A 144179-nucleotide genomic window follows, 5' to 3' on the forward strand; every position below is an offset into this window, starting at 1 on the left:
AAAGCTCGCCCAGGTTGTAATCCAACGTGCTCTACAGAGCGTCGATATGTTGTCTTGATCTGCTCGATCACATATGGGACATCATCGGATGACAACTCCTGAGTCATCCACAAAAAGCATTAACAATCCCTATATGACAACCCAAGTGCAACAGACATGAAACTCCATCACACAAACTGACATGCGGTACCCGTAAAACTGAATGCATGCACGTTTGCATGCTTACATTCAACATTCTTGAGGTAACATCGGTTGTTAGTGCACCATCATTTCAAATTTGCAATGACTTTTCTCGCACTTACATTAACCTGTGATCTTGCAAGTTAATCACTTAAATATGATAGGTAGACAAATGTACTCACGAAATTTCATTGCTCTACATCAATTATTTTTGATGCTGCGAATTTTGTTCAGTCAGTGTATACTCTTCTATCTTGTAATTAACTGAAAACTTTTTTCAGTCTGATCTTATCGTTCCGTTTCTTATTTTATTACAGGCTCTTACATGTGAGTTTCATCTCTGCTGCCTATGTAGGTTATTTTTCTTTTTTCCTACTTTCCATGATTCAGAACCATATGCAAGAGTAGGTAGAGACGTAACATTATAGAATCTCATTTGTGTTTCCTTCCTTGTATCTTTTCTCCAAGTTCAACCAGTTCTTCCGCAGATAACTTGATATTTATTAACCTTATTTTCAATGTCTTTGTCACAGTTAAAACTAATATCACATGCTAGATTACTGCAGTATGATACCTGTTCTAAAATTTGCTCATTTATTATTTTTTGGGATCTGACTGGATTCTTTTCATTGGAAGTCATTATCTTTGTCTTATTTCCAGATATATAAGTTGTAATATATCACGTTTCGGCTCAATCTATACAAGGTGTAAATTTTAAGTTGTCAAACTAGAATAACTCGAAAAATAAGCTTCACACAAAAAAATGCGTAGAATCAAAAATTGATTATTTTCGAGGGGGACATCTGCTGTTGCTAAAATTAGCCGACCACCCCAGCCTCCTGGGGTGGGGCAGAAGGCAACCTTAAAATTTCAAATGGGAACCCGCATTTTTTACTGCAGAATCAGATTCTACATAAAAAACTACGTACATTTTGTCTTAAACATTTGTTTTGATTCTTGGTAGTTTGCGATATAATTCAAGAAAATCCATGTTCTCATTTTTGCGTGGAAAATGGTTACGGATAAATAAAAAATACTTATTTACTTTATAAATTTTGATTCGTTAAAACTAAAACTCTCCTTCTCTCCCCATAGGGCGAGGTTTGAGGGAGAAACGATCATTACAATAAAATAAGGGAAATCAGACCTCACACACGAAGATGTGTGTTCTCGTTATTTCCAGTCGCTGTTCGAGAGCAGAATAATAGAGAATTATTGTGATGGTGATTCGATGAATCCTCAGCCAGGCCGTAAGTGTGATCTACGGAGTACCGATGTAAATGTGGATGTAAATGTAGATATAGATATGGTCTATCGTGGACCTTAAGAGGCTTATGGAGGCACCACTAATTTACCAAAACAGAGCCGTTGATTCCTAGACGACTACGCACAGTAACTGGCTGAAATTTTTACAATATATTTCTAAGATTCCGATAGCGAAAACATTCTTCATACGTTTATCCGTTTCCGAGATAAAGAGATTCAAAGTTACCCTACTTGCACACACAAAATAGGCGCGCATAATCCGGTGTGAGGTGAAAATGAAGTTTCTAAAGTGACGCTGTAAAGGGTCTCCCATATCATGGGACAGGTTCTCGTAACCTCAGCCATGAATATTTGTGTGCATCATACCTGCAAACATCCGACTGTATGAAGCGTCGTTGCTGCACACATCCAATCAGGTTGGACGCTGTGGCTACCACATGCTATGGTTCAAATGGCTCTAAGCACTATGGGACTTAACATCCGAGGTCATGAGTCCCCTAGACTTAGAACTACTTAAATTTGACTGACCTAAGGACATCACACACATCTATGCCCGAGGCAGGATTCGAACCTGCGACTTTAGCAGCAGTGCGGTTCTGGACTGAAGCGCCTAGAACAGCTCGGCCACAGCGCCCGGCTTACATGCTATGCTCCAGTAAATATGGGGTGTGTAGCAGCATAAATTCAACTTCTTCTTCTACTAGTATTTCGGCTGTATGTTGTTCAGCCATCTTCAGAGTGAACTGAAAGTCTGAAATCAAATGATCGTACGGCACTGATGGCCGGGAGTCCTCACATGGGGAAGTTCGGCCGCCGAGTAGCAGAGCTTTTCAGTTGACGCCACATTAAGCGACTTGGGTGGTAATGATGATGAAATGATGGCCAAAAACCTGACGCTGCAGCACTCAGGCCGTCCTTTTAAACTCACGGAACGCGTTACTGCGCATGCTGCCACAGATACACCAGCGCCAGAGACGCTAATCAGCGCCAAAGAAGTACAATGTGCGTTATATCTGTGGTTGCACAGTCATGTCGATATATCACTGTGAGTTTCACCGTCGCAAAGTCTTTGTAAGCTTTATTTACAGAGAGCGCCGGATTCCATGACATCCAAGCTGAAGCCGCTATATTAATTAAATTCGTCGCCATGCGAATTTAAATTGCCTCTTTCACCACCGAGTCCCAGAAAGATGAACAGAGCCTAAAATTTTGTACAACATAGAGTGACCAGTATCAATGGAATGTTTTGCCACAGCCGATTTATTTGGCTGTAAACGGCGGGTGTACCTGCGGTGTTCCTTTCATCTTTCATGGACTTTACGAATCGGTCGTCCGATGTACGAAGGCTATTCGGAAAGTAAGGGCCGATAGGTGGCGATATGAAACCTACTCTGAAAAACAAAAATGTTTTACTTGAAATATTTGGCTACACTTTCCAGCTGCTCCGACTTAGATATCTGTTCTAGCGTTGGAGCACCTTTCCAACATCCTTGCCATAGCAAGTAAGCCGCATGTCCTTTCCGCGAATACTCTACGCTGGTCTTCAGCTCGTTATCTGTGCCGAAATGTCTTCGTAGCCAGTGGTTCATATGAGCAGAGATGAAAATCAGAGAGAGCCAATTATTGGCTGTACTGTGGGTTATCACACACTTACTATCGAAAACGCATCTTCATTGCCCCTTCAGATTGCGACCGAGAACTGTCATGACGAGGAAAGGTTTGACAGTTATGTTATGCGGGCTGCATGACGTTGGGCGAAATCTCTCACCAGGCCCTCATACTTGGGCGGGGGACACTATTCGCTAGGACCTTTATGTGTTTCTCAGGGCGCTCAGAACTGAAAAGGCCAACTTGACTGCCCAAAACATCTGTGCAAAGCTTCAACCGTCGTTTCCATTTGGCGCCCGATCGGACCCTTGCTTCCGGACAGCTCTCATGTGAGAGACCACAATCGCACGGGATCTTGTAAACCCCAGTCTTTCGGAGCATCACATCATTTTTAACGGAACCGAAGAGTGCTGCTGTTTTCGGTGAAGGACGAAAAATCACTTTTGCTGTGTGAAACTTGCTGGCAGATTCAAACTGTGAGCCGGACCGGGATTCGAACTCGGAACATTTGTTTTTCTCGAGCAAAAGTTCTATTGACTGAGCTCACTAAGCACGACTCACGACCCATCCTGACAGCTTTGGTTAAGCCAGTACCTCTTTTCCTACCTTCCAGGGGTGTAAGGCTAGTTCGCGTCCGTAGTAGAATACTACACGTGCACCCTGGGTAACGCTAAATGAACTAGCACTAAAGGCAACCAGATAATCCAGATAATCCTGTGCTGGATCTCCTGGTAAACACATCATGAGTGATACTGACCAAATGAACGATGAAGAATTGACTAGAGCACTCGGACCGTGCCTCCGAGTCGGCCACCTAAACATTGAAGGCATAAGTAGGAGCAAATGTGAATTTCTCCAGAGAGTTCTCACTCAGAACAAAATCGGCGTAGTCGCGATACAAGAGACTCATGCGGAAAACATAGATCAGCTGGCCTCTAGAGGAAAAATCCCTGGATTCGAGATACTGGGAGCCACCTATCACCGCAATTACGGCGTGGCAACCTACATACGAAATAAGATAGAAAATGCTTCCCTGTGTAAGATATCTACAGACAACAACATACATGAAGTTGCTGTCAAAATTGGCGAGACCACTATAGTTAACATCTATAAGCCTCCCGGCTGTCCATGGCCTTCAGAAGTACTCCAAGAATATCCCCACCCTGCTATCTACGTAGGAGACTTTAATAGTCACCATGAGAACTGGAAGTACGCACGAAACGACCAGAACGGTGAATCCCTGATGAGCTGGAGTGAGGAGACTAACACCCACCTGATTTTCGACGCCAAGGACCGCGGAACATTTCGATCAGCAGCATGGAGACGAGATTATAACCCTGATTTATGTTTTGTCACTAAAAACAAAAACAACCAACCGCTAGCCGCAACTCGTGAAGTCCTGTCTGATTTCCCACATAGCCAGCATCGCTCTGTTATCTTAAAAGTCGGAATTAACATCCCAATCATAAAATCCTTTCCTCGCCCACGATGGAATTTCCAGAAGGCAGACTGGGCCACCTTTGCAGAAAACCTTGACAAGTGTCTAGGTTGGATACCCCCGACTAGGGACAACTATGACAGATTTGTGGGAGCAGTCATCGCCACGGCTAAGAGGAATGTACCCACAGGCTACCGGAAAGAGTACATCCCTGGCTGGAATGAGAGATGCGAAGACTTGTACCAGGAATTTACCGAAACCAACAACCAAGAAATCGCGGACGAACTGTTGCACAGCTTAGACGCAGCTCGACGGGAAAAATGGATGGACACCGTGGAGAATCTAGACTTCACTAAATCCAGTAGGCAAGCATGGACCCTACTCCGTAACCTGGGAGGCAGTAAACGTAAAATAAAAGACACCCACCCGATAACACCTAATAATGTGGCTGCACACATAGTTAGAACCTCAAGAGCACCAAGGGACAGAACACACACCACGACCGTCAAACGTGAATTGTTGTTGTTGTTGTTGTGGTCTTCAGTCCTGAGACTGGTTTGATGCAGCTCTCCATGCTACTCTATCCTGTGCAAGCTTTTTCATCTCCCAATACCTACTGCAACCTACATCCTTCTGAATCTGCTTAGTGTATTCATCTCTTGGTCTCCCCCTACGATTTTTACCTTCCACGCTGCCCTCCAATACTAAATTGGTGATCCCTTGATGCCTCAGAACATGTCCTACCAACCGATCCCTTCTTCTGGTCAAGTTGTGCCACAAACTTCTGTTCTCCCCAATCCTATTCAATACTTCCTCATTAGTTATGTGATCTACCCATCTAATCTTCAGCATTCTTCTGTAGCACCACATTTCGAAAGCTTCTATTCTCTTCTTGTCCAAACTATTTATCGTCCATGTTTCACTTCCATACATGGCTACACTCCATACGAATACTTTCAGAAATGACTTCCTGACACTTAAATCAATACTGGATGTTAACAAATTTCTCTTCTTCAGAAACGATTTCCTTGCCATTGCCAGCCTACATTTTATATCCTCTCTACTTCGACCATCATCAGTTATTTTGCTCCCCAAACAGCAAAACTCCTTTACTACTTTAAGTGCCTCATTTCCTAATCTAATTCCCTCAGCATCACCCGACTTAATTAGACTACATTCCATTATCCTTGTTTTGCTTTTGTTGATGTTCATCTTATATCCTCCTTTCAAGACACTGTCCATTCCATTCAACTGCTCTTCCAAGTCCTTTGCTGTCTCTGACAGAATTACAATGTCATCGGCGAACCTCAAAGTTTTTATTTCTTCTCCATGAATTTTAATACCTACTCCGAATTTTTCTTTTGTTTCCTTTACTGCTTGCTCAATATACAGATTGAACAACATCGGGGACAGGCTACAACCCTGTCTTACTCCCTTCCCAACCACTGCTTCCCTTTCATGTCCCTCGACTCTTATAACTGCCATCTGGTTTCTGTACAAATTGTAAATAGCCTTTCGCCCCTGTATTTTACCCCTGGCACCTTTAGAATTTGAAAGAGAGTATTCCAGTCAACATTGTCAAAAGCTTTCTCTAAGTCTACAAATGCTAGAAACGTAGGTTTGCCTTTCCTTAATCTTTCTTCTAAGATAAGTCGTAAGGTCAGTATTGCCTCACGTGTTCCAGTGTTTCTACGGAATCCAAACTGATCTTCCCCGAGGTTGGCTTCTACTAGTTTTTCCATTCGTCTGTAAAGAATTCGTGTTAGTATTTTGCAGCTGTGACTTATTAAGCTGATAGTTCGGTAATTTTCACATCTGTCAACACCTGCTTTCTTTGGGATTGGAATTATTATATTCTTCTTGAAGTCTGAGGGTATTTCGCCTGTTTCATACATCTTGCTCACCAGATGGTAGAGTTTTGTCAGGACTGGCTCTCCCACGGCCGTCAGTAGTTCCAATGGAATATTGTCTACTCCGGGGGCCTTGTTTCGACTCAGGTCTTTCAGTGCTCTGTCAAACTCTTCACGCGGTATCATATCGCCCATTTCATCTTCGTCTACATCCTCTTCCATTTCCATAATATTGTCCTCAAGTACATCGCCCTTGTATAGACCCTCTATATACTCCTTCCACCTTTCTGCTTTCCCTTCTTTGCTTAGAAGTGGGTTTCCATCTGAACTCTTGATATTCATACAAGTCGTTCTCTTATCTCCAAAGGTCTCTTTAATTTTCCTGTAGGCGGTATCTATCTTACCCCTAGTGAGATAGGCCTCTGCATCCTTACATTTGTCCTCTAGCCATTCCTGCTTAGCCATTTTGCACTTCCTGTCGATCTCATTTTTGAGACGTTTGTATTCCTTTTTGCCTGTTTCACTTACTGCATTTTTATATTTTCTCCTTTCATCAATTAAATTCAATATTTCTTCTGTTACCCAAGGATTTCTACTAGCCCTCGTCTTTATACCTACTTGATCCTCTGCTGCCTTCACTACTTCATCCCTCAAAGCTACCCATTCTTCTTCTACTGTATTTATTTCCCCCATTCCTGTCAATTGCTCCCTTATGCTCTCCCTGAATCTCTGTACAACCTCTGGTTCTTTTAGTTTATCCAGGTCCCATCTCCTTAAATTCCCAGCTTTTTGCAGTTTCTTCAGTTTTAATCTACAGGTCATAACCAATAGATTGTGGTCAGAGTCCACATCTGCCCCTGGAAATGTCTTACAATTTAAAACCTGGTTCCTAAATCTCTGTCTTACCATTATGTAATCTATCTGATACCTTTTAGTATCTCCAGGGTTCTTCCATGTATACAACCTTCTTTCATGATTCTTAAACCAAGTGTTAGTTATGATTATGTTGTGCTCTGTGCAAAATTCTAACAGGCGGCTTCCTCTTTCATTTCTGTCCCCCAATCCATATTCACCTACTATGTGTCCTTCTCTCCCTTTTCCTACACTCGAATTCCAGTCACCCATGACTATTAAATTTTCGTCTCCCTTCACAATCTGAATAATTTCTTTTATTTCATCATACATTTCTTCAATTTCTTCGTCATCTGCAGAGCTAGTTGGCATATAAACTTGTACTACTGTAGTAGGTGTGGGCTTCGTATCTATCTTGGCCACAATAATGCGTTCACTATGCTGTTTGTAGTAGCTTACCCGCATTCCTATTCTCCTATTCATTATTAAACCTACTCCTGCATTACCCCTATTTGATTTTGTGTTTATAACCCTGTAGTCACCTGACCAGAAGTCTTGTTCCTCCTGCCACCGAACTTCACTTAAGATCCTTAAAACAAAGGGCATCGCCTACCTCCGAATTTTCCCAGCCTATCACAGCGGAAGACGTTGCAGCAGCCTTGTCAAAAATCAAAAGTGGCAAGGCTCCCGGCTTCGATGGCATCCACCGGGAATTCCTACTTCACTGTGGAAAATATACTAGAACATGGCTCACAAACTTCTTAACAGATATTTTAGAATTGGGTAATATCCCATACCAGCTTAAACGAGCAAAGATTATAGCGATACTAAAGCCAGGCAAACCTAATGACATGCCCCAAAACTACCGCCCAATCGCTCTGCTGAACTGTGTCTATAAGCTGTTGGAATGTATCATCTACAACAGAATAAGCGGAAAAATTCTTGAAGTGGCACCGATTGAACAGGCAGGTTTTCGACCCAACCGCAGTAGCACCGACCAGATCCTCTCCCTAGCAACTCATATAGAGGCGAGCTTTCAGAAAAAACTCAAAACATCAGTAGCCTTTATTGACCTATCAGCCGCTTATGATACCGTTCGGCGACAAGGCCTGATATTTAAGTTGCTGCGGGTCATACCATGTAATAAGCTGGCTAACCTCATTGATAACATGCTCACAGATAGAAGTTTCAGAGTCATAATAGGCGACTTAAAAAGTGACCAATTGAAGCTCAACAATGGTTTACCACAAGGCTCCGTTCTGGCGCCATTGATGTTTAACCTCTACATATCTGACTTACCTGAAACCACTTCTCAAAAATTCGGATATGCCGACGACTGGGCAATAGCTGCAAGAGGCAGATCAATGGAGGCAACGGAAAACACATTAACTGCGAATCTAACAAAGCTGGGAGATTACTTCTGAAGGTGGAGATTACGGCCAAACGCGACAAAAACTGAGGTGACATGCTTTCACCTCGACAATGCCCAAGCAAAAAGAAAGCTCAACGTTCATTTCGAAAACAGGCAGCTAAACCATAATAATTACCCCAGATATCTAGGCGTCACCTTTGACAGAACCCTAACATTCAAGGAACACCTACGTAATACAGCCGCAAAACTTAAAACTCGAAATAATATCATACAGAAGCTATGTGGGACCACGTGGGGCTCTTCCGCGGCTGTACTGAGATCTTCGGCTCTGGGACTTGTCTACACAACAGCAGAATATGCCGCACCGGTATGGCTAAACAGTAAACACACAGGCTTGATCGATGCTCAACTAAACTACACAATGAGGATGATATCAGGAACAATAAAGCCAACGCCTTTACACTGGCTACCTATACTGAGCAACATTCCCCCACCGGACCTGCGCAGAGAGAACGCTCTCTTACGCGAGTACGGAATAGTGCTGAACAACGAGAAACTGCCAATCCATAAGGATGTTCCTGCCCTGGAGATGAACAGATTGCGCTCAAGACACCCCTCTTTAAAAAAGGCAAAAAATACGCATCCTCTCAACCCGGATTATGGCAACCTCTGGAAAATGCAGTGGAGAGAATCTGTGCCCCAAAGCCTGCAGAATATGCCATGCATCAATGTCCAACCACCAGGATTCAATTTGCCAAGGAAAACTTGGACGACCCTGAATCGAATTCGGACAAATAACGGCAGATGTGCAGACAGCCTCCACAGGTGGGGTAAAATCACCACTCCGAGATGTGACTGCAGTGCGGACCAGCAGACGATTCGTCACATCGTGGAAGATTGCCCTCTGAGACGTTTTGCAGGAGACCCCAATGAGTTTCTGACCGCGACTGAAAGTGCAATAGACTATGTCACAAATCTGGATGTTTGTTTGTGAACTTTTGTTTGTTATATACACTATTTTTAAACACTTTTATATCTACGACTATATGTTACACACTGTGACTTCTCTTTATTTCTGTGTCTTATGATTTTTATGTCTTTTCTATATGATGTGTTATATGCCATAAGCTAAATAAATAAATAAAATCCTACCTTCCAAACTTCCGAGTTCGAGTCTCATATCAGCGCACACTCCGCTGCAGAGTGAAAATTTAGCTCTGCGTTTTTACTTGGTGCATACTGAGGATCCGTCCTATTTTTACAACCAAACAAAGTGGCTGTGGCAGAACACTGTACTGATACAGGTCACTCTATGTTGTACGAAAAGTCGGAATTTTAGCGTCTATACTATCTTTCTGGGACTCGGTGATAAAAGACGGAATCTAGACGCTCCTCATGCCGAATCTGACTAACAAAGTCATGGAATCCGGCGCTTTCTGCAATACATATACAAAGACGTTGCGAAAGTGCAGCTCGAAGTGATACATCAAGATTCCGTCGTAGATCTATTGCGCAGCCACAGAGGTAATTGATGCACATTGTATACTCATGTTCAGAAGTGACAGAACATATTGAACGACAAGAGATAGGACGTTCATATTCACACGACATGTACATTACTATGCTCTGCAGTAATGATTGGCGTTCGAACTACACTCCTGGTAATGGAAAAAAGAACACATTGACACCGGTGTGTCAGACCCACCATACTTGCTCCGGACACTGCGAGAGGGCTGTACAAGCAATGATCACACGCACGGCACAGCGGACACACCAGGAACCGCGGTGTTGGCCGTCGAATGGCGCTAGCTGCGCAGCATTTGTGCACCGCCGCCGTCAGTGTCAGCCAGTTTGCCGTGGCATACGGAGCTCCATCGCAGTCTTTAACACTGGTAGCATGCCGCGACAGCGTGGACGTGAACCGTATGTGCAGTTGACGGACTTTGAGCGAGGGCGTATAGTGGGCATGCGGGAGGCCGGGTGGACGTACCGCCGAATTGCTCAGCACGTGGGGCGTGAGGTCTCCACAGTACATCGATGTTGTCGCCAGTGGTCAGCGGAAGGTGCACGTGCCCGTCGACCTGGGACCGGACCGCAGCGATGCACGGATGCACGCCAAGACCGTAGGATCCTATGCAGTGCCGTAAGGGACCGCACCGCCACTTCCCAGCAAATTAGGGACACTGTTGCTCCTGGGGTATCGGCGAGGACCATTCGCAACCGTCTCCATGAAGCTGGGCTACGGTCCCGCACACCGTTAGGCCGTCTTCCGCTCACGCCCCAACATCGTGCAGCCCGCCTCCAGTGGTGTCGCGACAGGCGTGGATGGAGGGACGAATGGAGACGTGTCGTCTTCAGCGATGAGAGTCGCTTCTGCCTTGGTGCCAATGATGGTCGTATGCGTGTTTGGCGCCGTGCAGGTGAGCGCCACAATCAGGACTGCATACGACCGAGGCACACAGGGCCAACACCCGGCATCATGGTGTGGGGAGCGATCTCCTACACTGGCCGTACACCACTGGTGATCGTCGAGGGGACACTGAATAGTGCACGGTACATCCAAACCGTCATCGAACCCATCGTTCTACCATTCCTAGACCGGCAAGGGAACTTGCTGTTCCAACAGGACAATGCACGTCCGCATGTATCCCGTGCCACACAACGTGTTCTAGAAGGTGTAAGTCAACTACCCTGGCCAGCAAGATCTCCGGATCTGTCCCCCATTGAGCATGTTTGGGACTGGATGAAGCGTCGTCTCACGCGGTCTGCACGTCCAGCACGAACGCTGGTCCAACTGAGGCGCCAGGTGGAAATGGCATGGCAAGCCGTTCCACAGGACTACATCCAGCATCTCTACGATCGTCTCCATGGGAGAATAGCAGCCTGCATTGCTGCGAAAGGTGGATATACACTGTACTAGTGCCGACATTGTGCGTGCTCTGTTGTCTGTGTCTATGTGCCTGTGGTTCTGTCAGTGTGATCATGTGATGTATCTGACCCCAGGAATGTGTCAATAAAGTTTCCCCTTCCTGGGACAATGAATTCACGGTGTTCTTATTTCAATTTCCAGGAGTGTATTTCGGGCTGCGGGTTCAAGGTCAACATCGATATCGCGGTGCAACACCATCTACCGGTAAAATGGGACTGCAGCTCTCGTTGTCGCTATAAACCGAAGTTAATGGATCAGCGTAACTTGGGCAGACGTGCAGGACGCTTCGCAGACTTATGGGCGAGCCGTACCACCAAATCAGTCAGTTTGAAAGTTGCACCACCTTCCAGTACAATGGGCCTGAGGCTCTCGTTGTCGCTATAAACTGAAGTTAATGGCTCAGCGCAACTTTGGCAGACGTGCAGGACGCTTCGCAGACGTATGGCCGAACCTACCATCAAATCAGTCAGTTTGAAAGAGAGCGCATTATTGGCATGAATGAATGTGATGCATCCTACTGGGAAACTGCAACGGATGTGTGCAGAATGTTTCACTGGTTCCATGGGTCGGGTTACATCACCCAGATCACCCCCCCTCCTTCCCCCTCCTCCCCCCTCCCCCCGCCTCCTCCCGCCCCCCCCCCCCTCGTTTCCGCCGGGAAGATCGAGATCTCATCCGAATGGCATTGCAGGACAGACCCGGGTACTCCTCGGTTCTGGTGCAAAAGCTGAACAGTATAACACATCGTACATGATGAGGGTGACAGCCCGTCGCCGTTTGTTACGGTATGGGTTTCGTGCGCGCCGTCCACTTGTTCGCTTACGTTTGACGAATGTGTGGAAGCAATCTCGATGGCAATGTTATATGGAACGACGTAACTGGGGACAGGAATGGTATCATCTAGCGTTTTCGGACGCATCCAGGTTCTGTTTGTTTGAAAATGATGACACCATTTTCGTTCGCCATAGCCATCGGAAACAGCATCGCAGTGACTTCATTTGCACAAGACATACAGCGCCAACTCGAGGCCTTATGGTGTGGGGTGCTATTGGGTACAACCACAAAGCACAGTTGGTGGATGTCCAGGGCAGTGTGACCAGTGTGACCTAAGCGAATGGCATCGTGCGACCGGTAGCCATACCCTTTCTGCACAAAACCCCAGACGCCATGTTTCAGCAAGACAATAGGCGATCACATGTTGCTGCACGAACACGCGCCGTCTTGGTGCCATAGGATGTCAGCCTTTCGCTCTGGCCAGCCAGACAACCAGACTTATCGCCAATCGAAAATATGTGGGCTATGGTAAAACGACGGGTGCAGCACTGTGACCCAATGCGGACTACTACAGATAAACTTTGGCACCAGGAGAATGCAGCGTGGGTGGCTATACCACAGGACTCCATTCGCGCCTCATACGCATCGTTGCCATCAAGCATGGAACGAGTTATCATGCCCCGTGGTGGACCCTGTCGCTACTAGGCAACGTGACTCATGCTGAACCGAGGTGACTGAAGTACTGATCATTTCTGCACAACATACTGATGTACATGCCCTGTGAATTTCAAAGTTCTATCTCTAGTAGTTCAACGTGTTCGGTTTTCTTTTTCCGAAGGTGAGTTTACTTCTTTGCCGCCGATCAACATCGGCGCGGTGCGAGTTTAGAAGGACGGAGCGAGTGCTGGAGCGTCAGACTTTCAGCTCACTGTGAAGATGGCTGAACGATATGCAACCGAAGTATTAGAAGAAGAAGCTGAATGCATGATAGTGCACACCGAAAGTTAATGGAGCAGTCGTTGCGTCTCAAAAACATGAAGACGTACCACATTCTGTGGTTACTCCATTGGCTCCTCAGTGTAGAAGCGGAACAACAGCTTGCATGAGAGATTAAGTGCCTTTCATCTTTCCTCAATCAAACCACTTGAGTAGTACGCTAGTTTTTACGGTCCATTGTTATGATCGATCAGCATTTTGCATTTTCTATGTTATTGTTGTGGTCTTCAGTCCAAAGATTGGTTTGATGCAGCTCTCCATGCTACTCTATCCTGTGCAAACCTCTTCATCTCCTAGTAACAACAGCAGTCTACGTCCATCTGAATCTGCTTACTGTATTCATCTCTTGGTCTCAGGTTCTGCACCTCATCATTAGTTACATGATCGACCCATCTAATCTTCAGCATTCTTCTGTACCACCTCATTTCAAAAGCTTCTATTATCTTCTTGTCCAAACTGTTTATCGCCCGTTTTTCTCTTCAATACAAATACCTTCAGAAAGTACTTTCTGCCACTTAAATCTATATGTGATGTTAACAAATTTGTCTTCTTCAGAAACGCTTTTCTTGCCATTGCCAGTCTGCATTTTATATCCTATTTACTTCGACCATCATTAGTTATTTTGCTGCCCAAATAGCAAAGCTCATCTACGTCACTCACTTCATAACTTGATTCCCTCAGCATCACCTGATTTAATTCGACTACATTGCATTATCCTCGTTTTGCTTTTGTTGATGTTGATATTTTGTCTCCATTTCAAGACACTGTCCATTCCGTTCAACACCTCTTCCAACTCCTCTCCGACAAAATTACGATGTCGTCGGCAAACCTGAAAGCTTTTGTTTCTTCTCTATAGATTTTAATTCCTAGTCCAAAAATTTTCTTTTCTTTCCTTTACAATTTGCTCAATATGCAGGTTGAATAACATCGGGCAAAGGCTACAACCCTGTCTCACTCCCTTCTCAACCAATGCTTCCCTTTTGTGTCTCTCGACTCTTAGAACTGCCATCTAGTTTCTGTACAAATTGTAAATAGCCGTTCGTTCCCTGTATTTTACACCGTCCACCTTCATAATTTGAAAGATAATGTTCCAATAAACATTGTTAAAAGCTTTAGCTATGTCTACAAATGCTAAAAACGTAGGTTTGCCTTCCCTTAACCTATCTTCCATGAGAAGTGGTTGGGTCAGTATTGCCTCACATGTTGCTACATTTCTTCGGAATCCAAACTGACCTTCCCCGCATTCGGCGTCTACCAGTTTTTCCATTCATTTTATAAAATTAGAACTTTTCATTACGTCATACATTGGTGTTTAGGAGATGTTGATTGGCCCTTAGTCATATTTGGTTTCCCTTTTTCTGACAGGTCTGAAGATCGTGACCGTAGCCCGAAATCGATGGAGCGGTGGAAATTTTTGTGATCATTAACGGAACTGAAGAAACTGATTCTACACTTTCGGGATGACAGTTTTCGTTTGCGACTACTTCGGGGCTTCTAAAATTTCCATAGAGTTGTCTTCTCAGTCATCACGTACTCCTAACAATGAGCAGGTAAAGCGATTATGTATTATTCGAAGTAAACCGACAAAGAGAAGGAGTACACACACTGGGGACAATGCGGATGAAGTGGTGCTAAAGATAGGACGCTGTTTATCGCGCGCGGAACGGACGTCCGCGTCATCTGGTTAGTCTACCTGGCGCGTGCGGAAATGAGATGAGGGGCCCTTCCTGGTTCGGCTGATTGCGAATCTGCACAGTGGCAGCAGAGCCAGAGGCAGAGGCGGAACGGAAGCGAGCGCGATTACGCCGGCCGGCCGGTATTTGCTCGCCCCGGCGACAACACTGGTAATTGATAGCAGGTGCGTTATTGATGGCAGCGATTTCGCGCCGCGCTGGCGCGGACGGCGAGGTTGTTAGAGCGTCACATCGGCGAGTCGCGCCGGGCGCGGCCTCTGATATGCAAATGCGGGGCCCGCCTCTGCGCTGGCGCCGCGACAAATGAAGCACGTGGCGGTCTGGCGCGCTGTGCGCTGCGTCCACTCCCACACCTGTTCTCGTTCGCCTTTGCTGCTTGCTGAACGTTCTAGGTTATTTCTCTCCCCACGTCTATGGTGGTCGTATTAAAAATGAATCACTTTCCTGATCTTTACAACGCAAAATACCGCTGTATTTGTCCTTCTTCTTTACCTCATCGCTAACCATCCTGCCATGAATTCCTCCCTTGTGCCAACCTTTGCCTGTCAGAATGACACTCGCATCCTACGCCCTAAATTATTTGCTGGATGAGTTCGACTCTCTGTCTTTCGCAACAACTTCTGCACTCCACAACTCCCTCTAGTACCACTGAAGTTATTCTCTGATATCTTATGACATGTTGTATCGTTATATCCCTTCTTCTCGTCAGTGTTTTCCAATACGTTCCTTACTTCGCCGAATCTGTGGAGAACCTCCTCATTCCTTACTACCCAACCTAATTTTCAATATCAACCTACAAAACCTGAAATATTACTGTATCTCATTGCTACCTATCAGAACCCCTCGGAGAGCATTAAAGATAAACACCAGTCCTAATTGTTTATAATGCCGGCACGGTAGCTCAGCGTGTTCGGTCAGAGGGCTTAGCTACCCTCTGTAACAAAAAAAATGAGTGAACGAATCAACGATCAACCTGAACAGGCGTCATCAGACGTCCGCCAAGAACAAATTCAACGAACAATCTAGAACAAATTGAGTATAAAAACAAAACAAAAAAAGGGGTAGCGTCTTTGATTCATAATCATAACGTCTTCGGTCCCGGGTTCAATCCCTGCCACTGCCTAAATTTTGATAAATAATCAGCATTGGCGGCCGAAGACTTCCGGCGTAAGAAGTCAGCCTCATTCTGCCAACGGCCTTGTCAAAGAGGGCAGAGGAGCGGATAGAGGTTCAGGGCACTCTCTTGTCCTACGGGTGGGAAATTGCCCCTAAAGGCGGAAGAATCAACAATGATCAACGACATGAGGATGCAGAAGGCAATGGAAACCACTGCATTAAAGACATGTAACGTGTATCCACAGGACATGTGGCCTGTAATTGAAGAAGTGTCATGATGATCTCTCCATTGGCAAAAGATTCCGGAATAGTCCCCCATTCGGATCTCCGAGAGGGGACTGCCAAGGGGGAGGTTCTCATGAGAAAAAGATTGAATAATCAACGAAAGGATAACGTTCTACGAGTCGGGGCGTGGAATGTCAGAAGCTTGAACGTGGTAGGGAAACTAGAAAATCTGAAAAGGGAAATGCAAAGCCTCAATCTAGACATAGTAGGGGTCAGTGAAGTGAAGTGGAAGGAAGACGAGGATTTCTGGTCAGATGAGTATCGGGTAATATCAACAGCAGCAGAAAATGGTATAACAGGTGTAGCATTCGTTATGAATAGGAAGGTAGGGCAGAGGGTGTGTTACTGTGAACAGTTCAATGACAGGGTTGTTCTAACCAGAATCGACAGCAGACCAACACCGACAACGATTGTTCAGGCATACATGCCGACGTCGCAAGCTGAAGATGAACAGATAGAGAAAGTGTATGAGGATATTGAAAGGGTAATGCAGTATGTAAAGGGGGACGAAAATCTAATAGTCATGGGCGACTGGAATGCAGTTGTAGGGGAAGGAGTAGAAGAAAAGGTTACAGGAGAATATGGGCTTGGGACGAGAAATGAAAGAGGAGAGAGACTAATTGAGTTCTGTAACAAGTTTCAGTTAGTAATAGCGAATACCCTGTTCAAGAATCACAAGAGGAGGAGGTATACTTGGAGAAGGCCGGGAGATACGGGAAGATTTCAATTAGATTACATCACGGTCAGACAGAGATTCCGAAATCAGATACTGGATTGTAAGGCGTACCCAGGAGCAGATATAGACTCAGATCACAATATAGTAGTGATGAAGAGTAGGCTGAAGTTCAAGACATTAGTCAGGAAGAATCAATACGCAAAGAAGTGCGATACGGAAGTACTAAGGAATGACGAGATATGTTTGAAGTTCTCTAACGCTATAGATACAGCAATAAGGAATAGCGCCGTAGGCAGTACAGTTGAAGAGGAATGGACATCTCTAAAATGGCCATCACAGAAGTTGGGAAGAAATACATAGGTACAAAGAAGGTAGCTGCGAAGAAACCATGGGTAACAGAAGAAATACTTCAGTTGATTGATGAAAGGAGGAAGTACAAACATGTTCCGGTAAAATCAGGAATACAGAAATACAAGTCGCTGAGGAATGAAATAAATAGGAAGTGCAGGGAAGCTAAGACGAAATGGCTGCAGGAAAAATGTGAAGACATCGAAAAAGATATGATTGTCGGAAGGACAGACTCAGCATACAGGAAAGTCAAAACAACCTTTGGTGACATTAAAAGCAACGGTGGTAACATTAAGAGTGCAACGGGAATTCCACTGTTAAATGCAGAGGAGATAGCGGATAGGTGGAAAGAATACATTGAAAGCCTCAATGAGGGTGAAGATTTGACTGATGTGATAGAAGAAGAAACAGGAGTCGATTTAGAAGAGATAGGGCATCCAGTATTAGAATCGGAATTTAAAAGAGCATTGGAGGACTTACGGTCAAATAAGGCAGAAGGGATAGATAACATTCCATCAGAATTTCTAAAATCATTGGGGGAAGTGGCAACAAAACGACTATTCACGTTGGTGTGTAGAATATATGAGTCTGGCGACATACCATCTGAATTTCGGAAAAGCATCATCCACACAAATCCGAAGACGGCAAGAGCTGACATGTGCGAGAATTATCGCACAATCAGCTTAACAGCTCATGCATCGAAGCTGCTTACAAGAATAATATACAGAAGAATGGAAAAGAAAATTGAGAATGCGCTAGGTGACGATCAGTTTGGCTTTAGGAAAAGTAAAGGGACGAAAGAGGCAATTCTGACGTTACGGCTAATAATGGAAGCAAGGCTAAAGAAAAATCAAAACACTTTCATAGGATTTGTCGACCTGGAAAAAGCGTTCGACAATATAAAATGGTGCAAGCTGTTCGAGATTCTGAAAAAAGTAGGGGTAAGCTATAGGGAGAGACGGGTCATATTCAATATGTACAACAACCAAGAGGGAATAATATGAGTGGACGATCAAGAAGGAAGTGCTCGTATTAAGAAGGGTGTAAGACAAGGCTGCAGCCTTTCGCCCCTACTCTTCAATCTGTACATCGAGGAAGCAATGATGGAAATAAAAGAAAGGTTCAGGAGTGGAATTAAAATACAAGGTGAAAGGATATCAATGATACGATTCGCTGATGACATTGCTATCCTGAGTGAAAGTGAAGAAGAGTTAAATGATCTGCTGAATGGAATGAACAGTCTGATGAGTACACAGTATGGTTTGAGAGTAAATCGGAGAAAGACGAAGGTAATGAGAAGTAGTAGAAATGAGAACAGCGAGAAACTTAACATCAAGATTGATGGTCACGAAGTCAATGAAATTAAGGAATTCTGCTACCTACGCAGTAAAATAACCAATGACGGACGGAGCAAGGAGGACATCAAAAGCAGACTCGCTATGGCAAAAAAGGCATTTCTGGCCAAGAGAAGTCTACTAATATCAAATACCGGCCTTAATTTGAGGAAGAAATTTCTGAGGATGTACGTCTGGAGTATAGCATTGTATGGTAGTGAAACATGGACTGTGGGAAAACCGGAACAGAAGAGAATCGATGCATTAGAGATGTGGTGCTATAGACGAATGTTGAAAATTAGGTGGACTGATAAGGTAAGGAATGAGGAGGTTCTACATGGAATCGGAGAGGAAAGGAATATGTGGAAAACACCGACAAGCAGAAGGGACAGGATGATAGGATATATGCTAAGACATGAGGGAATGACTTCCATGGTACTAGAGGGAGCTGTAGAGGGCAAAAACTGTAGAGGAAGACAGAGATTGGAATACATCAAGCAAATAATTGAGGACGTAGGTTGCAAGTGCTACTCTGAGACGAAGAGGTTAGCACAGGAAAGGAATTCGTGGCGGGCCGCATCAAACCAGTCAGTAGGCTGATGAAAAAAAAAAAATAAAAAAAAAATTGAGAAACACGATATAAATGTGCAATTAATTCTGTAACTAATCGAAAGAAATGTAGCACATAGTCAGGATGTACCAGTAAACCTATCTGTATAAGATTACTACAGCAAATTAAATAGAACATATAAATAAAGCATGTCAATTGAATCTCCAATATATGTTAGCACTAAAATTCAGCCACTAGTTGATTCTTTATAAACAAATTTAGAAATGTAATTGTTACCTGTAACATAATTAGTCAGAAAATGTTATATTAACTCGTAACTAAGTTGAAAATAGTTTCAGCTTGTTCAGCACTGAGATTGTAAATTTTTAGCAATGTGTAGCTCATATTCGGTTTAACTTTTAATTGTGATTTTACATAAAATTGTAATTTTCATTGTAAGTAATTGTTAACAAATGTATAAACAGAGGTCACGCAGGCGCCTAGGGGCATTCGTTTTGTGGCTAGGGTTGCGAGCAAATGTATTGTACGCTCCCTCGTTTGTTGATTGTTGTGAACTCTGTGAAGTTTGATGTCAACTTTGGGTATATGTGATGTAATCGGTACAGTTCACTGGGCTCGGACACCAGAGTCCTGGAAATATATTGGTATTAAAATTGCACTGTACTTTGGAATTTATTTGGGAGTCTTCCGCAATCCTGCACAGCGACGAGACATGAATCCAGGAATTTTACAAAACCCCGAACACTAAACAACTCTCAATGTTGGTAGAATTGACGTGAAAACAACAGCGCATCGACTGGGCATTTCACTCAAAACATTTGCAACGCGGGGGTGGGAAAATATAAAAATTTCAAACCACACCTCAAACGCTTCGATTCTCTTTTTCCCCCACTCCGTGCAATACTGAGCTTCGGACTACGTCCTCGGAAATCTCTTTCTCAAATAGAGGCCAATGTTTGATACCAGCAGGCTTCACTTCGCCGGGAATACACTTTCTTTCAGTGCTCGCCTGCTTTTTGTGTCCTCCTTACTTCCTCCATCTAAAATCATTTTGCTTTCAAGATGGCAGAATTCCTTCAAAATTAGATTTTCACTCTGCAGCGGCGTGTGCGCTGATATGAAACTTCCTGGCAGATTAAAACTGTGTGCCGGACCGAGACTCGAAATCGGGACCTTTGCCTTTCGCGGCCAAGTGCTCTACCAACTGAGATCTCGTTCTGGAAACATCCCCCAGGCTGCAGCTACGCCATGTCTCCGCAATATCCTTTCTTCCGGAAGTGCTAGTTCTGCAAGGTTCGTAGAAGAGCTTCTGTGAACTTTAGAAAGTAGGAGACGAGTTGCTGGCAGAATTGAAGCTGTTGGAACGGGTCGTGAGTCGCACTTGGGTAGCTTAGTTCGTAGAGCAGTTGCCCTCGAAAGGCAAAGGTCCCGTGTTCAAGTCTCAGTCCGGTACACAGTTTTAATCTGCCAGGAAGTTTCACAATTCCTTCAGTTCGTCTAATTCGTAGTCCCCAATTTTGATGTGAAATTTATCGCCAATTTAATTTCCGCTGCTCCTCATTACTTTCGTCTGTCTTCGATTTAGTCTCAGTCTGTATTCCGTACTCATTACCTTATTTATTCCATTCAACAGGTCTTACAATTCTCCCTCGCTTTCTCTGAGGATAGCAATGTCGTCAACGAATATTATCGTCGATATTCTTCCACACTGAATTTCAGATCCACTCACGAAATCTCTTTGATTTCGGTCTTTGCTGCTTTACTATACAGACTGAACAGTGGGGCAGGAATATTGCATCTCTGTGTTATATCCTTTTTTGTCCTATCGCTTCGTCCTTGATCTGCCATTCTTATTTTACTTACTTGCTTCTTCTGCATACAGTATATTTTACGCTTTCTCCTACTCCGTATTTTTCTGAGAATTCTGAACATCTTGCACCGTTTTACACTGCCGAACGCTTTTTGTAGGTCGACAGATACTATGAACGTGTCCCTGCTTTTCTTAAAATCGTCCTTCCATTACGAACTGCAAAGTCAGATCCTATGAAATTATAACGCAGAAAATAATCAGGGTTCACAGGTTCAAAAAATGGCTCTAAGCACTATGGGACTTAACATCTGAGGTCATCAGTCCCCTAGACTTAGAACTACTTAAACCTAACTAACTTAAGGACATCACACATATCCATGCCCGAGGCAGGATTCGAACCTGCGACCGTAGCAGCAGCGCGGTTCCGGACTAAAGCGGCTGGAATCGCTCGGCCACAACGGCCGCCAGAGTTCACTGGCTTAAACTAATTTTGATCTAATATATGAACTAATTTTCGTTGTCTTTTGTCGTGTTATTTCATGCTTCCTCAATGTGTATGCAAGTAGCTCAGAAAAAATAAAATTTTGTTGCTGACGTAACTCCTCCCGAGAAAAGATCATGAGCAGTATGTGCATGGTCTGGCGGTTCCTTTGTCAGGACAGGGCACCACAACATTCTCAAAAAGGTCTGACATAGAGGACCATATAGAAGAAATAGACAAGGCCTAACAACCCAGAAGATTCTCAAGAGTTTTCTGTTTGGATGTAATTAGTCTAGAAATGCAAACGCTTCTCTTCAGCGAAAACCTAATGTCTTTTGTACGGTTTTCCTCAGGTAAACCACTGAATTAAGAGGCCTAATTAATAATCTTCTGGGAAAACTGTGATAACCAATAAAAATCATAACGGGGGGGTGGGGGGGGGCAAGAATAGCATCTGACTGTCTTAAAAATTATCCGACACTCCGGTGCTGTTAAAAAAAAATTAAAAACAACAATTTGAAGGAGTAACTGATTGTCGTAAATTCAAGGAACGATTGAAAACAGCATACCACGCAAAATTACTTAAAATAAAATGGGAATACATTCATACCAGTTCACTCTGTGATACATAAACCAATTATCACCGATTTATAAACACAATATATTCTTTCATTAGCACTACAGGCACTACGCTTCATATAACTTCCTTTCCTAACAACTTGAACAATGAAACTTCCTACAAGGCTATAACTGTGTGCTGGACCAAGACGTGATCCTGGAACCTTTGTGAGTCGTGATCAAGTGTTCCACCAACTGAGCTACGCAAGCACGACACAAGACCACTCCACGAGCGGGCGTGGGCGTGCCTGGATAGTTCTGTGGGCAGAGCACACGCCTGCCAAATGTGATGGTCCCGGGTTCGACTTCCAGTCCGGCACACAGTTTCAGTATGCTAGCAAGCTACAATGCCGCACACATTCCACTGCCGAACAAAATTCGTCCTCGAGCTTGAACGATAATCGGACGTAAATGCAGCACTCCTGGCCTGGCGCAAACACAAACACGTCGGTCCAGAATGATTACAATACAAAGCCTTAATTCTTGGCAAAACAGCGGCTGGTTGTGGTTGAAGCGCCGCTCGTTCTTCGAATATCGTTCTCTTTCTCAATGTAAGTCTTATGAGTACTCCGTTTCCCTAATGCCACGCAGGGTGGCAACCTAGACATTCACTTCTGTCCCGTCCAAACACGCGCAGCTGCTGCCTTATTCACAATGTGTAAGTAGTTCACTTGAAGACTTACAATAAACGCACCGATTTCACGCATTCTGGGATCCACAGATATTCATAATTGCTGAAATGCTGTTCTCAAGTCTATTGTACCCACAGGGTAAAATTCCCCATAGTGCGTGGAGCAAGGGCACGAACACGCTCAAGATCTCAAAATTAATGTTGGAGATAACCAGTGAGCTTACCGGAAACAACCGGCATGCGCAAATAATGTCTCTATGTTAACTTCATTGCTTCTAGAATGGTGTCTGCTGGAAGATAAAGATATTAGTGAAGCGTTATACTTGCTGCAGCATATCACGAATCAACTTTCCGCTTGTTTAGGCCATCGCCAGCTGACAACTGAATGTTGCGACTACAGAAAAAATTGGTTCTCTTTACACAGACATTACTGTTATAGGCAAAGAAGATACATAAAATGGTGAGACATAGAATGTTTAACAAGGGAAGTATTATCTTTTTAGGTTACACAAAACATGTACATTAACGGAAACATGAAAAATAAAGTCGAATTCACCACTGTAATCGCCGGCCAGTGTGGCCGAGCGGTTCTAGGCGCTGTTGTCTGGAACCACGCGACCGCTACGATCGCAGGTTCGAATCCTGCCTCGGGCATGGATGTGTGTGATGTCCTTAGGTTAGTTAGATTTAAGTAGTTCTAAGTTCTAGGGGACTGATGACCTCAGAAGTTAAGTCCCATAGTGCTGAGAGCCATTTTGAACCACTGTAAGCGAACACTTGCGAAACTGAAACTTAATTTAACGTAAGGTAAAACGAAATTCTGCTTGGGTATTTAAAACGAAGCTGGTGTCCTGTGCGTTATGTTTATTGATTTAAATCATTATAAGGAGTGTCATTTGTCTGATTTTTCTCAGCAACAGATAAAACAACTTTTTTTCTTTTTTTTAGGGGACATGATAAAAGCAGAAAGATATTACAGGAAATGCATGACACAGTGCTGTATTGTAAAATCGTATTTATTATTCTGAAATAAATACGAACTTACAATACAGCATTGTATCATGCATTTCCTACAATATGTAAAACATCGGAATACAGATTGTCTGTGTGGCTTTCAGTTAAACGGTGTGGATTGTACCGGTTTACATTCTGTTAGGAAAAGTTCCTTTGTAATGGAAAGGTCAGTAGTTCACCACTTCATCTGTCCGTACGATTCGTGTGTGTCCACCAATGTACTCTCGAAGATGTTGTGTCGTTAAATTTTGCATTATTATCTTATCATATTGCTTCCGCATTCATAATGTAATAACAATGTTGAAGGATAACTATAATTTCATTTTGATATCGCAGATGAAAACGATGATTTGGTACACAAACATGCGTATGCCAAACGTCAATTTAATTATTGAGACGTTTATCGGTCTGAGTGTATGTATCAAAACTGAAGATTTGAGAGATCTTCGATCGTCTTATAAATGGCGCAATAGGTTTTGTGTGCTGTACCGGGACTCTAGTCCAGATCATTGTTATTGTTGTTGTTCCGTATGTTCATTTTAATTTCACAGCCGATGTGTACCGCCCGTCGATTACGGATATTATATTCAAGTATAGCCGTGTGTTGTAGTTAAAAGTATTTTGTTATAGTCATTGCCCTCCTCGGCGTTTGAAAGAAAGGAAAGCAGTGAAGCCCAGAAAATTTAAAATGACGTCTTGATGTTTACCAAAACTGGATGACTTAGCCTAGTCCTAGAGCATGTAACAAACGCTTGTGGTTCACATAGATTTTCGTATTTACCAGCGAGAGCTCTATAGCATGTTCCTAAATACAATGAACTAAACGCAAGGAATTTTATAAGGTGTCTTATTTGAAAATATTCTCACACCGTGTTATATACGAATTTCTCATCAGCCGAGTCTGATGTGGTGACGTTCGTAGAAAGTTAGTTTCGTTTCCCTGAACTGAGATTCACATTAAGAACAGTAACTTAAGAAGCAAAGCTTTTCTTATACAATCTTTAAGTGTTATCAGTTTTCTTCCGAACACGTATAGCTTCTGTTACTTGCAGTCAGCTAGTTCCGTTGTAAGAGAAAGAGCAACATTTGTTCATTGAACAAACACAAATTAACCAAACGTTTTGTCCTAATCATGCCGTAAAATCATCCGCAGCAACTTGGTTTATATGATTTTTAACGACTATTTTCTTCCTCCGCTTCTGGTTTCCATAGGAAACTGTAGAAACCAGAATGCTAATACTGTTTTTACCTTCTGCAGTTGAATGTTAATCGCATCCTAATATTTCGAGCCTCTATCTTTCTCACATCCCAGTATCTTCAAATAATCTAGCTTGTGAGTTTTTTTGGCCATGAATTCCCGTTTGTTGTCTTTGGACATTTCATTCCTAAGGTCTCTGCCCATCTCGGTGGCAGCTGTTTGCTATCGCAGACGGACAAAAGAGATCAAGATTAGCTTGTAACGAAGTGAATCACAATATATTTAAGGAAACACGATTTCTCTGTCTCCAGTACTGTTAACTTAATTTGTTCGTTTTTTGTAACTGCACTGCATACATTTTTTTACTTGAGTGTAGTTACTACTCCACGGTGGTGCCTGAGCAGTCACATCATGTAGTTAGAAAATTCCAGAAGCGAAGTGGTTTATGTCGTTACCACCCTAAATAGTTAACGACTGACGTAAGTGTCGCTTTGTATCGTCAGTTTCTGTCAGGTAGATATTCCTCGTGAAGTGCATAAGTTTTTGTGTTAGAAAGTACCACTCCTCGCTACGCTTTCAGTAAATTTGCAAGACGTGATTCTGCTTCTGTGAATTAAATTTAGGTCGTAACATGGAAAACGTACACGCATAAAGCTGCGTTACTTACGAAGTAGTTTTGGGGTGCAACGGCCTATGTTTACTGCTGCTTCCTGACATAATTTCGCGTTTGACGAATTTCACTGCAGTTATTTAGGTAGGCTTCGCCGGCACATTTCATACAGAAGAATAAGGCGTGTTGTCCTCAGCGTTTCGTGGACTAGAAACACCTAAAGCTGTCTTCACGCGGGCGTGAAAGCAGACGATAAGATTAACCGCACGAGGCACAGCACCGGGTTGACACCGGACGTGCTAGTTAACGTGATTTCAGACTGCAGCTCTCTCCAGCGGCAGTTGTCAGCTGTATCTGGCTTTCAAATCACACAGTTCGTCTGCGAAAATGGCCGGTCTACGGTTCCTATTTTAGTTGCATTAAAACGCACAGTTCTTCCTGTGTCCATTACTAGTCATGTTTTTCTGTCTATAGCATACACAAATAAAAGCTTCAGTACCCATGAATGTCTTTTAATTCATAAATGAAAATTCCGTGCCAGTAAGTAAGGATATCTACTTATAAAAGTTCCGTTGAAAACAGTGAGATGCAAATATAGAACAGCCTTTCACATTAGATAAAAATTGTTTAGTAATTATCACTTTTTAGTAAAATCCAAAGGCTGTAATACTCGGTCGCTGTTTATATACAGTGGCAGAATTTTTAGAACATGTGAATTTCTAGACATGAAACAAGAAAGTCCAAAATAGGTTGCAAGCAGGCGGAGTTCTATTCAGATAAAGCGTACGTAAAATAAAATAAAAATACAAAAATGAAAAATCAGTTATTTACTGCAACATTGCTGTCACTTTTTCTGTACTTCCTGTATCTGAATCGTGTGTGTGTTTTTGGATGAATGAATAAAAACTTAACTGCGGATCAGTCAGTGACGTAACAAGCGAGCTCGCAGTTCGTTGACTCATGTTCCTTAGCATGCTCACAAAACCACATAAATTCACCACTGAAAGACAGAGCACACTTATAATTACATATTATCGAATATTACGATACAAACCGTCTTCCTATTAAATTAATAAGGAACTCCGAGAAATTTCTCTGCCTCGTGATGGCTGGTTGATGTGTGATGTCCTTATGTTAGTTAGGTTTAAGTAGTTCTAAGTTCTAGGGGACTGATGACCATAGATGTTAAGTCCCATAGTGCTCAGAGCCATTTGAACCATTTGAACTCCGAGAAACCTTTAGAAAAGCGAAGGTCAATAAAAAATCGTTGCAAGCTAAAATTCACTTCATAACTCCTCACCTCTTTCACAACACTACTTTGAACTGGTGTAGCATGTCATCATGTGCTTTATGTTAAAGTCTTATGAAGGCTTTAACTGTCAGCATGTTATTACCTGATAGCTAATTATGCCAGCTTGTACCAACGATGAAGAACGGGTTTCTGATGAATCTCAGTTGTAGCATGTCATCATGTGCTTTATGTTAAAATCTTTTTAAGGCTTTAACTGTCAGCATGTTATTACCTGATAGCTAATTATACCAGCTTGTACCAACGATGAAGAACGGGTTTCTGATGAATCTCAGTGTGTCGTTGTCTTGCAAAGACATATTGCATAACTCACAAGTTACAGTACGAAAATCCTGTAACCACCAATATGAAATTTGTTACAAGAAATCGTACCAATAACGACGCTTTTTCGGGAGATAGTGCTCTGTTGATTCGAAACGGCGTGCTTTCAAAAGACGTAAGTTGTAATGTAAAATACATCAAATATTGATTTCATCTGGAAACGACGACATCCAATAGAGAATATCGTAAAGGCCTTGTCTCTTATTAGGTAAATGTTTTGTTGCACTTTGTTAAAATATTTAGAGCTTATTTCTTGTTTCCCCAGCGACAATGATTCCTCGATGTGAAGTAAGAGGAATTTGCATCTCAAAACTTGTACAACTTCACGTCCACAATAAGCTTTTACGTTAAACGTAAGGAAGGTTCAACTTGCGCCGTAAAACGGTGATACTGACCTCTCTGAAGAATAAGGATTTTTGGATGCACCACGTAAAACAGAGTGAGAGTTCAAAAACTATCTTTCAGATACTTTCGTCATCTGCAGAACAATGGAAAGGGGATGTAGAAATTACTCACCTGGTTAGAAGACAAAAGGAAGCTGAAGACATTCTGGAGAAGTGTGATTGCGTCGACAGACAGGGAGGGGGACCGAGACAAAGCCTTTCCGTACCTGTAACAAAAGAACAATGAGAGACTTCCCTAACGTCCGCAGGCAGGAAGCGCCGGCAAACAGCCTGCGCTCTGTCGTCCGCAGCGTGTGAGCACGCAACTGGAATCTCTCAGCACTGGCTGGGCCGCGGATGAGGGAAAAAGTAACGGCTTTTTCTTTCTAATCAAAGGAGCAAAAGGAGGAAAGCAACCATGGGAAACGGGAGGTTCAAGCTAATTAATGTAGTAGATACCTGAAAAATAATTATCGTTAATCTAGCTGGAATATTTTCGCAATTTCTGTTAGCGACTAAACATGCAGTACCGCATTATTCACTGAAGACCCAAAGAAACTAGTACAACTGCCTAATATCATGTAGAGCCCCCGTGAGCACGCAGAAGCGGCGCAACACGACGTGGCATGTAATCCGCTAATGTCTGAAGTAGTGCTGGAGGGAACTGACACCATGAATCCTACAGGACTGTCCATAAATCCGTAAGAGTACGACTGGTGTAGATTTCTTCTGAACAGTATGTTGCACAGTATTTCAGATATGCTCAATAATGTTCATGTCTGGGGAGTTTGGTGGCCAGCGGAAGTGTTTAAAGTCAGAAGAGTGTTCCTTGAGACACACTGTAGCAATTATGGACGTGTGGAGTGTCACATTGTCTTGCTGGAACTTCTCAAGTCCATCGGAATTCATAACGGACGTCAATGAATGCAGGTGATCAGAGAGGATGCTTACGTACGTGTCACCTGTCAGGGTCGTGTCTAGACGTATCAGGGGCCCCATATCACTCCAACTGCACACGCCCCACATCATTACAGAGCCTGCACCAGCTTGAACAGTCCCCTCCTGACATGCAGGGTCCATGCACTCATGAGGTTGTCTCCATACCCATTCACGTCCATCCGCTCGATACAATTTGAAACGAGGCTCGTACGACCAGGCAACATGTTTCCAGTCATCAACAGTCCAATGTCGCTGTTGACGGGGCCCGGGCGAGGCGTAAAGCTAAGTGTCATGCAGACATCAACGGTACAGGAGTGGTCCTTGGCTCCGAAAGCCCATATCGACGATGTTTCGTTGAATTGTTCGCACGCTGACACTTGTTGATGGCCCAGTATTGAAATGTGCAGCAATTTGTAGAAGGGTTGCACTTCTGTCACGTTGAGCGATTCACTTCAGTCATCGTTGGTCCCGTTCTTGCAGGATCTTTTTCCGGCCGCAGCGATTTGATGTTTTACCGTATTCCTGAAATTCACGGTACACTCGTGAAGCTGTCGTATGGGAAAATTCCCACTTCATCACTACCTCGGAGATGCTGTGTCCCATCGCTCGTGCGCCGACTATAACACCACGTTCAAACTCACTTAAATCTTGATAATCTGCCATTGTAGCAGTAGTAACCGATCTAAAAACTGCGCCAAACACTTGTTATCATATATAGGCGTTGCCGACCTCAGCGCCATATTCTGCCTGTTTACATATCTATGTATTTGAATACGCATGCCCATACCAGTTTCTTTGGCGCTTCAGTGTAGCATGTTGAACTATTAATAGAACATGGCTGATAAAAGCAGACAAATCACGTGTGTGTGTGTGTGTGTGTGTGTGTGTGTGTGTGTGTGCGAGCATGCAGGGTGATTCAGTTGCTCCTACCCTTTGGTTCTATGCAATCCTCAACGCCTTCAGAAATCACATGGGAGATTTTCATATCATCTCGCTCACTACATCCAAGCTATTAGTCATACATAAAAAATGAACAGGAATTTTTGTAAGAAATTTAACGATAATTTTTATACAGTCATACTTTTTCACTGGAGCTTAAAGTTTTCGAATTATTGGAGAAAAACGCGTTTGAAGGTCTGGGGTATCGATAGCAACGATGCCACGGCGTATTGAAGTTGCTAGGTTGGCACTATGACAGACACCAACGACAGCGCCCTCTAGCCGGTGCTGTTGAGCTCTACGAGCGCCGCTCCCGAGTCTGCCCATTTTATCAGGTGCAGACAGCCAGGAAACATCGCTTCTGCTTAGTTTTGCTACTGAGACTTTGCATCAGTTACGATGGGGCCACAACGTCGCATCTACGTGTCATCACCTAAAGTTATGTAATATGTTTGCGTATGTTTATATACTAGTAAAGGTGCTTTAACTGTATTTGCAGTACCGACGTGTATCACCTTTTCCTGCTCCTACCCACGCGCCACCTTCGAGGCGGGATACGAAAAGGTCACTTTTGTAAGTTTTTTTTCATAATTCGGAAACTACGGCCTCTAGCGAAAGTGCATCCCAGTACAAAATTTCACTACATTAAATTTCCCTCAAAAAGGTCCTGTCCTTTTTTCTTAGGACTAATAGTTTCTGTGTAGCAAGGGAGATAATATGAAAATCTTGCGCGTGGTATTTTAAGGCATTGCGGGTTGCATAAAACAAAGTGATAGAGTCCGGCGGCAAACCAGATCTAGAGCTTTCGTATCTTCCGCAGTGTTGATTTGAACTGATTCTTTGGCGAATGAGAGAAGTCTGAAGTTAAGATGAAAGTCGTTGCTAGAGATTCCTGCTGAATATCTCTCTCCACACATGTGGGTTCCAAAAGAGGGCCGAACAAGTGCCACTCATAAGGTCAATGGACAAAACGCTAGTCATCACCTCAGGAGACCACAGTTGGGTCCTCGGACTGATTTCCACGACTGGTACCAGATCATCATGTGATCCTCTACTGATGACATCAGTCGTGGCAGTGGAGTGGTGATAGTCGACTGTACAGAACTAGTATAGTAAAATGGGTCAGCCTGGAGTCGTGACAGAATTGCAGAATGGTGCTAACGTGTTTGGACGTGTCCATGACCAAAACTGACTGTCCATTGTGTCAAGAGCTACAGTATACCATTCGCTGTCACTGCGCGAGAAAAGTGGTCGTTAAAGATCATAACCGACCAGTTGCGATTATGACTCCCTGACAATGACAGTCAGTTTCAAGCCCAACACGAACTGCTTCTCTCGGTGAACGCAGGTCAGCCCCAGCCAACACTACGAAGGGAGCGGCGTAGAAAAGACATGTGATGTTGGATATCTATTAAACAGCCATTGTATTGTATTGTATGTTAACCGGGGCCTAGAAACGACGGAGAGGCTCCGTCCCCGCCGCAGCCGCAGTGGTCCACGACGACTATCACAGTCCACTTCACCCCTCCGCCGCCCCACACCGAACCACTCTTTTTCATGGTTATTGTGCCGTTCGGCCCCCGGTGGACCCCCCGAGGGAACGTCTCACACCAGACGAGTGTAGCCCCTACGTTTGCGTGGCAGAGTAATGTCTGTGTACGCGTACGTGGAGAAATTGTTTGTGCAGCAATCGCCGACATAGTGTAGCTGAGGCGGAATGAGGGGAACCAGCCCGCATTCGCCGAGGCAGATGGAAAACTGCCTAAAAGCCATCCACAGACTGGCCTGCTCACCGGACCTCGACACAAGTCCGCCGGTCTAATTCGTGCCGCAGACCAGGCGCTCCTTTCCAACCTGGAAAGCTGTGCTTTAGACCACACGGCTAACCGGGCAGGCAAACAGCCATTGCTGAGAGTGGCACGTGATTCGTGAAGCTGCACGCCTTCGGTGGCCAAAACAACACAGATACTGGACAGTGGCTCACTGGTGACGTGTACTGTAGAGACGTGTAGTGTCGTCGTGATTTTGATTGTTTTCCAACGATGCAGAGCATCGACTGCACCAGAGACACAGCGGGACTTTCAAGTCGCAGTTCGTGGACGGTGTTGTCCCAGCTTCAGAGGTTGTTCTGTGATGCTTTTGAAGTGTTGCATGACTTGTGCCCTCCGATCTATATTAGCGTGAACATGGACATTATTGCGACAGTTCGGTGACTAAGTGTTCCCTCTCTTCCACATTTTCAGGGCGGGTGTTCCGCGAAAACTGCCGTCTTCCAAGATGACAAAAGCTTTGTTCGCAGGACTGGCCGCCTGCGTTCCCGGCTTCGTGAACGCTCAGGTACCGCTACCGCTTCTTGACTGATGCACAGAATCATTCTATCTTAACCCCCCCTCCCGCCTCCCGAAAAAAAATAATTATGTGGATCTTTTTGGAACAGCATTTGAAGCGTAACAGTCAACATCTGCGAAGGTTGGTAACTCTGCGGAATATTATCATTAATAAGTGGTGTTAAGCTGAATATGGCACATGTGAAGAAGCTTGTGAACCTTTTTCTTTCTGAACTGTGTGCATTATCAGCGCAATAGATGATGTTTCACGGTATTAGTTAAGTATCTCAAGGGAATGACTAATTTTTTTGATTTGTGCTTGGTTTGCAAAAACAAGACTGAATCTTCGTCCACGTATCTCTGTTTGATTGTCTGTAGTTATTGTAAAGCCCATAGGAGGAATGCTGTTCTCGCTTTTTAAGACATTCCCATCGATTCCCTTCCCAATCACTGTCAAACGCAATATCGAGATTTGTCTCTAATGACCTCGATTTCCGAGACCATCCTCCGACAGATGGTACCAGCTTAGAAGTTAGTATGCTGTACCGATTTTGCCATCTGAAATTGCGCCGAAAAGCGAAGGGGAAGTGGTTTTGGGACAATTTGCAATTATCAAACTACCTTCTTACGTTCCACATGGAATGATCATGAAAATTAGCGTTGCAAGTTCGTCGACATCGACGTCTTCCGAGACACAACGACAGCTAGGTTTGTACAAGGATTTGGAAGGAGGTCATGTCTTAAAAGACGCTTCCAGGTCGTGAGGTTAAAGAGTTTAAGAAGATCAAAGAAAACAAAGCGATATTACCGGATGTGGAACTGAATACCGCCCCTTCAGGATGGAAGTCCAGTCCCTTAACCACTGTGGTACCTTGACTATGTTGCAGATGAAAAAAATGGTTCAAATGGCTCTGAGCACTATGGGACTTAACTTCTGAGGTCATCAGTCCCCTAGAACTTAGAACGACTTAAACCTAACTAACCTAAGGACATCACACACATCCATGCCCGAGGCAGGATTCGAGCCGGCGACCGTAGCGGCCGCGCGGTTCCAGACTGTAGCGCCTAGAACCGCTTGGCCACTCCGGCCGGCATGTTGCAGATGAAATTGTCAAGATCTTATGGAAAGATCTTTTAGATTTAATGTCCCATCTAAGACAAGCTCATCAGAGACGTAACAATAGCTCTAACTGTCGTATCCAGCCCACTCGTCTAATGTAGGGTGCCTAGGAAGCTGTTTTCTCGGATAGCTAGACAACAATTCAAGCAAATCTTATTAATGGAGTTTATTTCAGTAAGTTCAATTGACAATACTTTGCGTTTTCACAAAGAGGTGTCGTAAGCAACTGGCGGTATGCAAATAATCCATGTCCTTTGGTATACAGTTTCAATGCAAGCAAAACGTAATAGTTCATAAGTCACAACTAAAGAATTTGAATGACGGTTCGTCTTCTAGTGCCTGCGGCTAGGCGGAGAGGCGTTTATATTCTCTTCGTATAGGGGCCGCTCCTGTCGTGGTGTCGTCCTAGTCAGCGTACTATTGGCTGACGTCGTCTCACAGGCCTCTCTGCTGAAATGTTCTACGCGACGTGCAGACGTGCCGGCGCTTAATGTTGCGCCGGAACTCTAATTGCGGAAGGAAGGAAATCAGCAGCACCCTTTTAAGAGAATCATACCAGCGTGTGCGGCAACAGATTTGGAAATTCTTGCAAAACCTCCGTACGAGTGGCCGAACGAGAATTTGGATCACCTACGACGTTTCTCATTAGTCTTACTGTGAACTTAGTCAACGTCGAGCGGAGTCTCGCTCACGGCCTGAATCCACTCACTGTTAGCAATGTGCAGCGTGGCAGAAAAATTACACGACCCTCCGCTCCGTAGATTTAATCAGGAACTTTTGTCAGATGACTCAGATTAATCCTCTGCACTGCTGTACTTTTTTTATGACTTTTAATTCTGGTTACCTGACATGATCACGCAATGTAGGAAGGAAATAAAAATTTGTACTGTAGTTTTCTACACACACACACAAACACACACACACACACACACACACACACACACACACATGCAGAGGTGCACAATCACATACAACCTCCTTTCGTATTTCTTGCCTGGGACAAATAATAGTCAAACCAAATTAAAAATACTCCTTAATCTCTAGCAGCGTTTAATGTTATCGATAAGCTCCCTTTGGTTTTGAGGCAAATGGCTTAACTGGTAATTCCCTCCCGGATGTTAGCCATTTTGACTCTCTCTTCCAGCTGGGAATGCATTTAGTTGAAAAGTGGCTGACATTACCCGAACAGCCCGCTCTACATTTAGGGTACAGAATTAAAAGTAGTGCAGTCTTACTGCGGAAATTAATTTATTTGCCAAGATCGCCATGTTAACACAATTACTGAGTTAGTACTAGTTCGGCAATATGTATTTTCAATTTCAGATCTTTGAAAAGAAAATATGCCGAGATTACAGGCTTACTGTCTCACAAAAATATAATAGGGCGTATACAACAGCTCGATGGCAAAAATTACATGGCCATAAAACCTGGCAGTGCTAGTTACAACGTACAATGCTTAAACCACTGTGTCACATTAGGACTATACACTATGATGTGAAATAATAACTCTCACAAAAATTCTGATAGTATAAACGGATACAATATAAAGTCAAAATACAATAATGAATACCTGTAATAAGTACAATTTAAATAGAAGTGTACCATAAGGAAGTAGAGGCATTATAATGAAATGACAGGTGTGCTATCATGTTGTTTGTGCTACTTAGAATACGAATGGCTTGAACATCATGGATACATACCACATCTCGCTTATTCATGGTATAAAGCCATCTTGTTTGAGATAGAGTCAGTAACGACTGGATCTGGAATGTAGTGGAAACTACTGGTGAGAGGTGCCACCAGATGGCGGTCTGCACTGTATGAGATCAAGTTACATCTGATGACCAATGTCATTCTTTTTTTTAAAGCTGAAATTAATAGAAGGAATGCTGGCCGGGGTGGCCGAGCGGTTCTAGGCGCTACAGTCTGGAGCCGCGCGATTCCTGCCTCGGGCATGAATGTGTGTGATGTCCTTAGGTTAGTTAGGTTTAAGTAGTTCTAAGTTCTAGGGGACTGATGACCTCAGAAGTTGAGTCCCATAGTGCTCAGAGCCATTTGAACCATTTTTAACAGAAGGAATGTAACAGCAAAGCTGTATATACCAAGTAATCGTAACTGCGAAGTATACACAAATTGTAGTCTACGCAAAGGAGATATACATGCTGTAAAGTGTCATTGATGTCCGCCTATGGCATCAGATAAAAACTGGAAATATTTTCTGACGTAGCAGAGACATAATGTGCTACAAAAATTAACAAATTTATACCATAACGGATATATAATAGTTATCTTTAGAGGGAAGCTACCCAGTCTACATTTACAGAATTATGAAAAAGGACTTGATCTTATCGGTCGGTTGTGCTGCAAGTGAAGGAAGATGGTTCAAATGGCTCTGAGCACTATGGGACTTAACATCTGAGGTCATCAGTTCCCTATAAATTAGAACTACTTAAACCTAACTAACCTAAGGACATCACACACATCCATACCCGTGGCAGGATTCGAACCTGCGACCGTAACGGTCGCGCGGTTCCAGACTGTAGCTCCTAGAACCGCTCGGCCACACTGGCCGGCTGAAGGGAGACAATTAACAATGAATTAATAGGAATCACTCGGCATGAACAGCAAAATACATTCCTTATTTTTACATTCGTATTGTACCTGTGTTGCACTCGTGGGTTTATGAATCACTTGTATATGCGTAGCCTCTATTACAAATGTAATGTTACTCTTATTGACATAAGATTTACAACATATGCAACGTAAGACTCAAGCACCTCAATGGTGAGAGGCAAGGGGACTCACCGATATCATGCATGTCGATGGGAACACGAAACTATTACATCCACACTGTTGTTCCTGGATCACGCTAAACGTAGTTTCCAGCTAGACACTGAAAAGGCTAACCATACTAGATTGTTCAATCAAATCTGCAACATTAAAATAAATTTCGAACATCCTAAATGAAATGTAAAATCAAATTCGTCGGTTCTCAATTCGAAAAACTGGCGCACTTGATATTTGTCGATGAGAGCACCATCTACCACGAATGGAAAACAATTCTTCGAGCAACCCGTACGTATTTTTTGCCGTAAATTCTGAATATGCAAGGAAAACATGATGTTATCGTTTGAAAATACAAATCTGACCAAAACAACGCATGAGGGGTGATTAGGAGGTGGCCAGATCTTTCACAGACAGACGTCTCTTCCACTAATATTAACTTTTCATCTAGAACATTTCTTTCGAACAATGGGCTGTTTTCGAGATATTAAGTTGCCCAAAATTAAAACAAACTCTCTGCTCTGCAAAATTTAAAGACAAGACAGATAAAGGAACATAACACATATATTAATTGGTGCAAATGAATCAAAGGCCTGGAGGGTGTTGCCTCAGGTCACGTGCACAGAATGCTGGACGTCAAGAGGCGTGAGGTAGGCGCCAGAAGGGGCCGGCCCAGTGGCGCAGCTGAAGCAACGGGAAAAGACAGTGTGTGTCAGTCAGCGAGCAGTTACAGTGGTGCATTATCATTGTGTCCTTCACTATAACACGGTCCGGGGACAACACTGGGACGACTTGACATGGGGAAGAATCATCGTGAATTTGAGAGGAGGACGAAGTGTCACCAGTGCCGCCCAGGAGTTTGGTATAGCTTGTAATGGTACCACCGACCACCTTAAAACGGCAATCGATGCCTCTGCGAGGAAGTTTTAAGTAGTTGTGACCGTGAAATAACGGAAAGGAAACAGAACAATCAAACTGGGATTCGTTTCCGAAACACTCCAGCAAAGTATAACCAACAGTAAACGGTGGGGCTGGAACATGCGTTCCCCTAGCACAAAAGCAAGTTGTAGCATTATATATTAATCCTGGTCGCCAACCTAATTAGGCATTCTTGCGTCAAGCAAAATGATAAAGCAGAAGGCAGTGCCAAGGCTAACCTAACCTTCCTTGACACACACACACACACACACACACACACACACACACACACACACACACACACAAAACTCTTTCCTTTCATCTGTTCCTACTACAACACAGTAACCTAACCTTGCAGATAAATGTACTATTAACAAACAAATGACCAATGAGATAGGAAACAGTAACATACGTCTCTCAACAACACGTACGTTAAATGAACTAGGTGTAACAGTTTATAAAACCAATTATCGACACACATGAAACTAGTAGCAATACTGAACAGCGAAAAGCTTGAAATGATTTTGAATTTAAATCAGGGGTCTGCTAATCGTCATAATCTATAACTTCATTGCTTAGTACAGGGTCTCTATGCCTGTACATTAACCAACGTGCATTAGAATACATAACACAGTAAACAGTTCTTAAACTCTGTTTGAAGCCACTAAACAGGCCCTGAAGGAGCCTTTGCACTGCTTCATTAACTAACTAGCCTAGTACATACGTACCCTTAAACTTTCATGGTTTGAAGAACGATTCGCATTAACAAAACTACATCAGTAGGAATCAGAAATGGTAAGTATTATTACCATTAATTATTAAGTAAAGCACAAGAAGCTATAACTCTTGAAACGTCCGCTAAACCCGCTGGGCAGAACAGGTAATACGATTGTGGAAAGGGCCAAGGGTTGAAGCCAGTTTCCACTTCTAATTGTCATTTATTGTAATTTAATAAGCTTTACAATGAAACGGCACATAGCCGAATCTTTACCAAAATGCAACTCTTTCACGGCTGAAACCCTCCAACAAGAAATCTTAACAAGATAAAAATCCAATTAAGATAGCAATAAAATAATTCTTAAACAACATACGCAAGGTGCAACACAAACTTTAAAGGCCAGCATGTTTAACAACAAGAAATCTTAAAAATCAACAAGATAAAAATCCAATTAAGATAGCAATAAAATAATTTAAAGAAGCAACATATGCAACGTGCAATACCAATGGCTGAGGGGCACAATTAAACCAAACTTTTAAAATATATTACCATAAATTTTTAAAGGCAGAAGGCTGCAATATTTAAGCTTGAAAGAAATTTAAAAATAAATCTTGCAAAATTTTAAGAAAACAGAACAAATAACCATAAGCCTAAAATTTAAAGTAGCTGACAATAGATAACTAAACACCGGTGGCACTCAGAAAGCCTCCAGGGAGGTTGGTATGCCCTCGTTCACTTAGGCGAGACAGGTGGTGAGCCCAACTATACTTGATCCGTCGGAACCCAACCAGGAGATAGCCACAGACCGACCGACATGACTTACTACCCATCAATAAGTACGCGAGAAATGAAACAGGAAAGATTACAAACGTGATAATCCACAATGGATTATGTATTGGCTGTCAAAATTACACTCAACTTCGACGTCCTGGGTCGGTGAACCACGAAGCTCGTAGCGATTGGACAGCTCCACACACGCTCCGACATTGCGCAGGGACCGGTAGCGGACCCAGCGACTGCGCCGCGCGGAGGTATCTTCCCTGTGGGTCCGCAGCAACCGACCGACTACCTGCTGGTCAGTCCGCGACTGCTGCTCCGTCGCTACCGCGCTGCTGGTGCGTCTCCCATTCACTTCCAGACACACGACGGCGGAACTACTGGCTCGGACCCAACCATGCAGAGGAAACACGCACACTGGCAAAACTATATCGCTGCACCAGTAGAGGACCGACCCAAGTTCCACAAGATGATAACAGAAGGGGCCCAGAAGCACTCGGAGAACCAATACACGTCCCGCGATGAGACCTCTCAGAGGCCCCACACCGACAACATTTAAAATAATCGTCAGTGGAACTGACGCCAACTAAATACACAACCTGACAAACACTCGCACGAAGACCTGAACGATACGCAACAGTAACCAAACACACACGAGACAAATCGGGAGTCGATGCGCACACACACGCACACACACACACACACACACACACACACACACACACACACACACACACACAGCCGACTCATATACAATCGGCGAGCCCAAACGCGTCGTCCGGTAGGACGACCGACCGACGATCCACCAGGACCGTGGCGCGGCGCAGGTGATGCGTGGCGGCAATGGTCGGGCGAGCCATGTCGACGCAGAGCTCACTGCTGCTCCAACCCGACTGCACCAGTGCCGCATTACAACTCCCAGACTGGCAGGTCCGGACTGCGCTCCAGACGCGTTCCAACTGACTAGCAGACCCGGACTGGCAACCTGAACTGCCGACACGAACTCGCGAGCCGGAATCTTAACCCGAACTGGCGACGAACTGGTCTACGACAGACAACGACCGGGAAGTAATAGCAATCAAGAAAAGATACTAGGAGAGGGGTTATATCGATACGCGCTGCTAACGCCGCTCGCGACCACAAAAAAAAGCAACTTAGTGACAGCAGTAATTTAAATTAACGTAGTGAGGTGGAAGTATGTTAAAAAGAGGGTGTAAAATAGATGATGGCGGGAACACGAGCCACGCACGGCTCAACTCTTTAAATAACAAATGTGCTTCCATAAGCAGTCTTTTGACCTACTCAAAATTATAATTGGCTGTGCAAATGACAACACAACATTAAATTCAAGTTCAAGCACTTTCTTATAATAAATTAGGACACTTGAATTCTATTCACTATGATAGCTTTCCTGTCAAGGTTTGTGATTTGGGATAATCAAGGGTGTAAGACAGAGTTACACCACAATTATTATTAAAAAATCAACCAAATTTCGCAAGGAGCTGCTCCATTTACAGTGTACCAAATACACACAATTTTGTGGAAGGCTGGTGGTATTGGTGGTGTAACATGCAGTGGCTATTAATCTGGCGGCAATGCAATCATAGCAGTACTGTTGGCCTCGCCCTGTTACATATGTTCTTGGCGTCGGAGTTATATTTTTATGGGGCCATAAACCTTGCCATATAATGGTATCACCAAATGCAGCATCCGAGGCCCATAAATACTGACCTTAAACTCTTCTGGCCTCACAACTCTTGGAATATGAGCCACAATGGTCCGCTGCTGCTAGCGAAATGTTAACCGCAGCACAGCTCAGCCCAGACTCTTTACTCGTCACAAAGGACGAATTTCCACTTTCACGCTAGCCACACCTTTTCCATTCATTCAGGCTACATCCGTAGCTGCGGAGCTTTTACATTCAATCTTATGTTCCCTAACTGTGGTCCAAGTCATTTACAGTGCGTTACAAAAATGGTTCAAATGGCTCTGAGCACTATGGTACTTAACATCTGAGGTCATCAGTCCCTTGAACTTAGAACTACTTAAACCTAACTAACCTAAGGACACCACACACATCCATGCGCGAGGCAGAATTCGAACCTGCGACCGTAGCAGTCGCGCGGTTCCGGACTGAAGCGCCTAGAAGCGCTCGGCCACAGCGGCCGGCCAGTGCATTACATAACAATAATTCCAGTAGTTATTTAAATTCACAAACACATTTTAAACATCGTTCAAAAGTTTCACATAACTGAAACATGTATACATAGTCAAAGAATTTCCGTGACAGAAAAAGCATTTTATGTAAGCAGTACTACAAAATGACACAGGAATACCGATACAGACAAAAAATAGATCGAAAATAGGTGTTACAAGCTCGTAGCATTGTTGTACGTGCGTAAGGAGCATTCCGAATCTTATGCACTGCTGTCCGAAGAAAAGGAGGTTATCGAGTGTTGCCAACTGCAGAAGCAAATGATCAGCACGTTGTGCATCAGGAAAGATGGGACTCACGTCAAACAGTGGTTGTAATTGCAACCACATGTAACAGGATGCAAGATGCGCAATCTCATATTCTGCTGTTGCTCGGCTACTCTCCGCCTGACGACCAGCTCGTTGTGTTCCATTGACACCCGAACAACTGCGGCATCGCGTGCGATGGTGCCACGGGTATAGGGGACTGGGCCAGCGAAGGGTGGAGTCGCTTGCTCTTCAGAGCTGATTTAGTCTGAGTAGGGAGTCTGAACGTTCCTTAATATGGTAAAATGGAAATGAGCGTTTGGCGTCATTGGCCTGGAGGCCCCTTGCAGGGTAGGTCCGGCCGCCTTGGTGCAGTTCTTATTACATGCGACGCCACATTGGGCGACCTGCGCGCCGTATGGGGATGAAATGATGATGAAGACAACACAACATCCAGTCGCTGAGCGGAGAAAATCTGCGAGCCAGCCCGGAAACGAACCCGGGCCCGTAGGATGGCAATCCGTTATGCTGACCACTCAGCTATCGGGGCGGCCCCTTGATATGGTGGGAGGTGGGAACACATAAGGCACCCGCAACATGATCGAACACGATTGTTTTGGTTGTCCAGGTGTTACAGTGCTGGGATGCATCAACGCATAGAACAGCGCAGGTGGAGGACATTGGGCGAAAACACTGGCCTGACCGTCTCCACTACTTAAATATCACCAAGCAGGTGTGAGATGTGTTGCGGACGCGTACTGCTGCACGTCCCTATGCACCAACGATTATCCGGCAGTTGGAAACGGCGCTGGTGGAGGAATCGAACTTTCCACCTCGAGGACTTCTTAACAACCTACTGGCCAGGAAGGGAGCGCATTACAGAGCATGCACTGCTCTCCGTGCTGATCACACACGCTATTAAGAATCATGTCCCGCTATTTGTTATGTCCAGGTGACCACCATACATGGCAGTGACTACCGTGTAATTATTGTATTTCAGTAAAAGTTATTTCCCGTTTGTATGTAAATTGAGGGTGGAAGGGAAGAAAGGAAAGGGGTTGCTGATGTCAGGCGTATCGGGACATTACGTGTTTAATCAGCAGTGACGGTCCGCCGGGATTCGAATCCGGGATCTCCTGCTTCGTAGGAAGGTACGTCAACCACTGCTCCATTTGGGGCACATCGTTATCGCAGCTGCGCGGACTATCTCGGTACACCCCACGGCCGACTCACATTCCCACCAAGCACCATCTGTCCGCAGTCCAAACCAGGGATTCACGTAATTTTTCTGTTTGTCTCATTGTGTATTTCTTTCACTTACCTCCTATACTATACTATACTGTAGCAGTTGTATCTATTTCTGGTCCAAGGTTCATAGAGTAACGTTAAATGACAGTTACACAATCAGGTGAAAATTACTTTCCTCTTTAAGGTTTGCATACCATTGTGTGTATCTACAGACGAATAAATGGTGTAACTTACCTACAACAAACTAAGCTTATGTTCGTCTGTGAAAATGGACTCGATAAGCAACCTGAGCTATTAGTAATCGAGATCTGATCTGCATAGTGTGCGTGTTGTAAGAGTGTCAGTTTCACTGTCATTTACGCCCTCAACGGATCGTTACATGAAAAACTTTAAACTAACATTTGGATAAGCTATCTGACTGCGTATTTGAATAAGAATTTACAAGTGATACAGAATCTGAGTTATGCAACGGAATTTGCTGGATTACAGTACATCACATGTTGTGGTGTGTTAGTGTGTCTTTTTTGGCCCTAAGTTTTGCACTCACCTCTTTAGATGACTGCCTTTTTCTAAGTGGTTTACAGTAATTCACAGCAGCATGCAGCATTAGCGACTACAGCTTATTGTTAATAAGAATGAATTTAATAAAAAGTAGTTTGTTTGGGTCCTGAAAAGAAACTTCCTGGCAGATTAAAACTGTGTGCCCGACCGAGACTCGAACTCGGGACCTTTGCCTTTCGCTGGCAAGTGCTCTACCATCTGAGCTACCGAAGCACGACTCACGGCCGGTACTCACAGCTTTACTTCTGCCAGTATCTCGTCTCCTACCTTCCAAACTTTACAGAAGCTCTCCTGCGAACCTTGCAGAACTAGCACTCCTGAAAGAAAGGATATTGCGGAGACATGGCTTAGCCACAGCCTGGGGGAGGTTTCCAGAATGCAGAGTGAAAATCTCATTCTTGTTTGGGTCCTGTTAATACTAAATAACTTGTAAGAAGGGATTTCATAAATTAAGTCTATTTAAAAAATTCAGATATCATCATGACCCATAACAGTTCGACATAATGGCCTGGCAATGACCTTATTAGTATCAATAATGGCTGACTGCCAGAATAAGAAATTATTTCAATTTCAACGTTGCATTAACATTTAATAACAACAGCAAATTTATGAATCAGATGTGGAGAATAATTATTATTATTTAGAGGCTAAGAAGGCTGCCTTAAATGGCAAGTAAAAAATGGGATTATTGCAAACTTCGACTAACAATCACGAGCTTAACCCCTCAATTGCACTTTACACTATGCTTACGAATTTTACCTTGAATTCCAATCTTCAGGCGTAGTCAAGCCATTTAAATCTCTCCTGGCCATATAAGTGAACTCTAACCTTGAGTGTGGTAAGATCTGCTATAACCGACGTGAGGATAGCGTGACACGTCTTCTGTCTCCGAGCTATCGAACAACACTACTGAAATTTTACTCTCGCAGACAGACCCCGTCTCACAATAATTCTTAGAATCGCGCTCCCATGTTTCGCCCTCAGATTGTTACTATCGATATTTGAGTGCGTATCTATTTCTAATCTTACACAATACAAAGAATAGCCTTAAGTTGGCCGTATTGTTTTCGATACTCAATGTAATATTAAATTTAAATCCTCATTATATGCGCTACGTATTATTAAACTCAAATGTTAATATTTGGGCCCTGGTTTTGCATCTGACCGCTTAAAATCAGTTCTTCCCTATGCGAATCTAATGCTCAACTTTCTTGATGGATTATAGCTATCTCAAAGAGTACATATTCTTCACGAAGTGTAATGAAATGTAATTTTGTACGGATTAGTAATCATTAATTCAATTCACACAGTTCCTACCGCAGAAAAAAAAAATCTCTCCACTAAGGACGAAGAGAACTACTGTAACGGATTGGAACTATATTTTAAACTTTTCGCAATGTATGTACTGCGCCGTATATTCCCTGTCTGTCCATAAATATTTCAATTATACTCCACATTCAGTGTAATAAAATCTTAGCCTGGAGCAATATATCAGATTACGTCAGTCAGCTGCGGCGTGGCGAGTAAATGGTTCAAATGGTTCAAATGGCTCTGAGCACTATGGGACTTAACATCTATGGTCATCAGTCCCCTAGAACTTAGAACTACTTAAACCTAACTAACCTAAAGACATCACACAACACCCAGCCATCACGAGGCAGAGAAAATCCCTGACCCCGCCGAGAATCGAACCCGGGAACCCGGGTGTGGGAAGCGAGAAAGCTACCGCACGACCACGAGATGCGGGCGGCTTGGCGAGTTAAAAAGTTCGCTAGCACTGAGTGAAGCAAGCTGCAAATTAAAATTCATCTACCTCAGCACGGCGTCTGCTCAATGTCCCTTCATTCGGCAACGTAGGTACTTACAAGATGATGTGATAGCAGCGTCACGAAAAGCACTACCTAATATCTACAGTTACTGAGGCTGCGCATCTCTAGTTATGAAAGAAATTTCTGTAGTAATACAGTATTAAAAGTTTTATTGGGTGGTAAGGAAATGGATTGACTTCTGGAAAATAATGTCCGAAATTTCCACACAAAAATGTTTATTTTGTCCTTGATAGCCAAAGAGAAGGTACTGTTCAGTCCATATTTAATCTATTGGCTATTTCCTACCAGTTCACAATTCATACACACATTTCATACGCACATCACCCAGAAATCTGTCCAAACCTGACCCAGATTAAACAACGTTTTCACAGTCATTAATCTCACCACTAATATGAGTTATTACAATTGGTCCTGCTTGTGGATTTCTAAAAAAGAAACTACTCGCCAAAAATGATCAGTGGTTGAATAATGAAACATGCCAGGAGGATACTATGAAGGCCAATATTTCACAAGTGAATATCTGTCGAACGGATTTGGTCAAAATCTCTGAAATTTTGCCAAGCAGTCCTCAACAACGACTGCTATCGACTTGGCTCACCAATAACTCGAACACTATATAATTCTTCATCTTACACATTAGTTTGACTGGCACTAGTAGCATGACCGCATTCAAAGCTAGAGAGCGACTCTCTTCTTCCAGCCTTACTCCCAGGATAACTATCAGGTACCGTGCGGGAACCATCTCACTTCTGACTGGCTGACCATACTCGCTGCAAATCAGAATGCTCGCTCATGATCATACTCGGACCAAAACTGGCCTGCACCAATCCTTACACACAGACACATTTGTGTCAATATGACATACAAATATAAAAGTAATGTTTAATAAACGTAAACGAAAAGACAGTAATTCTGGAAATACTATTTAGAAACAGATTTTACTCCAGCTGACTTTTTGGCTGCTCTGTTAAAATAGCAATCACACCTAGACTTACGTCATCAGTAAAGTGGGCAAATACCCTAGGATCATTTTCCCACGACAGGCTTGCGTAACTCTTGCAAGTTAATTAAGATGGTATATAATGCAACATTAAAATTTGATGAATGTTCCGAGTACACACTCTCATTTACTCACTTATAATCCCACAACAATATTAGACACAAATATTAATTTTGTCTGATTTTTATATTAAGAAAACGAAAAATAATTAAAGTTTTAACATGAAAATCTCAATTAATTAGTTCTGCGCACTGAGAGTTCTGTTTATGTTTTTCAAATGATACCAGAATATAAACTATTATAGTTCCTAACTGAATTTAATTCCCTAAGTGTCGGTTCTTGACTTTTAAGTAATTTTTTCTATCTCTGATACTATCATAGTTACAATGTTGAAGTTTTTATAAAATCTTCTCCTGAGTAGCAAAAGGTTTGAAAATGATTTTAATAATATTTAATATCGTTTATTTACTTTCTCATATGTGGTTAATGTATGCATTCAGTAAGAGACATTGAATAGCTATCCCACGGCAGGCAGTACCAGGTGCACATGTGTCTCCTGGGTAGGCCGCTAATTGTCAGCCCCCGAAGTTACATGGAGCAAGCTAACCTAAAACAAACGTTCGCTCAGAACAACTTGCGACACTACCCCCCCCCCCCCCCCTCCCAAGAACCTAAATTTTCTGTTAATTACATTTTATGGTTCTTACTTCGTCCAAAGCTGATTCTTTAACTACTACGACACTATTAATCAAAATTTGTCTTCCGCAATTAACCAAATATCTAAACTACACGACAGTATTATATACAAATATACTGAATATCAAAAGCTAGGGCTAAATAGCATACAATCAAATTAATTTACAAACATTTCCATCTTTCTCCAAAATCACATTTTTCTCACAAAATTATACTCTTGAATATTTTTCCAAAGCTAAATTAGCAAAATATTTACATTGAACTCTTCATGAAATTACAGTTTTCTTGGAACAAAAAGCTCTCTATCTTTCTCAATGACTTCAAGCAAGAATAGTAAATTTATTACGTCGCTTTATGAGCATTCGGAAATTTACTAAAATACAATTTAGGCGCTGTGTAGGGTGTCCTTTCCTGAATCTTAACAGAATATATTCACTTCGATGTGGGGGTCGTCTGTGAATTTTTTACAAAATCTTCACTTCGATATGGGGGTCGTCTCTTTTACTTAACACTTTTTTCACAAAACGTTAGGGTTCTGATGAAGCAAAATGGATTCTAATTTCCTCAGATCAACACTTACATATCGGTAGCATTACATTCTCGTCACTGGGGTACAGGGGTACATAATCCAGCTCTCAGTCACGGATTGGGGCTCTCTCTCTGTCTTTCATCAGGTTCTGTACAGTTTTCTTTTTTTCGTACCTGCAAAATACAGTACGTCGACGTGTCCATGCTTAATATCTACATCCCAACCTAGCACACATATATACATTAGTCAGCAACTGCTGCTCTCCATTCAAAAGCAAAGAACTCCATGAAAAATTTTTCGAAAACTTTACTGTCCTCTATATTTTACTTCTTATTTATACAAAGCATTTTTTCAGACAAATTCATTTTAAGATAAAATCCAACATCTTAAATACAGTAGTTAATTTTAATGTTAATCCTCTCAGTAATACGTGAATTAACTGTTCCTCAAAAAAAATCAACAGTACCCAAAATTGGCACCACCACTGAAATCTTTTTCAAAAATCTGTTTTAATCATTAAGCAGGTTCTAGTGACTCAAAATATTACTCTTTCTTAACTCTCTTTCATAAAACAAAATTTACTCCTTGTCTTCACACAAATAAGCCATTGTACACAAAGAACAAAATACATCATAAAATATCCAGCAAAGTTATCTCTGTCATCATCTGCGACTCTGAAAAGCATCATTACACATTACGTAAAGATATACAAAATTATTGAGCACTGAGGACATACAACACAGGTCCTTACAGATAAACACTAAGCACGACTTACGCCAACTTGTGTGGCTCTCCAACACATCTCATTCACTATATTCAAGAAAACATACGTAACTGACAATATTAAATACACTGAAGTCCACCTCTCTGTTGCTTTAAAGTAATCTCATTTATCTTTATGTCATGTTTGGTCCCTATCTTAGTTCACTTTTAGAATTAATGTGTCAATGTAGGTTTGTTTTGCCGGCTGCTGTAGCCAAGCGGTTCTAGGCGCTTCAGTCCGGAACCGCGCTGCTGCTATGGTCGCAGGTTCGAATCCTGCCTCGGGCGTGAATGTGTGTGATGTCCTTAGGTTAGTTAGGTTTAAGTAGTTCGACGTCTAGGGGACTGATGACCTCAGATGTTCAGTCCCATAGTGCTTGGAGCCATTTGAACCGTATTAATTTTTTTAAGTTGGTTCTGTTTCGTTGAATAACCGCTCTGCTGATGACCTACGCCACGGATAGGAGGGAGGAGTATTGTTGCAACAGTTCTGTAACCTGTTGGTAGTGCTGAATGGCAATACAAGGAATCACCTACGTCAACAAGTCTGTAACTAGAGGGTATGGTCATGTGTCCATACAAGGGCCTGTGCAAGATTGGGAAGAACTTCTAAGGACGCTGTCAGTGGTTTAACCAAGAAGCAGTGTTGGAAAACGGTTCTGCTTCTTCGCCACTCCAGGAAAAAAAAAGAGGGAAGCACTGTTGTCGCAGTGTTTACATCACTCAACAGGTCCTTAACCTGTTGGTAGCGCTGGGTGACAATATAAGGAATTGCAATGGATAGATAGAAAAGTGTTCCTTCCCCACTCCCAAAGGTGGGAAACAAGGACGCATAGATTAAAGAGACAGATTGGCGACCGGTTTACGAAAACGACAATTGAAGGAATTAACCGATCAGCTGGGGACTCTGTGGGCGCTAACCACGACGTGCAAGACACACTGCCCTGGAGGGTCCACTTCCTCCTTTTCACCATATTCATTATAGCCTTCGATCAATGTAGCTGCCTTGCGATATCGTATTGGAATGTCACTTGGTTCTTCGTTTACACTCTGTCTTTTTCCAATGAATGGAATAACTACAGTTTTTCCACTTATTCTTATAATTACATCACTGGACCCAAAATTTACCCGTCCCCCATATTTATGTAAGAAGTCAGCACCCACCAACATTTCCACACAGAGTCCATTTATAATCAGAAAATTCTGTTTTATGGCTACCCCACTTACAGGTATGGGTAATAGGGTTTCTTGTTTAACCACTTTCTTAGTTTTTCCAGTAGCTACAATAATGTTAAAGTCACTCACTGGCATGATAACTACTACCTTATTTTTTGGGAGTGCGTTTACCAAATTCTGTGATACAGCATACACTTCCGAACCGGTAGCAATTACACAAGGAACTTTTTCTTCAAACATCATTACTTATCGGTTGTCCTACATACTCTTTCCTGAATACATTCTCAGGCTCCTCTAATAAATCTTGTCAGTCGAATCATACCTCCCTTGTGGAAATCATACTTACATTTACTGGGTCCTCCTTTTTCTTATTATTAGTAGTGGTAGCTTCCACAAGTCTGTCCACTATTGACAACTTAAAATACTCTTCCAACTTCTCACCATAATTTTCCTCTGATTCTGCAACCACTTTCAAGTTACTGTCAGAAGTTTCTACACTACTTTCTTCTTCCCCTTCTTTCGATTCTCCATTCTCACTTTCAGGAATTACTTCAATTAATTTAGTCAAAACTTGTTCGACCCTTACTCCCGTATTAATTCCGCAATTCATCGGTAGCCTCTCATCTGTTTCGCAGTGCTGATTCACCCCCATTTCCTGATCCTAAGCCGGCCGATGTGGCCGAGCGGTTCTGGGCGCTTCAGGCTGGAACCGCGCGACCGCTACAAGTGCAGGTTCGAGTCCTGCCTCGGGCATGTATTTGTGTGGTGTCCTTGGGTTGGTTAGGTTTAAGTAGTTCTAAGTTCTTTGTGACTGATGACCTCAGACGTTAAGTCCCATAGTGCTGGGAGCCATTTGAACCTGATCCGAATCTTCACTTAAATTTACTTGTTCCTTATGATTACGGTCCTTATGATCTTTATTTGCACGGTCTCTGTCATATAATGCTACGTTATTTACGGGATATACCTTTAGTTTCTCCGTGTCACTCTCCTCTGCTCTCTTAGTGGCTAAATTATTATTACCAATATGTTGTTTCGTAGGCACCTTCCCTACAAAGGGTGACGATAGCGGGTGTAGCATGTAATGTTTTTGTTGTGAGCGCCAGCTTCATCGCAGACCGCTAACAGTTTTCCTGCTGGGTGTTGTTATTATGTCTAAGATGCCTGTCATCAGGCGGGCACCGCCTCTCTGTTACGTCATCAGCCGACAGCTGACGGCAGTCGTAATACTGAACCCTTTAATTGAAGCTATTCCTATTACTACCTCCTTGTCCTCTAAATCTACCTCGGTATCCTCTTTGGACGCTAATTCTGTTTAGATTAACTTCATCTCTATTATCATTCTATCTGACAGGAGGCCTATATTCTCTCCTGGCATTTCCTTCTTCCTTTAAAATGCTTTCTACCCTTCCCAGATAGTGGATAAATCTATCAAGATTGTCTCTGGGAGCTGAAATTATTTTGTTTCTCCAGTACAATTGCAGCTTATTTTCTATCCTCACAATTATTTGCTCAGTTTCTACTTTTGAACTTAGATACAATAAAGTAGTTACCCATTTTTGTACAAACCTTTTAATATCATCTTTCTTGGGATCGTATCTCTCTCCAGACCAAAACTTATTCAAATCATCCATCTGTTTCCTCTTGCTCCAATATTCTTCAAAAAATGCCTGTTTGAAGTCCGCCAACTTACCATACTTGTCAGAAGCTAGCTTCTCCCATTAAATTAGATGTAATAAAACCTATTTTTTGCTTGTCATTCTATAATTTAGGTAATACATCATCGAAGTCGTTCCAGAATTCTTTCGGTTGCACTTTCTTGATTGGATCAAATTCCAAAAGTTGATGAAGAGGTACGTATGCTATTTCAGATGAGTCTGTTACACTGTTAGATAGGATACTACCACTACTGCTGTTGACACACCGTTCTACTTATGTTAGTCTACCGTCATGTTTACACAACTGTTCATTAACTCAGGTACCTAACTGGGTGATGTTAGTTTCTAGGTTAGTGATTTTATTAGCCACTTGTGCTCCAAACTTTGTACACCTGTCTTTCGCCGGCCGGAGTGGCCGAGCGCTTCTAGGCGCTACAGTCTGGAATCGCACGACCGCTACGGTCTCAGGTTCGAATCCTGCCTCGGGCATGGATGTGTTTGATGTCTTTAGGTTAGTTAGGTTTAAGTTGTTCTAAGTTGTAGGAGACTGATGACCTCAGCAGTTAAGTCCGATAGTGCTCAGAGCCATTTAGAACCTGTCTTTCCCTTCTTTCATTTTACTTTCTAAGGCAGCATGGTTAACCTCACAGTAATTTTCTAAACTCTGTACATGTTCATGAATTTTATCCACTTCGGAATTTACGTATTCTTTGAACTGTTCGGTACCCTCAGCAACCTGCTTAACCTGGAAAGTTAGTTCACTTTCCACTGTTATATCCAGATCTTGTTTATTCATTTTAGTATCACTGTCAGAACATATTGAAGCATTAATTTCTGAAACCATTTGACTCATTTTAGCGTCAATACTTAATCCCATTTTATTTATTTTTTCGTCAGTATCAGAACTCAATGATGTTTTGGTTTTGGAGCCCAAACCATTGATTTTACTATTAAGATCTGATCCCATTACTTTTATATGCTGGAGAATATTCTAAAACATATCTGAAGCACTATCTTTTGGTTCACAAGCCACTGACATTGGTTTCTGCTTCATTTCTTTAACAGTAACAGGAATATATTTAGCATCGGCTTCCACCGCGCTCAGTTCATTATCTACACCGTAGTTAGACGACACTAACTCAGAAAAACCACTGTCATTATATTGCGATACATCAAAACTAAGTTTTGTGGCATCGCTTTTGGCTCAAATGGCTCTGAGCACCATGGGACTTAACATCTGAGGTCAATAGTCCCCTAGAACTTAGAACTACTTAAACCTAACTAACCTAAGGACATCACAAACATCCATGCCCAAGGCAGGATTCGAACCTGCGACCGTAGCAATCGCGCGGTTCCGGACTGAAGCACCTAGAACCGCTCGGCAACCGCGGCCGGCAGCATCACTTTCGTCCTTTTCCTAATTTAATTCTATCTTCTGCTCCTCAGCTACAATTTTCTGCTTACTTTCATCCATTTCAGACAGTTTTTCAGTACACGCACAATGAAGTAAAACACTACTTAAGTTTTGTCTTCAGAAGTCCCCACTGCGGCAAGATGGAACAGGGGGTCGGTACAGCAGGCTCAGCAAATTCAAGTCCAGTTTAAGGGCCACCGCATCCGCCATGGCTCCAACCTCCCCATCCGTCTGGTCTATTTACTGCAGTAGTGCGGCGCCAGTCGGTTGTAAGTTGTCGACACCTCGTCTGCTACAGCGCACCGTCATGCATGGTTCACTTCACTAACAACTTTACAGTTGAGTTCTTTGCTGCTGCGTTCCAACTACAATCCATTAGCACACGTGTCTAAAGTCCCACAATAGTTCCTTTCTCACTCTCGTGTGAATACTTTACAAACCCATTTAAACACTGCTCCTTTTTATAAAGTTCCTACACACCCGAACTTTTCTATTGTTCTTCCCAGCTGATAAAGCAGCAATTGCGGCGTGGCAGGTTAAAAAGTTCGCTAGCACTGAGTGAAGCAAGCTGCAAATTAAAATTCACTTACCTCAGACGGCGTCTGCTCAATGTCCCTTCACTCGGCAACGTAGAACTTACAAGATGACGTGAAAGCAGCGTTCACGAAAAACACCACCTAATATCTACAATTACTGAGGCTGCACAGCCCTAGTTATGAAAGAAATTTCTGTAGAAATACAGTATTAAAAATTTAATTGGGTGGTAAGAAAATGGATTGACTTCTGGAAAATAATGTCCGAAATTTCCACACAAGAATGTTTATTTTGTCCTTGATAGCCAAAGAGAAGGTACTATCCAGTCTACATTTAAACTATTGGCTATTTCCTACCAGTTCAAAATTCATACACACATTTAACATGCACAGCGCCCAGAAATTTGACCAAACCTGACCCAATTTAAACAACGTTTTCACAGTCATTATCTCACCACTGATATGAGGTATTACATTTGGTCCGTCTTGTTGATTTCTAAAATAGAAACTACTCGCCAAAAAATGATCAGTGGTTGAATACTGAAATATGCCACAAGGATACTATGAAGGCCAACATTTCACAAGCGAATATCTGTCGAACGGATTTGGTCAAAATCTCTGAAATTTTGCCAAGCAGTCCTCAACAACAAGTGCTATCGACTTACCTCACCAAGTAATTCTTCATCCTACACATTAGTTTGACTGCCACTAGTAAACATGACCGTCTGCATTCAAAGCTAGAGAGCGACTCTCTTCTTCCAGCCTCACTTCCAGTAAAACTATCAGGTAACGAGCGGGAACCATCTCAATTCTGATTGGCTGACCATTCTCGCTGCGAATCAGAATACTCGCTCATGATCATACTCGCGCCAAAACTGGCCTGCACCAATCCTTACACTCAGATGCATTTGCGTCACTGTGACACACAAATATTAAAGTAATGTTTAATAAAGGAAAACGAAAAGGCAATAATTCTAGAAATATTCTTTGGGTACAGATTCCACTCCAGCTGACTTTCTGGCTGCTCTGTTAAAATAGCAATCACACCTAGACTTACGTCATCAGTAAAGTGGGCAAATACCCTAGGATCATTTTCCCACGACAGGCTTGCGTAGCTCTTGCAAGTTACTTAAGATGGTATATAATGCAACATTAAAATTTGATGAATGTTCCGAGTACACACTCTCATTTACTCACTTATAATCCCACAACAATATTAGACACAAATATTAATTTTGTCTGATTTTTATATTAAGAAAACGAAAAATAATTAAAGTTTTAACATGAAAATCTCAATTAATTAGTTCTGCGCACTGAGAGTTCTGTTTATGTTTTTCAGATGATACCAGAATATAAACTATTATAGTTCCTAGCTGAATTTAATTCCCTAAGTGTCGGTTTTTGACTTTTAAGTAATTTTTTCTATCTCCGAAACTATGATAGTTACAATGTTGAAGTTTTTATACAATCTTTTCCTGAATAGCAAAAGAAAGTGTATCGATTTGGAAAATGATTGAATAATATTTAATATCGTTTATATAGGTTCTTATAGGTGATGAACGTACACGTTCAATAAGAGACACTGAATAACTTTCCCACGGCAGGCTGTGTCAGGTGGGCGTGTGTCTCCCGGGCAGACCGCTAAATGTCAGCCCCCGAAGTTACATGCAGCAAGCTATCCTAAAGCAAACGTTCGCTCGGAACACCTTGCGTCGCTAAACAGTCAGTTATGCGGAGCAAAGACTATCTGATACATCTTTTTTTTTTTTTTTAAGTGTCTTCGGAGCAGGACTGTCGTCCCGACATCTCAGTAATTCCTTTCTACAAGACATTCTAGAAGACATTATTTCGGTGATGCCATCTCAACCTCTGACGTCCCCTTCTTGTAGTGCCTTCGATCTTCCCCAGCATTAGAGTTTTTTTCTAGGGAAGCATGTGCAAAGTAGGTCAGCTTTTAATTTTAATTTAAATAATCAACAGCCTCAGTTGCACCTAGAATTTACCTAGGTTTCAATCTGGATAACCCAACCATCTTCAGAATAACAGTAACTACAGTTTGTCCATAGTGGACACCGTCGAGCTAAAACTACGAATCCATAAATTATCGTCAGACTATAAAACTTATCTGGAACTGCCTTTGGCCTTTGCGGCAGTCACGAGTGCTGTATTGGAGTTCCAACTGAGGCTGTTGATAATTAAAATTTAAATTAATATTTATACAGTTGCTGACAGGGCCGCGAAATGTTGAAGATATTTAGGTCAGCTTTTGTTTTAATACCAGGGAGTACTCTGGTTTTATTTGATCTAATATTGATCTATTCGTTGTCTTTGTAGCCCATTGGATCTAATAGTTGCCTCCAACACCACAATTCAAAGGAGTCTATTCTTTACCATTCCACCTTTCTAATGGTCCAGGTCTTACATCTGTACCTCACAACTGGAACGACCATAGCCCTTACAACACGGATCTTTGTTGCTAATATTGTATCTCCACTCCTTAAGACGTTGCCAAGGTTTGACATTGCCTTTACACGAAGCAGCAAGCATCTTCTGATTTTGTAGGCGCAGTCAGCATCAGCAGAATTCTGGAAACTGAGATGAACGTAGACACTACATTGATTGTTCTACAACATACCTTAACACAATTTAGCAGATAATAAATCCCCTGCTTGTGACTTAGTCTGTCGCTCAGCAATGTTTTTCAGTACATGTTTCTATTTTTGTTATTTATGAACGAAGTAAACCTTTTGTACTAATGGCCTAAAAGGTGAACCGTTACACATTTAATAAGCAACAGCCATCTAGTTTATTAGATATACAGGGTGATTCGATGGTGATGCTACATACTTTCAGGGATAATGGAGAAAGGTAAATGTTTATCAGTCTGGCATAAGAGTCCCTGCTCCGGAAATGACAGAGTTGAAAATTATAAGCGAAAATCGGTCTGATGGGAGAGGACAAGTTACTCTCTCACCTATTTTTGGCGTACTTAAAATTATTAAAGATTTCATTACAACCTGACGCACCTTGAGCGAGACTCTAGAGAGTTAACGACCTGAGCAGATGTTGATGGAGCCTGGTAGGACACTAAAAGCATGAGATATTTTTATGATTCTTAGCTCATAGAAACGGCTTGTTGGGTGTTGAAAGCAATTGGTGGCGACTCCATCCCTTAGTAAATCTTGCTTCACAGGTCCACGGCCATACAGGGCAGACAGGGCAGCCCCTCGTTGAGACAGGGCTCCAGCAGAACAATGCTGCACTACCTGCAACGGCGCCAGCAGAAGCCTAGGCAGAGTCTGAAAGAATGCGTCTGCCTGGTGTAGTTGCAAAGTGGGCATTGTGTGCAGAGCCATGAGTAATAAAAATTCACATGTTTTTGTGTTTGCTAGTACTTGTAGTGGGTTAGTGAACCTCTTCCCTCGGCCGCCTCGGTTGTATAAGAAAACTCTGGCGTCTGAGAAACGTTTAGAGATATAAACTTTATTACACCTCAGAGCTAGGACTAAAAACTCCAAGGCACAGGCGATTTAGATAAAGATCTTTGAGATTGTATCTGTTCCCTTGTTGCATGGGAAGCGACATTACTTTGGTAAAAAATCATCTCTTCCCCCTCTGCGAAAACTTAAAAAAACCAGTAATTGGTGGTTTCCTTTTCTTTAGGGATGCAGGCTTCTTAACTCTTGCCCTGGTTAGACATGAGTTTGTGCTGTTGTGTAGGAGAGGAAATTTAGCACCTCTAGAACCTTGTGATTGGCTGAAGAAGGGGTGAAGGTGATGTCGTTCATGCACTTTGCAGGAAAACGGATTTTTTTTCCCTTTTTTTTCTGGAGAGGTGCGAAGCACTCGAATGCGGGACTTTGGTCTGGTAAGCACTTGTGGTCGAAGCTCTGGCATGTGTGGTCGGTACTTGGGACCTGTCCTGAGACTGACTTCACTGGCGAGTCTTTTAGACTGGAGAGCCTGTGGTGAAGTTCTTACTGCACCGACAGTGTGACTTCAGACGTCTTGGACGACTCGTTTGCCGAGGGCACACTCATTCGTTTTTATTTTTGGTTTACCCGTCTTGACGTTTCGTATCCTTCTGCGCTGTGTCATATAAGTGAGCCAAATTGGTCCTTGGTACGACCAACGAACGAATCTGTCACACACTGAAATCTACCGTGACTTCAGGGCTCTGGTAGAGAGTCAACTGCGATCTGTCTGTCTGATAGCTTGACCGTGAGATTTTTGCATTTCTTTCGTGGCCACGATCGATTCACAGGTGTCGCCTCCACGTCTCACCTTCTGCGCCACACACATCTCGCCAGCTGCAAGTCAACCCGCTGCACTAAGTACACAGGGTAACGTACTGCCACTCCGGCGTTGTCAGGGCGTACAGATCTCAGTCTCCACTTGATCTCAGCTGCACCTATGTAGAGAAACTTCAGTAGATCAAAGTCTGTTCAGCTTCAGATCAATTCAGCTTGCATTAACCACATTTCTAGGGCCAGAGTACTTGACTCACTGTCTTTGCCAACCAGGATGCACCCAGTGGAATATCAGATCACCTGGTAATTGTTTAGGGTATTCTATCTATAACTTGTGTAATATATGTCTAGTTTTGGAAAATACGAGTAAATTTTGTTAGTACACATTCTCAATCAATCAAATAGTCCCACCAGAGTTACCTTTCACTGATACCTATGACAATGGATCTCTTGTAATGCGAGGTCTGCTCTTTTTACATTTTGGGAGGAGGTACTGTGGACGAAAACAAGAAAAAATTTTCCAGTAGCCGTGGGCTCTAAAACACATACGTTGAGAGCTGTGACCACTTGTGTTTCATGGTAGCAAAGATGAACATGTGCTTATAGCTCTTAAAGGCATGCACTATAGAGGCCATGATTACTGGACATTTTTTTCCTGTTTTGATCAATACTACCACCTCTCTTCCAGGGTACGAATAATGCATGTGTGAGTGCCAGTTGGATAATATAGTTAACAAAGTAGTTAGTACACAAACCTAAACGACGAGGAAGTAAATATAAAAATCAGCACTCAACACAGTGCTTTTTCCTCCTCATTATCATTCTAGTGCTCCACTTCATATTTCATTATAGGCATATCTTCACCTACATTTAAACACCCATCGATAACACAGTATTTCAAAAGGATCAGTTTCTTTTTCTACAACTCTCCGGCTCCCTACGTTTCACTTCCATACAGTGCTATGCACCAGATGTACACATGCGGGAATATGTTCCTCTTTTTCATGTCAGTATCTGTAGGGTTCTTTTATTGAAGTAAGCTACCTTCCCCTGTGCCAGCCTATTTCTGAAAGCTTTCTTTCATCGGCCATCCTGTGTTATATTGATTTTCAGATGGGGAGAATCCATTCACTTTTTGAACCAGCGTCGTTCCCAGTTCTGATGTTAAATAAATCGGACAGTTATTAATGAAGTCGTTATTCTCCTGGCTACTATTCCCCATCACATTCGGATCTGGTTTCTTATCGTACGAACCATATTCCGCATCAAATGTGTCGTACATTTTTTCAACAGGTCTCTTAGGTTATTTTATATCTGGCCGAAACGAGTGCGTATGCTGTCCTTAGTAATGGCATCTGTTCTCCTGCAACACTTATTTATCCCTTGTAGTTTTACCAGAACGCCCACCACCATTAACTCTATAGAAAGAGAAGGAGCCCGCGTGCTTTTCACGATAAAAATTCTGCCTTGTAATCACTGTAAATCAAAGACTGAATGGGATAGCATGAACATTACCTGCCTGTCCTCATTAGCAGAGAATTTAAATTGCAAATAACTAAAAAGTTTTAAAACAGTCCTTAGAGCTTGCGGTTAAAATAACACGCAACGTTAATTTGACAGGACAGGTATCGCTTCTTGCTGATGTGGTGGAAAAAGTTTAGGAACGGCTTCCGCTGTCGCAGAATTATACGTTCGCAGGTACAGAAAAAGCGATACTGAATTACAGGGCAAAGAGGAGTTTCGAAACAAATTAAGGCCAATGACAGGCCGGGAGGCGAATGCAAACCGCTCTCACCTGTTAAAGTGGACGCGCATACAATAGCTGACGGTTGGGTTGAAACGCGAACTTTTAAAACCAAATTAACAGAAATATACAGCCTCCGAGCTGCGTTTTATTCAGCGAAGAGCAGAGAAACCTTTTAGAGCCAAAATGTGGACGCCATTCAATACACTATTAATTAGAACGAGCACTCAGATTTTGTGGATAACATATTCGATTAAAAGGTACATAAAAAGCTGAAACTCAGAAAAGTGACACTAACAGACTGAAACGTTAAGTGGGTGCACAAGAGAACTTATCCACCCCACCGAATAAATAACGCCTCGTACGTCGTGAACACACGATACATACTCTTCAAGTCAATTTGAGAGCGTCATTTGTCCTTTAAAATGGTCGGATTACTTAAGAAAAGTATCGCGAAGTTGGAGGAACCGTTGGATTAGGCACATAGAAATAAAGGGCAATTGGAAATACAGTGAAGAATGATCATGAAAATTACGAAATAGTTAAACACGTGTATGAGTCAGAAGTAGCACTCTTCGTATGATTTTAAGTAGCGTTGGAATTCCTTGATTAATAACTTTCAACATACCGTACATTTCAGTGATCTCACCACCACTTGGATGCACATGTATGTCAAGGATCATAGAACATAACCGCATCTGCTGAAGATGGTTGTCTACTACATCGTCCGCCAAGTTTATTGTTGGGGGAAAAGAGCGGCGATCGATAGGTACGTGTTGACGGGATTATTTTCATATTTCTGGTTATTAACACATTACTAACACATTAAAGGAACTTTACAAAAAAGACAACACAAATAGATAAAGTCTACCCCCCCTCCCCCCCCCCCCCCCACACACAGGCAAACTGGATACACTGCACTGTGCAAAGACTCACCATTTTACACACAAAAGGAACATTATGTAAAAGGCAACACAGACAGCTAAAAGGCGTACAGAAAACACACACACACACACACACACACACACACACACACACACAAAGATAAAATGTAAACAAAGTTTAAAATTTGGCGCCGAACTCTCTGGTGAACAAATGAACACTGACTGGCCTGGGACACACAACAACCACAATTACACCGTGTTTTGGTCAAGTGCAAAGCGCTTTTATGGCCTTATTTGTGAAAATACTTGTTATATTTACGTGTGCATAACGACACCTCACCATGATGCTGAGAATAAAAGGGCTTGTCACATGAAAAAGTAAGTAAAACCGAATGTAGGGGACGAAATATCGCGACAAACTAAATTGCGTTTAGATGATAGGTTAACTCCCAACAAAATTTCTCATCAACATCGTTTGGTTGCAGATGACTAGCTACCTGTAATAAATAATACACAAGTGGTCCTGAAAAATTATGCACACCAAGTGTAAAGGTATTAAAAAAAGAAGCGAACTACTGTTTGTACTAAATATCCACATAATTTTGTAATTATTTAGTAAAAATATTTCACATTACAGATTAAATAAAATGGAAACCCACTGATGACGGCACAGTGGTGCTGAAACTTGTTTAGGTACTTGAAAAAACGGTATTTTGTGTAACTGGCGGACCTCACATCCTACATATACAAGTGCTTGTACTGCTTAATGGTTCACAATATGTGATGACATCGTCAGACAGTGTGACGCATTTACGTTGGACCATGTGAAGACAATGCTCTCGAAAGTAGTCATATCTCAAATCTCCATCTGCCATATTTTTCTTTTTTGAATTTCACATATTTAGAGGTTTGGCTAAAAGGCCCTGTCTGCTATTTGCTGTTGTAATCCCAGTTCGGCTTCAGTAAAGGAACTTGAACATGCCTTCCAGTGAGGGGGAGGAAGATGTGAGTGTAACGTAACGGTGATAACGAGGTTCGTAGGGGCGGAACAAGTGCTCGGACGATAGAAGGGGAAGGAAATTTTCGGTGACCTCATCAGGTGACTAATGTATATAAGGTGGGTAAAAGAACTGGCACTCAAATTTCAGACCAATATCCTTAACGTTGGTTTGCCGCAGAATTCTTGAACATATTCTCAGTTCGTATATAATAAATTTCCTTGAGGCAGAAAAGTTTCTGTCCACAAATCAGCACGGTTTTGGAGAGCATCGCACGTACGATAATCAGCTTGCCTCTTTCTCACATGATATCCTATGAACTATGCTGATAGACAACAGGCAGATTCCATATTCCTAAATTTCCACAAACCATTTGACACGGTGTCCCATTGTAGACTGTTAACGAAGGTACGAGCGTACGGAGTAGGTTCCCAGATATGAGTGGCCTGAAGACTGTTTAAGTAATAGGACCCGGTACATTGTTCTCGAAGGCGAGTGTTGATCAGAGACGAGCGTATCGTCAGGATTGGCCGCGGGAAGTGTGGTACGACCTGTCATTCTCTACACACATAAATACGGCCAGCAGCTGTTCACGGATGACACTGTGGTGTACGGGAAGTTGTCATTGTCGAGTGACTGTAGGAGGATTATGATGACTTACACAAAATTTCTAGTTTGTGAGATGAAAGGTAGCTAGCTCGAAATGTAGAAAAATCTAAGTTAACGCAAATGAGTATGAAAAACAATCCTGTAATGTCAGAGTACAGCATTGGTAGCGTGCTACTTGACATAACTACACTCCTGGAAATGGAAAAAAGAACACATTGACACCGGTGTGTCAGACCCACCATACTTGCTCCGGACACTGCGAGAGGGCTGTACAAGCAATGATCACACGCACGGCACAGCGGACACACCAGGAACCGCGGTGTTGGCCGTCGAATGGCGCTAGCTGCGCAGCATTTGTGCACCGTCGCCGTCAGTGTCAGCCAGTTTGCCGTGGCATACGGAGCTCCATCGCAGTCTTTAACACTGGTAGCATGCCGCGACAGCGTGGACGTGAACCGTATGTGCAGTTGACGGACTTTGAGCGAGGGCGTATAGTGGGCATGCGGGAGGCCGGGTGGACGTACCGCCGAATTGCTCAATACGTGGGGCGTGAGGTCTCCACAGTACATCGATGTTGTCGCCAGTGGTCGGCGGAAGGTGCACGTGCCCGTCGACCTGGGACCGGACCGCAGCGACGCACGGATGCACGCCAAGACCGTAGGATCCTACGCAGTGCCGCAGGGGACCGCACCGCCACTTCCCAGCAAATTAGGGACACTGTTGCTCCTGGGGTATCGGCGAGGACCATTCGCAACCGTCTCCATGAAGCTGGGCTACGGTCTCGCACACCGTTAGGCCGTCTTCTGCTCACGCCCCAACATCGTGCAGCCCGCCTCCAGTGGTGCCGCGACAGGCGTGAATGGAGGGACGAATGGAGACGTGTCGTCTTCAGCGATGAGAGTCGCTTCTGCCTTGGTGCCAATGATGGTCGTATGCGTGTTTGGCGCCGTGCAGGTGAGCACCACAATCAGGACTGCATACGACCGAGGCACACAGGGCCAACACCCGGCATCATGGTGTGGGGAGCGATCTCCTACACTGGCCGTACACCACTGGTGATCGTCGAGGGGACACTGAATAGTGCACGGTACATCCAAACCGTCACCGAACCCATCGTTCTACCACTCCTAGACCGGCAAGGGAACTTGCTGTTCCAACAGGACAATGCACGTCCGCATGTATCCCGTGCCACCCAACGTGCTCTAGAAGGTGTAAGTCAACTACCCTGGCCAGCAAGATCTCCGGATCTGTCCCCCATTGAGCATGTTTGGGACTGGATGAAGCGTCGTCTCACGCGGTCTGCACGTCCAGCACGAACGCTGGTCCAACTGAGGCGCCAGGTGGAAATGGCATGGCAAGCCGTTCCACAGGACTACATCCAGCATCTCTACGATCGTCTCCACGGGAGAACAGCAGCCTGCATTGCTGCGAAAGGTGGATATACTCTGTACTAGTGCCGACATTGTGCATGCTCTGTTGCCTGTGTCTATGTACCTGTGGTTCTGTCAGTGTGATCATGTGATGTATCTGACCCCAGGAATGTGTCAATAAAGTTTCCCCTTCCTGGGACAATGAATTCACGGTGTTCTTATTTCAATTTCCAGGAGTGTATATCTATTAAACATCTACGCGTAACGTTGCAGAGCGATATGAAATGGAACGAGCACGTAAGGTTTGCAGTGGGGAAGGTGAGTGTTCGATTTTGGTTTGTTGGGAAAGTTTTAGAAAAGTGCGGATCATAAGTAAAGGAAAGTTAAACGTGTTCGTTCATTTGTGACACTCCCATCGATATCGTAATATCACATTACTCCTTTCCCATTGTACTGCTTCACCCCTGTCCTATCCTTTTTAGAACTGTGGGTCGTAAGTCTCCGTTTTCCTGCATATAATTATATTCCTTCACTAGTAGTGTGAAATTTCTTAATTTAGATTGGACGATGATGCAGATAATGAAGGCTATAACAGTCAATTGCGGGAGGCAAATTAGCATTTATTTTGTCGATTGTTGCACGAACACCAGTAATCGAAAATATATAAAGTCTGCAAAATGCCTCTTTCGAGAAGTTCACTCACAATGAAAATTCAACTCACACAAAAATAATGACACGTCTAATAAATCTAATATCTGACATCCTATCTCAAATAATAATTGAAGTGTGCCCAGATCAAAGTTCCTGCGTATCATAAATGTTATGGCCATCTTTCCCTGTCAACTATAACTCCGTCACATCATAAGCGCAGCCCCAACACTATGACAGGGAAGGATTTTTTCACAACGAGGCGCAACGTAACCAAATGCTGCTGCATGGTTATAGAAACATAACGATACATACAGCCATATGAAGTAATGAACTTGATTAGATACTTACACAAACAAACAGGAAAGAGATTTGATCTGAGGTCATTAGTCTAAAAGAACATCGTGCAAAGTAATTTGTTTTAATACCACTGTTTTCCTTGATGTATGTCAAATGTGTATTTACAGAGGCAACAACTGTCTTTGTAAAAAGACACGAAATGTAACAGAAATTATTTAGTAAAACGGAAAATGGGCTGGTAGCATAAGCTTCTGGCTTAAGGATTGTCATTTAACATCGGAGTCAAATCATTTTAATGCTTACGGCTTCCTCTGAAGTATCGTATTGACGATACTGTACAAAAAGTAACTGCTGTGGTCTCTCCTTTAAGAAAGATCTCTACACTGAAGTTTGTATGTCCGATTCGGTGAAAAGCTGTTTATTATATCGAAACTAGGTTGTGTGAGTATTTCATGAACGAGCTTTACTCCTGGGAAACACTTGTAACGAAGAAATTTGAGCTGAAGGTAAAGTTCACTTTATTTATGAACAAGTTTCGTGCTATCACCCATTGCAAAACAGTTTCCAGTGGCATTAATATAGGAGAACTTAGTGCTGTTGCGTATAGTTGATTTTTCACTGTAATAATTCACTCTTTAATTTTAATTTATTTTGTGGCAAAAAATTCCGTAGATAGCATCACATTCCTGAAAGGGATACCGCTATATTCGGAAACATCATCATTCATATTGTCAGAATAGTGACATTTCAACCTAAACTTTTCGCGGAATGTACACTGACCGGCCAGGACATTATGACCACCTACCTACTAGCCAGTATCTCCGCCTTTGGTACGGATAACAGCAGCGATGCGTCGTGGCATGGAAGCAATGAGGCCTTGGTACGCCGCTGGAGGAAGTTGCCAGCACATCTACTCACACTGGTCACCTAATTCACATGAATTCCGGGGACGTGTGCGATGAGCTCTGAAGCCACTTTCAATTACATTCCAGGTGTGTTCGACTCGGTTCAGATCTGGCAAGTTGGGTGGCCAGCTCATTGACTGGAACTCGCCACTGTGTTCCTCTAACGATCCGTCACACTCCTGGCCTTCTGAGATGGCGCATTATGTTGTTGAAAAGTGCCTCTGCCGTTGGGAATCATGATAGACATGAAAGAATGTACGTGGTCTGCAACCAGTGTTTCGCGGTCATAGTGCCTTGCACGACCTCCAACGGACATGTTCTCGAAAGCATAATGGAGCCGTCGCCAGCTTGTCTCCATCCTGCAGTACAGGTGTCAAGGAACCGTTCCCCTGGAAGACGACGGATTCGCGTCGTCCCATTGGCATGATCAAGGAGGTATCGGATTCATCAGACCACGCAACGCTCTGCCACGGCGCCAACGTCCAGTGATGATGGTCGCGTGCCCATTTCCGTCGTAGTCGCCGATGTCGTGGTGTTAACATTGGCACATGCACGGGTTGTCGGTGGCAGAGGCCCATCGTTAAGAGCGTTCGGTGCATTGTGTCTTCAGACACACTTTTACTGCGTTCAAGTCTGATGTTAGTTCCACCACAGTTCGCCACCTGTCCGCTCAGCCTACGACGTCCGACATCTGTAATGAGGGATGGTCGCTGAACCCCACGACGTCTGGATATGGTTTCAGCTTAGTTCTTAGTGTCGCCACTTGTTGAAGACACTTACCAGAGCACTCCTAGAATGACCGACAAATTGTGAAGCTTCTAAAATGCTCGTGCCGAGCCTTCGGGCCATCAAAATCTGCTCTCGGTCAAACTCAAATTAATCGCGCGTTTTCCCCATTTCTACACACGGACAGCGCGCTCACTGATACTACACGCATCGTGTATGTGTGTGACTAGCAGTTATTTCTCGCAAGGTGACGCTGCTGTCGCATGGACGGCTTAATATCGATAGTCGGTCGGCGGTCGTAATATTTTGGCTGATCAGTGTATATACACCGCTATTTAAAATTGTAAAGTCGACCGGATAAATCCTCTTAAAAGGCTGTTTTTGATTTAAATCCAAATATTTGCACGGTAGAACTAATGCATCTTATCTACCGTTCGTCTTTCAAACACCATTTTACTGTCAGTGTTGATGTAGAGCACGAACTGTTTGATTTCCTAAGTATCCTCTAGCACATGGCTGAATCACACACGGGGAACTTAATCCCACGTATTGATGACAGAGGTTTCGCTTTCTTAGACTCAGCAAGTGTAGCGATAGGAATCAACAATGTCAGAGCTATCATGTACGATGTTTCAAAAAACTTGATCCGACATCAGAAGACTTTGTCTTCTACACGACTGAAGACAGAAACTTAGGGTGTTATTTAGCTTATACATCGCAACTGTAAGTTTATCTCAGTGCAAGTTGGTACTTCACGTGGTTCCCGATAAGTGTCTGCCTGATGCAGCTATCTCCATCGGTTCCTCGTTTGTTTGTTCGTTACTCAATGTTTATCCAGTTGAGATGGCGACAATACAGCAAGAAAAGATGTTTTACATTGCTTCGACAGATGCAATTCGATTACAATTGTGTGACGTGAATTTCGTCGAAAGTACCACACTACATCAAAAGGGCGTGCAGATGTCGTTGTTCCACCGCTGACCAAGGTCGCTTGGTCTAGCAGTGTCTAATTTCTTTTATGGGGATTCCTGAAAGACTCCATCTGCTTGCCTTGGCTTCCAACAGCTGTTTGGTGAACTTGGGTGCTACTCAGAAAAAGCACTGAATGTAATAACGCTAGTTATAATAGCTAAAGCATGAGACTACTCTCTCTACCGTATGAATGTTTCTTATGCGTCCGGTGATCCCATACGTAAATGTACAAAGTACCCCAACTTTGTATATGTGGTGCTGACGTCCTCTTGTATAATCAGTTGGTTATTTTGAAAATAAAAGTTTTAGTGGTCGTATGTGCAAATTAAAATTACTACCAGTCTTCACTCATGTAAAAGATATAACTACGCGCAATCTGATAAATTATTTTCAGCACAATGTATTATCGGTAATTAATAGTGAATAAAAAATTAAGGAATATTTGCTTGGCAAATATTAATAGAAAATCGCTAGAATCTACCGGCAGAAAATATCCAACTCTTGGGCGGCAAATGAAGTGGACCTACGTTACATGCTCAGAGCCACTGGGAAGACTTGTCTGTACCAGACCGATCAAAATTCGATTTTCAAGTCCTCACGTCTAGAAAGTTTTTCCAACAATCTCTCGTCGATTCTGTTGGCGCCTGGAATACTTGTGTCACTTCATCAAAATTTCTTTTCTCTACCTCTGTTGTGTAGGGTGAATTGCGTTCAAGTCTTCGATCAATCTGAAGCCGGAAGTATCATAGTTTGCGGTTTATGACCCCTCACTTCCTGGCCAAGAGAAGCGATGCATCGGGCATGTTACGTGTACCAGCCTACAATCCGTCCGCGCTGTGGTCGCTTATTTCATCAGTTTTCTCACGGCGTCTGTACTCCGTCTACTTCGACTCTTCCTGCTGTTTATGGCTTCGATAGGATTCGTTTTGGTAGCTTGCTCCTGAGCAGCTCGAATCAACCGTCCCATTTACTTTTTCGGGGCTCCACCACTCAGTCAAATTCAAATGGCTCCAAGCACTATGGGACTTAACATCTGACGTGATCAGTACCCGAGACTTAGAATTACTTAAACCTAACTAACCTAAGGACATCACACACATCCATGCCCGAGGCAGGATTCGAACCTGCGACCGTAGCAGCAGCGCGGTTCCGGACTGAAGAGCCTAGAACCGCTCGGTCACAGCGGCCGGCCACCACTCAGTCACTAAAACGCACGTCTTGCATGTACTAAGTCTCTGATCGTAACTAGAAAGCTGTCAGAGCAGCATGTTATCACACATGCTGGCCATAAAATTTTGCACAGTCATTTTCCTGTTACTTACAGAAGTCTCCAAGTACTATCACTCATTTAGAGCAATTTCCTCAGCTTCTTCCACACATTTCTATGTGTGTTATCACATTCTACCTCCTTTGATATTAAATATTTTCTGCCCACTAATTTTCTATGCGAATACAACATGTACAGATTACGACAGTATCGTAATGGATGACAAATTTTCATGCCTTTTCTTATGTGCAATGTAAATGCTCCCAGTTTTGCTCTTACAAAATACCGTTTTATTTATAGGCTTCTGGCGGTTGGACCTTCATGGCTTATTATAATTATTTTTATTGTTACCGTAGCAATGATTTTCGCGTCACTTATTAGTACAAAAATGTCATATTAATTGATTACAGCAGGAAATATGAAAGTTCTAATATATTTATTTACCACATTATTCTATTAACGCTCACACATTGTGGTTTCAATAACGAAATCATAATTGTTAGCTACTGTATACATTATAGCGACTGTCATTATGTAATGAAATGGTATACACTCAAATGGCTCTAAGCACAATGTTTCGGGTTAGTGACAGGTCAAAATGACGGCTGCATAGTAAACATGCTTTTTTTTATACACACATAATCACAAAATGGCTCTGAGCACTATGGGACTTAACATCTGAGGTCATCAGTCCCCTAGACTTAGAACTACTTAAACCTAACTATCCTAAGGACATCACACACATTCATGCCCAAGGCAGGATTCGAACCTGCGACCGTAGCAGCAGCACGGTTCCGGACTGAAGCGCCTAGAACCGCTCGGCCACAGTGGCTAGCTACACTCATAAGGCAAAACGTTTTATAAACGTAAATCGCTGATGTTACGTTACAGAAGTAACATGATCTGCTGAAATAACAAAACTGATATTTTTTAAAATCTTTGTCAGTCTATCTTCTATTTGTAACATGCCCGGGGGTACAAATGGGTGAGGATAACCCTTTCAACTGGTTGTCGTTTCGCTTCTCTTGACCGTGCGCCCTGTCCACACCACGTACCTGATAATCCCGAGGCGGTCGTATTGTTCTGCTCCACACTGCTGCTGGCTTTCCTGAAATTATCTATCGAAATATGCAAGCGGGTTTAGGGGAGCCACTCAACGTTAAAACACAACACTGTTCTACGTATGGTATGACCAACTGTATTCTGAGACGATGAAAGAAAATCGCAGGTTGCACTGTTTACATTCTAATTCATGAGTGTTTATCCCAATTAATGGATAATTACCAGTCCACAATATCACTCAGACGAGCACACGCGTAACCGACACGACGCGGGTGATTGTTGATGATGCGGCAACCGAATGATTGCCCGAAGGTTCTTACGCTCGTCACACATATACAGGTATTTGGTACCAGTCCTCCATGACACTAGTAATAAATTTTAACACTTTTCACGAAGTTAAATTTACAGTTCACAGTTCTCAATTGTATGAGCGTGCGCGTAACCGTCGCGGCGCGGCTGATTGTTGATAATGCGGAAACGCGATGATCGAACGCACGTTCTCACGCTCTCTGCAAGACACTGGCACTTGAATGCACTCTTTTGTGGTAACTAATTTTTACTGATTCACATCAGTTCGTTCTGGGAGACCGGACACGGCGCGGATGACTGATGCTGTGCGACACGCAACGAGAGGATACACAAATACGTTATCGGCGGCACTACTCTTTTTTTTTTTAATTACATCTTGACGCACTTTCCTCTGAATCACTTCCATATTTCATCACTTTACTGTAATAGCACTTGTAGCAGCACTTCAACCTCCATACTAACAATGCTTCCTACATGCAGAACTACCCACAACACAACATAACAGTTCCGTGTCCCGTGCTCGACTCGGCAAACGCGCTGCCCGCAAAGCCAGCGATACGACGATACGCTTACATATTGTTGTTTTCAGACTTAAATCCCATATTAACGTTTTCCCACTTTTATGTCCCTTATCAGTCTGTAAAGCTTTGGATAAGATTTTAACACTGCATGTACATCCAAATTCTGCAAAAAACTGTGAACTGCATGGCAGACGGTACATTACACTGTATGACATTTTAGGATTTTCTGCAGTTTCAGTCGGGTATGGAGAGCTTGAAGAGTGGTGAAATTTCTCTGTACGTGCTGTAATGTTGTCTTCACTGTCGTATAATGGGATAAACCACTGCAGTGATAAGAGCAGAAGGACACGGGCGCTGTCTGCAACCGGTCGTCTACCTGCTTGTTCAGCACCTTCAGCAACAGCGACCTGCTTCTGTGACTGTCTCCGTGTGCCAGCTCCCTGCCTGGGAGCTGACCAGCCTTCAGAAAGCTTATACGAGTCGACAAACTAATGGATGACATCGGCCGGACCTCGGCCATCGGCCCCTTTCGCAGACATTTCCGAGTGGCACACAAACACGGGCTCTTCCGCAAGTTCATCACGGAGCAGCTGCATTTAAAACCCTCCCCCGGACCAGTATTATATCGACGAACAGCTCGGCAACAGTATGACGTCCAGCCTGTGCTGGTCGTTACTGTATCGGTGACGCTGCCGCCACTGCATTTGCCGAGCCTCGAACCTCTGTCCGCCGCCCGAGTATCTGGACATTTGGGCAACTCTGTGTTCTGCTGCCTTCACGGAACTAAGACACGGGGCATTCAGCTGCCCGGACCTCTGTTGGGATATCAACAGAGGAATTCCTCGCCCTGTGCCACTGGAAGCTGCTCGCAGCTTGATTCATTCACAGAGACAACCGTATTCGCCATGTGGGTCACGCTGTGGGCTGGGCGGTACGCGAGATTTCTAGCACAGTAGCAGCTGCAACTGTAGTGCGCGTTCCGCACTGTCACCTAGGCCTCGCTCGGCATTTATGTCTAGTGAATGTAAACAAACAGCAATAAAGAGGTTCTTGTATCTACTGACTGTCTTCTTCTGCTACATTTGTATCCGTCTTCAGCAGAGAATTACCATCCTCACCTAGCCATCCCATAAAGCCCATTATGGTACCTATGAGGAGGAAACATAGATGACTGTAGTATAATCCTAGATAGTTGATACTGAGACGCTGAAGCACTGAAAGTTGCTTTTCATGAGATATTTGGCGTCTACCTACAAATGTATGCCAGTTTATGTTAATATTTCAAAAGTTATTAATATTCGTACTGTCCTTCTTTGTACACGTCCAGTATAATCTTTGGTTCCTATTTGGTTTGGGTCCCACACTCTTAAGCATTATCATAGAATGAGTTTCACAAATGTTTGGTGAGGAACCACCATCGCAGAGTGACTGCTTTATCCAAGTATCCTCTCTGTTTTGTCTATGACGGGACCTATATGATCGTTCAAATCATATCCATACAAACTACTACACCCAGTCACTAGTATGAGCTTGCCACTACTACAGCCACAAGCTTCTGCGTAGTGTGACGTGCACTATTTTTTCGCTGTCCGCACACAGGCCGAGAAGTAGATTTGCGGACAACGGAAAATATATTGACACAAATGGTTGAATGTTGGATTTTACCTGGCCCGTACCTGTCGCCTCCCCCTCGTCTCGGCAGGTACTCTGTCCCCCTCCGCTGACCATCAAGAGATGTGTGGCCGCAATGGTGGACACAGAAATCACTGTGCTTACTTTGCGTCCAAAGCAACAGTACCTCACGACAGTGTTAAACATGAAAGGTGAATTGCCTAAATAACAGTCCGTTAAATGGTTATTAATGGCTCAATGGTCATCTGAAGAGCGATTTGCAAACAGAAATTGGGGGACGTTAGCCAGTATGAAACTCTGCAGTCTGCTGTAACTTTCGCGTGACACAAAATTTCTGGGTCGCTATCCAGTGTAATTAAAATTGGGAAAATTTAATATAAGAACTAATCACTGATTTGGTAAGTATAACTAACGTATTAATATTAAAAAAAATCCAAGTAAATAATTGGAATAAGCATTTGGAAACAATTTAAGTATAACCGTTAAAACAAATAATTCAGAGCAAGCACGAGCTGAGACCTCAACAAAAAGAATAAGATAACCAGACAAAGTCTATAAACGTAAGGCCTGCGTTCTACGCTTCAGAAACGCCAGGGGGTGTATTAAAAGTAATCTTACAAAAGGAGATGGTCTGTCTCAGAAACAGTCATCACAGTTTAACGCAGTTTATTAAAATAAAGCATCATATTAAAAATTTACAAAATAATTCTAAACTATGATCTGTCGTTGTCTGTTATGTACTTAATTATCTCACTTACGTTATTATTATTTTCAGTGCTGTGGTACACTGCGGTGATAAATAAAAAGGAAATATTCGGCGTTCATGGGAAAGTTCACACAAACATTCACATTTTGCACACGAGAAGGGGGATAAAATGAATTTTGCCCATCACGGTAAGTCAGAGCTCAGAGATTCATCCCTATCGCTGTGACTGAATTTCCGACAAATAAATCCATCTGCATCAACCTTGTACATCAGACTAAGTCACGTTGACGTGAAACACCAGCAAGCGCCATGAATATTTATGAACAATGCAGAATCATTAACACTTGTGAACACTTCAAGAACACTAATATAAATCGTATGTACACGAACAGCAGTAAAATACTACGCGGAATTAAGAATAAAACTTATTCAAGATGGCACTGAAATCACACACGGTGAAATTACGACCACGTGGTATGAAAAAAACTACACAATTTTAAAACTGACAAAATGAAAATAGAAGAAATAAAACTCATATGTACGAGGAAAGTTTGCACGTACATTGCAGTTAAAAGAGAAGTCAGACAATTGAATTTTAAACATGTGCTGGAGTAACGAAATGTCTTCATCACGTGTTCTGCTTACACAAAGCGAGGACCGCTTACTGTGTTATTACACACAGAAAACTATACTCTGAAAAATGCAAGAATCCGACTACCAAACTTAAAAATGAGCTAGCAGATCAACGTGTACATCTGTTGGAATAGCAACACGCCATCACACATTAAAACACTCACGAGTGCCAGGTCGCTCTTAAAAGTCCCGTCTTCACTCACCAAAGCTCCAGTCCAGAGTGCCGAGAACACGTTCTCTCTATAACGAACTTCTCCCAGGTAGCTGGAACAGACCAGAGCAGTCCTTTCCGCCACCAACTAAACTATTGTCGAATAACTAGCGAAATGGTACAAATCTCTTTGCCTTGACTGAGAAAACTACATTGGCTGCAATGTTGCTATCACAGCAGACAGACAGATGCCGTACTGCTACCATATATGAGACAAATTCAGCATACACTTTCACTAAGTCATTCATACAGATGATAAAGAGAGAAAGGAAACTTGGGAGAATGTAGGTAATGTACAGAGGATTAGATGCTTACTGGAAAACTGATACTTTAATGTAACTGTGTACCACTGAATTGGGACAAACACGAAGTACAAAGCTAAAGTACAAATAATAGAGTGTGACAGCACGAAATACATGTTACATAGTACGAAACGAATCTAAAAGAGACATTTCACTGTGTTTCCTAATTTATAAACAAGCAGAAAGCATTATTTGGCATCAGAATACAATTGAAATAGAAAAATATGCATGCATGCATGCATGCTTCGTGCTAGATATTTAAAACGAAACGAAAACCTAGTTCCTCAGGTTAAATTTTTTGAATTCCACTTTAATGCGAACTCTTTAGGCAGTGTAAGTTCATGCAATAACGACTATAACATTCGGACCGTGGTTCGAAATTGATTCTCTGAGACATTACTTTCATTTTAAATATCAAGAAACAGTTTTATCTTAGCGCCATAAGTCACAGCAGTTTTCCACACTGCAGCCACGAAAACTGCTTGCAATTGGGACCTTTATAGTCTGTACAATACTCGTCAGTCTCACGGAATTTTACAAATTATTAAGGAACTGGATCCAGCTGTAGCCATACTTAGTTACACGCTGATCAAAATCTAAATACTTAATAATTTAGAGTTTTATGTCTGTTTTTATGTCTATTTTCATATTACCCCACTGCAATATTTGCCTTCATGCCAAACAAAATAATAATCACAAAACATAAAAAATTGTTTCTTTACTTTTCTTTAATTAGCTAAAAGCATTATTGCATGACAGACTGCTTGCAACTTTTCATGACAGTTATACGCCTGGCGTTTGATGGTATTACAACGTTATACATCACCGAAATGACGTTCCTGTTGCCAGAAAATTTCATTATTACTAACATTTTTTCAACTACAGTTTCGTCCCTAATTATCACATATTTTTTCTCTTTTCTGCCAGAGGCTTTGCAAGAGACTTTGAATTTCTGTCGGCAAATTGACGTGGACTACCGTATCTCGTTCTCTTTTCTTAACCATGCGCATATCCAAATTTTTCTTTTGTTATTGCTTTTTTGACAGTAATAGTTAATAAAATGGCATCAGTATCCTATAACATCTTGGCTTCCTGAAATCTCAATCCATATTGAGAATAACTACGCAACCATTGACGGTGTGATGGTGGCTTCAGTATACTAAAGAAGGGACACTATAGTATCATTTGTATTATTTCCGTGTCAACATACCTTTTTTCAACGCATACTGATCATACAGGGATGGACGAGGTGTCATTAGATGGTTTTTTAACCAGCTTCTGAGATTCTATACAGATTTTGCCTTAAGGCATACTATTTGTGAAAAATTTTAACATAAAAGAGACTTTTAACTGTTATAGGCAAAAGAGCATCACGAATTTCCATCTTTAAACCTTTATTTCATGAAGTTAACTTATTAATAACAGGTAAGAGACTCGCTTTTCAAGGAATCTTACTATAAATACCGTTTTATTTGTTTTAAGTTGCTTATTAAGTAGATGATTTATATTCAGCATTGTCATAGATAATAACCGTGAACACTGGGGTAGAACATAATTCCTGGCCATTGTACGTTTTGACATTTCTAACCGAATATACTTTCCTAAACGGCAAATACATTTTTGTCGCCTTGATTTACCTGTTGCTACTAAGTGCTTTCTGTAACTGAAAATGTTTGTCGAGCTAAATTTACAAACATTTTTGGACATATGGAAATGTATATACAAAGATGCATCGTAAATTCATGATCATTATTTCACGTCTTTCGGTTTCTTTTTTGGAGATTTGATTCTTTATTCTCACAACCACCCTAATAAACGACAACACCTATTCCAAATACTGCCATTATTTAAAACTATTAAAGTGGGAAAATTTTGCCGGCCTGAGTGGCCGTGCAGTTCTAGGCGCTACAGTCTGGAGCCGAGCGACCGCTACGGTCGCAGGTTCGAATGCTGCCTCGGGCATGGATGTGTGTGATGTTCTTAGGTTAGTTAGGTTTAATTAGCTCTAAGTTATAGGCGACTAATGACATCAGAAGTTAAGTCGCATAGTGCTCAGAGCCATTTGAACCATTTTTTTTGGGAAAATTTCACATGGGTCCCCTGGTTGTTAATAAACATTAAATATGTGGAGGCCCCCTATGTGCTGGCCGTTTTCGGAAAGATGCGGACACGAGGGCCTGAAAGCGGAGAGTTGTGGACATTTCCATTATTTCCATCTCGAGAACGGACAGATGCCAAGCTGCCTGGCAGCACAGGTGGTGTCCTCAAATCTCCAGTGAACCATGCAGTCCGCGTACCTCCCTGTCTGCATTTCTCCGGCATTAATTTTTTCAGATAATACTTCGTTATTCAGGGCGAACCAGAAAGCCTCTGACAAAAGGTCGGAGAAAGCTGAATGATATTGTCTGAGCATTTTGTAATGAGGACCGCCTGGTCTCCGGTGGCTGGCTACCGAGTTATCGCATTTCATTTGCTTTCCTCTCCTCGTTATCTTCGCGTCTGCACTGCACTGAAAATAACTGCATTAGAGGGCAAACGTCGGCCGTGTGCGCTGTGTATGTCTTGATTGAAAACCAGCATGCTCCACTCACTCACGATATTTGAAAATAGTAATGGCCACTCCAATCCACCCTTCGCCCTCAAGCTTACATTCAGTACTGCTCAATTTCGTCTCTGGATTCCTTTAATCTGAACTTTTGTGATGGGTTGATGTAGATACCGAGGAACTGTGTTCTTTGTTTAGTTTGAACGTTTGTAACACTATAGGGCTCCACGTGTCAGTACCTTACAGGCAGTATGCTCTGAGCTGCTGGACAGACCGCCTTTGTTTTGGGTAGGTTAGTTTGTGAACGTAATAAAGTTGTCAGTGAATTTATTTCTCCCTAATTTCATTTATTACCACTTCATTGGCTTTCCGATCTTTTGTGTCGTCTTGTTCCAGGTGAAGCAAGGGAGAGGATGTCGTTTGGTGGCCGGTATCCTCTCTCCACACCACAACTACACACATGTATTAACAGAGTTCTTTATTCAGAAGAACAAGAAGCCACTTATCTTTAAGCAAGTTGTTGTGGTACAAGCTCTTTCGTAGTAGTCCACTTAGTCTCAATGCTGGTGAAGTACAAGTCCCGTTTTAAACACTACACTCTTGTAGCTGGTGACGTGAACTGACACACATCAACTAGAATTAGCTGACTGCGACTGCGATTGACTGTCTCTGACTGGGCTGACTTCTGTGACTGCGTGGGCCTCTCCGGTCCGCAGCGGCGATCTAAATACTGGCGGTCGAGAGGGCGTTGGCGGCAACGTTGCTTGCGAGTCTGTCTATGGCCTCTCTCCTGATAGGAGCACTTGATTCAGCGCCTATTATCGATCTCCTTGCAGCCTCTTTGCCGACCGGTGTGCTGGCGACAGCTTACGGCAGCACACGATCTTATCATCTACTGTAGTACCAGGTATATCTATTCTTGTTGTGTCTGAACTGATTATCACCCAAATTTAGCTACCATACAAGGCTACACTCCAAACAATACTTCCCGGAATTTAAACTCGATGTTAAAAAACATTTTTTTTTATAAATGTTCCTCTTCTGATTATAAGTCCGCATTTTATGTTCCACTTCGGCTATCAACTATGGTTCTACGCTAACAGAAAAACTAATCTATTACCGTTAATGTCAATTCCTAACGTAATTTCTTTAACAGCGCCTGGTTTAAACCGACTATGTTCCATTAGCGATGTTTCTGTTTTGATATCTAAGAGTATACTCCGGAAAACAATCTCAAAAGCTTTCTCTAAACCAACAACCGCTGTAAAGATGCAGGGTTTGGATTGAAATATGGAAACAAAGCAATAGTGCAAGCTTGAATATAAATGGAGATGCTTGCCAAGCCTGCAGATTGCGCTATTTTATTTCACCACGAACGGTACCTGTGCAGTCTTCTCATGACATTGCATTTACTTCATCTTCCAAGTTCTTTCCCATCTCTCACAGAATTACAGTGTCAGTGGCAAAGTTTTTATTTTGCGAACCTGAAGATTTTTCTTTACAGATTTCTGCCTCATTTCATTTGTGGCCTGATTGGGGTACAAACTGACTAACCTTGGCAGAGGTTGTAAAACTGTCTCACTTCCTATCAAACTACTGTTTCATTTTGATGATCTTCGAATCATATGTCCCTGTTCCGTTTTAATATCGAAGAGGATACTCCGGAAAATAATCTCAAAAGCTTTCTCTAAACCAACAACCGCTGTAAAGATACGGGGTTTGGATGGAAATATGGAAACACAGCAACAGTGCAAGCTTGAATATAAATGGAGATGCTTGGTAAGCCTGCAGATTGTGCTGTTTTATTTCACCATGAACGGTACCTGGGTAATCTTCTCATGACATTGCAAGTAACAGTCATGGTCAGAACTGTGTTCTGGGTAGTTGTAACCGCGTCATGTCGGAGCTAAGTGAATCTGGACGTGGTCAAATTTTAGGTGTTCGTCTGGTGAGGGGTCCCAAAACCAAGGGAGCCAAAGTGTTTTGGTGTTCCAAATGGCACCTTATCGAAGATTCATTCCACGCACAGATAAAGCAGGAAAACATCATCCGCAAAGACACATTGCTCACGAACGTGTGTGGTGAATGATAGTATTAACGTGACACATACGTAGAGGAGCGATTTGGCTGCCTTGAGGCGAATGAGGGGAGCATTATACGGCTGCACCCTAGATGGCCTTGAGCTCAGAGCGCTCTGCGATAGGCCTGGTTGGTCGACAGGTAGGGGCTTGTCCAGGTACAAAGACGAGCAGTGTCGCGAATGGCAAAACGTCATTTCTTCGGATGAATCCAGGTTCTGTCTGCAGCATCATGATGGTCGCATCCGTGTTTGGCGATACCGCGGTGAACGCACATTGGAAGCGCGTATTCGGCATCGCCACACTGGCGTATCACCCGGCGTGATGATATGGGGTGTCATTGGTTACACGTCTTGGTCGCCTCTTGTTCGCCCTGATGGCACTATGAACAGTGGACGTTGCATTTCAGATGTGTTACGACCCGTGGCTCTACCCTTCATTCGATCCCTGCGAAACCCTACATTACAGCAGCATAATGTACGATCGCATGTTGCAGGACCTGTATGGGCCTTTCTGGATACGGAAAATGTTCGACTGCTGCCCTGGCCAGCAAATTCTCCAGATCTCTCACCGATTGGAAACGTCTGGTCAATGGGGGCCGAGCAACCGTCTCGTCACAATACGCCGGTCACTACTCTTGATGAACCGTGGTATCGTGTTGAATGTGCATGGGCAGGTGTACCTGTACACGCCATCAAAGCTCTGTTTGACTCAATGCCCAGGCGCATCAAGGCCGTTATTACGGCCAGAGGTGGTTGTTCTGGGTACTGATTTCTCAGGATCTATGCACCCAAATTGCGTGAAAATGTAATCACATGTCAGTTCTAGTATAACGTATTTGTCCAATGAATACCCGTTTATCATCCGCATTTCTTATTGGTGTAGCAATTTTAATTGCCAGCAGTGTATACATCGAAGAAACAATGACGGAAATAAAAGTTTAAGTGAGGAATTAAAGTTCAAGGTGAAGGATATGAATGATAAGATTCGCTGATGACCTTGGTGTCCTGTGTGAAAATGAAGAATTTCAGGATCTGTTGAATGATATGTATAGTCTAATGAGTACAGAGTATGGGTCGAGAGTAAATCGAAGACAACCGAAAGTAATGAGAAGAAGCTAAAATAAGAACAGCAAGAAAGTTAATGTCAGGACTTGCGATGACGAAGTAGATGAAGTTACGGAATTCTGTTATCTAGGTAACAAACTAGATTATGACGTACGGAGCGTGGAGGACAAAAAAAGCAGACTACCCCAAACAAAAAGTGTATTTCTGGCCGCAGTTTGAGGAAGGAATATCTCAGAATGTTCGTTTTTAGCACAGTGTTGTATGGTAGTGAAAAATAGCCTGTGAGAAAAATGGAGCAGAAGATAATTAAACCATTTCAGATTTGGTGCTACAGAAGAATGTTGAAATTTGGGTGGACTGATAAGGTAAGGAATGAGGGGCTTTCCCGGAAAATTGGAGTGGAGAAGAGTAAATGAAAAACACTGACAAGAAGAAGGGACAGGTTGATAGGACATCTGTTAAGATATCAAGGTGTAATGTTGATGCATTAAGTTGTTCTGAAAGCGCTGCTGATATTCTAGACAATAAAAGCGGGTTAAAAGCTGTGAGCTATCTGGGGAAGTTAACGTTGCATTACTGAGCAACTGTTTCACCAGGTATCCAGTATGGCTTACCAAATTCCCAACCAGATTAACATTAATTATAATCTTTTAATAGTCATCTTACAACAACCGGTAATATATATATATAAAAAGAGAAGTTAAATAAAAAGATATAAATCAGATTATATTTGGACCATTGATCAATGTTCCGTTAAAATTTCAGTATATTAAACTTGATTCATAACTAAACTGGTGCCTTACTTAAGGTTGTGAAAATTTGAGTTTGTAATCTTACGGAACACATCAATTATGGAGCCAAGATTGGGAGACTGCATACAACACTGCACTCATAAAACAACACATGAAGAACGTTGAAACATATGCAAGAGGAAATTAACCACAACCAACCTATTCAATTTTCACCCAAAGAGGTTACGTTCGTCGCGCAATCCTGTCCGTCATGAAATTACCACACACTGGTATACTAAATTCATACTAACTCCTTGTGGAATCTTCCCGAAAAGAGTAGCTGAGGGCTACTTTGATGATTACACCACATGCTTCAGGTGGTCAAAGAGTGTAACTCCACAATAATTTTGATAATTAAAATGAATTACATCGAAACTCAATTTACAAAAGAAAAACCTCGAACTGGTTACTATCGTCTTACTATTAACCTGATGGGTCAAACAATTGTATAAGCACGTGGTACTGGTCTCACAAAGTACACCCCACGTGGGTTGAACATATAGAAAAGTTGCTTTATTGAAAAATATTGTGAAGACGAGACGTTATAGTCTCATGCACATTTGGATTTGAGATTGTTGATCTTAGAGTTACAGCTCATCAACACGTGGTTCCACTTTACTCACAAAGTCGTGACAAAGCAACTACTGGAAGTTATTCTGAACATCACACTCGAATTACACTGCCTTGCAATTTAAGATAACATTAGATATTTTAGATCTAAACCTGAAATAAGGGTCATTAAATTTTCAGTTAATCTGAACTTAAGAAATCCATTGTCCTATGGACTTAGCAGAGACGCACTTAGCCGGAGATGTTACCACTTCAGACGCTCGCCGCAGACCAACTGGCGTGGGCCCCTACCGAGGGTGCTTCACAGATACAAACGGAAGAGACCATAGAGGCGGCTTCCTATACCAACATGACAAGAGATGGACAGGACCATACCAAGAATAGAAACCTCTATGCTTTTAGAAAGCGAGGCTACCTGTTCCGACGTTGGTCCTACTGTTCTCTAGCAGACAGGTTGTCTGCTACCATCAAGCATGCAACTAAAAATACATTTACTCATTCATCCTTTCACACAGAAGGGAAGGGGGTGACAGTATCTTACCATATACACTATATAAAAAAAGCGCATGTAGGTTCCATATGAGACTGTGTGATATGAATTACATATAAACTGTGTTCTAAAGTGTAATAGTGTGACAGATCGTTCTTTTTTATGTGTAAAAGTCACACGTTCCACCGCTGTCTCCCCCCAGATGGAGTCAGAAACACCACAGTAAATTCAGAAGTGGAATGTATGCCATAAATGACAACAGATTTAAGAAATTGACATGAAAGGAATCCAACAGAGACCTTTCAACTATTTTGTAAGAAGTATGTTACAAGATTCCCTTGAATACCATGGACGACCTGTATTTATCCATTACCAGATAACTGGAACCTGTTTTGAATTCCAATGGGTTTCCTGCACTGCGGTGTGTCTGTGATGTTTCCATATTTTTGACCACCCCCTGTTTGTGAAATCGGCAATAATTGGCAACAAGATTCAGATGAACGTGACTGCTTTGTTTCAACACACTGTATCCTCAACCATTTTTATGTTCAACCAAGAATGTTTTGAACAAACTGATGGCGTCGCCATTGGCAGCTCTCTTTCTTCTTTGTTGGCCAGCCTTTCTATGGGGGATTTTGGGGATAATGTTCTTGCATTAGCATCACTTAAACCAACTGCATTTTGGATGTATATGGACGTTTATTTCGTAGTATGGTCTCATGGAGAAGATAAATCGATGGAGTTTCTTCAGAACCTCAACTCCATTCATATCTACATTCGGTTCATTATGGAAGTAGGGATAGGTGGTCGTCTGCTTTTGTTGGATGTCTTGGTCAGACTAAAGAATGATGCTTCTCCGGGGCATTCAGCTTATGACAAGACCATTCATACTGACCTGTATTTGAAAGCGTTACATTGTCACCCATTTCCGCAAACTACACTTTTGCACACACCTCAGCCCATGTCAGATCTAGATAGTTTGCCTGAAGAGGTCGCCCAGTTAAAGACAGTGTTCAGAAAAAAATTGATATTCCGTCCGGCAAATTAATAGGTCACTGTAAGTTAGAACAAAGAATGAGGAAGTGGATAAAGAGGAGAACACGTCGGCAAAATCTTTAGCTTTTCCTCGTTTTGTGGGCAACATTTCGTTTATAATTGCAAGACGCCTGTGTAAATTTCAGGTGAAAGTGATTTGCCGCCCATCGTCCAAGATTGCAGCCGACCATGGTGGCCGAGCGGTTCTAGACGGTCAGTCCGGAACCGCGCGACTGCTACGGTGGCAGGTTCGAATCCTGCCTCGGGCATGGATGTGTGTGATGTCCTTAGGTTAGTTAGGTTTAAGTAGTTCTCAGTTCTAGGGGACTGATGACCACAGATGTTAAGTCCCATAGCGCACAGAGACATTTGAACCGTTTCCAAGATTGCACATCATTAGGAATAAGTCAAGGACGACTCGTCATTGTGGAAGGCCGAACTTCTCAAGGTGGCATGGCTTACACAGGACAAACTACACTAACTGTGGAATAACGCTTCACTTAGCATCAACGTTGCACTCACCTTTTGCATCCAATGATGTCAATTAGTACTGTACACTGTATCTCCGCTGGACATTCAGTGGAGTATGATGAAATTATGATTCTGATCATAGCAATAGCTTTCTGGAACTTAGTCATTGTAGAACCCGTGCAAGTAGGCCTGGCGGAAAAGCTGATGAACCGTGACGCGGCTACCAGCTGGACAGTGCAAGGAACCCAATCATCTCCAAGATTTTTTCTAATCTAAGGCAACAAAATGCACCAACGGACGCGGGGAGCGGTAATGCGGAGAACAGCTGAGTTTCGCGTTTCTACTACCGAGACTGGAACACTCTCTTTCAAATTCTAAAGGTGGCAGGGGTAAAATACAGGGAGCGAAACGCTATTTACAACTTGTACAGAAACCAGATGGCAGTTTTAAGAGTCGAGGGGCACGAAAGGGAAGCAGTGGTTGGGAAGGGAGTGAGACAGGGTTGTAGCCTGTCCCGATGTTATTCAATCTGTATGTTGAGGCAAGCAGTAAAGGAAACAAAAGAAAAATTTGGAGTAGGTATTAAAATCCATGGAGAAGAAATAAAAACTTTGAGGTTCGCCGATGACATTGTAATTCTGTCAGAGACAGCAAAGGACTTGGAAGAGCAGTTGAACGGAATGGACAGTGTCTTGAAAGGAGGATATAAGATGAACATCAACAAAAGCAAAACGAGGATAATGGAATGTAGTCGAATTAAGTCAGGTGATGCTGAGGGAATTAGAATAGGAAATGAGACACTTAAAATAGTAAAGGAGTTTTGCTATTTGGGGAGCAAAATAACTGATGATGGTCGAAGTAGAGAGGATATAAAATGTAGACTGGCAATGGGAAGGAAAGCGTTTCTGAAAAAGAGAAATTTGTTAACATCGAGTATAGATTTAAGTGACAGGAAGCCGTTTCTGAAAGTATTTGTATGGAGTGTAGCCATGTATGGAAGTGAAACATGGACGATAAATAGTTTGCAAATGGTTCAAATGGCTCTGAGCACTATGGGACTTAACATCTTAGGTCATCAGTCCCCTAGAACTGAGAACTACTTAAACCTAACTAACCTAAGGACATCACACACATCCATGCCCGAGGCAGGATTCGAACCTGCGACCGTAGCAGTCGCGCGGTTCCGGACTGAGCGCCTAGAACCGTGAGACCACCGCGGCCGGCAATAGTTTGCACAAGAAGAGAATAGAAGCTTTCGAAATGTGGTGCCATAGAAGAATGCTGAAGATTAGATGGGTAGATCACATAACTAATGAGGAGGTATTGAATAGAATTGGGGAGAGGAGGAGTTTGTGGCACAACTTGACAAGAAGAAGGGACCGGTTGGTAGGACATGTTCTGAGGCAACAGGGGATCACAAATTTAGTTTTGGAGGGTAGCATGGAGGGTAAAAATCGTAGAGGGAGACCAAGAGTTGAATACACTAAGCAGATTCAGAAGGATGTAGGTTGCAGTAAGTACTGGGAGATGAAGAAGCTTGCACAGGATAGAGTAGCAGGGAGAGCTGCATCAAACCAGTGTCAGGACTGAAGAGCACAACAACAACAACACTACCGAGGGCGCTGCCGCCGGGAAATCTGTCAACTTGATTTTGACGCATGCGGGGAATACTCAGAGCGCGCCGTGTACTGCAGAACGAAGTAAGTCTTCGTCAGTCTTCGATGGCTCACTTGAAGATGACTGGCAGATGACCAGGTGAAAAATTGTGGGCTGCAATGGACAATGACCGCCTGCAAGCCCGAAATTTGAGCACCCCGTGTCTGTTTGCCTTTATTGATCCTGTCTCCTAAGGTAAGGCGTAGAGTAAGTATCGTCTGGCGCGTTCCTACATTTGTCCTGATCTGAGACTGATCTCCCGCGAGATCAGCTTCCACCAGTCTTTCACATCTCGTTCTCCTCGGCCCCGACCGGAAGTTGAGCGTCAACCCCGCTGCGGGTCCGGCGGACGGCATTTCGACTCGGGCACAACGGCGCGGTCATAAATCCTTCCGGGGAAAACAAGCAGTGAAAAGTGCGCCGTGCCCGGACGTGAGCGTAAAGCAAAGAGGCGGCATAATTGGTGAGCGCGGCCCTACCTGCTGCACTGCGCTGCGTGGCTCGCCTTTGTGCGGCGCGCTGCCTCCTTTGTGCCGGCGCGGCCCGGGCTCTGCGCCTGCGCAGCCCCAGCCACGTCGCCTTCTTTGGTCGCTGGGGCTCTCATTCAGGCGTACCGCGCCCCCCATTCACGTCCGGCCGTGGTGGTGGTGGTTAGTGTTTAACGTCCCGTCGACATCGAGGTCATTAGAGACGGAGCGCAAGCTCGGGTTAGGGAAGGATTGGGAAGGAAATCGGCCGTGCCCTTTCAAAGGAACCATCCCGGCATTTGCCTGAAACGATTTAGGGAAATCACGGAAAACCTAAATCAGGATGGCCGGAGACGGGATTGAACCGTCGTCCTCCCGAATGCGAGTCCAGTGTGCTAACCACTGCGCCACCTCGCTCGGTGAACGTCCGGCCGTGTCCGCTCAGCGTGCAGAAATAGCCGCCAAGGCACGGTCCCCATTCACCGCGCCACTGTCTCCTAATAACCAAAACACGTTTCGCACACCGAATACTGCCTCACTGGCGAAGTGCTTCACACAGAAGTCCTGGTACATCGCGGAATGCGTTCGAGGTATTAGCCTGTGTGAGCCTTGCCTGCTTCGTACTGACCAGCGGGATTACAGGTAGTGGTCAGTTGAAGGTGTTCCGTCCAAGTAGAACTGCACAGCTGTTTTAGCATACAGTGTGGGTGGGGAGAATGTGATTAAATGTTGGTCGCAGTGAAACGTATCTCACTAGGAAAGTACTTGGGCTCGAACAAACAGATCTGTATGAACGTTTGGTTACAGGACCATTATGTACCTCTGAATGTGCTGGTGGGTGTCGTTTTTCTGCAAAACTCTGCAGTCAGGCTCTGGATATCACTGTAGATGTAATTGTAGACGCCATACGCAATGCAGCAATCTTAACTACAAACGTAAATGCGGAATGTCAATAAAATGCTCCGAGCAATAGGAATGAGTGCAAAACGCACAGTGAAGAAATGCAAGCTGATCGCATGGCGTATTTGCACATTGTATAATATCAGTGTTGAACGCCACGTCAATGACACTTTTGAAGTTGTTCGACTGGTTCGCCAATATCGTAGCCAGCGTTCTGCCACGCGTAACGAAGCATTGGACTGTATACTCCCGCAGATAACTGATTGTAAATGACAGAATGCATATTCATGATAAAGAATCTGTCGTGCAATTTCGGCTGCATATTGCTGGAACGTGGTTTAATGAAGTCTGTTTTCTCTTGGCGTATATTTTATATTGCCTGAAGAAATACACATCCAGAGGTTGTGCACATTTTGTAGTTTTAGGCGAAATGATTTTTAAATCTACATGTTTTCCGCCAGATGCTTCCAGTAGTACTCGTTCATTCTTATGTCCAGACCAGGAGTCACGAAGTACTGATGCCTTTCTCGACAAATTTGGATTCCAAACTGACAGAAAAAAACGTCTTCAGATGTTGTTTCGTCATCTTCCCAATAACACTTGCATCGACGACGACATTTGGAAGGCACCGCGTTTCTATTTCCCTTGACACGCGGGGTCCAAACTTGCCACTGGATTCTTGGAAGCAAATATAGAGTTTGTCTGCCAATCGTCCGTCCATTGATATAGCAACATCGATCGTGTAACTATGTGTTGCAAAGTTAACTGATTGCAATATCACGACAGTGTTTCTCTCCCCTTTCATGGATAGTGTTCTGTCACAAGAAAGTTCATAGGTGAACTGACTCTGATCACAGTTCCATACAGAACTCATATCGATGTTTTCTCTCGTGATATGCTCATTGAGGACAGCAACAAACGTTTGAGCTCTTTCAATCAGCTCTTCTTCGTTATCCTTATCTTTTCGTGCTTGGAGCATAGTGATACGGCGTGATGTTATCCTAAACTCCTTTTTCAAATTAGTAATAAATCCTAGTGAAGCTGTAAAGTTTGTACACCCGAGATTTCTGGCTACGTACAGTGCCCAGTCTTGTAAATGCCAATAATGAACGGCGGAACCGCATTCTCGCGCTTCATCGAATTTCGCCATTACACACTCCTTGATGGTCTTGAACAGCAGTGTACGATTTCCTTTGAAAACTGTATTTCCTTCTCTTTTCTTTGCCACGTAATCCAGTATGTTTTTAATTTGCTTTTAGACTTCTTTTCAGAAGCTTGTCGTATGTGTCGAAACCTCTTACGTAATAATCATCTTACATGTTCTCCAGTGCGTTGTCATCAAACGCCGTGATGATACTTGCAACTTTAACCTTCTTCTTGGGAGACGGTTGGTATTCACTGTCACTGCTTCCATCGCCTCTTCCCGCACTTGCCGTAGCACTACCGTTTGCAATGAGTTGTTCGTCATTATCATCCCTATCATCATCATTATGTGTCAGTGTTACAACAGTATCTGTTTCTAACTTTATGCTCATATTTCTGCACTATAATAGATACCAGAAAACATGCGAATGATTCGTCTTCTACACCAATACCATCATCACAAAGAAGGGTTCTTCGTAACTTCATCTCAACCAATCGCAATGCATTAGCAGGATTGATTACCAATCGTCGAACCATCTGACGTTTCAATACATAAATAATGTCACAAAACGCAACTTCAGAGGCACACTGCACTGTCCCTACTGGTCCCAATTTTGACGTATTTGTGTTCGTTCGAGCCCAAGTACTTTCCTGGCCATAGATGCGGGTGGCATCCAGCGACTAAAATTATACGTTGAATTTATGAGGAAACGTTTATTGGTGGACCTGGATTACTTCTATACATTGCTGCACTAATAGCACCATTATAAATAAGAATACCCAGTTTTGTTTTGAGCCACGATACACGGTAAGATTTATCACTGTTATTGTTACGCAGTATAACAAAAACAGTCACTCTAGATTGCAACCAGTTTTTATTAATCATCGCATTTGTAACCAATGTCCTCAATTAGTTGCTGGATGTATTCCAACCCCTATCTACCACTACAGTTTTTACCATCTATAGCTCCCTCTAGTACCATGGAACTTATTCCCCGATGTCTTAACAGATGTCCTACCATCCTGTCCCTCTTTCTTGTCAGTTTTTTTCGTATTTTCCTTTCCTCGCTTATTCTGCAGAGAACCTCCTTATTCCTTACCTCATCAGTTCACGTAAATTTCAACGTTTGCCTGTAACACCACACCTCAAATGCTTCGATTCTCTTCTGTTCCGGTTTTCCCATAGTTCTTGTTTCACTAACGTACACTGCTGTGCTCCAGACGTAAATTCTCAGAAATTTCTTCCTCAGCTTAAGACCTATGTTTAATACCGGTCGTCTTCTCTTGGCCACGAATGCTCTTTTTGCCATAGCAAGTCTGCTTTTGACGTCCTCCTTGCTCCGTCCGCCATTGGTTATTTTGCTGTCTGGGTAGCAGAATTCCATTAGTTCGTGATCACCAACCTGATATTAAGTTTCTCGCTGTTCTCATTTCTACTACTTCTCTTTACTTTCGTCTTTCTTCGATTTACTATCAATTTGTATACTGTAATCATTAAGCTGTTCATTCCATTCAGCCGAACTTGTAATTCTTCTTCACTTAAAAAAGAAAAAAGAAAGGTTCAAATGGCTCTGAGCACTACGGGACTTGACATCTGAGGTCATCAGTCCCCTAGAATTTAGAACTACTTAAGCCTAACTAACTTAAGGACATCACACACATCCACGCACGAGGCAGGATTCGAACCTGCGACAGTAGCAGCAGGGTGGTTCCGGACTGAAGCGCCTAGAACCACTCGGTCGCAGCGGCCGGCTCTTCACTTTCACTTAGGATAGCAACGTTATCAGCGAATCGTATCACTGATATCCTTTCACCTTGAACTTTATTTCCACCCTTGAACTTTACTCTTAATTCCGTCATTGCTTCTTCGATGTATAGATCGAGCAGAAAGGGCGAAAGATTACGTCCCAGTCTTATACACTTTTTAATCTGAGAACTTCGTTATTGTTCGTCCACTCTTATTGCTCCTTCTTGGTTCTTGTAAGTGTTGTATATTACCTGTCTTCCCTATAGCTTACTCCTGCATATTCCAGAATTTCGAACATGTTGCCCAATTTGACAAAGTTGACTGCTATTTTCAGATCGATAAATCCTATGACCGAGTCTTGATTTTTCTTTAGTCTTGCTTCCATTACCAACCGCAACGTCTGAACTACCTCTCTGGTGCCTTCACCTTTTCTAAACCCAAATTGATTGTCGTCTAACTGATCCTCAATTTTCTTTTCCATTCTTCTGAACAGCTACTTGAATGCATGAGCCATTATCCTGATTCTGCGATAATTCTCGTACTTGTCGGCTCTTGCAATTTTCGGAATTGTGTGGATAATATTTTTTGGAAAGCCTGATGGTATATCGCCAGAATCATATATTTTACACCCCAACATGAATAGTCGGTTTGTTGCCACTTACCCCAATAACTTTAGTAATTCTGATGAGATTTATCTATCGCTTCTGCCTTATTTGAATTTAAGTCTTTCAAAGCTCTTTTAAAAGTCTGATTTTAGTAATGGATCCCTTATCTGTATGATACTGGCTCTTTTTTCTTCTTCTATCACGTCGTCAGACAAGCCTTCCCCCTCATAGAGGCCTTCTGTGTAATCTTTCCACCAATCAGCTACGCCTCTGCATTTAAAAGTGGAATTCCCATTTTACTCTTAATGTTACCAACCCTTGCCTTTACTTTCATTGAAGATTGTTTTGACTTTTCTATATGCTGAGTCACTTCTTTTTGAATTTCTTCTCATGTTTCATGCACCCAGTTCTCCTTGGGATCCCTTCACTTCCTATTTATTTCATCGTAATTGACTTATACTTCAGTATTGTGGAATTTTCCTGAACATTTTTGTACTACCTTCTTCTGTCGATCAACTGAATTATTCCTTCTGTTACCCATGTTTTCTTCGCAGTTATCTTCTATGTACCTATGTTCCTCTTTCCAACTTTTTCCCTTTTTAGAGATGTCCATTCTTCTTCAACTGAACTGCCTACTGAGCTGTTACTTATATCTGTATCTACAGCCTTGGAAAATCTCAAGCGTGTCTCTTATCAACCTACGATTTCAACAACAGGAAGTGGGGCAAATAATGATATTTTAGTTATTGTGAACACACATGTAGCAGGAAAAAAACATGATCAAATCTGTAGGTGAATTGGAGATCTAGAGTTGCCAAATTTAGTACAAATCTGGTGGTTGGAAAGTCTGGCTGCTTCAACTTGGAAGACGCCTATTGTTGGCTCTTTCATTTTCTCACAACCTGTTTTACCTATTCAGGGTCTATAATATTTGTTTTAGAACTATCTCTGAGATTTTAACTTTGCCGTCTTCAGCATATACCGATACTTATACTTTCACTAACTCTCTGCTTAAGCATTGCATCAGAATGTATGTCTTCGGCGAGCTGCTGTTGTGTCAGGAACTCAATTAGTTTAAACACACATAACAATAATCTGCTGCGTCAGTCATTCTTAATTTACGTTCGCGACATTGTATAACCGTGCTACAGATCTCATTTTGTTCCGCACCTAGAACTGGAAATGTGGCATGAAAATATGAAAACCAAATGGTAATACACAATGATGGTATAATAAGATGAAATACTGAGATTAGCATCAACACTGAAACATGGCAGCAGATGTGTTGACGGAACGGGACAAAGAAGCTGTCCTATGTGGATGTATCCATGATCAGATCACGGACGAAGTTGCCCGATTTGTTGGTGTATCAACACGGACTGGCCAACGTGTCTACAAGTAATGGTGTTCCAGTTGCTGCTTTTCTAACCAACAGAGACCGGAGGCTGTTCATTTGAAAACGGGCAGAAACTGCAGCCTCCAGTGAATGCAGGTGCGTGTCAACCAGTTTCCGAGGGAACTTTGTGATGCGCTTAACAGGGAGCGAACATTTTGACATCGTCAGTCGGTCAAGCAGGACAAAAACACGAGCATAGCTGAATGGAGGTTGTAGTGTGGTCCTACGATTCGCGATTTTTCGTTCTTTCAGATGATGCAAAGCGTCCATTACACAGATGTACCAATGAGGCGTTTAATCTATAAAGGTATTGTGATGTTTTTAGCGTATGATCGTGCCAGTTTTTGGGCGTATTGTCAGGTTAGCGTGAACGTGAACCGGGCTGTTTGTCTGAACATTCTAGACGACCAATTCCGCCCTCATGACGAGTATATTGTGGGCACTCCTGTCTTCCTAAAGCCGTTTGGGCTATTCCTGGCCTGATGAACACCCACGAATCTCGACGGTTCAGCAAAATCACCCGGTCTTGATGGTACAGAAAATGTCCGTGACTAGGACAGAGAGCGAAACGCATTAGTTTGCATCAGAGCAAGTCGGTAGCTCTTCGGTCTACGGATCTAATCAACAGTGAGTGGCCTCAGGTTGGTATGGCACACATGCACACAGGCTTAGGGACAAACAGCGTCGCCGAAATGAGACCCTTACAAAGGCTGGAGGGTACGTTAACCGATATTAGTGCGATTTCTCACGGGAGTGAAAATTTTTTTTGTTCGGTGTCCTGATATAATCTTTATACATGCAGAATCTGTGGTTACTAAACAACAGAAGCCGAAAATTTGTTGTATCGTGTCTAGAGGCTCAGCATTTGTTCTTTGTGTTGTAAATGCCGCAGAATATTATTGTACTGGATTAAGTAGTGAAAAACGCATGTGGTGCGCTTTTAAAGCGTACGTTGAGTAAACTTTTTCGAGGTATCCACCAGTATTTTAGGCGAATATGTATTTCGTTTTACCAGAGCGATTTCCTTCTCCCTCGATTTGCATATCGGGATGGAATTCTATCGCTATAACGAATTGGACGTTGACGGAGCTGTTTAGCATAACTTACCGCCCTTTCTCCCTTAGTGTTACCACGACGTCATGGAGTGTATTCCTCTGGACACTTCTTTTTTCTCCTGTAACATTTGATGAACAAATGGTAATAATCAATAGACGGTCTCCTCGGTCTCTCTAGTTCCCGACGTATCACATTGCACGCAGTGCCACAACAAGTTTAACAATCACCTTGTTTCGAAATATGTTGAGCAGACAAAAAACGATTTCATTTGCTGCACGTAATGAGTAAATGCTTCCTGTGACACTAAACGAAGTGGTGGTGTTATTTGTATTGAGGGAAAGAAAGAGCTAACAGCTAAAGAAGTCAACTTTCTGGGTCCTGATTAAGTACCCGGCGTTGCCCTCGTACGTGTTTATTCCAGTTCTGTTAGTGCATCTACTTCTCCCACTCTCCGTCCATCCCCTCCATCCTTCTCCTTGCCCATCTTCTTTCACCCCTCTCTCTGCCCATCTCTCCTGCGCGTCTCTCTCCGTTCACCTGACACCCCTCCTCCCTACGTCCACCTGCTCCTCCCCACTCTGTTCATCACCTCTCCACCCGTTCTCAGTTCATCTTCTCCTGCCCCTGAGACTCTGCCTAACTGCCTCTATTTCCTCCTCCCGCTCTCTCACTCCTCCTACCCTTATATCCATTTCCTCCTACCCCTATCCTGCTCCCTCTCTCTGTCTCTCTCTTCCTCCTCTCTTTCTCTGTCCATTTACGCCTCTATCTCTATTTGTCCATCTCCTCCTCCCCCATATCTGTGTCCATGTCCTTCTTCCCTCTCTCTGTCTGTCCATCTCTTTCTCCGATGTTCTCTCTATGCACGTTATCACCCCCACCCCAATAGGAGGTTGCTGGTTCTTATCCTCCACAGTGTTTCTTTCCAGGTAGTGAGTAATGTGTGTACAAAGTTTTGATGAAATCGATCCAAGGGTTTAGGAGGACTTTTTTACCCACAAATTTATCCGCATCTCCACATTTCACATGTCTTTAAAATATTTCACACATATTTGTACACATATTTCACCTGCATCTTTAGCGAATTTCTCCCTGTAGTTTGTTTTTCACGCAGCTCAATGCCTATGGCGACTTACCTCCTGAAGTATGGGTAGTAAAATGATATAATTTTGTATGTGTACTCAGGGACATACGTGAACACTGTACGCAAAATGTCTGCCGAATACAGTTTGCAGCAAATAAATAATAAATTAAAACGGCATGTCTTATGCGCCACTTTTACTGTACTTACAGCGAAAACGTAGTAAAAGATAATTTTTTTCTTTCTTCATTTTATGGGGAACATCAGCTACAAGAAGTGTCGTAATGATTTCAAATTATGTGTATTGTTTGTTACAAGGCACCAAGTGCTCTCATTCAGAAATACTGAATCAATAAAGTCTGGGTATTCACGCACTGTGGGCTACACTTCATTTTTCTCCCCCCCCCTCCCCCCTTTCCCCTTTGATAGGTAGGTGTTCGTTACCTCCACAGCAATTCTTTCCACACAGTAAGTGCTATATGTACCAAGTCTGGTTGAAATCGGTCCACTGTTTAGGAGATGTGTAACATACTCTCTCTCTCTCTCTCTCACTCTGTCTCTCTCTCTCTCTCTCTCACACACACACACACACACACACACACACACACACGCACGCACACACACACAAACACACACACACACACACACACACACACACACACACACACACACACACACACACATTACATATGACAGAACCTTAAGCATGGTTGTAGCAGCTATTGCACAGATGTAATATTGGGATTAAAAACAGCGCCAGCCACGGGAAGTAGGAGTCAAAAACCCATATAAATCGACCTTCTTCAGAAGTATTATTACGTTTTATATGCTGATCCAGATACGCCGCGAGTACGCTTCGTCATAATTAGAATTGACAATCAGGTCGCTATTTTTATGATTGTCAATTTTGATTATGACTAAGCCAATTGGCAACACATCAGGATTAGTATGTAAAACGTAAAAAAACTTCCGAAGAAGGTCCATTTACATGCGTTTGAACCTAGGTCAAGAGCTTCTGAGTACTACCTTCATCAACTGGTGGCTGTTTTTATTCCATACATTTTTATGATGTGTGTGGTATGGTTAATTCCTGCTCCCGCCACATCTTTATGACTGTAAACGTTACGAAATCTTATGGTCTCAAATCATACGGTTTCACTGCGCTCTGCAACATCGCACGTATTGTCTTACTCAGAACGTATTGGACGGCGGTGTCGTGAATATAATCAATCACATCTGCTTGTTGTGCACATCTGCATCTTTGCTACACGAGGTGCAGTTCAACGTGTGTGGCGGGGGATCTGTACGTTTACTGCAACCGGCAACCCCTCCCCCGCACTGCGTTCACCTTCCTGTAGTTGGACAGTAAGAGGGTCCTTGCGTACATTCATTAGTAGGAAGGGGAGATAAATTTCTACTCTACTAAGTTGATAGTGGACTTATTGGAAGTAGGTTAGATAGCCTCAAGTTTGCTGGCTGTGGAGATCGACATACCTAAAAGTATGCCGATGGGTTTATGATCATGGAAGAAAATAAGAAAATATGTACCTTTTCTAGAATCCCCACTGCGCGAACCACTCTTCTATCCTTGAGCAGTGGAAATCACATTACATAATCAGTGTTACCGGACTAGGTGCGCTGGGGCAGCGCGATGCCCTACCGGACAGCTGTACCGCTCCACTGACGTCATACATGTTCATATTTGAATCCTCAGCGTATAAGAAGAGTGCGACATTAGCATGCCTATTGTAGCGCGCTGCTAATCTACAGAAAATAAAACCGATAACTAGTTCTGAGTAAACACCGCAACAATTGCAGGGGTCGTCGGGACAAAGTGCGAATCGAAAATAGAGTATTTTGTGTTACTTATGTTATGTGTTTACTTAAAGTCAAGGACGAGAAATACAATTGAACAAGTAATGTATATATCTGACAGCAATTTCTAGCGGTAGATATGTAGCAACTTGTTGTCAGTATATTATGCATTCGATAACACAACAAATAAAGTCATCAAATTAATCCTTACTGAAGGTTTCCAGAAATTACTGAAACCATCGCCTTTTGTTTCATTCTTCAACTTTTATTTCCCATTGCCAGTTTCGAATCGCCTAGAGATTCATCATCGGATGGTACATATATATTGCATGTTTGCAGCATTGCAGGGGTCGTGTAGCTGTAGCAAGATGTAAAACTGTGAGCACTGAATGTGGCGAGATTTGTTCACAATATGAGATCGATTTAGTTGCATTGTTAGAATATTTTGGTTTGTTTCTGGTTCATTCATTGCTCTGAAAAACATAACGCATGGTTTCCAGTGAAGTTAATTTTACAGCAATTCACAAACTTACCGATAAGTAACAAGTGACGATAAGTATATATCTATTCATAGTATTGCAAAAAAGTGTATTTACATTGCAAAATTGATATGCGCTATTTACAAACTCTATTTAACCATGAGTTTGGATGATATTTCATCTAGGATTAAAGTACTGAAGTTACGTTTAACATTTGTCTTTGTGTTAATAAACATTGATAATACATACGAAATACGCACACACATGTTATTTTAGTAATAATGAATATAATATAAAAAGACATATACTTACTGTCGCCGATGTGCAGTGCAACTGCTGAACAAAGGAACTCTGTGCCCAAACAAAATTTCTTTGAACATAACTTTAGTCATGCTCTTTGGTTTATTTACGTTTTGTGAAGAACATGGAAGTTGTTACTTATGGCTAAATTTGTGAAATGCTGTAAAATTAACTTCACTGGAAAACATGCGTTATGTTTTTCAGAGCAATGAATGAACCAAAAACAAACCAAAACATTCTAATAATGCAACTAAATCGATCTCATATTGTGAACAATTCTCGCCACATTCAGTGCTCACAGTTTTACATCTTGCCACTGAAAAAACATTCGTTTTGTTTTCCAGAATAATTTGTCCTCCAAGCACAAAACAACACATACTAGTAACTGGAAGTAATGCAGCTAAATCGATCTCGTAGTGAGAATAGTTCCCGCCACATTCAGTGCTTACATGTTCCGTTTTTACATCTCACCACAGTACCCCCACGATGCTCCAAACATGCAATAAATATATATCATATCATAATTAATCGCTAGGCGATTCGAAATGGGTAACAGAAAATAAAAATTAAAATATAAAACAAAAGGCGAATGGTAACATTAATTTTGTAGCATGGAGAGCTGCATCAAACCAGTCTCAGGACTGAAGACCACAACAACAACAACATTAATTTCTGGAAACCTTTATTTATCACAGTCGCACTGTTCCACGTCCATAATGCATAAAAGTTTTATTTAATCCTTACTAATTTGAGGGTTAGCACTTTCTTCCAGCAACCCCTTCAGTTATTTACATACCACTGGGCTTCAGTGCAACAATGTCAAATGTACATTCTCAAGGAAATGTTCAACATGGATGAAGTTTTTCTGGCATATGGTTCTGTGTGTAAATAAACTTAATAACGGCTTACACCTGTGAACAGATTGTCTTGATCAGAAATTTCGATACCTAGTGTAGCCTCCTCTTGTTACTACGGCACCATTGAGTAGTTCGGTACCATCTAAGTGATATTGCTCGAGATAGCTGCCACATTTGTCGCATTTGATGTTCTGGCAATTTGTTTTTTATGATCCGTCGAGTTGGCTCTGACTCTAAGTGACAATGTCCTCGCACCAGCCCCCGTCCCCCGCTCCACCTCCCCCACGTACTTCTGGACGTTATTTTGGTCCTCAGATCTTCTAGGGTCATTCCAATGTTTTCCTTGATTTGCTGTGTTCACCTTATCCTCGGTTTTCCTCTACGTCTTCATCAGCTTCTTCTAGCTAGTCTTCTGTTCTGCATACCTTGGCCTCTAAAGGTATTACTTTTGTTAAATTTTTCGTCAGCAAATCTTATCACTGATGTACTTTCACCTTGAATTTTAAACCCGCCCTTCAACCTTTCTTTTATTTCCGTATTTGCTCCTTCGACTTGTAGACTGAACAACAGACGCAAAAAGCTAAATCGCTGTCTTACTCCGTTTCTAATACGTGCATTTCGCACTTGATCTTTCGCTCTCATAGCTCCCTATACATTCTTGAACATACTGTGCATTACAAGTGTTTCCGTATACCTTACCTCGGTTTTTCTCATGATTTGGGACATCTTGTACCATTTTACACTACTGGCCATTAAAATTGCTACACCAAGAAGAAATGTAGATGATAAACGGGTATTCATTGGACAAATATATTATACTAGAACTGACATATGATTACATATTCACGCAGTTTAGGTGCATACATCCTAAGAAATCAGTACCCAGAGCAACCACCTCTGGCCGTAATAACGGCATCGATACGCCTGGGCATTGAGTCAAACAGAGCTTGGATGGTGTGTACAGGTACAGCTGCCCATGCAGCTTCAACACGATACCACAGATCATCAAGAGTAGTGACTGGCGTATTGTGATGAGCCAGTTGCTCGGCCACCATTGACCAGACGTTTTCAATTGGTGAGAGATCTGGAGAAAGTGCTGGCCAGAGCAGCAGTCGAACTTTGTCTGTATCCAGAAAGGCCCGTACAGGACCTGCAACATGCGGTCGTGCATTATCCTGCTGAAATGTAGGGTTTTGCAGGGATCGAATGAAGGGGTAGAGCCACATAAGAAATATAGCGTCAACTGTTCAATGTGCCGTCACTGCGAACAAGAGGTGACCGAGACGTGTAACCAATGGCACCCCCATACTATCACGCCGGGTGATAAACCAGTATCGCGATGACGAATACACGCTTCCAATGTGCGTTCACCATGATGTCGCCAAACTCGGATGCGAGCATCATGATGCTGTAAACAGAACCTGGATTCATCCGAAAAAGTGACGTTTTGCCATTCGTGCACCCAGGTTCGTCGTTGAGTACACCATCGCAGGCGCTCCTGTCTGTGATGCAGCTTCAATGGTCTCCGAGCTGATAGTCCCTGCTGCTACAAACGTCATCGAACTGTTCGTGCAAATGGTTGTTGTCTTGCAAACGTCCCCATCTGTTGACTCAGGGATCGACACGTGGCTGCACGATCCGTTACAGCCATGCGGGTAAGATGCCTGTCATCTCGACTGCTAGTGTTACGAGGCCGTTGGAATCCAGCACAGCGTTCCGTATTAGCCCCCCCCCCCCCCCCCCCCCCACCTGAACCCACCGATTCCATATTCTGCTAACAGTCCATTGGGTCTCGACCAACGCGAGCAGCAATGTCTCGATACGATAAACCGCAATCGCGATAGGCTACAATCCGACCTTTATTAAAGTCGGAAAAATGATGGTACGCATTTCTCCTTCTTACACGGGGTATCGCAACAACGTTTCACCAGGCAACGTCGGTCAACTGCTGTTGTGTATGAAAAATCGGTTGGAAACTGTCCTCATGTCAGCACGTTGTAGGTGTCTCCACTGGAGCCAATCTTGTGTGAATGCTCTGAAAAGCCAATCATTTGCATATCACAGCATCTTGTTCCTGTCGGTTAAATTTCGCGTCTGTAGCACGTCATCTTCGTGGTGTAGCAATTTTAATGGCCGGTAGTGTACGTTGTCGAACTCTGTGAGCGTGTCTTGATTTTCTTCAGTGTTCTTTCCATTATCAACGACAGTGCCAGAACTGCCTCTCTGGAGCTTTTGCGTTTCCTGAAGTCAAACAGATCTTCATCTACCAGATATTGAGTTTTCTTTTCCGCTGTTGTGTATATTATTGTTGTGAGCAACTTGGATGCATGGGCTGCTAAACTGATTTTGCGATAATTTTCGCCCCTGTGGGCTCTTGCTGGCTTGGGGATTATGCGGTTGATTTTTCTTCCTAAAGTCTGATACAATATGGCCAGTCTCGTACATTCTACACACCAACGTAAACAGTCATCTTGTTGCCACGTCTGCCAATGATTTTATAAATTCTGAATGAATGTTATCCATCCATTCCGCCTTATTTGATCTTAGGTCTTCCAGAGCTCTTAAATTCTAAAACGGCGTCCCCCTAACTTCTAAATCGACTCCTGTTTCTTCTTCTATAACGTCGTCAGACAAGTCCTTCGCCATGTAGAGGCCTTCAACATACTCTTTCCATCTATCCGTATTCTCCTCTGCTTTTAAGAGTGGAACTCCCATTGCACTGTTAATGTTATCGCCCTTTCTCTTACAGGGGAACCTCCCCATCGCACACCCCTGAGATTTAGTTATAAGTTGGCACAGTGGATAGGCCTTGAAAAACTTAACACAGATCAATCGAGAAAACAGGAAGAAGTTGTGTGGAACTATGAAAAAAATAAGCAAAATATACAAACTGAGTAGTCCATGTGTAACATAGGCAACATCAAGGATACTATGAACTCAGGAGCGCCGTGGTCCCGTGGTTAGCGTGAGCAGTTGCGGAGCGAGAGGTCCTTGGTTCAAGTCTTCCCTCGAGTGAGAAGTTTAATTATTTATTTTCAGACAATTATTATCTGTCCGTCCGTCCGTCCGTCCGATGCGAGGTAACTGCGCCGTAGTATGGGGACGTTGTATGAAAACGTAAAAAAACATATGTTTTGACAGAGCACAGGGAAAACTGTGCGACTGTGAAACTGTTGCATTCAGTTATTGCTGTTTATGTGACAAACTCTTATGTTTTCATCACTTTTTTGGGGGTGATTATCACATTAACAAGAAAACCTAAATCGGGCAGGGTAGAAGAATCTTTTTACCCATTCGCCAAGTGTACAAGTTAGGTGGGTCGACAACATATTCCTGTCATGTGATGCACATGCCGTCACTAGTGTCGTATAGAATATATCAGACGTGTTTTCATGTGGAGGGAATCGGTTGAGCTATGACCTTGCAATCAAATGTTTTCGGTTCCCATTGGAGAGGCACGTCTTTTCGTCTACTAATCGCACGGTTTTGCGGTGCGGTTGCAAAACACAGACACTAAACTTATTACAGTGAACAGAGACGTAAATGAACGAACGTACAAATCATAACGTTGCGGAAATAAAGAAAGTAAAATTTTCATCCGAGGGAAGACTTGAACCTAGAACCTCTCGTTGCACAGCTGCTCACGCTAACCACGGGACCAGAGCGCTCCTGAGCTCACATTCTACTGGACGTTGCCTATCTTGCACATGGACTACTCAATTTGTATATTTTGCTTATTTTTTTCAAAGTTCCATACAACTTCTTCCTGTTTTCTCGATTGATCTGTGTTCAGTTTTTCAAGGCCTATCCACTGTGCCAACTTATAACTAAATCTGAGGCGGGTGCGATGGGGAGATTCCCTTGTTAGCTTCACCGAAGGTTGTTTTGACCTTTATACAGGGTGGCCAATTGATCGTGACCGGGCCAAATATCTCACGAAATAAGCGTCAAACGGAAAAACTACAAAGAACAAAACTTGTCTAGCTTGAAGGGGGAAACCAGATGGCGCTATGATTGGCATGCTACATGGCGCTGCCATAGGTGAAACGGATATCAACTGCGTTTTTTTTTTTTTTAAATAGGAACCCCCACTTTTTATTACATATTCGTGTAGTACGTAAAGAAACTTGAATGTTTTAATTGGACCACTTTTTTCGCTTTATGATAGATGGCGCTGTAATAGTCACAAACATGTGGCTCACAGTTTTAGACGAACATTTGGTAAAAGGTAGGTTTTTTAAATTAAAATACAGAACGTAGGTACGTTTGAACATTCTAGTTTGGTTGTTACAATGTGATACATGTACCTTTTTGAACTTATCGTTTCTGAGAACGCATGCTCTTACAGCGCGATTACTTGTAAATACCACATTAATGCAATAAATGCTCAAAATCATGTCCGTCAACCACAATGCATTTGGCAATACGTGTAATGACATTTCTCTCAAAAGCGAGTAGTTCGCCTTCCGTAATGTTCGCACATGCATTGACAATGAGATGACGCATGTTGTCAACGTTGTCGGTGGATCACGATAGCAAATATCCTTCAACTTTCCCACAGGAAGAAATCCGGGGACGTCAGATCCGGTGAACGTGCGGGCCATGGTATGGTGCTTCGACGACCAATCCACCAGTCATGAAATATGATATTCAATACCGCTTCAACCGCACGCGAGCTATGTGCAGGACATCCATCATGTTGGAAGTACATCGCCATTCTGTCATGGAGTGAAACATCTTGTAATAACATCGGTAGAACATTACGTAGGTAATCAGCATACATTGCACCATTTAGATCGCCATCGATAAAATGGGGGCCTGTTATCCTTCCTCCCATAATGCCACACCATACATTAACCCGCCAAGGTCGCTGATGTTCCACTTGTCGCAGCCATCGTGGATCTTCCGTTGCCCAATAATGCATATTATGCCGGTTTGCGTTACCGCTGTTGGTGAATGACGCTCCGTGCTAAATAGAAGGCGTGCAAAAAATCTGTCATCGTCCCGTAATTTCTCTTGTGCCCAGTGGTAGAACTGTACACGACGTTCAAAGTCGTCGCCATGCAATTCCTGCTGCATAGAAATATAGTACGGGTGCAATCGATGTTGATGTAGAATTCTCAACACCGACGTTTTTGGGATTCCCTAATCTCGCGCAATTTGTCTGCTACTGATGTTCGGATTAGCCGCGACAGCAGCTAAAACACCTACTTGGGCATCATCATTTGTTGTAGGTCGTGGTTGACGTTTCACATCTGTCTTGAAACTACCTGTTTCCTTACATAACATAACTGTCCGGCGAGCGGTCCGGACACATTAGGATGATGTAAAAAAAAAAAAAAAAAAAAAAAAAAAAAGTTCGAATGGCTCTGAGCACTATGGGACTTAACATCTGTAGTCATCAGTTCCTAGAACTTAGAACTACTTAAACCTAACTAACCTAAGGACATCACACACATCCATGCCAGAGGGAGGGTTCGAACCTGCGACAGTAGCGGTCACGCGGGTCCAGACTGAAGCGCGTAGAACCGTACGGCCACACCGGCCGGCTGGATGATGTCGCCCAGGATACCGAGCAGCATACATAGCACACGCCCGTTGGGCATTTTTATCACAATAGCCATCCATCAACGCAATATCGACCTTTTGCGCAATTGGTAAAAGGTCCATTTTAACACGGGTAATGTATCACGAAGCAATACCGTCCGCACTGGCGGAATGTTACGTGATACCACGTACTTATTCGTTTGTGACTATTACAGCGCCATCTATCACAAAACGAAAAAAGTGGTCCAACTAAAACATTCATATTTGTTTACGTATTACACAAATGTGTAATAAAAATGGGGGTTCCTATTTAAAAAACGCAGTTGATAACCGTTTGACCCATGGCAGCGCCATCTAGCGGGCCAACCATAGCGCCATCTGGTTTGCCCCTTCAAGCTAGACGGATTTCGTTTTTTGTAGTTTTTTCGTTTGATAGTTATTTCGTGAGATATTTGGCCCGGTAACTATCAATGGACCATCCTGTATATTTTAAGTCAGTCCTTCAGCTATCACTTCTTTCTCGATTTCGTCACTTGTTTGATGCAGCGATTTCGTCTTGGCTTCCCTGAACTTCCTACTTTTTTCATTCTTCAGTGGTTTGTGTTTCTGTATTCTTGAATGCCTCCGAACGTACAAAAATGATCACTGTTGCAAGAAAGTAATATTAACAGAATGCTTCGGGACAAATATTTTGTCACTGGCTGAGTAACACAGACACGTTCAAAATCGTATCTGGAGGCAGAGAATCTCAGTTGCCAGTGTAAAATACACGTGAGATATGGGCATGCGGGAGGAGCTGCAGGCAGGGAACAACTAGTGACGGAGTGGATGAGGCTCAGCGAGCTGGGTTTTAAAGGTTTTCGGCCAGGTACTGGGGAGGCGGCGGCGGTGAGCACCAGCACGGTTCGTAGCGAGGCCGCTGGGTCGCCGCGCCGGCTGGCGCTCCATTTAAGACCCGCCGTCGGGGCCACGCAATGCGCCGCCTCACGCTTCCCTGCGTGTCCCGGCACGCCGGCCGCCGTCCTTGCGCCGCCCACGGGCACCAGCCGCTGCCGCCCACCTGCACTGGCCTCTGGTAGCAGGTGCCGCCCCCAGTGGGGCGCTGCCAGTAAATTCCGGTCAGCGGTGCGGGACAGTCCGTGTCCATTACCACGTACCACAGAACGCGTCAGCTCCGATTTCGTTTGCTGACATTCCGAGTTTGAGCGGCAGGTCTGACCTTTAGCGACTACATCGCATACTTGAATGCTCTACAGTTACATCACCTACACTATGATCAGAAGTGTCCGGACACCACTATGTAATGAGGAATCGGCCTTTAGTTGTCACGAGAGGCGCATCAGCCAATGTGAAGAGACGCGGGTAGTGTTGTGTTATCGGTAAAGAGGTTGTAACTGTGGACTGGGTCATTCTGAACTATTCAGTGGCATTGAATGTGCACTAGTCGTTGCTTGTCACGTGAATAAACAAATACTTCAGAGATTATTGGATATAGGTTCCGCCTTTTATGCAAAGACACTGTTTATTCTTGTTATCCGATCAGGTTTCGGCTCCTCTGTGAAAAGTGAACTTATTGTAGCTAGTAACTGATTTAACAAAGTGAGGCATGAAGAAAGTTTTTGTTCGTTTTTCTGATGAGGCAAAGACGAGCCGAAACATGCTTGGGCAACAAGAAAAAACAGTTTTTTTGCATAAAGGGCGGGACTCAAATCAAATAATGTAACTGAAAGTATGGAAAGTCAAACAAGAACTGCAGATTCAAAAGATGAATATCAAAAAATGGTTATAATGACTCTGAGCACTATGGGACTTAACTTCTGAGGTCATCAGTCCCCTAGAACTTAGAAGTACTTAAACCTAACTAACGTAAGGACATCACACACATCCATGCACCAGGCAGGATTCGAACCTGCGACCGTAGCGGTCGCGCGGTTCCAGACTGTAGCGCCTAGAACCGCTCGGCCATCCCGTCCGGCGATGAATATCCACCAGATATATTTCTGGCATCCAAGCCACCAGATGTCAGACACTCTGATCGGCCTGAGTTTCTCCCGTCGTATGCAACTTTCAAATAACTTCCGGAAATTCAGCCAGGTAACACTTTCAGCGACCGCTGAAGGTGTTACCTGGCTGATTTCCCGGAAGTTATTTGAAACTCTGATCGGTATCAAACGTTATTCGTCGATAGAGTATCAACCAAAACTCCGATTTAGATCGTACTATGTGCCGTTGTTAAGCAGGACGAGCTTTAACGTCAATTAAAAGTAACACGAGAACTGCGGATCACAGGAAAAGCATAACCGTGACGAGTCAGTATGTATAGCTTCCGTGGGGATGTTGGTAGAGCATTGGGTCATCATGTGAAGGGTCCTGAGTTCAAATTGTGATGATAACAATATTTTTTACTATATTAAGCTTGAAAGAGTTATATGGAACTATTACTATTTCCGCATGTGTGATGCAGTGGTTTCTTTACTCTAATGCTCTGACTATTTATGTTTAGTCTGTGAAACTACAAATGCGCTAGCTGCTTCATCACGAGCGATGTCTGTTCTGTCGCACATGTCGGACAGAACACCACACTTATCTATACAAATAATCTCTATAGGTTTGCTACTTTCAACTAACGAAGCGAAAGCAGACTACCAAAACAACATGGGTAGGAACTCCGAAAAGTCCTTTTACATGTCACGTAATTGTTCTCCAGTATAACGGTTTCACGCGTAAACAGTGCAAAAACATTTGTCAATAGCGGGGCATGAGCTCAGGACCGTTTCTACGACGGCCTCAAGCTCTACCATCTCACCCACGCGAGATCTACAAGGCAGCCATTCACAGGTACGCTTGCCGTATGCTTCGTACTTCTGGTCTTACTATTAATTACCGTTTATGGATGTTCTACTGGACGACAGCACGCAGCACGAACTAAATCGGTGCTTTGGCTGATACTCTATCGCCATGCAACGTTTGGTACCGATCTGCGTGCCTGACATCTGCAGGTCTGGGTGTGAGATATCTCAAAATTACCTTAACATAGAATATTCAATTCGGCCACAAGGCATTACACGTATTAGCTGCGAGTGGGAATTGATTTAAACTAACGGGGAAATTTAAGAATTGGTGTCGAAACGTCCGAATGAACAAATACCATATATTCAATTCGGTAGTGAAAGAAGCCAGAGGCACACACATACAAATAAACACGTACCATTTAAAAAAATTATTTTATCAAATAACTCAAACTGAAACGGGCAGCTTAAATAGTTAGAAACAAGATTAGAGGCCACCCACGGAAACAATTATTTTCCCTTAAGACAAGTACAATATAAACATTGAATCTGATAAAATTCCTTTGTGGAACCAGTAACCGCAAGATGCTGCCTCCTAAAGTGCAGTGGGCTGGCTCAAAGAAATTGGACAAATATCAGCCCTTAAAAGCTTAAAATAACTTTAGCACTACACGATTTCAAAACACTTTGGTCGACATGACTCTCAGTTCTGCCAAAATCATTCTTCCTAAGGGAAATAGCTCATTACTCTTAATCAAAAGTAGAGCTATAAAAATATATTTACTTTTAAAAAGATTTAAAGGAGAAATGCTCAGCAAAGACTATACTAGTAAGCATCAGCACTAGTACACAGAATTCAAAGGCACTCAGCCAAAAGAAAAAGCCGAAAATTCGGGGAAGCGTCCGGGCATAGAGTGTATCCCCCATAATATAGACAGAATGCTCTCAAACACCAGAAGACTTAAGCAAGATTAATCGGCGATGCACGTTAACATCGAATAAGTGTTAGGAAATATTTTCTGGGGTTATTTGTCTGGATTGGTTGGTTGGTTGATTTGAGGGGAGGGGACCAGACAGCGAGGTCATTGGTCCCATCGAATTGGGGAAGGATCGGGAAGGATATCAGCCTTGATATTTCAAAGGTACCATCCCGGTATTTGCCTGAACCGATTTGTGGAAGTCACGGAAAACCTAAATCATGATGACCGGACGCGAGTTTGAATGGTCGTCCTCCCGAATGCGAGTCCAGTGCGCTAACCACTGCTCCACACCGTTCGGTATGTTTGTCTGGAGTTTAGCCATGTATGAAAGTGAAACATGGACGATGAAGAGTGTAGACAAGAAGAGATTAGCAGTTTGCGAAATATGGTTCTATAGACGAATGTTGAAGATTATATCACGTAACTAATGAGGAGGTGGTGAACAGAATTGGGGAGACAAGAAATTTGTGGCAGGACTTGACCAAATGAAGCGATCAGTTGGTAGTTTTGGAGAGAAGTGTGGAGTGGTAAAAATAGTAGAGGGAGACCAAGAGATGACTATGGTAAGCAGATGCAGAAGGATGTAGGTTGCAGCAGTTATTCAGAGATGAAGAGACTCGTACAGGATAGATTAGCACGGAGAGCTGCATCAAATCAGTCTTCTGACTGAAGACGACGACAATACCAACAACATTAATGCAACATTAATGCCAAAGATGACAAATGTTTACGTATCAAACCGTAACGCCCGTTTGCGTTGCTCTTCCCTTGGTACGACGAGAATCTAGAGGCAATACGGCGATATTCGGCAAAATTACCACATGTTAGAGCCGTACTCACTGCGCCTACTTGCGGCGGCGCGGTTCTTTCCGTCCCTTTACGACGGATCTGCACCTACCTGTGAACATTGTCCCAGCATATCATCAGTAGGGAAGCCGGGAAAACATACTGTACGACGTGAACCAGGGTGCAATTAAAGTCACCAATCTACGTTTCGGGAGAAAGTTTTCACACGAAATGAAAGGTTGGAAATTTTGTGCTCAATTAATATATTCTGAAACTTAGGTGAACAAGTATCACTGCCAAGCCCGTGCTAGTTTATCACAGTCACTCGCAATCCCTTTCACTCACGTTAGCAAGTTTATGGCGTTGCATTTCCCGAAAACGTAATAGCTACAAAAATACTGATTGTTTTAGATTGAGAATGCTCGCCAAATATTAAGTCTGTCGGTACCAAATGTAGTCACAGTTTTTAGCCACCGACCCGCTCAATACGCCACGCGGAATATACGTCTTTTCTCGTCACAAAATTCACTTAAAAATTCCGAAATTTCTACACACCCATCGGAATAATTATGCCGTCACTTTACCACACTTTTGATGTATGAAACACTGCTAGATCGGGCAACTTATCGTTTCCATCGGGAGTACTACTACACACGTCCGAACTGTTTCATGGGTAGGCTCCGACTCTTCTCTAGAATACTGTAAGTCTTCTCTACCAGCAGAGAAAGGCGCGCGAAGAATATTGCTTTACCATTGGTCAGTTTACTCAGCAGCCAATAGCAAAACAACATCCTCCCGCGTCAATCAGCGTTTTTCATCAATAACCAATCGCAAAATAGTAAACCTAACGATTGCATTTTTTAATGACGTAATTCTCTAATATGCTGAAGTTTTGCTTCTGCATAAAGTTATTTACTATTGTTATTTATATCTGAATTAACTTCCCCTTTACCATAAACTTACTTTACATATCTATTGTACAAAAATCCTCTTTGTTCATATCCATACTTCTTCGAAATGTTCCCACACTAAATCCTACAACATAACTCGTTAAAGAATTATCTTCATATTAACCTTAAACCACACTCAAGCATCATTCATACTGCTAAAACACATTTATAGCATTTTATATGCACAAAAAGACATAATAACGCTTTATGAAAACAGTAGAACAGTTTATGAAAGAACATTCTATTACTTTAGTGCACTCTAGCGGGCACAGTCGAAACTAAAATCACAGTCCCCCCTATCCAATATTGTCCTCTATCGGCTGATACATAAACTACGTGCGCGTCCAGTCTCGCGTCACCATTTGTCACTATCCAGCTCTGAGGCACATCTCCCACTTAACCGCCTCCAAGGCAGGATCGGTATACGGCGCTACGCCTCATGCTGTCCTTCAGATAAAACGGGCAGCCCACACAAGCGCACAAGCGGGCACACACTAGTAATCTCGACGGTGATTTAGACGGGCTGGCAAGCGTAACCTTTCTCTGAATGACCAGCTTAAACTCCAAGTATAGCGCGAACTTCGCTTCCCATGCAGATGACGTTGTGAAAGTCTACTACAAACGCTGCCGCCGAACTGCTGTGCAAAGTAAAACTGTGCCAGCCCCGCGGCATCAGCTCCGTACGCGAACACCTCCCCCGCTGTACCACGGGACTTACTCGCTCTTACATTCGCTAGAGGTGACAAGACCCTGCAGGACGCGCTTAAAAGCCTCATCACTCGACACATCCACCTTGCAGGACGCCTGGGAAGGCGTCACCAAAAGAAGCGTCCCCGATATTTTTGGATACCGATAGCGGATCGACTCAAGTTCAGCCCTTCTAAAAATGTTCAAGACGACTGTTGGTGATGTGGAGGGTGGTTCCGTAGAATGAAATCAGCGGAAGGAATCACTCGTGAGGTCCATAGTGCTATTAGCAGTGCTGATACCACAATGAGTGTGCATAGGGAGTCAAAAAGAACGGGGTACAGTGGTCAAACATTGCTCGCGAGCCACACACTTCTGCAGTCAGTACTAAGCGACGCTTGAGGTGGTGTACAGGCGACGCCACTGGGCAGTGGGTGGCTGGAAAGGACTGATTTGGAGTGTTGAATCAACTATACCTTGTGGTAATCCGACACAAGGGTCTGTGTTTGGCGAATGCCTGGAAAATGTTACCTGCCATCACGTACGGTGCCAACAATGAAGTGCCGAGGAGGTGTTACAGTGTCTGGACATTTTTCATGGTTAAGATGTAGTCCTCTCATGACACTTAAGAAAACGTTACATGTGGAAGGACATGAACATTTTATGGTACTGTGTGTAACGTACAGTAGAGGAACAGTTCAGACATGAGGAATGTTTATACGAGGCGTCCTTTTTAAGTAAGTACCGTTTTGAAATTAAAAAAAGACGTGCTAAGATATCTCAATAATTTTATTTTTATATGAAACTTATCTTAGAAGCTAGATTAAGGAAAGGCAAACGTAATTTGTAGACTTAGAGAAAGCTTTTGACAATGTTGACTGGAATACTCTCTTTCAAATGCTGAAGGAGGCAGGGGCAAAATACAGGGAGCGAAAAGCTATTTACAATTTGTACAGAAATCAGATGGCAGTTATAAGAGTCGAGGGACATGAAAGGGAAGCAGTGGTTGAGAAGGGAGTGAGACAGGGTTGTAGCCTCTCCCCGATGTTATTCAATCTGTATATTGAGCAAGCAGTGAAGGAAACAAAATGAAAATTCGTAGTAGGTATTAAAATCCATGGAGAAGAAATAAAAACTTTGAGGTTCGCCGATGACACTGTAACTCTGTCAGAGACAGCAAGGGACTTGGAAGAGCAGTTGAACGGAATGGATAGTTTCTTGAAAGGACGGTGTAAACATGAACATCAACAAAAGCAAAACGAGGATAATGGAATGTAGTCAAATTAAGTCAGGTGATGCTGAGGGAATTAGATTAGGAAATGAGACACTCACAGTAGTAAAGGAGTTTTGCTATTTGGGGAGCAAAATAACTGATGATGGTCGAAGTAGAGAGGATATAAAATGTAGACTGGCAATGGCAAGGAAAGCATTTCTGAAGAAGAGAAATTTGTTAACATCGAGTATAGATTTAAGTGTCAGGAAGTTGTTTCTGAAAGTATTTGTATGGAGTGTGGCCATGTATGGATGTGAAACATGGACGATAAATACTTTAGACAAGAAGAGAGTAGAATCTTTCGAAATGTGGTGCTTCAGAAGAATTCTGAAGATTAGATGGGTAGATCACATAACTAATGAGGAAGTGTTGAATAGGATTGGGGAGAAGAGACGTTTGTGGCACAACTTGACTAGAAGAAGGGATCGGTTGGTAGGGCATATTCTGAGGCATCAAGGGATCACCAGTTTAGTATTGGAGGGCAGTGTGGAGGGTGAAAACCGTAGAGGGAGACCAAGAGACGAATGCACTAAGCAGATTCAGAAGGATGTAGGTTGCAGTAGGTACTGGGAGATGAAGAAGCTTGCACAGGATAGCCTAGCATGGAGAGCTGCATCAAACCAGTCTCAGGACTGAAGACCAAAACAACAACAACAACAACATGAAAGCCTGTACCTTAATCTACTTTTCTACGTACTTCCCGTCAATATTGAGGCACTTTTTATCACGTTGTAGCAGTTTTGGATACACTCCTCATGGAAGTCTGCCGCCCGACTTGTTAACCACTGCATCACCACTGTTTTGACTTCGTCATCGTCTTGAAGACGCTGACCGCCCAGGTGTTTCTTCAAGTGCAGGAACAGACGGTAGTCATTGGGCGCAAGATCGGGGCTGTACAGAGGATGATCTAGAGTTCTCCATCAAAAAGATGTGATGAGGTCTTTGGTCTGATTCGCCACATGCGCACGGGCATTGCCTTACAGCAAAACTATGCCCTTGCTCAAGTTCCATGGATCGTTGCTTTGATTCTGGTGTGACGTAGGCCACCCATGTTTCATCACCCGTAACAATTTGGCTTATGAGATCATCACCGTCGTTGTGGTACCGCTCAAGGAAAGTCAATACACTGTCTAAACGTTTGGTTTTGTGCACATCCGTCAACATTTTCGATACACAACGTGCGCACAATTTTCGGTAATTCAAGTGCTCGGTCACAATGCCATACAACATACTACGAGAAACATTACGAAAGTCATCCCGCAAGGAGGAAATCGTAAAGCGTCGGCTTTCTCTCACCTTATTGTCCACTTCCTGCACCAGATTTTCATGAACGACTGATGGACGCCCAGACCGTTGTTCATTATGCACATTTGTGCGGCCATCTTTAAATGCTCTCACCCACTTTCATACCATTCCATTACTCATAATGTTTTCTCCGTAAACTGCACAGATCTCACGATGAATATCGATCGCTTTTAGACCTTTAGCACTAAGAAATCTTATAATAGCCCGTACTTCACAGTCGGCGGATTATCGGAGGCATCTTAAACACTCAGTACACAACGCAAACAAGGAAGAATCAGACTGTAATACCGTCAGTGCGTAGATTAGGGTACAGGCTTTCATGTAAAAATAAAATTATTGAGATATTTTAGTACGTCTTTTTTCAGTTTCAAAACGGTACTTATTTAAAAACACACCTCGTATTAGCATGACATGACATTCTGTCATAGAGCACCATCTGTGAGGCAATGGTTTGTGGACAGTAACATACCTGAAATGGACTGGCCTGCTCAGAATTACGGTCTCAACTCAGCTACGGCAGGAGTTAGAAGTCGACTTCGCTCCAGCGTCCAATATGAGAACCTTCTCTAATTTTAGCTCTTGAAGAAGAATGGGCTGCAGTTCCTCCACAGATAGTCACACACCTCACGGAAAGTGTACCCAGAAGAGTTCATAAACGCGAACAGTTGACACACCTCATGTTGATGCCTACTAACAGATGTCGTAATGAGCATAATGTGAGAAATGTAGGATGACTGGTTTCAATGTATGACAGTTTAATGGTCCTTATCTTGCCAGAATATAAAGATGAATAAAACAACAAAAAATAACACTGAATCTGAATATTGAACGAATGATTGTCTGATCGAAATGTTGGGAACACTGCTATAGGCGTGTGCAGCGTTTTCTCCGCTGTTAAGGGTGGTGCTAGTACGCACTATGTAAACCCTAGTGACGGTAAGGTGCGTCGATTGGTAGGTTATATATCACATACCAAGCATCTGAATTCAGAGGGGTACACGAATCCAACAAATCATTAATGCAGAAAGAAAGTTCCGCTAATCATGCGGTAGTGAGCTGCCCTCATTCACAGAATGGAGGAAACATAAATGATTTGATCACATATTGCGTTTGAAAGTAGCGCTTGTTATTCTTTGTCTTCTGGGTCAAGATGGAAAAGTTAATCAAAATGTTAAGTTGAAGGTCGGTTAGTAAAATTAATCTTCAAATATTGTGTTTCCCTTCAGTTATAGAAATTAATAAGAATGGTCAAATAATGAGTAGCTACGAAATAATGGAAATAATCTGAAAATAATATGTCAAAAATCCGCCTCAGTTGCGAAAAGTTACTGGTCTTTACCCTGGCTTCAGCTAGAGTAATCTAGCCTTCTTCAGAAGCATAAAATAAACGGATACATGTCAGAATAAGCTCGCTCAAACATAAAAAGCTGAAGTACCAAGGTACCATGTCAAGCTACATTACTTAGCTGAGGAACAGCCCCGGCCCCACCTCGTGGAAAGTGGTCGGTTAGCCGCGGACGCTAAGTTGGAACTTGCCTTATCATGGGGTCAATAAGGCGATTTCAAACTGGAGTGCATTTTCTTGAATGTCGTTTGCTCAGCCAGAATAACTATTGGTGCACTAAGTTATCTCAGTACATTACCGACTCAATAAAGCATTAACTATTAAGAATAGCCTCAAAAAGATGTCCGATAACTTGTGATTCATTACTACAGAGGAGCGAATTATTCAAATGCAACACTGGAACCGTCAACTAGTGGAAATGAAATGAAATGATCATGTAGCATTGTTGGCCGGGAGGTCCCATTCGGGTTCGTCAGCCAAGTGCAAGTCTTATTTCAGTCGGCGCCACATTGGGCGACTTGCGGCCGATGATGAGGATGAAATGATGGTGAGGACAACACAACACCCAGTGCACGAGCGGAGAAAATCTCCAACCCAGCAGGGAATCGAAGCCGGGCCCAGAGCATGGGAGGCAAGTACGCTACCACCCAATTAAGAAAGCGGACGCCAACTAGAGGAAAATACTGTAGACAGTTGTATCTCGTCTATGAAAGAAAGACGTCGAATGAAATGTGACACACAGTATATATTTAAAACGACAATTGGCGATGATACCTATCGCAGTCTCAAAATTATTAATGAAAACCGACATTTTTCTTGATGAAGATGAGAGCTATCCTGGCTGAATACATCCGAAGGGGTGAAACTGTGAACGGAGCATATTATGCTGCGTTTGCGGGAGGTCATGAAAGTGAAACGATTAAAACCGTGGGCCGGACCGAGACTCGAACTTGGGACCTTTGCACTCGCCTGCGAAAGGCAAAGGTCCCGAGTTCGAATTTCAGTCCGGCCCCAGCTTTAATCTGCCAGGAAGTCTCATATCAGCACACTCTCCGCTGCAGACTGAAAATTTCATTCTGGATAGTGAAACGAGTCGGGACGTTGAAAAAACGAGTGCTCTTTCATCAGGACAACGCACACGCTCACGCTTCTGTCATTATAATGTCTGCAATCGATTCCTGTGGCTTCGCTACCCAGTTTTTTCACCAGATTTCGTCCCCTTTGACTTTGCTCTCTTCCCTATGCTTAAGAAACATATAGCTGGAAACCATTTTCGATCAGATGATGATTAGGACTGTTGTTGTTGTTGTTGTGGTCTTCAATCCTCAGACTGGTTTGATGCAGCTCTCCATGCTACTCTATCCTGTGCAAGCTTCTTCATCTCCCAGTACATACTGCAGCCTACATCCTTCTGAATCTGCTTAGTGTACTCATCTCTTGGTCTCCCTCTACGATTTTTACCCTCCACCCTGCCCTCCAATACTCAATTGGTGATCCCTTGATGCCTCAGAACATGTCCTACCAACCGATCCCTTCTTCTAGTCAAGTTGTGCCACAAACGTCTCTTCTCCCCAATCCCATTCAATACCTCCTGATTATTTATGTGATCTACCCATCTAATCTTCAGCATTCTTCCGCATCATCACATTTCGAAAGCTTCTATTCTCTTCTTGTCCAAACTATTTATCGTCCAAACGTTGAGAAATGGCCACAAACATTTGAAGTACTGACAGCTTTTATTGGGTGAGCCGAGAACTTTTCCGTCCTCTGTAAAAGAGAGGAGTGGTTTTGTTTGTTTATTCATCTCTCCTCAGCCCGTTGATATCAACCTTACCCCGTAAATATGTATGAGTGAACGCGAGAATGGGGTGTTTTGAAATTATCCCCACTATGTTCGGAGTTAGTAGGGGTGTGGGATCAGATTACTAACCTAACTTCGTAGATGAGAAGAGCAGGGACCAGAGAGATTTGGTCAGTGACACTGGAGAAAGTCGGCGACGTACGCGATGGGTACGTGGTGGATAGTCCGCCTCTGATCTAACGGGAACCACCCCCACACCCCGCCACTAAACGCGCGGTGAACGTTTCGAGGAAAGACTACATGGATACGAAATTAAATCAGAGATGTTGTTAACCACCGTCTTTGTAAACTATATTGCGGTTATGAACTTGGCCTTGAAACTGGTGATAGAAAGTAACCAGGACATTTAGTTTTAAGTATTGTTTTCTACTTTCCAGTATAACTTCCCAATACATTATTATGCCACTGCAAGCAACACTCACAGCTTACACTTGTTCACTGAATAAATATGTTTCTCCTTTAAAGCTTCCTTTTGTTTCTTCTTCTACTTCTGCTATGTTATTTAACGATGAACGCTATGTTATGTTATACTGCATATTATTTTCCTGTTCATTTGTTTCCATTCCCAATTCAATTAGGGGCCATTTCCTCTGCGTAGAAGAAGCACGGTGTTTCTACCTTGATCAAAGTCTCCTGTTGTTCTTAATCATTTTTCAATTTTTGTTAAGACAGAATTAGGTGATGCATTACTTAAGGTGATGGACTCGCATTTCTAGCGACTGGTGCCTCGTCATCTTGGTCTAAGTTTATCGTGCTTTCCCTGAATGGATAGTTCTCTTGAAAAAAGTGCACAGATCCGATATTATGCTCCGTCACTAATGAACAGCATCTTCTTTCCTTAGTTATAGGCTTCATCGTTCAAATTCTTCTGTTAGTATCACTGTTGCAACTACAGATAACTAAACAACTACAACATTGCTTCTCCTATTAGGATTTTATATACAGCAAAAAATACTTTGATTCCGACTTCTATTACAACTACAATTACGACAGCTTTTTTTAATGACCTGGGGGATGTAAGTTTATATGCTGCATCTGGAGCCATCAAAACACTAGGGTGAACTCTACTGTATTATTTCCTGTAACTGTCTAGGCATTTTGTATTCAGGAAGGCTCCAAACTTCGTTGTTCTGGATGACGAACCGTTTGTTAATATATTCCCGACCTTCGTGGCAACTCAAAGTTGCCCAGTACGAATTACTTAATACGTGATGGTTCTGGATTTGTTTGTAGTTGCTTTATAAATGGGTAAATTTAACTGGCAGGTTTCGGAAAGCATACGTAGTTTGGTATTTGGACAAACAATTCTGATGTGAGCGCTCCGTGAAGAACATCAGTCAGATGGATAGATGGTAAAAGTTGGGCACGTCTCATGTTGCCTCTCGACAGCGTGAGTAAAGCAAACGATTAGAAAAGCGAAAATAAAGAAAAAAAATAATAAAGTGGCTTTCAGTTTGAGATAAGAAGAGGCCAGCAAACATGCCATTCACATCAGAGCCACCAAAAACAAACCTTCGTGATTACTTTGGCCAGTGATGGAACATCACAGGCCGCTCCCCCTCCCTCCGTCGCGCAATCAGTTAAAAAAGCTACCTTGGTTGGGGTGGGGGTGGTGGGTGAGTGGGGAGGGGGGAGCGGTAAAACGTGAAATGAAGTTACATCGATCTGTAGGATACGAGTGAGCGGTCGGTGGTTAGGGGAGGGGGAGCGGTGCTTCGGATCGCCTGTGTAAGAACGGGACGACAGCAGACGGAAAGATAAATTCTCAGCTCGCCCTCCTCGTTGACGCTTAGCAGGGCTTTGCATTTCTTCGTCTCTGATGTTGGCTGGGAAGACGTTCGTGTGTCCCAGAAATCTTAGAAGCGCGGAGAAACCCCGCAAGAGGTGGAAACGATAACTCACAAGGATTGTGCTCCCTTTTGGCAACCAATAAAAATCTTAGACAATGTGCTGGATTACGTTTGGAAGGAAAAGTTTAGTTTCAGGATCTTGCTAGATTTGTTAGTGTTTTCTGATGCAGGTTTAAGAAAGAAGAAAATATACTGTCCCGCTATGTGGCCGTTCAGCACCGTACTGATAATGGTTGTTACTGCGGACTTACCTGCCACTGACTGCGTACCCCAAGGACTGCGAATTGTCTACAGTGGTACATGGAACCACCCACCGTTGTGTTATTCCGCAGTTCATTCACGAATGCTAGATAGAGCAGTAGCACGTAAAACGTATTGTAATATTGCTACATTAATTTGCTATACTGGAATCGGGTGCTGCTGTTTACCCAGCAAACCTCGGACAAGCACCAATGAAGTCTGTTAAACTACTGGACGTGAAAATTGCTGGAACTCTTAATTTTAACCTTTTATACTCATATGATACAGCAAACCAGTCGGAAATTTTCCGAGAACTATTGTGCAGTTATGTTTTCGTTTGCCTACAACAGTTTATTTATAAACGATAATTTCGATGGTTTTCCTCCGTTTTCGGATTTATAAGTGTAGATATTAACAAAGAATTTAAGTGATACATTTCATAATTTGCTATATATTTAAAGTTTGCAGTATTGCCATTACTTTTAATGTTTCTCTATTTATTTAGTAAGAAAAGCTGTTTTTATTTGTGGGAAGTTCACTTTTCGGCGTCTGATTTAAGTATGTGAATAATTTCAGTAAACCTGCTATCACAGTCCGACACAGTTCTGCGAGATGTATCCGTAGACACCTAGTTCGTTGCAATTGGATAGTTATTTGCGTGGCATTCAGTTTTACAGCTCAGGAATTATTTATAACACCAACATAAAAATATCATATAAACTAATGCGGACATCGAAGGCGTATCTTACATGCGTAATCGTCCGTCTTTGGTTCAAATGGCTCTAAGCACTATGGGACTTAACATCTATGGTCATCAGTCCCCTAGAACTTAGAACTACTTAAACCTAACGAATCTAAGGACATCACACAACACCCAGTCATCACGAGGCAGAGAAAATCCCTGACCCCGCCGGGAATCGAACCCGGGAACCCGGGCGCGGGAAGCGAGAACGCTACCGCACGAGCACGAGCTGCAGACCGCACGTCTTTTCTGCTTCAGATGAGCCTACTACCTCTTCAGTGACACACATGCTCCAATATTTGCTGATTTTGGGGTAAGCTTTAATTTTGCACTGGACGCGAAAAGCGGCCTTGAGAAACGAGTAGCCATTCTGCTGCCCCACGGACGGGTTTTATCAGTCACGCGGTCACTGTAGCGGCCGGTGGGAGTCCCGTAACAACCAAATCTGTGGAGCCTAGTGTGAAACTGCCCCATCCACGTGCTCCTGTCAAGCTGATTTTAGCTGTCAACATGAATACCACGCGGTCTTAGCCGCCACTTGAGCGTCTGCGGTTGCGTGTTGGTGACTGAATGGAGTGTCTCTTCCCTTTACAATAGGCTGTCGTATTAGAACTTACAGATTTGTACATTATGCATATTTCTTCGTATGATTGTTTTTTAATTTGGCAGATGCTTTCACGAATACATTTAAATGACTTTTTTTCGATACTTAACCGCAAACACAATTAAGTTTCTGTTTTCATTTCTAATAGGAAATTGGCGAGATGAATACCAGGGCAATACGGGGTTTAATTGATTTGAAGTAAAATTTAACTGAGCAGATACAGAATCGCGAAGCGAGTTAGAGAGTTTTGAGCATGACACAGTCTATGTCAAGCGTAGCTGTTCATAAAATATCGATATATCTACTACTTTAACAAATGATCGATATCCAAGATAAAACTTTTCACAGAAATATCGATACCGAAACGGGAATATCGAGTGCCGAAGTTTTCAGTTTATACTACACTTAGTTCGAAATTTTCGGTAAATATTTGAAACTGTTCGTTTGAAATCGTAGTGGGACGTAATTTTACTTTCACTGTGTGAAGGAATCTTACTACTTTTTGAGCTTTCATCACGTCCAGTCTTTCTCTCTGACTATGTGAAGTAAGTATAGTTGGCACAAAGTAGTAGTCCGATTGAAGTGGGGGCTGGTGGTTGAATAGAATAACAAGATTTCCGCTGCGAAGAAATAGCATACCAGTTGCATTAATTTTTTTAACGCAACTAGTGTGCTATTTCTTCACATCGGCATTCTTTAAAAGCAGGTGCTGAAAATGATGAACGAAAATGTAAATGACAAGATTGGTCTTTGCAGTGGGCAGAGACGAGGTAAGGGGAAATGCCGACGTAATTCGCGCTCTGCGCTACCAGCAGTAACTGCAACGTTTAACTTCACCACACAATAGTGGCGTTACAAATGCTAGGGTCGCTGCGTTTGCAGAACTCATAACACAGGGAAGTCGGCATGAAGTGTTCTTTACAAGTCCGGGACGTGACCAAACCAAACGACGTACCTATCGCACACCTTTTATTGTGCCACTTACATTCAGTTACCATTGGTAGCAAAGTTATTACTGCCAAGCGTGAACGTGCATTTTTTCCTTTCAATTCTAGCTGTAAGGGGGAGATAAGGAGCTGCTAGCTTGTTGATGTGCAGAATATCTCATAATAAATCGATATTTAAATATAGAGCCATAAATCCAGCAGTATATTTAGAATGTGCAGGCGATATTTTAAAACCCCTGTACTTCGATATTGTTTCTGGCATATATCGATAATTTTTCCATCCATCGGCGGCTGCTAACAGTACCTTGTAAAATATACACTACTGGCCATTAAAATTGCTACACCACGAAGATGACGTGCTACAGACGCGAAATTTAACCGAAAGGAAGAAGATGCTGTGATATGCAAACAATTAGCTTTTCAGAGCATTCACACAAGGTCGGCGCCCGTGGCGACACCTACAACGTGCTGGCATGAGGAAAGTTTCCAACCGATTTCTCATACACAAACAGCAGTTGGCCGCCATTGCCTGGTCAAATGTTGTTGTGATCCCTCGTGTAAGGAGGAGAGAAGCGTACCACCACGTTTCCGACTTTGATAAAGGTCGGGTTGTAGCCTATCGCGATTGCGGTTTATCGTATCGCGACATTGCTGCTCGGGTTGGTCGAGATCCAATGACTATTGGCAGAATATGGAATCGGTGGGTTCAGGAGGGTAATACGGAACGCCGTGCTGGCTCCCAACGGCCTCGTATCACTAGCAGTCGAGATGACAGGCATCTTATCCACATGGCTGTAACGGATCGAGCAGCCACGTTTCGATCCCTGAGTCAACAGATGGGGACGTTTGCAAGACAACAACCATCTGCACGAACAGTTCGACGACGTTTGCAGCAGCATGAACTATCAGCTCACAGACCATGGCTGCGGTTACCCTTCACGCTGCGTCACAGACAGGAGCGCCTGCGATGGTGTACTCAACGACGAACCTGGGTCCACGAATGGTACAACGTCATTTGTTAGGATGAATCCCGGTTCTGTTTACAGCATCATGATGGTCGCATCCGTGTTTGGCAACATCGTGGTCAACGCACATTGGAAGCGTGTATTCATCATCGCCATACTGGCGTATCACCCGGCGTGATGGTATGGGGTGCCATTGGTTACACGTCTCGGTCTCCTCTTGTTCGCAGTGACGGCACATTGAACAGTGGAAGTTACATTTCAGATTTGTTACGACCCGTGGCTCTACCCTTTATTCGATTCCTGCGAAACCCTACATTTCAGCAGGATAAAGCACGACCGCATGTTGAAGGTCCCGTACGGGGCTTTATGAATACAGGAAATGTTCGACTGCTGCCCTGGCCAACACCTTCTCCAGATCTCTCACCAATTGAAAACGTCTGGTCAATGGTGGCCGAGCAACTGGCTCGTCACAATACGCCAGTCACTAGTCTTCATGAACTGTGGTATCGTGTTGAAGCTGCATGGTCACCTGTACATGTACACGCCATCCAAGCTCTGTTTGACTCAATGCCCAGGCGTAGCAAGGCCGTTATTACGGCCAGAGGTGGTTGTTCTGGGGACTGATTTCTCAGGATCTATGCACCCAAATTGCGTGAAAATGTTATCATATGTCAGTTTTAGTATAATATATTTGCCCAATGAATACCCGTTTATCATCTGCATTTCTTCTTGGTATAGCAATTTTAATGGCCAGTAGTGTAGATGTATCGAATTCCCGAAGCTTTTAATAATATCGACAGTGCTAGTTTCGGTGCGGGAGTAGTAGCAAATGATGGGCCGGCCGTGCAGCAGGCACCAGGCCGCGGGCAGCTGTGACGGACACCTGGCGTCGCGTCGCACCCAGTCGCACGGTCTGCGGCGCCGGCGCCGGAAGCGGGCGCGCTTCTTCTGCGGCGCGCGTCACGCTCCGCGGCTCTCCCTCGAGGTCTGTCTGTACAGTGGCGGCCGCTGCGCTCTCAGGCCGACATCCCTCATGCATCAGCACTGTAACCGAGGCAACGTTAGTAGCAGCAGGCGCATTTCAACATGCTACACCGAAAGCTCTTCATAAAGTATGTCTGACAAGTGGAGTGAACGACAGAGAAGAAGGCGTAAGATACTTTACGCCCATTACGTGGAATATGTGGCCTGCCCCAAAAATAACCCTACGGCTGTCTGCCTCAGTCGGATCTGATCGCGTTGCCAGGGGCCCTATTCGGTATCGTTCATACCGATCGGTGTAGTAGGTTAGTCTCGGTAGTGACGTCACTTTCGGTTCTTTATCGAAATATCCTATTCAGTAAGCATCTGAGACTTGTTATCGAACGGTCCTTCCACCGACTTTACGACAGTTGTAACGAGAGGTTTTGGATTTCGGTCTGGCCCTGTCGATCGGTGAGCTGTGGTTTATGTACACCTATAATTTGTTATTTTAAACATATTTAGCTGTTTTAGCTTTGGATTTAGTGATTGTGTTACTAAAGAATCACCTGAGGACGCATCCAGTTGTAAAGTGCGTTCGTAATAGACTTTTTTCCTTTGTTAGAAATACGGTTAGGTTAGGTTGTTACTATGAATGATTACATAAAAAAAACGTTTTCGGACAATATTCTCTCAAAATAAGAATTTAAAGAGCATTAAATATCAAGATATCGGCTCTGCTTACGTATATTACATGAGTGTGAACTGACGTTACTAGTGCCTTTGTGAACTTTTTCCCACAAATAGGTTAGTTGGTAATTATCGAAACGTGTTTACAACTTTCAAGTAAAAAATGGTTCAAATGGCTCTGAGCACTATGGCACTTATTAACATCTGAGGTCATCAACCCCCTAGAACTCAGAACCACTTAAACCTAAGTAACCTAAGGACATCACACACATCCATGCCCGAGGCAGTATTCGAACCTGCGACCGTAGCGGTCGCACGGTTCCAGACTGAAGCGCCTAGAACCCCTCGGCCACCTCGGCCGGCCAACTTTCAAGTAACAATGGAAAGCAATTATGTGAAGCCTGATATTGGAAACCTTCCAAACTATCACGCATTTATGACTTACGGAGCACCGTTTGGCAACGAAGTCTGTCTACGTTCCTCTACACAATACTAAAACAAGTGAGCACTGCGTGTCTGTTGTTTGGCGTTAGTTAGCGCGTGGGAATGCGATACCAAAGGTCACGGATTCGCGCATGGGTGGCCGCAAATATACACTCCTGGAAATGGAAAAAAGAACACATTGACACCGGTGTGTCAGACCCACCATACTTGCTCCGGACACTGCGAGAGGGCTGTACAAGCAATGATCACACGCACGGCACAGCGGACACACCAGGAACCGCGGTGTTGGCCGTCGAATGGCGCTAGCTGCGCAGCATTTGTGCACCGCCGCCGTCAGTGTCAGCCAGTTTGCCGTGGCATACGGAGCTCCATCGCAGTCTTTAACACTGGTAGCATGCCGCGACAGCGTGGACGTGAACCGTATGTGCAGTTGACGGACTTTGAGCGAGGGCGTATAGTGGGCATGCGGGAGGCCGGGTGGACGTACCGCCGAATTGCTCAACACGTGGGGCGTGAGGTCTCCACAGTACATCGATGTTGTCGCCAGTGGTCGGCGGAAGGTGCACGTGCCCGTCGACCTGGGACCGGACCGCAGCGACGCACGGATGCACGCCAAGACCGTAGGATCCTACGCAGTGCCGTAGGGGACCGCACCGCCACTTCCCAGCAAATTAGGGACACTGTTGCTCCTGGTGTATCGGCGAGGACCATTCGCAACCGTCTCCATGAAGCTGGGCTACGATCCCGCACACCGTTAGGCCGTCTTCCGCTCACGCCCCAACATCGTGCAGCCCGCCTCCAGTGGTGTCGCGACAGGCGTGAATGGAGGGACGAATGGAGACGTGTCGTCTTCAGCGATGAGAGTCGCTTCTGCCTTGGTGCCAATGATGGTCGTATGCATGTTTGGCGCCGTGCAGGTGAGCGCCACAATCAGGACTGCATACGACCGAGGCACACAGGGCCAACACCCGGCATCATGGTGTGGGGAGCGATCTCCTACACTGGCCGTACACCACTGGTGATCGTCGAGGGGACACTGAATAGTGCACGGTACATCCAAACCGTGATCGAACCCATCGTTCTACCATTCCTAGACCGGCAAGGGAACTTGCTGTTCCAACAGGACAATGCACGTCCGCATGTATCCCGTGCCACCCAACGTGCTCTAGAAGGTGTAAGTCAACTACCCTGGCCAGCAAGATCTCCGGATCTGTCCCCCATTGAGCATGTTTGGAACTGGATGAAGCGTCGTCTCACGCGGTCTACACGTCCAGCACGAACGCTGGTCCAACTGAAGCGCCAGGTGGAAATGGCATGGCAAGCCGTTCTACAGGACTACATCCAGCATCTCTCCGATCGTCTCCATGGGAGAATAGCAGCCTGCATTGCTGCGAAAGGTGGATATACACTGTACTAGTGCCGACATTGTGCATGCTCTGTTGCCTGTGTCTATCTGCCTGTGGTTCTTTCAGTGTGATCATGTGATGTATCTGACCCCAGGAATGTGACAATAAAGTTTCCCCTTCCTGGGACAATGAATTCACGGTGTTCTTATTTCAATTTCCAGGAGTATATATATATATATATATATATATATATATATATATATATATATATATATATATATATATATATATATACAGTACTAGCATCAAGCACATCAGTACGTAGCATCAACAGGTTAGTGGTCATCACGAACGTGGTTTTGCAGCCAGTGCAATGTTTACAAATGCGGAGTTGGCAGATACCCATTTGATGTCTGGATTAGCACGGGACAATGGCCTTGGCGTGGTACGTTTGTATTGAGACAGATTTCCAGAACGAAGGTGTACCGACGGGAAGACGTTCGAAGCAATTGATCGGCGTCTTAGGGAGCACGGAACATTCCAGCCTATGACTCACGACTGGGGAGACCTAGAGCGACGTGGACACCTGCAATGGACGAGGCAATTCTTCGTGCAGTTGACGATGGACCTAATGTCAGCGTCAGAGAAGTTGCTGCTGCACAAGGTAACGTTGACCACGTCACTGTATGGAGAGTGCTACGGGAGAACCAGTTCTTTCCGTGCCATGTACAGCGTGTGCAGGCACTATCAGCAGCTGATTGGCCTCCACGGGTACACTTCTACGAATGGTTCATCCACAAAGTGTCAATCCTCATTTCAGTGCAAATGTTCTCTTTACGGATCAGGCTTTATCCCAACGTGATCAAATTGTAAATTTTCACACTCAACATGTGTGGGCTGACGAGAATCCGCACGCAATTGTGCAATCACGTCATCGACACAGATTTTCTGTGAACGTTTGGGCAGGCATTGTTGGTGATGTCTTGATTGGGCCCCATGTTCTTCCACCTACGCTCAATGGAACACGTTATCATGATTTCATACGGGATACTCTACTTGTGCTGCTAGAACATGTGCCTTTACAAGTACGACATAACACGTGGTTCATGCACGATGGAGCTCCTGCACATTTCAGTCGACGTGTTCGTACGCTTCTGAACAACAGATTCGGTGACCTATGGATTGGTAGAGGCGGACCAATTCCATGGCCTCCACGCTCTCCTGACCTCAACCCTCTTGACTTTCATTTATGGGGGCATTTGAAAGCTCTTGTCTACTCAACCCCGGTACCAAATGTAGAGACTCTTTGTGCTCGTATTGTGGACGGCTGTGATACAATACGCCATTCTCCAGGGCTGCATCAGCGCATCAGGGATTCCATGCGACGGAGGGTGGATCCATGTATCCTCGCTAACGGAGGACATTTTGAACATTTCCTGTAACAAAGTGTTTGAAGTCACGCTGGTACGTTCTGTTGCTGTGTGTTTCCATCCCATGATTAATGTGATTTGAAGAGAAGTAATAAAATGAGCTCTAACATGGAAAGTAAGGGCTTCCGGACATATGTCCACGTAACATATTTTCTTTCTTGGTGTGAGGAATGTTTCCTGAAAGTCTGGCCGTACCTTTTTGTAACAGCCTGTTTAGGATATAAAGTCTTTTAAACGCACATGTGCCGCTCCAGTTATCTTATGACCTTTGTGACCAGCAGGCACGTGAAGGAATTGCTCCCATTCATGGAAATACAGAACCTATTTATTGTGTTGAATTAATTGGGACGAATTTACTCATGTACTACAGGTAAAGAGAGCGACGTGTTGACTGTGGAATGAACGGCTGTACACAGAAAAGGGGTTTAACGAACTGGGAATCTTAGTACAAAGTGACGAGTGGAGTAATAGTTCGTGCATCATTGGAGATTTCTGGAGTAACTGTCAGAGGCTGAAATTATCGTAGAATCCTCTACGAAAAACGGATCATTCCTGGTCGCATCTTGTTGCTCATCTCCTTGCTGATTGTGAAACCCAGAGCTAGTTACCAGAATCCATGAGAAGGGGGTTTCGTCCCGTCCCGATATGTTAGGTCCGTCTTTTCGTAATGTTTCTGACTTGATTGTTGTAAGAGACCACTCCTCTAGCTCAGTAATTAGTGAATTTCCCATGATGGTTTTTTCTACATATACTGGAAATAAGCTTTTGAGAAGCCTCCACAGATAGTAGCATCTGCGAGAGGAGTTCTGTTAGCCCTCGAGGGAATTTGCCAACGAAAATGTCTGCATATTACTCCTGAATCTGTCTTGTGTATAAAGCCTGATCTGGGAACAATTGTAGTGGTGCTTGGGGCGCGCGACATTGAAGAATCGGCCGGCAGCCTTTGGGGATGGGCGTCATCACCATCATCATCATCATCATTGTTGTATCCTGTCTACTCGTCAAATACGGGGCGCCTACGAAATCTTCCTTCTCGGATCTCTACACGACGATTCAAGCAAATCTATTAACGGATTTTATTTACAGAAAATAAATGAAAATACTTAACTTTGAGAATTACAGATGTGTCGGGAGCAAAGGGCGACAGACAAACAAAAAATCTCTTCAGCATATCCAATTCATAATACAAGAGAAGTAATACAGTGAATGCTTCTGTTCAGATCGCTGGTCTTGACGCTTCCCGTAGAACTCGCACAACTGGGTGTAGAGGGCGCTGCCATCGCGTTGTCGTCCTCGAAAGGGGTCAGTCAGAGTGCAATTGGTTGACTTCGTCTCACAGCCGTCTCTGTTCTAACGTTACCGCCTCGCGTTACCGAACGACCATCATCATCCACGTCAAGCTTTCGAAGTCTTGGTCCGTTCTGTACCCTTCAAAACTGGTGAAACCATCTCTTCGTTGGTCTTCCTGAAGATCTTTTGCCTCTTGGTTTACATTATTTTAGTGATTCTAGCATTTGGTGTACGCTTTGTGTGTTCTTTCCCTTTTCACTAATGTTGTTTGTGTGAATAATGTTTTACATATTCGATCCAGCGCTAATGTCGTCATTTCTCTTGTTATCTTTAAAGTATATCTAGCCACGCATCTGAGGAAGCTCACTTCACATGCTTCCGTTTTCCTTTCATCTCTCTTCTTTAAGGTCCTTGATGTTAGGAAGAATTCAGCTAGCAGCTGACAACCGAACCTCCCCATCGTACCCCCATCAGATTTAGTTATAAGTTGGCACAGTGAATAGGCCTTGAAAAACTGAACACAGATCAATCGAGAAAACAGGAAGAAGTTGTGTGGAACTACGAAAAAAATAAGGAAAATATACAAACTGAGTAGTCCATGTGTAAGATAAGCAACATCAAGGAGAATGTGAAGTCAGGAGCGCCGTGGTCCCGTGGTTAGCGTGAGCAGCTGCGGAACGAGAGATCCTAGGTTCAAATCTTTCCTCGAGTGAAAAGTTTAATTTTTTATTTTCAGAAAATTATTATCTGTGCGTCCGTCCGTCCGTCCGATGCGATCACTTTTTTGGGAGTGATTATCACATCCACAAGAAAACCTACATCGGGCAAGTGTACCCATTCGCCAAGTGTACAACAAGTTACGTGGGTCGACAACATATTCCTGTCATGTGACGCACGTGCCGTCACCAGTGTCGTATAGAATATATCAGACGTGTTTTCCTGTGGAGGAATCGGTTGACCCATGACCTTGCGATCGAATGTTTTCGGTTCCCATTGGAGAGGCACGTCCTTTCGTCTACTAATCGCACGGTTTTGCGGTGCGGTCGCAAAATACAGACACTAAACTTATTACAGTGAACATAGACATCAATGAACGAACGGACAGATCATAACTTTGCGAAAATAAAAAAAGGACCTCTCGTTCCGTAGATTTTACGCTAACCATGGGACCACGGCGCTCCAAAGTTCTGAGCATCTTGATGTTGCTTATGTTCCTCAAGGACTTCTCAGTTTGTATATTTTGCTTATTTTTTTCATAGTTCCACACAACTTCTTCCTGTTTTCTCGATTGATATGTGTTCAGTTTTTCAAGGCCTATCCACTGTGCCAATTTATAACTAAATCTGAGGGGAGTGCGATGGGGCGGTTCCCTTGTGCGTAACATATCTTGATAGGAGCGATGGGTACAGTTGTACACTTTTAACATTGTTGCACATAACGATACGGCTTCAGGCCGTGAAACTGGTTGTGTTTCAACAAAACAATAATCTTAGGAGCTGTCTGCGGAGTTCTTCTTAACATGATTCTTTTCAACCGCTGCGAATGCCCAGAGCATAAAATATTTTAGGGTCCAGTTTTCGCATCCACAGAGCAGTGCAGTCGTAGCCGTAAACTTGCACAGGGTGATTTTTTCCACCGTGTACAAACTCTAGGGTTTGATCGGTGAGAGGCTACGGAACAAATCAGGCCTAATGAACCTACTTCCGGAAATGCATGGTTTCCATGCTAGAGAGCATGTATTCAGTCATACATTGTTACAGAGACTGCAGTCTAATACGCGCTGTAGCATTCGGCTGCAGTAACAGAATGCATGGTTTCCTCCGAGCGGGTGGTTTTGTTCCTCATACGTCATGCCCTAGCACCCTCTCCTGCCATAGTAACTGGTAATGTTGTGTCCCATTCACTTCTCTAGCTGACTCATCTTGTACACCGTTGTACACAGAGGTTCCGTATTCGCTCGAAAGGTTGCCGGCTTGGTGTTTACTTACTTCCAAGGCAAATAGCCACAGGCGGCGAGCAGCAAGGTTGTATCAGGAGATCTATCCCCGCTGAAAACAACCACAGCATTCAATGTCAGCAGAGTGTTTTGTCGTTTGACTGAGACAGGGTCGTTTCATCAAGCAGGAATCATGAAGGATCTACCCAAAATGTTCGGACGCCAGGTTTGGAGCAAAGCGTGATTAACACTGTGGAAGGCGACCGTCGTGTCAGTACCACGCAGCTGGTCCGTCAGTACAGGGTAAGCCAGGCGACCGTGTGGAACATTCTCCATGAGAGTTGTTACTACCCACATCACTTACAGCGTGTGCAAGGCTCATTAGCGACAAACTTTCCACATCGGGAGCAGTTTTGTCACCGGTTTCTCCACCAGACAACAGCGATTCCGGGATCTGTGTCATTCACCCTATTCATAGATCAGGCCACCTTTACGCCGAGTGGGATAGTATGCACAACACCCATAGTATGGTGACAGTGAATGATCAGCTTCGGTGCAGCCGGGATGTGTGGGCCGGGATAATTGGCGACCGTATTTTGGGACCAGTCTTCCTTTCACGTCGCCCGACAGACCCGAACTATCGGTGTTTCTTGCGGGTGACTTTGCCGCCTCTGCTGGAAGAAGTACCATTGATGACCCGAAGGGTTGTGTGGCGGCTACATGGTGATGCTCTAGCCCACTTCGCCGTTAACGTCCGGACGCATCTCAGTCGTGTCTTACCTGGTCGATGGATCGGACGAGGGGCCCCCCCGGATCTCAACCCGTGCGGTTTCTGGTTTGGGGCCTTCTCAAAAGTATCGTTTATAGAGTCCATTCCAGATGTCGGGACACTGAAGCAGCGTATTCATGCTGCCGTTGACACTATTCGGATGCAGCCTGGCCTGTGTGAACGTGTGACAGAACATGCTACGAAGCGTACACTTATGAGCTGAGGCACATGGAAACCATTTTCAGCACATACTGTAACTGTGACTGCGTGGTAGAGCGCGTATTAGTCCGCAGTCTCTGTAACCATGTATGATTGAAACCATGCGTTTCGGGACATAAGTTCATTAATCCTTTTTTGTTCCTTATTCTCTCACCGATCAATCCTTGGGTTTGTACACGGTGGAAAAAGTCACCCTGTAGAACTTCAGCAGAGTATCTCTGTGAACTTACTTTCTCGGCGTTCTGCCTACAGCTCCTCAGAAATAATTGACTAACCTAACTTATTTTGTTTCTCAGTATTTGCACCATTGGGAGTATTGGAATTAAGTCGTGCGTTCTCTTGGCTTGAGGTGACATCTTAATTGTTGCAAATATCGAATGGGAAGTGAGCGATCCTCCGTGATTGACCAACTTATTCTGCTGGTACGGAAGACTAAAGTAAATTGCTAGTGCGTTCAGTGTGCTGACATGAATTGGCTTTAGCCGTTTTTCCGTGTTGTTGACGAGTGTAGTAATTTACTGAGCGAAATGGATCACGGCAGCCAGAGCTTCTTATCAGCATGTGGAGGCAAGGGCTTGCTGCTGCTTGCGGATGATAAAAGCTTTGAGAGCACTAATTGAACCAATAAATTAGATTCGTTTTAAGTTTTGACGACCTCCCATGACTCATTTCACTTACGACTTTAAATTAATATCCTGTTTTCATGCTTAAGACTGTTAGCGAAGGCTCGAGAATAAAGAATATGTTCCCAAATATGTGAGTGACTGGAAGACTTCTTAAATAACAGAAGCCAGGATGTTGTCGTCGACGGCGAGTGTTCATCAGAGACAAGGATATCGTCAGGAGTGGCACAGGGAAGTGTGATAGGACCGATGTTGTTCTCTATGTACATAAACCTCATAGGGGGGCAGGTAGGCAGCAGTCTGCGGTTGTTCGCGGATGATGCTGTGGTGTACTGGAAGGTGTCGAAGTTGTGGGACTGTAGGAGGATACAAGACGACTTTGAGAAAATTTCCAGGTGGTATGTTGAATGGCAGTTAGCTCCAATGTGAAAAAACGTAAGTTAATGCACATGAGTATGAAAGCAAACTCGCGATGTTCTGACACTGCATTATTGGTGTCCTGCGTTGCAAGTCACGTCGCTTAAATATCTGGGCGCAACGTTACAAAGCGATACGAGGTGGAACGAGCATGCGAGGATTGTGATGAGGAGGGCGAATGGTCGATTTCGACTTATTGGGAGAATTTAGGGGCAGCGTGCTTCATCTACAAGGAGACCGCATGTAGGACGCTACTGCGACCTATTCTTGGGTACTGCTCGAGTTTTGGGATCCTACTAGTTTGGATCAAAGGAAGACACCGAAGGAATTCTGAGGCGGGCTGCTAGATATGTTACTGGTAGATTCGAACAACACACAAGTTTTACGTAGATGCTTCTGGAACTCAAATGGAAATCCCTGGAGGGTAGCCTACGTTCTTTTCGAAGAACACAATAAAAAATTTAGAGAACCGGCATCTGAAGATGACTGCAGAACGAACCTATTGCCTACAAAATTTAGACAACATAGTCTATGCAGAACAGTGATTTGATGCTGTATTTAAGTTTGAATGAACATTCAAGATCGCAATAATATTTATTCATTTACCGGTTTCGGCTTATGTACAAGCCATCTTGAGAATTTTTGGCCTTGTAAGGGCAGGAACACAAAGCTACGAACACTATTATTACATGTGGCTTTAAAATAAGAAACAGAAAAGCTGTCGAAAAATTACAAACAGTGCTATTGTATATGATGTTAAAAAATAAAGAGGGATTGTATAAGAAGGATGAAATACGAAGCTTGGTTTTATGAAAATTACACTTCTTTATTCACGTCTCACGTGTACGTCAGTGCCAGTTTGTTATGAACAAGCTTCATATATCACATAGTATTCAATTTATTACGTACAATGGCTCCACTTCAGTTAAAATGTACTGGCGCATATCTACCTTTTTAATGTTTTGTATTTCCAGTCCTGTAAATTAATAGAATAGCATTAATGTATCGTAATACTATTACGAGCTGTATAGCGTTTTATCATCGTATTGCTAACGATGTGATGTCGTACATGTATTCAAGTTTTCTAGAAGCCCATGCCATGGAGACGTCCACACAGAGCTGCCACTCTGTCACCATGGCACCTCGACAACAGCAGCTACTTTCGTGGTTGATGTGGCACTAAGTTTGGTGTCAATAATGGCGCTGGAGACTAATAATTAACTCGCCTACAGGGATTATTTATGAGACGTCGGCACGAACGATATCGACTTGAATCGCCACCTTGATCGTAGTCGGCGTCGCCAGGCGTACTTCTGTACTTCTTTGGTTTGTCGACTGTTACTTCGGCCGTTAGGATACCATGACCACGGCGTCCTCTTCAATGCACACTTCTATGATATCACGGCGGCCATCTTGACCTTCACGTTGTTTAGGCAACGGCGTCGTTTTTAAATTCTTACCAGAGAGCACTGCCTAGTAAATACACAACGGCGTGTATACGATTTCATGGTTGTATCTTTTAATGGAATTTTACCTCCTATAATCTCTTTATGTAACGTCTGTGTGCATATAATTACCACTCTCTCATTTACTCGTAAGGGCAAAACATTTATAAGAATGATGTGTTTGTCTTTCACACCAGTGTCAATAGACTACACTGCTTCTTTTGCTGTTTTGTAAGTTTGTTTATTTTATTTCAACATAAATGTCTACTTGCCTTATGCTTTATAATGTTTTAATATTGAGCCGTGTGCAGCTCATGTTGATGCCGTTCACAGCTTGGCATCTTGTAGTAGCGATAGTGGCGTCTCGTTTTCTTAGTGTGTTCACTGGCACCACTACGTTTGCTCGCCTTGTCTGTCCGTGAGTGGCAGCAGCAGCGCTTATCGATAGCGCGTACTGTGGTACCATCTTTGGAGCGACCTCTAGTATTTCCAGGTCGTTGGGACGGAGCAGCAGTGAGGGTCGGACAGCCAGTACTCGCCCGACCGCTGGCCACACACATGCACTGTCCGATGGAAGGATGTGGTCCCTAGAGTGCACGACCAAGTCAAGGACCGGATTCAGCGAGTTTTAGTTGAATGGACCGTGATATTCGAGTAGTGCAACTTTCACTTGTGTGTCTGTGTGTGTGTGTGTGTGTGTGTGTGTCCGCCCGTCGAAGTGACCTCATGGTAATAAGTTGTCAGTCGACGATTTATATTGGAGTCTTTCCCGTGCCTGACTTGAGTGGGGACGACCTTTGATTGCTCGTTCAGTCGGTCGTCTCAGCAGACGACGTGCATTTGGTTTTCCGACCACGTCTGGCTTCTCTGTGTTTATGCGGACTTATAATTCATCCGTGTTTTATCACAGTGACTGGTTTGGTACTGTGAGTTGTTGGTGGAACTGTTTTCCCGGGAGCCGGCCGGAGTGGCCGAGTGGTTCTAGGCGCTACAGTCTGGAACCGCGCGACCGCTACGGTCGCAGGTTCGAATCCTGCCTCGGGCATGGATGTGTATGATGTCCTTAGGTTAGTTAGGTTTAAGTAGTTCTAAGTTCTAGGGAACTGATGACCTCAGCAGTTAAGTCCCATAGTGCTCAGAACCATTTTGTTTTCCCGGATCCGTGTATATCTTGACGTTTTGAATGAGCAGTCATTTTAATGCTATCTGCGTACTGGATTTGGTGGGGGTTGCGAACGGACATCAGGTCGGTTGGGGGCACAGCAGCGAGTAGGTCCGAGCAGCGCAAGGGCAAGATGGAAGCCGCTGGCGGCGTGTTGCCACTGCCGGATCGAGCAGGGGTAGCTGTGAGAGCGACGACTTCGTTGCACACCGAACCCTGGACGTTTAAGTTGAGTGAAGAGTTAACTGCTAATGCAACCTCGACTATCCTGAGATCTCGCCTTTGGTTGGCAGGTTGTTGCCCCAGGGCCGCTAAGCCTGGCGGCAACGAGTGAAGTGTTTCGAGGGTGAAATATTGCAGCCGTTTTTCTCTGTGTGTTATTCATCATTGAGTTTTAGTATTATTCTTATTAGTGAAGTGCAACAAACGGCATTTTCTGGCTTGCGGCCGCTAACGCCCCAATTGCCTGCCCTAGAGGTTAGTGTACTTTTCCGGCAGTGTACTATTCTCCGCCGTGTTGATGCTGTCCGACACGGCGTGTAGTTCGACAGCCTGTTAGCTGTTCCTAGTTTGTAGTTTGAGTTGCCATCCTGTTATGTGAGTACAGCTCTTGGCTGCCTGTATGACCTTAACTTGTGTTTGAATTACCTTCCCAGGCCGACCCTTGGAACACTTGCCGAGAACCACTTGTTCTGATTCCTTAGATTGTGATGTTTGTTTTAAGGATATTTGTAATTTTCTAATTATTCAGCCGAGCAATAATTTCACCTCTCTCATCATAAGGCTTTCAGCCGTGTTACAATGTTTTTTTAAAAGCAAACTTGTTTTAAAAGCAAGCTATTTGTTTAAAAGTACTATTTGGAATTGTTCTTCTGACTTCTAATTCAGGCCTTCAGCCGCTTGTGATTTGGAGTTGTGTGTGGCCTTCAGCCGAGCAATAATTTCACTTCTTTCATGATAAGGCCTTCAGCCGTTTTACAAAAAGTTTTTTTAAAGCGAACTTGTTTTAAAAGCAAGGTATTTGTTGAGATGTGTGCTATTTGGAATTGTTTTCCAGACTTCTACACTCCTGGAAATTGAAATAAGAACACCGTGAATTCATTGTCCCAGGAAGGGGAAACTTTATTGACACATTCCTGGGGTCAGATACATCACATGATCACACTGACAGAACCACAGGCACATAGACACAGGCAACAGAGCATGCACAATGTCGGCACTAGTACAGTGTATATCCACCTTTCGCAGCAATGCAGGCTGCTATTCTCCCATGGAGACGATCGTAGAGATGCTGGATGTAGTCCCGTGGAACGGCTTGCCATGCCATTTCCACCTGGCGCCTCAGTTGGACCAGCGTTCGTGCTGGACGTGCAGACTGCGTGAGACGCCGCTTCATCCAGTCCCAAACATGCTCAATGGGGGACAGATCCGGAGATCTTGCTGGCCAGGGTAGTTGACTTACACCTTCTAGAGCACGTTAGGTGGCACGGGATACACGCGGACGTGCATTGTCCTGTTGGAACAGCAAGTTCCCTTGCCGGTCTAGGAATGGTAGAACGATGGGTTCGATGACGGTTTGGATGTACCGTGCACTATTCAGTGTCCCCTCGACGATCACCAGTGGTGTACGGCCAGTGTAGGAGATCGCTCCCCACACCATGATGCCGGGTGTTGGCCCTGTGTGCCTCGGTCGTATGCAGTACTGATTGTGGCGCTCACCTGCACGGCGCCAAACACGCATACGACCATCATTGGCACCAAGGCAGAAGCGACTCTCATCGCTGAAGACGACACGTCTCCATTCGTCCCTCCATTCACGCCTGTCGCGACACCACTGGAGGCGGGCTGCACGATGTTGGGGCGTGAGCGGAAGACTGCCTAACGGTGTGCGGGACCGTAGCCCAGCTTCATGGAGACGGTTGCGAATGGTCCTCGCCGATACCCCAGGAGCAACAGTGTCCCTAATTTGCTGGGATGTGGCGGTGCGGTCCCCTACGGCACTGCGTAGGATCCTACGGTCTTGGCGTGCATCCGTGCGTCGCTGCGGTCCGGTCCCAGGTCGACGGGCACGTGCAGCTTCCGCCGACCACTGGCGACAACATCGATGTACTGTGGAGACCTCACACCCCACGTGTTGAGCAATTCGGCGGTACGTCCACCCGGCCTCCCGCATGCCCACTATACGCCCTCGCTCAAAGTCCGTCAACTGCACATACGGATCACGTCCACGCTGTCGCGGCATGCTACCAGTCTTAAAGACTGCGATGGAGCTCCGTATGCCACGGCAAACTGGCTGACACTGACGGCGGCGGTGCACAAATGCTGCGCAGCTAGCGCCATTCGACGGCCAACACCGCGGTTCCTGGTGTGTCCGCTGTGCCGTGCGTGTGATCATTGCTTGTACAGCCCTCTCGCAGTGTCCGGAGCAAGTATGGTGGGTCTGACACACCGGTGTCAATGTGTTCTTTTTTCCATTTCCAGGAGTGTAATTCAGGCCTTCAGCCGTTTGTTATTTGAAATTGTTTGTGGGCTTCATCCGAGTGATAATTTTACTTCTTTTGTAATAAGGCCATCGACTATGTTACAGTTTGTTTTAAAACGAAGTATTTATCTTAATATGTGTTACTTGGAATTGTTCTTATGACGTCTAATTCAGGCCTTCAGCCGTTTGTTGTTTGAGGTTATTGTTGGTGGCCTTCGGCCTTAAAATTGTGGACTTTTTTTTCTGTGATAAGGCCTTCAGACGTCATACAGTGAATTTTGTTTTTTTAAGAGATTTTTTAAAATTTTAATTTCTTTAAATAAAGTTTACGTATTTGTTGTGCAACAGAAAGTAACTGATTACGGCTGCATCCACAATCGTAACCTTATCCTGCTCCATCCTGAGAAACCAGCTCTCAAACATCTTACGTTTTCGTACGTGGGCTACGAGGACTTAATGTGCAAATTGCATACAGCTCTTGTGAAGTGTCTGCCAATGGCTGGTTATGGCGTAAGCCATATTCGGCGCGAACTGCACACTACTTACCCCTCGGCTCTACACCCATCAGTCAGTGTACGATCGTGGCATCAAGAAACAACCGAGGAGCCGCCACCACCAATCATAAGGGTAAACGCCATAACCCTTCTCTGTCTTTTAACGCCATATACTATAGTACTGTTTGTAATTTTTCTACATCTTTTCTGTATCTTGTTTTAAAGCCGTATGTAATAATACTGTTTGTAACTTTGCTGTTCCTACCCTTTCAGGGCCAAAAATTCTGAAGGTGGCTTTTACATAAGCCGATACCGGTAAATGAACAAATACTATTGCGATCTTGACTGTTCGTTCTAACTTAGATACTATTTCCGCCATCATACTGTACATTGCGTGTAAGGCCCAGGATGATAAGAGAAATTATGACTGATACGGAGGCATGTAGATAATCGTTTTTCTCTCGCTCTATCTGCGAGCGGAGCACGAAAGGAAACGACTCATAGTGGTACAGGGTACGCACAGCCAAACATCTTACGGCGGCTTGAAGAGTATGTACGTAGATGTAGATGTAGACACCGGAAACCAATTGGAGGCCGTATAGTGAGTGACTACGGTGTGCATTTTCTCATGTAGTGGGCGGATCCGGCAATCTTTCTGAAAGAAATTGGATTGTTGCAGGATCATTATTGGTTGGTCAGCCGCTGTGAGAACTTTATCCCTGTCTCGTGGGTCCAAGCGAGGGTCGCGACCATCATTTAGACACACTAAGTAGTGTTGGAGTGCTGGGGAGAAATGCAATTCCGTCAATTAACGTTTCTGAGTATTTATGCGAAGCGATGCGTCGCGTAATTTATCTCGTGCGTAGCCAGTCGCTAAGAGAGGGTGCCCCACTGCAGACTCCTAACTGAGGTACGATCATATGGGATTGGTTCCCAAATATGTGAGTGGATCGAAGACTTCTTATGTAATAGAACCCAGTCGTTGTCCTCGATGGTGAGTATTCATCGGTGGTGAGGGTATCATCTGGAGAGCCGCAGGGAAGTGTGGTAGGTCCGCTGTTGTTTTCTATCTACATAAATGATCTTTTGGATAGGGTGGATAGCAATGTGTGGCTGTTTGCTGATGATGCTGTGGTGTACGGGAAGGTGTCGTCGTTGAGTGACTGTAGGAGGATACAAGATGACTTGGACAGGATTTGTGATTGGTGTAAAGAATGGCAGCTAACTCTAAATATAGACAAATGTAAATTAATGTGGATGAATAGGAAAAAGAATCCCGTAATGTTTGAATACTCCATTACTAGTGTAGTGCTTGACACAGTAACGTCGATTAAATATTTGGACGTAACATTGCAGAGCGATATGAAGTGGGACAAGCATGTAATGGCAGTTGCGGGGAAGGCGGATAGTCGTCTTCGGTTCATTGGTAGAATTTTGGGAAGATGTGGTTCATCTGTAAAGGAGACCGCTTATGAAACACTAATACGACCTATTCTTGAGTACTGCTCGAGCGTTTGGGAACCCTATCAGGTCGGATTGATGGAGGACATGGAGCAATTCAGAGGCGGGCTGCTAGATTTGTTCAAATGGTTCACATGGCTCTGAGCACTATGGGACTTAACTTCTAAGGGCATCAGTCCCCTAGAACTTAGAACTACTTAAACCTAACTAACCTAAGGACATCACACACATCCATGCCCGAGGCAGGATTCGAACCTGCGACCGTAGCGGTCACGTGGTTCCAGACTGTAGCGCTTAGAACCTCACGGCCACCCCGGCCGGCTGCTAGATTTGTTACTAGTAGGTTTGATCATCTCGCGAGTGTTGCGGAAATGCTTCAGGAACTCGGGTGGGAGTCTCTAGAGGAAAGGTGGCGTTCTTTTCGTGAATCGCTACTGAGGAAATGTAGAGAACCAGCATTTGAGGCTGCCGCCAACTTATATTTCGCGGAAAGGCCACAAAGATAAGATAAGAGAGATTAGGGCTCCGTCATTCCTAACTGATGCGGATCCTAGGCCGTACAGTAATACAGTACTCCAGAAGAGGCCGGATAAGCGTAGTTTAAGCAGAATCTATAGTAGACTTGCTGAATGTTCTAAGGTTCTGCCACTTAAATGCAATCTTTGGTTTGCCTTCGCCACAACGTTATCTATATAATCATTCTAGTTTAAGTTATTCGTAACCATAGTCCTTAAGTATTTATAGGAATTGACAGCATTTCTATTTGTGTAATTAATATAGTAACAGAAATTTAGCGGATTGCTTTTAGTATTCATGTGGATAACAGCACACTAGACATATTTTAGAGCCACTCTTCGCACCATAGAGATACTTTGCGTAAATCATTCTGCAATTGGTTTCGATCTTCTGATTACCTTAGGACATAGTAAACGATAACTTCATCTGCAAACAATCTAAGAGAGCTGCTGAAATTGTGTCCTAGATCGTTTATATAGATCCGGTATAGCAGAGTGCCTCTAACCCTTCCCAGGGAAACGTGATAAAGCTTTGTTTTACTCGATGGCTTTCCGTCAATTACTACGATCTGTGATAGGACCTGAAGCGATACTCCGTAGGCAAGCAATATGATTAGAACCCGCTTTTGAGCAACAATGTCAAAAGCCTTCTTGAAATTTAAAAGCATGCGATAAATTTTATATCCTCCGTCGTTATGAACAGCACTGTGAAGCATTTCCGGAGTTATGGTGAAGCATTGGCGTCGGATGTTGTCTTTCAGCATCCCTAGAGATGTCGGTCGATCACGATACACTTGCGACTTCAGGTAACCCCAAAGCCAATACTCGCACGGACTGAGGTCTGGGGACCTGGGAGGCCAAGCATGACGAAAGTGGCGGCTGAGCACACGATCATCACCAAACGACGCGCGCAAGAGAACTTTCACGCGTCTAGCAATACTTTTTCTTTTTTTTGGTTCTCATAAACCCCATGTCATTCCAAGCATGTCTGTCAATTGTTACCTCTCTATCTATATTATTCCGTGGTTTATTAAGTTTTCAAATTAATACCGACTTTTTGTCCACCCGGTATAGATACAGAGAATGCGTAAAACATATTGTGGATGACGATAGGTGTAAGAAGCATGCAGTCGTGGAAGCGTAAGCGCAGAACATGAAGAGACGGCGTCACCAATAGAAAGGCTTCTGGCTTTCAAAACGCAGCAGCTGAGGACCTACAGTGGTTGCTGGACATAATCTGTTTCGCGTCTCACGTCCACAGCAAGCGGTGTATAGTAGCCATAGAAAGCGGTGCTGAAGAGACACGCTGTGGTCAGCTGGGCGCTTGTCTCAGTCCGCGAGGTGCCCATCAGAGATGAAGCGGAGGTCGCCGGCGCCGCCGCCAGTGATACCAGGGGGCAGGGCGGAATGCCAGGAGGCCGAGTTGATTAAATTCCTGACGGCGCCATAGGCGGCGCGCTGGCCTTCCGCAGCCTGTCTGCGGTCTCGCAGCAACTATTGCAATCGAGTGGCACCGGTCGGACACCTCGACCGAGGGCACGGCTTCAGATGGTGCTCCTGCGGGCGGTGCAAAGTGGCTACGTTTGAATCTTCGACTGGCAAGCCAAGTGGGAGAAGAACTCGTCTTCGGAACTTCCGTGTCGACGCGCCCGCTGGTGCCGGAGTCTACATCTACATCTACATCCATACTCTGCAATCCACCATACGGTGGGTGGCGGAGGGTACCTCGTACCACAACTAGTATTTTCTCTCCCTGTTCCCCTCCCAAACAGAACGAGGGAAAAATAACTGCCTATATGACTCTGTATCCGACATGGGTTCAGAAAATGTTGTTGTTGTCAAAACAACTGGCTCTTTACTCTCATGAAGTAATGAGTGTCAACTTACCTTGTTAAGACAAAGCAAAGATGATGTTCTTTACAGGAAATGCTAAATATGTCCACCATCATTCCTCAACAATAACTGTAGTCGAGGAATAATGTTATTGCTATTCTGATCAGATGAAACGCCATCTGTCGGACATTTTTTGAACTTTTGTATTTTTTTGGTTCTAATAAAACCCCAAGTCATTCCAAGCATGTGTGTCAATTTGTACCTCTCTATCTACATTATCCCGTGATTTATTCAGTTTTCAAATTTATACTGACTTTTTGATCACACGGTACATTTCCTTCTGACCTATTACTTATACTGTGCGATTCCTTGACGACGTCACAAACCTTCGGGGATGGTTAGATTAGATTAGTAATTGTTCCATAGATCATGAATACGACACTTCGTAATGATGTGGAACGTGTCAGGTTAATAAAAGGTGTCTATACACGATATTACATTACACAAATATTACATGACACTTAATATTTTTAATTTTTTTCGTGGGGGTTGCGGAAATTACGCACGTACTGTACCAAAAAATTCATCTAATAAGTACAAGGAGTTGCCATTAAGAAATTCTTTTAATTTCCTTTTAAGTGCTATGTGGCTATCTGTCAGACTTCTGATGCCATTATGCTGCAGCCTAATTTACCCCCTTCTGAGCCAAAGTTAGATTTAACTTTGAGTGGTGAAGATCATCCTTTCTCCTAGTGTTGCAGCCATGTACACTGCTATTACTTTTGAATTCGTTCGGATTGTTAATAACAAATTTCATAAGTGAATATGTATATTGTGAGGCTACAGTGAAGATCTCTAGCTCTTTAAATAAGTGACTGCAGGATGATCCTGGATGAGCTCCAGCAATTATTCTGATTACACGCTTTTGTGCAATGAACACTCTTTTACTCAATGATGAGTTACCCTAGAATATGATGCCATACGAAAGCAGAGAATGAAAATAGGCGTGGTAAGCTAATTTGCTGAGATGTATATCGCCAAAATTTGCAATGACCCTAATAGCATAAGTAGCTGAACTCAAACGTTTCAGCAGATCCTCAGTGTGTTTTTTCCAGTTCAACCCCTCATCAATGCATACACCCAGAAATTTTGAATATTCTACCTTAGCTACTGATTTCTGATCGATTTATTAATAGTGTCATTCCATTTACTGTGTGGAACTGTATATACTGTGTTTTGTCAAAGTTTAATGAGAGCCCATTTGCAGAGAACCACTTAATGATTTTCTGAAAAACATAGTTTACAATTTCACCAGTTAATTCTTGTCTGTTGGGTGTGATAGCTATACTTGTATCATCGGCAAAAAGTACCAACTTTGCTTCTTCGTGAACACAGAGTGGCAAGTCATTAATATATATTAAGAACAGCAGAGGACCCAAGACCGAACCTTGCGGCACCCCATTCTTCATTGTTCCCTAGTTTGAGAAACCACCAGTTTTTCTGCATATTATGCGAACTGCTTATTTCAACTTTCTGCACTCTTCCAGTTAGGTATGATTTAAGAGATGGAGAAGGGTAAGTGCATCGATCTTATTTAAGGGATCCCGGTCCGGAAACTTCCAAGTCCAGAATTATAGGCGAAAATCGTTCTGATACAGTGGAATACCTGTACCGGTACTGTTGTTGCCAAGATTGCAGGGCAGGAAAATTTCAGTACGCAGCATTATAAGAAAATAATACCTGTCAAATTGGGCTCGAAAATGGCTACGTTAAGAGCTATGGGCACTTGTTCAGCAGAAGAGATGCGTCTTCACAGAAGCGACGATAAACAAGTGCTCACAGGTCTTTAGGTACGCATTTTAGAGCCGTAGTTATCGGATATTTTCTTCTTGTTTGGGTCAGTAGTACCTCATTCAAAAATATGGAAACCAAAGAACTTGCGGTACAAGATATATGTTTCACACTAAGATGAACAAGTGCTCATAGGTCTTTAGGTATGCAATTTGGAGGTCGTCTACTAGACACCTTCTTGAAAAAATAATCGACAACAAATCAGTTACACAGTGGAAGGTTTATTTAAGATCTTTCACTATGGTTTCACCGTTTTGTACACACTTATTATACAAAAGGTAATATTAACATTCTAAATATGTATCAAATATTTATATCGATGCGAATACAAAAAAATCAAACTTACTGGATTACATGTTAAAATATAGCCGAAAGTCGTTAGTAAAATATAAAATTTCACCTCCATAATAGTTAAAACATGCACAACATGCTAGCTGTCATTTAGTATTACCTCACCAATGTAGAGTTTGTACAATAACATCGCTTAAGCAACGCTTACGATAAGGGAAGCTTCCGACAAGAGACCGCACTAGTAGATGCGGTAGGAGTACCCGCAATAGTGAGTGAACATTATTATGCTAAAGTTGCTTAAGACGTTAAAGTTGTAATTTTAACACTAAAAACCAGATCATATTTAGCTGTGTACACATTTAAAATTAACAAAATGACAACAAGCAATAACTTACCACCTAATAAGGGTCATTGTGGTAGAAAGAAATCACATAAACTATGAGATAATGTAAACAGAAAACAATCGTACAGAATAAACACAAATACCAGCAGCACTACCTCTTTCCAAAAGTTTTCCTTAGCCCAAGCGTGCGTAAGCGACGTTTCTGGACAAGCTGCACATTGGTCAGGCAACACTAAACGACAATCACCATGTTGTAATTATTATGTACACGAAATTTTATATTTTACGGACACCTTTCGACTAATTTTAACGCACCTCCGCCACAATATGTAATCCACTAAGTTTGCATAATCTTTTTATTCGTAATGAGATATTATTGTACTTATTACACACACACACACACACACACACACACACACACACATATATATATATATATATATATATATATATATATATATATATATATATATATGTGTGTGTGTGTGTGTGTGTGTGTGTGTGTGTGTGTGTGTATATATATATATATATATATGTGTGTGTGTGTGTGTGTGTGTGTAATAAGTACAATAATATCTCATTACGAATAAAAAGATTATGCAAACTTAGTGGATTATACACTCCTGGAAATGGAAAAAAGAACACATTGACACCGGTGTGTCAGACCCACCATACTTGCTCCGGACACTGTGAGAGGGCTGTACAAGCAATGATCACACGCACGTCACAGCGGACACACCAGGAACCGCGGTGTTGGCCGTCGAATGGCGCTAGCTGCGCGGCATTTGTGCACCACCGCCGTCAGTGTCAGCCAGTTTGCCGTGGCATACGGAGCTCCATCGCAGTCTTTAACACTGGTAGCATGCCGCGACAGCGTGGACGTGAACCGTATGTGCAGTTGACGGACTTTGAGCGAGGGCGTATAGTGGGCATGCGGGAGGCCGGGTGGACGTACCGCCGAATTGCTCAACACGTGGGGCGTGAGGTCTCAACAGTACATCGATGTTGTCGCCAGTGGTCGGCGGAGTACATCGATGTTGTCGCCAGTGGTCGGCGGAAGGTGCACGTGCCCGTCGACCTGGGACCGGACCGCAGCGACGCACGGATGCACGCCAAGACCGTAGGATCCTACGCAGTGCCGTAGGGGACCGCACCGCCACTTCCCAGCAAATTAGGGACACTGTTGCTCCTGGGGTATCGGCGAGGACCATTCGCAACCGTCTCCATGAAGCTGGGGTACGGTCCCGCACACCGTTAGGCCGTCTTCCGCTCACGCCCCAACATCGTGCAGCCCGCCTCCAGTGGTGTCGCGACAGGCGTGAATGGAGGGACGAATGGAGACGTGCCGTCTTCAGCGATGAGAGTCGCTTCTGCCTTGGTGCTAATGATGGTCGTATGCGTGTTTGGCGCCGTGCAGGTGAGCGCCACAATCAGGACTGCATACGACCGAGGCACACAGGGCCAACACCCGGCATCATGGTGTGGGGAGCGATCTCCTACACTGGCCGTACACCACTGGTGATCGTCGAGGGGACACTGAATAGTGCACGGTACATCCAAACCGTCATCGAACCCATCGTTCTACCATTCCTAGACCGGCAAGGGAACTTGCTGTTCCAACAGGACAATGCACGTCCGCATGTATCCCGTGCCACCCAACGTGCTCTAGAAGGTGTAAGTCAACTACCCTGGCCAGCAAGATCTCCGGATCTGTCCCCCATTGAGCATGTTTGGGACTGGATGAAGCGTCGTCTCACGCGGTCTGCACGTCCAGCACGAACGCTGGTCCAACTGAGGCGCCAGGTGGAAATGGCATGGCAAGCCGTTCCACAGGACTACATCCAGCATCTCTACGATCGTCTCCATGGGAGAATAGCAGCCTGCATTGCTGCGAAAGGTGGATATACACTGTACTAGTGCCGACATTGTGCATGCTCTGTTGCCTGTGTCTATGTGCCTGTGGTTCTGTCAGTGTGATCATGTGATGTATCTGACCCCAGGAATGTGTCAATAAAGTTTCCCCTTCCTGGGACAATGAATTCACGGTGTTCTTATTTCAATTTCCAGGAGTGTATACTGTGGCGGAGGTGCGTTAAAATTAGTCGAAAGGTGTCCGTAAAATATAAAATTTCGTGTACATAATAATTACAACATGCACAACATGGTGATTGTCGTTTAGTGTTGCCTGACCAATGAGATATTATTGTACTTATTACACACACACACACACACACACACACACACACACACACACACACGCGCACACACACACACACACACACACACACACACACACACACACACACACACACACACATATATATATATATATATATATATATATATATATATATATATATATATTCTGATGACCTGTTTAGGTTGTCTACTTATGAAGAAGATTTTTTAAAAACGTTGAAACCATGATCAAGGAGTTTAAATAACGCTTCAATTTTGCTTCTGATTGGTCTTTTATTATTTATTCAAGATGATTTCATCGTACAGTTGCTGCTTCAGCCATGTAAAAAATTTTGCTGGACATCTTTCTCTTTTTTGGCCCACTGTACCCCCTACGAAGGTTGCCTACCCCATAATCTTAGCAAAAACAGTTTCGGTGTATATATTTTACTGTCAGCGGTATCAGAACGATTTTCACTTATATCTTCCGACTCTGTCGATTTCCAACCAGGTTCCATTACCTCAAACAGATACAGTTACCCTTCCTCAACACCCTCGAAAGTTCGTAATGTCATCACGGAATCACCTCCGCGTAGGTTTGCATTGGTCTTTGTCAATCTCATTAAATTCCTCCGCGTGTACTACTGCATTCTCATATAAAGTAAATAGAACACTAGAATAACTGCCATTTCGGTCGCGTTGCAAGACTCTTTCTCAGTCTGCACACCAGTTTATCTGGGAAACAGGTTTTTCAATATTTTGAATTTCTATCCGCGTCTTAAGGACACCGATGCCAAATTGCTTCGATTCTAGTAGCTTTATTATTTGTAGAAAATTATCTTTTCATCTTTCTCCGTCCAGGCTGTTTCTTAACATGCCTGTATACCATGAAGTATCACACAATTATAGGTGAGACTTTTTCTATGTTAAAACAGACAACGTTCCAAATGCATACAATTTTGCACTCTAAAAGTACAGTTTCAGAAACATTATTTCCTGTTTGATCATTCACAGCCGACTTTTTCAGCGAGTATTTGCATCTTTAGATATATTTATACTTTGGCATCAAAGAGTGGTCTGAGGCTTGCACCTGTGCCTAACGTTTCGTATCACAAAGTTGGACGCATCAACAGAGACTGTAAGCTCATGTACAGAAGCTTCAACACAAAGTATCTCAAAAAATTCAGGCGACTCACATTATCTGCTTAATAGTCTCAGAACATGTATTAATGGATAGCAATATAGGGAATGTCCACACTTTGCCTCTATAACGGCTTCAGTTTCCAGGATGCTACTCCTGGCGGGTGTAAAATGTAAAATAACTATGCGCAACGGAAAATAATAAACGCTAAAATGAATATTTGGCCCTGTCTGACTACCCCCTGAAACCGACCTTAGGATCTCTAAATGATCTTTAACATACACATTCCAACCTAAACAGAAATGAATGTTTAAGGGAACTAATTATACTAAATGAAAAATTTGTTGATGGAAGAACTCCAGCTACAAAATAAACTCTTTCAAAGGGTTGTTGTTGCTTATACATTTATTGTATATTAAAAACAATCTTTAATTACAAATGTTTATATTTCCCAACTAAAATTACTGATCCATAGAACAACTGTGTCCTTTCATTATGACTGCGCGATCTAATATAAATAACGCGAAATGACTGACATCATCTGTGTACCAAAACAAGAAGACACTACTTTTAAAGATGATCTACAATGGAGTGCAACGCCAGTGGAAATAAATTCTACGTGATCACAGCTGTTTAGCCTTATAGCCCCTTATAAGCCAAAGCAATTAGCAATATCACCGTATGTACTGCGTCCGGTGCGTCGGAGTGATGGTTCTCATACACGTCTGCGACGATGGAAGAACTCCAGCTACAAAATAAACTCTTTCAAAGAGTTGGACGGCAGAAGGCGGTCCTATGAATACTATACTCTAATACTGTCTTCTCCTCTCTGTGTTCTACAGACGAGAAACGCCAACTCCCAGCCACAAGGAAGGAGTTCAGATAACGTCTCAACGTAAGTATAGGCAGAAGAAGTGCTCTCAGTCACTGAACGCTGCGTACTCAACGACGACTTCCAACCCGGAGGCGAAGTCCAGAATCGTATAAGTCCACAACAGTATAGTGTATAGCCGTTCTAACTATAAAATCTCGTGAGAGCAAAGACAGGAAGTCCGTCCGTACCAACAAGAAGCTGGTACTGAGTGAGTGTCACACACGGGAGCTCAAAACGGAAGACCATGTCTCTCCAGTGCTGGTTTCCCGGCAAGGCTTGGCTCCCCACCATCGTAATTCCGAAAACGAATAAAATCCCCGAAACTACGGAATATTCTCCGTCTCTACAGATCTTCCGACTGCCGATCAACCATATTTTAGTCTTTTGTCGGGACGCGCGGAAAGTTTGCGAGGAAAAACCTATACTCGTACAATGGAACGCTTCTGAGTAAAGATCCTTGGAAA

The sequence above is a fragment of the Schistocerca piceifrons genome, chromosome 6 (assembly GCF_021461385.2).
Source record: "Schistocerca piceifrons isolate TAMUIC-IGC-003096 chromosome 6, iqSchPice1.1, whole genome shotgun sequence".
Classification (NCBI taxonomy): domain Eukaryota; kingdom Metazoa; phylum Arthropoda; class Insecta; order Orthoptera; family Acrididae; genus Schistocerca; species Schistocerca piceifrons.